Here is a 144,179-nt window from a genome sequence, read left to right as displayed (position 1 = left end):
CCACCTGACTCCCAGCCCAATTAGAATCTATTGTTACTTTCAAAATATTTCAAATTTCACCTTTTCCCTCTATATTTAGTCTTTCTTAACCTTCCTCTTCTGCTAATGCTTCCCCACATTTTATCTACATCTATTTATATCCATTTTTGTCCTCTGATAAGATTAAAATCCCCTAAAGGGAAGGACCTTTTTTGGCTTTGTCATTGTGTTCCTCTTACCTATTATAGTGTCTATCACATAGTAGGTACTTGTGGATTGACTGGCTGAAATGAAAATAGAAAATCAAAGCTGAAGGGAAGAATATATCATGACTTCCCTTTGATGAGGAAAGAAAAAAAGAAATTGGAAATATTGTTTTCATTATATCTCTAAAAGCAAAAAGAAACATAATTTCATGGAATTCTTTTACCATCTTAAGAAGTAGTGTGAAATTCATATAGAAACATAACTTTGTGTGTCTCATATTGACTTAGAAAACACCAATTAATATTATTTATATTGTATTGTATTTTTATTTATAAAAGTGTCCAAATTATATTTTAATCTGGTTCAAACAACACAGGAGTTTTGTGTGTAGGATGTAGTTTGTGAATATTGACTTTGACATTTGTGAAATATTCATGACAAATATTTGAAAATTTACCATGATAAAATAATTGCAGTTTATCTGCCAACGTCTGTTTCAGAGGATGGGGACATAGGCAAATTATGTGAATAACTCAATAAAACCTTCCAAAGCAAGAAAATTAATATAGACTCTAGTATTTAGTGACTTCAATAAAAAGGTGGGAATTAGTGAATCTTACAAAAATGTTTTCAAAACCCATGGTAGGTGGTAGGTATTGGACAAAGCCCCAAATAACATTATAATAAATCATATTGAGTACATGTTAACAAAAAGGAAATTAACAATTGCCAATATATGAATCATTTCTGAATCAGTTGTCTGTATATACTCAGAACACTGAACTATTAAAGATAAAAATCAATATCAAATTAGAGGAAAGGATAAACATGAGAATATATGGTACACAACTGAAACACTTTCAACTTGACCTATTGAAAAAAGCTGTTGTTTAGAAATGGATGAAATAATGGACATTGAAATAAACTATGACCACTTCCCATACAAGTTTAATAAATATAAATTATTTTTTATAGTAAGGAGATTAAAAAAAAAAGTAAGAAAGGAGCTGATCTTACCAAGAAGGAAGATAGGTTTACCAGTAGCAAAATCAGTATTTAATATAAATGTATGGATATAATTTCATAGTGGGGGATGATAGAAGGTATAACTAATAGTGCTTCATAAAATAGAACATATAAAAGCTAAAGTAAATTTTAAGAAATATTCATGAGAAACCTACATTTTCCCTGGGCATCATCATTCCAATGGTATGTAAAGATGAAACTAGAATACATTCAAGGAATAGTCAAAAACGTGGCCCTCTTCAACAATGAGATGAATCAAATCAGTTCCAATAGAGCAGTAATGAACTGAACCACCTACACCCTGCCAAGGAACTCTGGGAGATGATTATGAATCACTACATAGAATTCTCAATCCCTCTATTTTTCTCTGCCTGCATTTTTGACTTCCTTCACAGGCTAATTGTATGCTATTTCAAAATCTGATTCTTTTTGTACAGCAAAATAATTGTTTGGACATGTATACATATATTGTATTCAATTTATACTTTAATATATTTAACATGTATTGGTCAACCTGCCTTCTCAGGGAAGGGGTGGAGGGGAAGGAGGGGAAAAGTTGGAACAAAAGGTTTTGCAATTATTAATGCTGAAAAATTACCTATGCATATATCTTGTAAATAAAAAGCTATAATAAGAAAATAAAAAATAAAAAAGAATAGTCAAAAATATATAAAAAAAGAATTATCCAACAAATTCTTTTCTTCATCAGTAATGAGGAAACCACTTCCTTTGAACTCTAATACCACAATCTCCAACATGCTACATATGTAAGTAAAAATGATATAAAAGCAAACAAAGGGAAATGAGAAAATTCCAAGTATTTATACTCAGAAAGTTCATCATAGAGGCAACTCATTTTTGAAAGTATTGACAGATATCTGGTAAATAAAAACCATAAAAAAAAGATTGTTGTGAAAGATCAAATCAAATGACAGGAAAGCACTTTATAATTTACCAAATGCCATACAAAAATCAAAATGACTAAAAATGGATTTTGATATCAGTTCACAAACATTGAATATATAGTAAAAGTATATGAAATAATAATTAATATTTTTGTAACACATTATGTGCCAAGCTGGTTGGTTGGTTGTTGGTTGTTGGTCTTCATTCTCAAAGAGGACCAAAATGACATCACTATGTTAGGGTCATGTCACATTATATCCCACGGTGGCTGATCAGAACAATATGAGTTTGGAATTCTCTGCCACAGCTCAGACACAAATAGTCCGTATGAACATCTGGGGTAACTTCTCTAATTTTGTGCATTTCGTATTTCTTTTGGGCTACTTCAATTCTACTTTGCTCCTAGAGCACAGCATCTTCTCTTATGAGGGCATGTCATGCTGGAGGACCTTGTGCTTCCATGTCATTCTATCAATTCTAGAGTTCTTAAGAAAGACCTTCAGAGTGTCCTTGTATTGCTTTTGGTGACCACTTGGTGAGTACTTGCCCTGTGTGAATTCTCCATGAAATAATTTTTTTGGCAAGCACACATTTGGCATTTGACCAATGTGGCCAATCCAACAGAGTTGTGCTCTCTGTAGTCAAGTTGGAATGCTTGGCAATTTATTTTGATAAAGGACTTTAGTGTCTGTTATCTCATCCTGTCAAGTGTTCTTCAGAATCTTCCTAAGACAATTCAATTGGAAGTAATTCAGTTTCCCGCTATGGTGCTGCTACACTGTCCAGGTTTCACAGGCAAACAGTAATAAGGCAGCACAATGGCTGTGTAGACCTTTAGTTTGGTCTACTACCTCTCTAATACCTCTCCTCTCTTTCATTTTTCTTCAGAGCTTTCCAAACACTGAGCTAGTTCTGGCAATGCATGTGACAATCATATTATCAATGTTGTCATCCCTGGAAAATATACTGCCAAGGTAAGAGAGCTTATGTTCAGAATTCAAAATTTCACCATTTACTGTAACTGATGGTTCCACATATGGATGGTGTGGCTGATTGAGGACCTCTGTTTTCTGTTGTTAGGCCAAAATTAGCACAAGCAGCAGAGAATTGATCCATACTTTGTGGCATCTCAGCTTCAGAGGCTGCATTGAGTATACAATAGTCTGCAAACAAAAAAAACATGCTTTGACACTCCCTCCACTTTTTGGCTATGCTAAGAGTTTTACAATTATAATCTCACTTAATTCTCACTACCACCTTGGGAAGTAGGTGCTATTATTATCTTCATTTTACCAAATAATGAAACTGAGGTTAAGTGATTTGCCTACAGTCACATAGCTAATATGTGTCTTAGGCTAGATTTGAACTCATGTACCTGACTCCAGGTCTGGCACTTTATCCATTGTGTCATCTAAGGGGGAGGCTATCAAATGTTTAGAAAAAAATCTGGATTTCAAAATAGTAACCAAGAAAATTCCAGTGATTATTAACTCATATACCTACTTCCTAGATTTTAAAAAATTAGTATGGGAATAATCTTCCCAGGCATTGAAAAGAGTCATGGGCATACTAACAAACTTTTGCAAATGATATTCTACAGATGAGCTAAAACAAAGTACTACTTTTTTGACTATTAAAAAAAAACAACAACAACATTTGATTCAGTGTGGGAAATGCAATTTTAAAAGCTCTCTGTGCTTATGACAAATTGTATATGTCCTCCTCAGGCATATGACAAAATCATTTAAAATTCCATTAAAATGCAACAGCAAAACTAATTTTGTGGATGACTATTAATATCAAGCAAATTTTATAACTGAGATATCAAGACATTAATGAATGATTAAACTTAAAAAATTATTCAGCACTTATTATGTGTCAAATACTGTATTAGACACTGAGAAAAAAAAATACACAAATGAGATAGTCCTTGCCCTCAAGGAGCTTACATTCTAATGGACTAGACATACCATAAGAGAGTAACAATCAGGAGTCAGATTTACAATCTGGAAACTTGTAAAATTGATGAGTAAAACAATAGATTATCCCATTCTAGGGGCATATACTTGTTAATTTTATTGCAGTTCACAAAACAGGAGGTGAAAAGTTGGAGGTTCAGAGAGAGGGTATATATTGACAAAAGGATGAAACCAGGGTAAAAATGAGGTTTTGTGATCCTCAGAAGTATAGAACCAAGGTGTTGAGCTCATCTAAGTGTATTCTGTGTTTGTGTTTAGAAGGTGAAAAACCAGCCACAGAGGCAACAGCTGATCAGAAAAAGACCAGGGTGAAGATGAGGATTCATGGCATCAGGGCATATTAAGATGAGTGACTTAGATCCTTCCAAGCAAGTTTCTCAGGTACCTCATTATTACAATGCTCTCTGATACCTTCTCTTTGACTACAGCTCCCTATGCAGGTTAAGCTATAATAAAACCAAAGATTGTACTAGCCAGTTTGTGAATTGTTAGGATTCTTACAAGGTATGAGGACTATACAAAGATGCTCCTTTAGAGGAGATCATAAGATGCTGTGCTACAGTGGGCACAAATGCTTATTATACTCAGACTATGATGAAAATGGAAAGACAGGGTCCCTCCTGGCAAGGGACTTCTAGAGAACCTCTTTGATGTTTTCAATGTGGAAAAGTAGGACATCTAAGAGCCCAATGTAGATATGGAGATAGAATGAGAAGACAGGGTGAGAGAAGACCTAAAACCCCATGTCCAAAATGCCACAAGGGCTTCTACTGGGCCTCAGAATGTAGACTGACCCAGGGAAATGAGAGGTGGGGCCTAGCTCCAAAATATCAATTAAAAGATAGGTGGGGCATGATGGCAGCTGAGGCTACACTCAAAGAGTCTTTAGAAGGTCAGGATTCTGATGTGATCAACCAGCAGAAAAGCAATCACATGACAGCCAGGGATTAAAGCCCAGATCCTATATTGTGTCCTTCAAAATCCTGAATCTTTTCCTGGGGCCTGGTTAGCTTTAGTAGAGGCCTATCTCTCTTCTTGACTCCCAAGAGCTCTTGTCTGAATGTCTCCAAATCCAAAGGTTAGTCCTTCAGCCTCCAGGCTCTTGTCCTTCCCAATGTCTCCAGCAAGCACAAAGGTAGACATGGGAATGAATCAGACATCTCCTAGAGAATGGGCTTGTGGGTATTCCCTGTGCTTGTGGGAGCTCCTTAAAAGTATGCTCTCTTAAAGGTGTGAATCTAATGGAATTCTAGTAAATACATTACTGAACTAGAGAATTGTTAACTACCATGCTAAATTAGATAACTATATCCATTCCAGTGACTTAGCATCTTGTAAGAATCCTAACAGTGAAAAAACATTTATTAAATGTTTACACCATACCAAGTACTGTGCTAATCACCAAACACCCCTGATACTCTGGGAATATTCCAACTGTAATGCTTCCAATTCAAATCTTCCTATTTTGGTTCATCACCTACACAACCCTGCCACATTTACGGGAGCTCCCTCCAGCAATTAGGGTATTACTTTCAAGACTACTGGGCTGGGTCCACCAAGCTCTCAAGAAGACCCAGACTCCAGTCTTTGACCTCACATGCGCATGGAAAAGAAATGCAGGAGAAAGGGCTATAGAGTATTATCAGAGAAGTAAATATGAAAAAAAGAAATGGGCTGTTTTTGAAATAAGAGCAATGGAATTGCCATTGAAGAGTCCTGTAGAGGGCCAGAACTGAGCAGATGCACTTGGATAAACGAGCACATGAGGCTAATTGCCAATTGGACAATTCTCTATTGCCACATATTTGGAGGATGAACCTACTTAACTATTCTGTGTGGCTCGATTGGTAGGTATGGACAAAGAAGAGGAAGTGACATGAGTGGGTGGAGTAGGAGGAGGAGATTGATTCATTCTTTTGGCTGTTGAGAGAGGAAGGAGGTGTGGAGATTGCTAGATCTAATCCCCTGACCAGGACTGCAAAAGACCAAGAATAAAGACTTTTAAGTATCCTGACTCTGGCTGATTCTAAGAGTGCCAGGGTCCCAACAGAGTCCCTATACACAGTTGGTATTAACACAATATCAAAAGATTAAAATAGGACTCCTAGTCCCACTGGATGGAACCCAAGTTAATGAATAGGACTTAACATTATATGAGAACACATGGATAGAGTTCATTCAAAAGAAATACCTGTGTATCAAGAAAGAATTGATAGATGACCAGAGTAGTGATATAACTTGTCTAAGATTGCACAATTAATAAGGGGCTGAACTGATATAGAGTAGGTACTTTTGTATATTCATGTGTAGATACTCATGTATTTTATCTATTTCTTTGTTACAATAGCCACTCATTAGAAATAGCATATACATTGCAAAGTTAACTCCTGATCCTATGGTAAAAAAATGAACATTAAGGGAAACTGGTACTAGCAATAATGTTAACCACTAGAAAATATCTCTGCTAGTCAGGATCACTGATTCTTAAAGAAGGTAAGTCTCTTTTTTTGGTGAGTGTAGACTATTTTCTTTTCTCATTTTTTGAGGCAATGGGCAAAGGCTAAATGGCAATTTTACTTTATCTCAGAGATCAGGAACTCTGGTTCTAGAAAGTCCTTTCTTCCTGTGATATCATGGTATCCATAAGTGTGCATGACTGATTAGAATTTTTTAGGTACATGGTACTGAATCAACTAATGCCCATCCCATTGCTAAGTAATCAGTTGGATGGCTGCACAGTCAATCTGATTTGGTCATAAAACAGGGAAAATAAAAGGAGCGTGTATAATTTTTATCATCTTAAATGACCAAATCAGATTGGTTGTGAGCAATCTAATAGAGCATTCTGTAATTGCCAATTATGATGACTGGGGACAATGTAATCCAACTACAGTTACCTGTAGAAAGACCCAGATTTAGAGAATTTTATTTCATAGATATGTACAAAATGAACAATGGCATATAGAAAACAATCCTCAGTCAACTTGAACCATCAATAGGTACTTTATGACAGGGCAATTTAAACAGGGGCTAATTAGTTATTTTTTAGCCACAGAAAGACATAATCATTGTCACATTTAATCCACATAATTTCTTAGTTTTATTTGTTTTCTTCTGTTTGATAATTTTTTTTGTTTCTCTACTTATAGATGACTGAAAATCAATGTTTCCCTGTATATAATTTTTCTCATCATTCTCACTCTAGCTCTGTTTTCAAGAAACATAAATAACCATTAAGTATGTCTCTTCCACAGGCAAGTAATAAACACATATGCACTCAAACAAACACATATATGTGCATGGATACACACAAACCTAGGTTCTTTGTTGGTCCTATAACCTCTTAATCTATAACCTAAGGCTTATAGTAATCAGCTAGAAGAGATTACATATTTGCCCTTTCCCTTCTTCTGTCCCTGAAGAGCATCCAAAGGATCTAAAAGAAATGATTTCTTGCTGGCCAATTCCAAGTTAATTTCTTTACTCTTCATTTCTCTTTGTGTTGTAATTTTTTTTTCAAATGTCTCTTCTGCAGATTTCTTTGTTTCTCCAGCAGGTGCATATGGTAATAACCACCGCTGTTGCTGATCCCATCGTTTTTCATCTTATTCCTTTGATTTATTACTGTTTTGAGTTTGAATTTGGAACCCATTGCTTATGCTATTGCATTCTAATGAGTCTTGCTAACCCAAAGGTGTGTGGTGGCCTTTTCCCCGCCCCCCTTATCCCATGTTATTTCTATGATACTGCTACATTTGTTAATTCTGTATGCAACTCTATGTTGTTCTTTAAAGACAATTTTTTACTGCTTTTTTTTAATAGTCTGCTCAAATGAAAGAAATAAAAGGAAATAAAATTTTTAAGAAATTGAAAGTGCACTCTGACAATTTCCCTTCTTCTCATTGTATTTTCTTGTAAATGTAATTGTCATTTAATATTTATGACATGTTACTAGTACATTTGGTTCTGGTCAGACACATATACATTGAAGTCCCTGTTGTTTAGGAGTTATGACTGTAAGGCTCATTTATTCTTTGTTTTTTTCAATCAAACTTGAATTAATTGTTTAGGGAATATTCTGGCCCACTTTTAAATTATCTGGAAATGTCATTCCAATAAAGTCCCTTTCCCTGGTTTTTGGCATTTGGTTAAAACTTGAATACTAGAGATTTGATATTAGATCTATTTCCTTTCTCTACCCACTTTCTTACACATCAATTCCTTCAAAATTTTAATGCTTCTAATATTTTGCTATGGTCTAGAGAAGTCAAAGGGATCTAGATTTTAATTCTGATTTCATCACTAAGAAATAAGGAAGAGTAATTACCTTTCTTGGTTTCATTTTTTGACTGCCAAATGAGATAGTGGAATAGGATGATCTATCAGGCTCTTTGCAGTTCCATAATTCTTTGATTCTTGTAACAAACAAATACAAAGAAAGACGACAGGAAGTCTTTTTGTTCTGTCCTTTCCCCTTTTGGCTGAAACTTAAAGCAATTACATTCTTTGTCTCAAGTTTACCTCTGTTTCCCCATTCAAGTTGCTTTTAGATCAATGTCACTCCTCTTTTATCCCCCACTCCACCCCTCAGAATTGTCCATCTACATGCACATAAACACACATACAAAAACATACCCAATTAGATGATAGGGGACAGTTCAATCACAAGGCAGTTTTCAAATAATAAAACATAAACAAATATGTAATGAACTGAATCTCTTCTTTGGTGTGATTAAACTTAGCTGTCAGTAATTTCCTAAATCAACCACAATACTGGAAAACAAAGTGTAAGAGTAGAACATAAATATCAAAAAATTACTTAATGAATACTGGGGAGAAGCTGAGACATCAGCTGATTCAGGAGAATGCATTGCTGATTGCAAATCATTAGATCGCTACTCAGCTGAGCATATTATTATATAAGCAATAATTCACAACAGGGAGTACATGTGGTAGCATAACTACTACTGTCCCTGTAACTAGAATGTGCTGAGGTTTGAAAGAAGCAACCATTGTCTGATGACTACCTACTGTGGAAGTGAATACAGACATGTATGTATACATAGATAGATGCAAGTATATATATATATATATATATATATATATATATATATATATATATATATATATGTATATGTGTCTCCTTATATTAAAGGACTATTACATGGCTCATTTAAGGCAAAGTTTTAAGGCATCCATGAATATTGTTTAGGAATTCATTTCTATTTAAATTGCTAGTTTCTCTAGATCTCAATATCTTTCAACAAGCCATTTGAGTAAAAACTAACACTTAAGAATCTTAAATTTAATACCCATTTAAGATGTTTGACATTTTTCTTCAATAAGAAAACTATTGGCATAGAGTTCAGACTAAAAGAAGGAGAAAAGTTTTTATTTCTTTTATTTTCATTGTTAAAATTCTGATTCTGTCTGGTTTGAAGTTTGACATTTATATCTTCTGTCAAACTGTAAGTTCCTTCTGACAGAGACTTTCTTTCCCAGCCTGATTTTTTTTTTTTAATGTTAGAGGTATGATAAGCAAATATTAGTGGAGTTGGGATTTAAGACCAAGTCCTCTAATTCCAGGCCCAGCACACATTAATAATGGACCAGATTCAAGACTGTTATTGTTTAGTCATTTTTCAGTTGTGTCCAACTCTTTCTGTCCCTGTGTGGAGTATTCTATTTTTTCCCACATAATTGCACATAAATTCATATTGTAGACAAACACTTTTTTTTTTTAAGTATAAGTCAATAAGTATTGGAAAGAGAAGACCTTGAATTAAATCCTGCCTTTGATAAGTCATGAAACATCTCTGTCTAATTTCAATATCTATAAAAAAGGTATTTATACCCAATAGCCTTTGGGTTCCTTTCTAGCTCAAGATCTAATATCCTAGAATCTATTTTGTTAGAAGGTATTTTTTCACCAGTAGGAATTTCTTACATTGATAATATAATAAGATAAGACCAATTGAAAAAATCATATTAATTTTACTTTATTTTCAAATAAAATTATTATATAACATTTTTTCATATTAAATAAAAAATCTTTATTTTTTTCATCCAATATTTTAAAAATCTACCCTTCCATGTACAATTTGTGTCATTTGTAAATATAATAAGCATGCTTTCCATTTCTGCATCAAAGTCACCAAACAAAATGTAGAACTGGAGAGGGGTGAATAAAGAACCATAATACATTTTTCTACTTCTTTCCAGTTATAAGTGTTCCATTAATTAACACTCTTGCACAGATAATTACCAACTCACTTAACTGTAGTGCTCTGTCACCCTCTGTTAATTGGGACTTATTAAACTTTTTCCTCTTTTTGTATTTTTCTTTATTTAATATTTAATTTTCTCCCAGTTACATGTAAAACAATTTTTAACATTTGTTTTAAAAACGTTGAGATCCAGATTCTCTCCTTTCCTCCCTCCCTAACTCCTCCCCAACCCCTCCCCGACCCCAATCCCCATTAAGAAGGCATATGTGAAGTTACTGAAAACATTTCCATACAAGTCATGTTGTAAAAGAAAACATAATCCCCCCCAAAAAAAAACACTCTCAAGGAAAATAAAATGAAAATAAAAAGTATGCTTCAATTTGTATTTAGACATAATCAGTTTTTTTCTGGGTCTGGATAGCATTTTTCATCATAAGTTCTTCAGAGTAGTTTTGAATCATTGTATTCCTGAGAGTAGCAAAGTCATTCACAGCTGATCGTCCCACAACATTACTATTCCTTTGTGTACAGTACATTTCACCTTGCATATTCTCATGAAGGATTTTCCAAGCTTTTCTGAAAGCATCATATTTCTTAAATAATAATTGCATTCCATCATAATCACATACCACAATCTATTCAGCTATTTCCTAGTTGATGAGCATCCCTTCAATTTTCAATTCTTTTCCATCAGAAAAGAGCTGCTATAAATATTTTCATATAGAGATTTTTTTAACTTTTTAAAAATTCTCTTTTGAATATATGCCTAGAAGAGATATTGTTAGGTCAAAAGTGATGCATGATTTTATAGCTCTTTAGGCATAATTCCAAATTGCTCTATAGAATAGTTGAATTAGTTTACAATTCCACCAACAATGCATTAATGTTTCATTTTTTTCTCACATTTCCTCCAAGATTTGTCATTTTCCCTTTTTGACGTATTAATCAATTTAGAAGATATCAAGTTGTACTTCAGAGTTGTTTTAATTTGCCTTTCTCTAATCAATAGTGACTTAGAGCATTTTTGAATGACTATAGTTTGATTAGTTCATTTGAAAACTGTTCATATTGTTTGATCATTTATCAAATGGGGAATAGGTCTTTTTTTTTTTTTTTTTTTTTTTTTTTTTTTTTTTTTTTTTTTTTTTTACTTAGTTTCCTATATGAAACCATCATCTGAGAAATTTGCTTCAAAATTTTCACAATTACTATTGTTAGTTGTATTTCCTTTATTCTATTCTTTCTCTTTTTACCTGTCCCTACTAAAAAATGTTTTCCTATTGATCACCCATTCCCACAATATGTCCTCCCTTCTATCACCTCCTGCCTTTTTGTATCACTTAATCTCCCACTTACTTTTAGGATAAGATAGATTTCTATATTCATATTAAGAATGTGTTATTTCTTCTTTAAGGCAATTCTGATGAGAGTAAGTTTAACTCAATTCCCTCTTCTCCTCCATTGTAAAAGCTTTTTCTTGCCCTTTTTTTTTAATGACAGAAAATTGATGCTATTTCACTTCTCCCTTTCCCATTTTTCAACTACATTCCTCTCCCATTCCTTGATTTAATTTTTAAAGGTATTATCCATTCATAACTAATTCACAACTGTGGTCTCTATTTATATATACACCTAAAAGCCCTAATGATGAGAAAATACTTATGAATTACAAGTATCCTGCCATGTAGGAATGTAAACATAAACCTTATCAAGTCCCTCATGATGTCCATTTTCTGATTACCCCTTATGCTTCTCCTGAATCCTGTCTTTGAAAATCAAATTTTCTATTAATTTCTGGTCTTTCCTTCATAAATGCTGAGTTCTCTCTCTCATTGAATATACATCTTTTTCTCAAAAAGATTATACTTATTTTTCTGGGAAGGTGTTTCTTGGTTATAATTCTAGGTCTATTATTCTCCAGAATATCACATTTCAAAGCCTTTTGGTTCTTGAATGTAGAAGCTGCTAATTCTTGTGTTATCTGACCATGGCTCCACTATATTTCACATTTTTTTTTTCTTGATGTTTTCTCCTTTACATGGGAATTTCGGGCTTTGGCTATAATATTCCTGGGAGTTTTCACCTTGGGATGTCTTTCAGGAGTTATCAGTGGATTCTAACTATTTCTATTTTATTCTCTGGTTCTAGACTATCTGGATGGTTTTCCTTGAAAATATCTTGCAAGATGATGTCTAGGCTCTTTTTTAATCTTAATTTTCGGGTACATCTATAATGTTAAAATTATCTCTCCTTCAAGCAGGACCAAGATGGTGAAGTAAAGGAAGAAACTCACCCAATCTCTTCCTGGAACTACTTCAAATTATTTTAAATAACGACTCCAAAATTTTTTAGAGAATCAGCATACCTAAAATGACAGAACAAAACATTTTTCCAGCCAAAGACAACTTAGAAGGTAAAAATAAAATCCTCTGTGACATGAGGGTGGAAGTCCAGCACTCATTCTCAGCACAGACTACAGCAGTACAGTCCAGGATCCAGTTCTGCCTGGCTTCATCCTTGGCCAGCCCCTAGGCTAGGATCCTAGCCCTAGTCCCAACCTCACACCAGTAAATCAGAAATGGGTCCAGAAATCACTAAATCAGTAGCAGACCTCTGAGCCCAGGGATACTAAAGAGGACTTGGAAGATCAGAAGTAAAGGTCTGTGACAAGGTGGGAGTCCACTGCACAATCCTGGTGCAGGGCATGTCAGCACAAACCTGCATGCAGCAAAGTCCCAACACCAATAATAAAGCAACTCTGTTTCCTTAATACACCAGATCTTAGAGATACAGTAGGGCAGGAACACTCCCAACAGTTCCAAGGAAGAAAAGTCCCTAGAAAGATCTCTAAAAATAACTGCACAAAACTATTGAAGCTTGGGACCCCATGAAACAGAGTCCTTCTTTAATGAAGAGTTAAAAGACAAGTAATAGACTAGAAAATAAGCAGACAACAAAAGAAGTTTCTGACCATAGGAAGTTACTATGGTGACAATGAAGATCAAAACACATGCTCAGAAGAAGATAACAAAGTCAAAGCTCCTACATCCAAAGCATTCAGGAGAAATAAGAATTGGTTTCAGGTTATGGAAGAATTCAAAAAGAATTTTGAAAATCAAATAAGAGAGACAGAAGAAAAATTAGGAAAAGTGATCCAGGAGAGATAATTTAAAAATTATCTATCTGAAAGTCATATCTGCTTGGACTTCATCTTTCAAGAAATTATCATAGAAAATTATCTTGATATCCTAGAGCCAGAGGGTAAAATGGAAATTGAAAAATCCACCAATCACCCACTGAAAGAGATTCCTAATTGAGAATTCCTAGGAATATTATAGCCCAATTCTAGTATTTCCAGGTCAAGGAGAAAATATTTTAAGTATCCAGAAAGAAACAATTCAAGTATAGTGGAACTACAGTCAGGATAACACTAGATTTAGCAGCTTCTACATTGAAGGACTGAATGACTTGGCATATGATATTACAGAGAATAAGAGAAGTAGGATTACAACCAAGAATCAACTACTCAGAAAAACTGAGCATAATAATTTAAGAGAGAAGGTAGAAATTCAATAAAATAGAGAATTTTCAAGCATTTGTGATAAAAAGATGATAACTGAATAGAAAATTTGATTTTGAAATACAGGACATAAAAGAAGCATAAAGAAGTATGCAAGAAAATGATATAATAAGGGACTTAATAAGGTTTTTCTATTTATATTCCTCCATGGGAGGATAATACTTATAATTAGTTAGAACTTTCTTATTATTATAGCTAATAGAAGAAATATATATAGACAGAGGTCACAGATGTGAGTTGAATATGAATTGATAATATCTTTTAAAATGAAATTAAAGAGTTGGAGAAGAATATATGCTGGGAGAAAGGGAAAAGGAGAAGTAGAATGGGAAAAAAAAATGGAAATTGGAGAGATGCCCTTCAATTAGAGAGAGGGTGAATAAATTGGGGTATATGATTATGATGGAATAGTGTTCTTTGAGAAATGATGAGCAGAATGCTCTCAAAAACATGGAAAGTCCTTCATAAATTTAAGTAAAGTGAAATGTATTGTAAACAAAGTAATAGCAATATTCTGAGATGATCATCTATGAATGACTTTGTTATTCTCACCCGTAAAACAATCTGTTACTACTCTGAAGGTTCTCGCTCTCTCTTTCTCTCTGTGTCAACTTTATCTTCTTTTTTATTTTTGCTTTGGGATTTTTTTTTCTTTCACAACATGAAATATAGAAACCCATGACGTCACATACAATTTCTTAATGGGGGCTGGTGGTGAGGATAAAAGAATGAGGAAAAACAAATTTTAAAAATGTTTAAAGTTTAACTGGGGAAATATAGAACAAATAAACAACATTTTTAAATAAAATAAAATTATCTCTCCTGGTTTTACTTTCCAGGGAGGTTGTTTTTACTAATGAGATATTTTACATTTTCTTCTGTGTTTTATTTTTTAAATTTTGCTTGACTGAGTTGTGAGATCTCATTGAGTCACTCATTTCCACTTGTCCAATTCTAATTTTTAGTGAATTTTTTTCATTAGATTTTTTTAAAAATATTTTTTTCCATTTAACCAATTATACTTTTAAAGGAGTTGTTTGGGTCAGTGGGTTTTTTTTTTTTTTTTCACTTTGCCAAATCTATTTTTAAGATGCTGTTTTTTTTTTTTCAGTCAATTTTTGTGTCTTCCTTTTCTAAGATATTGATTTTAAAAATAATTATCCTGCATAGCATTCATTCTTCCCCAAATTTTCTTATAACTCAACTTTTAAAATCCTTGGGAGTCTTGCCATTTGCCTTCTTTGCTTGTGTTGGAGATATCACAGATGGCCTGCTGAATCACTGGCTTGCTGAGCTACAGAGGGATCTCTGTTCTTGATCTGTGTTTTGGCTAAGAGCCTCTTTTTAGGTTCTTGAACCATGTCTGTGTAGATCACATTCTTCTTTTACCTGAGACATTTCTTGAAGTATTTCAAAGATATCTTAAGCTGGAAAGTTGTTCCACTATGAATTTTTGTGGGTTCTGTCACTTCAGAAGCCATTTAAAGGTTTGATTTAGGGTTGTTTCTGAGGGAAACTGGAAAAGCTTATTCACCTTCCTGGCTTTTCTCTGACATCTTGATTCCTTCCCTCATAGTTATTATTATTATTCCATTTTACAGATGAGGAATTTGAGACTAATACAAATCAGCTGAATCAAATAATATGGAATTCAATTCAAATAAATGTAAAGTTTTACAAATAGGTTCAACAAATTAAATTTAAAGAAAAAGAAGACAGAAAGCAAAAGAAAGAAAAAAAGAAAGAGAAAGAAAGAACAGAAGGAAGGAAGGGAAGGAGGGAGGGAGGGAGGAAGAAAAAAGAAAAAGAAAAATCTGGAAAATAAAGAATGGAGAAAAAGCAAAAAGAATATGGCAGAGATAAGAAGGAAAAAAAGGAAGGAAGAAAGAAAGGAAGGAAGGAAGGAAGGGAGGGAGGAAGGAAGGAAGGAAGGAAGGAAGGAAGGAAGGAAGGAAGGAAGGAAGGAAGGAAGGAAGGAAGGAAGGAAGGAAGGAAGGAAGGAAGGAAGGAAGGAAGGAAGGAAGGAAGAAAAAAAAAGACTGAAAGAAGGAAAACTTGACCAATAGTACAAACACAATTTCAATAATCTGGATATTTAAAGACATTCATAGATGACAGAATTTTTCTATTTTCATCTTTGTATTTGGAATGATAATATATGCATTAGATTTTCTTCTTAGCCCTGGCTGAGCTGTCATTTAAAAGAACAAATTGGATAGCCACATTTTGAGGAATAAACCTGTTTTTATGAGATACTTAATGGTCCTTTCTTTATTTCAGATTTCAAGGATCTGTGACTTCACCAGTATAGGTACTCCTTTCACTGACACAGATCATAACTTCTCTATGCCTTGTTAGAAAGTGTTCATGAGTTATTAAGGTTGATAAATTCTTCACTATATAGCTAATCTGCTGATGAGCCTCTTCAAACTTAGTTTGAATGATCTGCAGATGACAAACGTAAAGTCCATCACTGGATATTTTCAGTTTATCATATAATATTAGAGCTGCTATTATCATATTATATACCACAATAACATGAACATGGATAAAGCCAGAAATATAAAAGATCACATCATTTAAAAAAACAGGAAAATGGATAGTGATATATTTCTCAACTATGATCATGTTCTTAACTAAAGAAGAAGGGTTATCAATAAAAGCAAAATAGACACATTTGATCATATAACATCTTTTGTACATACAAAATCAATGCACATAGTCTAAAAAATAAGATCTTATGGAGGAAAATTGTAATGTCCAGGCTACCTCTTTGGAGGACCTCAGGGACAGCCTGAGTCCTTGGTCATAGTGGAGGAGTGAAGGAGGCAGGAGAGTTATCATGAGGCTGGTCAAAGATATAGTGTGGCTGAGAGCTGTAACTGAGAGAGCCTTTTGTGTCTGAGACTCTCTTAAATACCTCAATACAATTACATCACTACAACATACTGAGCAGAAGCAACCATTACATCACCATAGAGAAACATTATTTCACACTGAGTAGGTGCTTAAATATAAGCAATAGGCTGACCTTTTCAGAGTTTTGGCCCACTACACAAAATATTTCTGTCAAATATCACAAAAGCCTGATATCTAAGATACATTGTGTTTTAAGACAATGTGTAAGAATGAGTCATTCCTTTCCCAATGATTAAAACTATAAAGAGAATGACAAATTAAATATTACCATATGAAATCATATTCCAAGTCAAAATTTACCAAAGAATAAAAATTAAACCAAAACTCTGAACCTTGTTCTAACATCAACTTATTAAAGAAGACTAGAAATAGTCTACATTTGAGGTCCTAAACAAAGGCATAGTATGTATTCTTAGAGCTGTGAATTGCTTAGCTATTCTGGACACACCCAAAATCATGCAAGAAAAGTGAATAAAGTGTTCATTCTTTTATTCTAGTAATACATCTTGGAGAAAAATATCTCAAGAATGTCAAAGAAAAAAAATATCCCCTAGTTTAACAACAAAATATTAACAATAGCAATTTGTGTGTTTGTGTGTGTTGGTAAAGAATTGTAAAAAAAAAAAAGACAATGCCTATTAATTTGGGAATGACTGAGTCATCAGTAACATGTTGTAATAATGTAATATGATTTCCAGTATTAAATAAAGATGGATATTGCAAATCCAAAGAAACATTTGAAGATCCATCTGAACTGATGCAAAGTGAAGTAAGTGAAATCAGAAGAATGATACTATAATAATGCAAATGAAAACAGCACTAACATATAATAGAATTCAGAGAATTTTAATATAAAATTCTAGTCTCAGAGAAGAGATAATGAATAATACTTCTCTGCATAAAAGAGATGGGAGTTTGTAGAAGAAGAAAGTTAAAACATTATCAAATGTGCCCACTGTTGTTTTTGTTTGTTTTTTATAATTATATGGGAGGCTAAATTCTAGAGGTTGGGGGCATACCTAAAAAAAGATTGTTATTTTTAAAAAAGGCATCAATAACTTTTAGTATAAATATTTAACTACATAAATATTTTTTAAAATGCAAATGAGATGCTGTTTTTTAGCTGCTGTTTTTCAAACAGAAAATTCCTTTCATGATCTTTTTGGTCTATCAGGTTCATTTCCAGAAACATAAAATTCCTTCAGATATTTTTCGGGTGGTGTAAATTTTAAAATTTCACTATAGGCTTTGAAGATTAAATTGAATATACTTCTTGTTTCACTTGAGAGTTATATGAAACATTTGTAAATAAATCTATAAAGTCAGCTTGTTGTGTAAAAAAAAGTGTTAGGTTTTAAATCTGGAAGACCTAGATTCAAATCCCACCTCTATGACTTAATAGATTTGCAATCAAAGATTGTGGCTATGTTTAGGATGCTGAATCAGGGCCCATAACAGATATACATAACTGATCCATTTACATAATAGTGATATTTCTGGGAGTGGACCATCAAAAAAAGAGGGCACTAATGCCAGTCCTGGAGTCAGGAAGTCTCATCTTCCTGAGTTCAAATCTGGCCTCAGATATTTGCTACCTGTGTGTCTCTGGAAAAGTCACTTAATCTTGTTTGCCTTTGTTTCCTAATCTATAAAATGAGCTGGAGAAGGAAATGGCAAACCACTCCAGTATCTTTGCTAAGAAAACCCCAGCTGAGTTCATGAAGCACTGGACATAATTTAAAATGACCAAAAAGCAACAAAAAAGGAATCTCAAAGTGGGACTTAAAACCATAGTCAAAGAATAATTATACATTATACATTAATAATTATACATTATTTTGAAGAAGCAGAAAGAGAAGCTTTACATAAATGGCAAGTCTTATTATGTGTGGAAATGAACTTTCCTTATACTTTGAAACTGATACTTTTTTCTGGGCTAATAAATAAGTACAAAGGAAAATATGCTTTCTGAGAGGGAAGGAACAACAATTTCTTAAGTGTCTACTCTGTGCCAGGCACTGTGCTAAGCACTTTATCTCATTTGATTTTTACAACAAAATGGTAGGTGCTATTATGAGATAGGTGCTATTATTTCTCCCCTTTTAAAGTTGAGGAAACTGAGGTAGACAGAAATTAAATGACTTGCTCATGATCATATAGCTAAGTAAATGTCCAGGACTAGATTTGAAATCAGATCTTTCTGCCTCCCTAAACTAAATCCATCATGTCTCCTAGCTGCCCTGAGGTACTTTTTTGCTTTCATCTTTGTGAATATAGAACAGAATATTCTAAGTTCTCAGTGTTATTCTTCCACAACTCATGACCAATAGCTTAAAACATGGTATAAGTAATATAGTTGTAACTAGGAAGATGAGGAGTTACATAATGAAAATTGTTATTAACTTGTTTTTTTTCCCAGAACAGATGAGAAATCACACAATAAAATTTTGTATAATCTTAATTTTCTCAAGTTACATTCATGCAATGGGATATTAGGGAAACATTGAAGTTCTGGTTTTCCCCCCTACTTCTTGTATTTTACTCCTTGTATCTCAATCATTTTACTTTTGCTTCCCTCTATTTTGCTAATAAGAGAAAATAATATCCTCTCCAAATTTATTTCTCCCCCAGAATGCTACTGCTGAGTAACTTGAGGAGGTAGAAGTTATTTCAATTCTGGGAAAATATTAGAATAAAATGAACATTCAAAGCTCCTTTGGTTAAATTTCATCTTTTGTTCAAATCATTTTATCAGAAAATCTGTCTCCAAATGTTTTATATTGCAGAATTTGATGACACTTGTCACCTCTTCCTCTACTTTTCCCCCATATAGATTATTGTGGCATGATGATAGATGATAAAATTCACTGGGAAAGTCCACAGGGGAGGGAACTGCCAATAATTTAAGACTTTTGATGATACAGTATTAACTTTATATTCAAAGCTTTCACAACCTATTTTTATCCACCTGATGTTTTTATAGCTTAGAAATCACAATGTTTGTTTATGATGGTAATTTATTATATGGCAATAATATTGCAAAAGATTTTGAAATTACTGAGCTAAAATGTTAAAGATATGCTTAAAGGAGCAGGAGGAGCTAGGGAAGAGAGAAGAAGAAAACATAATTTCTGTTAGAGAATAATTATTTTTTAAATGACAGGATACTTTTAGGAATAGGATTGATTCTAAAACTTTTACCATAAGAAGCAATCTACATTCAGAGTTTATGAGGAGCTTAAATGAGTCATTTGGGACTAAGGGAGGTGCCAGAGTTTGCTTTGTAACAATAAGGAACTTTTCTGATTGACTTGGGTGACCAAATTCCTTCTTTTGTTGTTACTTCATGCATAGGCAATGTCTCCATGTTTGGGAAAGGGATCATGGTAAAAAGAACTGCCATTTGCTTCTGTCAGCTCTAGTCTATGACAGAACCTAGAAAGTATCGGTTTCTCCAAAAATATTGCACAAGTAAATAGCCCACAATCATAAGTTTTTTATGGTTTTTAATTATTAAGGTTCTATAAAAGTTGTGGATATAGCAATGGTTACACTACATATTAAAAATAAATCCTGTGTCTTAATTAAATAATGTATTATTTCCATCTTCGCTTCAGTAATTAGATGTGGTCAAGTATCTGTTTGTCAATGAATGTTATTCTGGTTTTACCCAAACATGAACCATTCTGTTGAGATTGTCTCCTAAGTAACTCTACCTCATTTGCTCCCACCAAGAAATACTAGGAATATCAATCAAAATAAAGTTAATATCTAAATCTCTGCACATGTAATTAAAAGAGTACCCAGTTCCATTAAAGCATTCAATATAAAAATATATATTAGGTACAGGTCATCCTTTATTTTCATCCCATAGATAGAATTCATGTTGTGCAAAATTAATCAATAAGAATGCATACTCTGTATTAGGCATTGTGTGAACACTAGGGATACAAAGAAAACCAAAAGACAGTATCTGACTTTGAGGAATTTACAATCTAAAGAGGAGGAGAAGAGATGAATGGATCATTTTACATAGTCCACCTGGATTGTGCTTAAGCTCTAAAGTACCATGGAATTGCCCCAACCCATAAGGGTACTGGAATGTTTGAACTGAAATGGCTGAAAGTAAAATGAACTGAAATAAAGGATGGTGACTCACTAATTAATTTGAATTACCTTTATATGTTCTGCCTTTTCTTTTCTGAATTTAAACACTTTGCATCTAAAAACTTTTTTTTTCAGCTGAGAGAAGCTCAAACCAAGTAATTTCTTGAACCAGTTACTCAATGTCATTAAAGTATAATTACATTGAACCTCTCTCTGTTCAATGATTGTCAACTGCCAAAATGATAATCTAGTCCAAAACTCCCACTCTAGTAAAGTTTAAACTGTTGAAGGGCAGAAGCTATTATTGTTATTAGTTGTTTGTTTTGTTTTGTTTTAGTTTTTCCTTTATATTACTAGAACATAGTGCAAGGACTTACAATATATATATAACAGACTGAGCAAGTACTTGTTGGATTGGAATATCTAAAAGTGACTAAAGTTTTCATTGCTAAATCACAAGGATTGGAAAAAGAATTCAAAGAGCCACATTGAATTTCCACATATTTATCATCACAAATATTGTTACAAAATTCATAGCCTTTTAGTTCCTGTTTAGCTCTTGACAAAGAGCAATTAACTCTCTTTCTAGATCTCTGGACTAGAGTTTATTATACTTTTTCACAATGTTGTACATCTCTACCTCTTCACTAATATGGTTAACATAAAATTGAGAATTAAAGTTAGGATAGGAGCAGGAATATACATAGCTAAGAAGTATAACGTTGCATTTGAATTCAGGTCTTCCTGTCTGCAATACTTTAGAACTTTAGCCTCTATACGATCTAACTGCTCCATAGGGAGACAAATTGAAAAGATATCCTTTAACCCTCCCTTTAGCAGTCTTATACTGTTTTGATTCAATTCTCCAAGAAGCCATTTGGGATTTTTTTGGCAAAGATACTGGAGTGGTTTGCCATTTCCTTCTCCAGCTCATTTTGTAGATAAGGAAATTGAGGCAAATAAAACGAAGGATAAGGTTAGATCACTTTCCCAGCCTCACACAGTTAATAAATGTGTGAGGGTAGTTTGAACTCAGGTCCTTCTGATTCTAGGGCTGGCACTCTAGCCACTGTAACACCTACTTGCCCCTAGTCTTATACTAATACTATTTATTGTGGTGATGGATGATTAGGACAAATAATGTTGAACAATTGTGGCTATCATTTTTGAGGTGTTTCAATGTTCTGGGGTTTGATTAAAGCAGCATAATATCAATACAACTGAGATAAATATTTGGAGGATGGACCATCTACAGACAAACCTTCCTTGACTTGGACTCTGTACAGGGTCCCTTTTGCAATAATAAACTGCTTTGGGAGGAATTGGAGAGGGAAGAATAAGCATTTATACAGTGCTGTGTTCTAAGCACTTTATGAAAATAATCTTTGATTCTCATAACAACATTGCCCAGGGTCATAAATCTGTGTTTGAGGCTGAATTTGAGTTCAGAACTTCTTAATTTTGAGTCCAGAATCTTACCCATTGTGGCACCTAGCTTCCTCCCATTAAGGTGTTCTTGACAATCATACTTTGCTGTCCCATATACCTCATTTGATATTAATGATCTGAGTAACTGGACCATATTATCTATTTGTAGATACTTCAAATAATTTTATACAATAAAGGTTAGATACCTTGCTGGAATGCATCTTTCATGTATCCACTTTGCTCTACAAGATCAAATATTTTTAAGTAGTTTCTAACAAGTAAACAAAACACACAAGTTTCTGACAAGATTTCTAACAAGTAGAAATCTTATGTAATCTACATGATAGTTACATAATGGTAGAAATATGATTTGCTATGGAACATTACTTACAAGAGCCTATCTCTTCTTTTATAAAATATTTTTTGAAAGTCTTTGGTTTTACAAAGCTATGCAAGGGTCAATGTTGTCAAAGTATTTGTGCATATGTTTTGAAAATAAAAAGCTTAAAAAAATTAAAAAGAAGGAAAAATGTCTTTGGTTTTGTTTCATTTCTTTAGTTCCTAACACTATACCTGGCAGGCACTTAAATGCTTGTTTGTTAGATGTATGTGATTTCTCATGGAAATTTTATATAGATATAGAAAAAAATAAATTTATGCAGATAAATGTGGGCAATGAGTAGATTTTTCAGTTGTTTTTTTGTGCCTTTCATAATTTTTCTTCTTTCAGCTGCTTTGAATACCATTCTTTCAAACTTCTCACAATTGTACCATCTCCAGCACAGTCCTCTTCTGTGTACTGGCCCCGTTACTTTTCCCATCATTGCTTTCTGGGACTGTTATGTGATATTCCAAACATGTTAGATTCTTAATGGAGAAAAGATTTGTCATAAAAATTAGGGCAGATTTTTTCCATTTTTACATGTTTGTTATTCTTGATTATATTTCATCCTTTAAAATCCTACAGAAAATTCTACTTATAAAGCCATCAAACCCCTTCAAGACTAATTTCAACTCCCATTTTCACTAATAGATTGGGTCCTCTGAACTTGTTCCATACATCTTGCCCTCAGATTTCTATGGAATACAAGTAGTCGAGGTGATTTTCTAATGTCATCATTGGAATATTATCTTTTGAGGATGATCTATTCATCCAGCTCCAAGTAACTTTTCAAAAGTCAAATTTATGAAACTGATACAAGCACAGTTTGTGGAACCCTTCACCATGGTGGCAATGTCCTTAGTTTTACAACTCACTAAATATCAAAGTACCTTTTAGTTTAATTTGTAAGGTCCTATCGAGATTTTCATACGTATAAATATGCATATCTATCTATCTATCTCCTCTTCCACTTTCCTCTCTAACAGGGTGGTATATAGAAGAATGATATAAATGCCCTAAATACTTTGTCAGATTGTTGGGAATTATTCAGTTTAGTCTCTTCCTATTGCTAGACAAGAATTTAATATTTAGAGCAACAGCACCTAAGTTAATATTTTTAGATAGACTAAAAAAGTTCCTTTTAATAACCCCCTGCTTCATCTTCTATCCCTCCAACACTCACTGCAGAAGCCAGAAGAAATGTACAAATGTGGACAATTTTGTATTTTTCCTCATTTCATAGGTTGATGAAGACAAAGAATTGATCACCAAGCATCCAGCCAACTGGTGATGAATCTCTCCATACTTAGCTAGGCTGGTCCTTCCAAAGTAAGTGGAGTCTATTGCTGGCATGGTATTTGAAACCTTTCCAGCATAGCAGAATGAGCCACAGTCATTCTAAGAATAAATAGCTGTTGAGTGATTTGCCAAAAACTTGTGGATCAACTCCTGTCTGTTATCATGTAGACACTGAATCAGCATATAGGCAATGTTAAGCAATTCTTTACATTATCAAGGCCCATAAGAATTCTAGCAGAGAAAGGTTCCATTTGCTTTCCTGAGCAGTAAAGAATCAAATCCATGAAGATTAAAAAAAAAAGAAAGAATGTAAAGTTTCCCTCCAAAAAAGTCACAATTCTCTTTGTAGAAATTGCTGCTGAAATATTTTCCCTCTGTTTTTTTCCCTCAGCACATATTTGAGAGTTTATTTTTATGTCTCTGAAATATATTTTGAGCCTCCATTTAAATCTTTTTTGTTTCTAATCAATTCTATACCCTCTTTCCTATTATTACCTTTGCCTGCCTCCAAACAAAAAACAAAAACAAAATTTAATAATTCTGCAATTAGTATGTATGCTAAATTTATATAAATTCAGTTTCATGGAATTCTTGAAACACATTTTAAGAAACATTATTCCTGCTCCCATTTAAGCACAATATTTTTTCCAATGTAAAATAAGTCAGCAAACTGAGTTACAATTATAGTTCCTGGCACAAGGATGTAATTAAATTGTGTGGGCCTAAGTTGGTAATGATTTCACAACTGAATCGTACCACATACCATGCTGTTCCAAGCAAATGATCAGAGAAGGCCAACCTGCCCTTTGAAGTAGGAGACTTCTTGTAAAAGATGTTGTATTCTCTACCAAAACTCTATTTGTAGTTATTATGTTCTTTTGGTCCTGATGCTTTCTCCTGACACTAGGATTCCCTTTACTAAATTTACTAGGAAGCTGCTTCTTCAATAGAGCACAGCAGATTATTTTAATTCTAACCACATATTGATTCATCTAATTTCATAGTTGAATAGCCATAATTTATCAAATTTATGGAGTTCTAGATGTTCAGTTTATGTGGTCTATTTGTTTTATAGTTGGAATCTTCTTCTCTCTCTAAATAGGGTATCCCTCTAAAAATCTTGGTTAATATGCTCCAGCACTTTCCCAGAACACCCTATGTATTATGTCTTTGGATGGTTTTGATTTAATCAAGAGGAAGATGAAAGTGGGTGTTCATTCCTTTTAATTCCTTAGCTAGTTCACCATCTATCTTAGTCAATGTGTGATTCTCTGGGACACAGCATTAATGATAGCTGTCAAAATAATAATCTGAAGGTTAAAGGTTGAGAAAAATATGTAAAAGGCTTCAGGGTGAACCAGATGATAAAGTAACTCATTTAGCCCATTAAATTCTAGAATAGTATGGACCTGATGGGTTCAAGGGTTAGTAGAAGCACGAAGAGTAAATGGGGACATCTTCAAGTACTTTATTCTTGTTAAAAATGAAAAAAAGATGATAATAGCATTGCTAAACAAGCACACTAAAGGCAATTTTCTTAATTACACTGCTGACCTAGCAATACACACAGAGTCATCTTGTTATTGGAATGGAAGCTTTTACTTTCGAGCAATATTAACCCTTCTTGGTATTATATGTCTTAATTAAGATAATTCCTGGAAGTGTGACAGCTGTCAGCCGTTTCATAGTTCTATTTGTGTTTATGAATCTGTTATGAGAAAGATGGGTTGAGGTCTTGACATAAGGTCCTGAGTGACAGTCTCCATCTGACAAACTTTCTCATTGAATCCAAAAGAAAAACAGCCTGTTGTTCATTCAGATCTGGGAGAACATGTACAAAATTACTTAATGCTATGTGGTTCTAAAATTACTCTACATATATTACTAGAATGCAGGAAAACAAAATTGGACTAGAAACAATGTGATGCCTTTTCCCATTTTGTAAAATTGTCCTTAGATAATAAGTATTCTTTCAAATGGTCCATGAAAAATATATTAGTTAGGATAAAGACAAATATCTATTGGGCATTGTAATCTTGTAAACACCAAATGACAGTTGATGGCAGCAGATAAGTATCATGGGAAATAATTAAAGTGATTGCTAATTTCAAAAAGCATGAACATTACATAATCACTATTAAAGTACATGAGTGAATTTCACACCTCAAGCAATTTTTGCTATCTATGTCTAGCAAAAATCTCTATTGAGTTCAACAATTTTCCATAGAACAGTATTATGTTCAGAAGTTCTGATTGCAGTCCTAGATTTGTTTTGTTGTTATTTGTTTGTTGTTGTTATTTTGTTTTGTTCTTTGTATACCCAGCACAAAAGCACTGCTTTGCCCACAGTAGGTATTTAGTTAATGTTTGTTCAGTTGAATTGGATCACCCTGTGGCTATTTCCCAACTTGTTCTGGGTAAAAATGGTGAGTGACCTCCCCTGGGAAAATTCACATTCTATTCAGGAGGCAACTACATCTGATACAAAACAAGGAGAAACTTGACATTATTTGATAGATTGGAACTACACAACTAGGAGAAAATTCAGTCGCTTCCCAATTTTCTAGGTTAGATCTTTATTAAGTCACCATTCAATTTTTTCAGTCTTCTCTTTTTTTGGTTCAATGAAAATGTCTGACCAGAAAGTGAGGAGATAAAATTTTTTCTCAGATTAATATAAGTAAACCCATTTCATATATTCATACACATGTACATATACACACATGTGCATACATATAGGTATAAATTGCACATGTGCACATATATACATACAGAGTCAGCCATATCATGTACACAGACATGCATAAGGAAGTGTGCATACATAAACCCACATGCATGACACACTATAGACTACATGCATACATGAACATATATATGCATGTGTATACATATTTACACATATAAATGTACACAGATCTATTTGATAACTAATCAATGAAGAATGGAACAAAGTATGTCCCTAAATTATTCTGTTTTGTAAGTGATCTTAGAAATCATTTAGTCCAATCCTTCATTTTACAAATGAGGAAACTGCATCACAGAGATGCTAAGTAAGGTTATATATTCAAATAGGAAGGAGGACAATTGGAATTCAAAATCCAGTTCTTATCCTTCAAATACCACATTCTTTACAGAGCAGCACACTGCCTGCTTGTATGTACATTAAAAAAAAATTAATATGAACAGTCATGAAAAATTGTTCAGAGGAAGGAAATATAGTACCATCTTTTAGAGAGATCACTGGACTTTAAATCCATGTGTTAAGTTTAGGCTCTGGCTAAATATAACATGCCAGATAAATGACCTTATCTCCTCTATCCTCAGTTTCCTCAAATATAAAATGAGAATAATCATATCTGTACTATCTACATCATGGTATTGTTGTGGGCTCTTTGTAAACTTTTAATATTTAGTAAAATTTTAGTATTATTAAATGCAAGTTATAACCTTAAAATACATTCACTATTTTGATTTTTTTAAAGTTTGTTTTTAGATTAAAAACCTCCAAGAGAGATAGATTGTTTGATGATGTTTTGCCTTTAGAGTTTCTTCCTCTAAGGTGAATCAGAAAAAAAAGTCTAATTATTCTATTTCTTTTTATTTGAGACATTACACTTTAGAAAAGAATTTACCCCTTTTGTAATGGCTAGAATTATTCTTTTCATGCTAGATTTCTCTGTTAAGAGTTCAACTATGGCTACTGCCTCTTTGTGACCTAAGGACATAAGTCTCTTGTCTATGACATCAGAGCTGGTGGATAATTGCCTTGGCTTTTAATTACATAAATGTACCCAGAAGTCAGAAATAGCCGTAGATTTGGAGCAAATGGAAAACTAGTGACATTCACTATGAAGCAAACTTTTTCTTTTAGTGCAAATGCTCTTAATATTTTTAAGAACAAAGAATAAATTATTTTTTGATAAAGGAAAAGAATCTTTGGGCTTTCAGAGAATATTGTCTGCCCATAAATTCTCAAAGAATTTGGACATGGTGTAACATTTAAATTGGAGAGGTAGAAATAATATTGATGATTACAATGCACCAGGATAGATTGTAAAAGAATAAAAAGTATTCAATCATGCAGATATTTGTAAATATTATCTTGGCACTATTTAGCTGTACTTTCATTATTTCTCTTATATTGTGTAACAGGTAACATCACAAAGTGGAGAGAGGCAAAACTTGGCAGCAGGAAGATCTAGCTTAGAAAGGCTTGTTGGGTATATGACCCTGGGAAGACGAATAAACTTTTTGAGCTTTGGTTTTCTTATCTGCAAAATGGTGATTATAATACTATTTAAAAGCTTAGTTGGGAACTACTGAGCTAATATCTATAGGGAGGTGTTCTAGCTCTATGTAAACTCTATTCATTTAGAAGAGGGATAGTGCTGTGTATTAAGTGTAAGAAGACTCCCCAACCCCAGTATTTTTGCATTTGTAAGACACAATAACAAAAGCATTTGGATTTGACTGCATTTATCCATACTACAGTAAGGAATCAAGCAGAAAAATAATGCCAGGTGCAATCCCAGGAGCATCACAACCAAAATTAGTCCAGGGGTTTAGCAACTCTTTTGGACAATAGACATTTCTGAAATGTTAATGATATCTGAATGCCAAGAATAATTGTCTCTTCGAGATTCCGTTTTAGGGATTTGTTTTTTCTTTTCTTTTTGGAAGATAGTAGGGACAGAAGAGAGAAGGAAAGAAGTTTTACTTATGATCTAATATATAAATTTTTATGTTTTTATGTGATTTTTATGTGATCTATTGATAATATTTTACGTGATTTATTTTTATGTGATTTATTGATAATATTTAAATCCTACTTTTCTTCCCTTTAAAAAAAGGAAGGTGTGTAGCATGTTACATGAGTACAATTCCAGCTCATCTATTCATGTATTATCTGTGTGACAGGGGAAACTGCCTCAACTTTCAGGGTTTCCCTTTGTTACTTGCAAAGTAAGAGTATTAGAACTTGGATCAAATAATCTCTATGCTAGCTCTAAATCTACAATCTTGTGCTTACACTGGGTTTATTATTGAGAAGATCCAAAATCTTTCTTTAATAAAGAACTGAAAGGAGAAAAATGTCAAGTACAGTAAATGATATTGATGTAATTGGAAAATTCACCTACTCTTAACTAATAATCTTCTATTCTTTAGTTCTGGTAACCTTCCCCTGTATTGACAGAGTTTATGATTGATGATACTGAACTTATTTTGGGGGCAGCTAAGTGATAGCTGAGAGTGCTGGGCCTGGAATCAGGAAGACTCATTTCCCTGAATTCAAATCTGACCTTAGACATTCTATTAGTTGTGTGACTTTAGGTAAGTAATTTAACATTTTTCATCTCAGTTTTCTCTCTATTGAATGATTCAGTGAAAGAAATGGCCAATCACTCCAGTATCTTTACCCACAAAGAGTCAGATACAACTGAATAACAGTAATATTTTACTTTTAATTTTTAAGAGGGAATTTTATGTAGTATCGTCAGCTAACCAATAGTTGATAATCCAAGTTTAATCAACCAGTTTTGAGACCAAGGATAAGTCATTACATTTCTCTGTGTCTCAGTTTCTTCATTCTTAAAATGAAGGGATTAATCCAGTTCCAAAATAACTTAATTTTCCACATAATTTATCAAAGGCAGATAGGCAATGCAGTGGGTACAGAATTGGACCTGGAGAAAAGAAGATGAATTTTTTATTATATGGGTGCTTTAAGTTGTGTACCTAGGCAAGTCATCTAATTTTTGTTTGTCTCATCAGTTTCTTTAACTGCAAAATGGATACAATGATTAAACATCTCTCAGGTTCTACTTCACACATATCAGATTATTTATATATCAGAAAAGGAAGATGACAAATATTGGAGGACATATGGGGGAAAAGGGACACTAATGGACTGTTAGTGGAGTTGTGAATGGATTCAGTCATTTCTGTAAAAATAATTTCCAAAGATCTAAAACTATTCATACCCATAAAAACATATATATCTATAAATTGAAAATTGAGGCAATGGGCATAGATTGAGGAATGTCTGAACAAAGTTGTGGTATATGATTGTAACTGAATATTATTGTGCTATAAAGAAACGAACATGATAGTTTCAAAAAACCTGAAAAAAACTTTCCCAAGCTAATGCAAAGAGCCAGGAGAACAATACATACAGTAACAGCAATATTTTATGATGATCAACTGTGATTGATTTAGCTATTCTCAGCAATACAATGAGCCAAGACAATTCTGAAGGACTTATGATGAAAAATGCTATCCAGTTCTGAAGAAACTGATAGAGGGTGAATGAAGATCAAAGCATGATTTTTTTTAATTGTATTTTTCTTGGGTTTTTTTTCTGGTATGTTTTTTCTTTCACAACATGACTAACATGGAGATATGTTGTGCATGAGTAGACATGTAAAAACTTTATCAGATTGCTAGTCTTCTCAAGGAAGGAGGGAGAGATTTGGAACTCAATATTTTAAAAAAAGGAATGTTACAAAATATTTTTACATATAATTGATATTATTATTATTTTTTTTTAATTGTGGTATCATGGAGAGACTATTGAATTTAAATGAGACCAAGAGATCTGGTATCAAACTCTCTGTGTACCACTTTCTACCCTTGTCACCCTAGACTAGTCTCTTGCTACTCTGTCCCTCAGTTTCTCCATCTACAAAAACTGGGGGAGTATTTGTGCCATATTCTTCACTGAGTTGTTATGAGGAAAGTGCTTCGCAAACTTTAATGTGTGGTAGAAATGGGAGTTATTACAACCTAGTAAAGAGATAAGATGCATGCATAGATAAGTATGAAAAATTATGAATGATGAGTACATTAGAGAAATAGCGAAAAAAGTGCTGCACAAAGGATCTGGAGGAGGTTGTTAATGACTGGGAGATCAAGAAAGGCTTCATGAAGATGTAGCATTTGAGTTAGTCTTTAAAGGATGTGTAGGAATTCAGGAGACAATGAGCAGAGAGAGAATATTCCCTGAGTTTACTGTCTCATGTAAAGATATGATACGTATGCAAATGAAACAACATAAATAACTATAATACCAAAAATACACAGGAGAGGTATCTGTGAAAGCTACATGGAGGAACTAGGCTTTTAAGATAGGGTAGAGTTTTAATAGATATAAAAGGGGCATGAACAATTTAGACATAGGGAACAGAGGCTGGAACATATTGTGTGTATCCTAGAAACAGAGTATTCTAGTTAATCATGAATATTGATTATTTATAAGGGACCATTATGAGATAAGAGATACATTTTTCTTGATTTCCATATTTCAAGTGTTAGTTTTGAAATTCTGACGTTAAATTCATTGTTAATTAGATCAGCTTAGCAAGGGTCAGGGAAATAGTCTAGATAGATTGAAAGTGTGTGTGTGTGTGTGTGTGTGTGTGTGTGTGTGTGTGTGTACATACAAACATATATATATATATATATATATATATTATATATATATATATATATATATATATTTGATATTTTGACATCTATTTTACTCTGCTTATGAAGTAACTATCTAAATTACCCACTTAGTACAGTATATGTTGAAGAAGATTTTGGTTAAATAATAGAGCTCCTGAATAAATTGTGTTAGACTTAAAAAAAATCCAAATCCTGCAAAAAAACCCAAAACTGGACCCAAGACTTCAATCATATAGAGGAATTCCAGTTAAAGAAATTCTTACAAATGAAACTTGGCACCTCCTATGCATTTTAGTCTTAAACAGTTTTCCAGAGGGTGGGGGGAGGTACTAAGAAATAAATTGACTTGACCAGGGTCACAAAACTAGTACATGCTATACTTGTATATAAGGCTTCCTGGCTTGGAGAAAAACTTTTCACCCACTGAATCCAATTAAAAATCTATTCTTTTTAAAGAGGCACAAAAGTAATCTAAAAGTTTGGGGACAATTTATAAATTCAATTCAACATATTTTTAAAAAGCTTTTATTATGTGCTAGTCTATATGTTACAAATTTGCAAAGAAAATAAGTCCTTTTTTTTTCAAGAATTTCATATTCTGCTGGAGGGACACAAAATATATACAAAATTTAATAACTTTCAGGGGAGGTATTCATAACCTAATTGATAGTAAATTGGCTTTAAAGCTGTGATAGGCTAGATTCAAATCTTGTCCTGAAATTTGATGTCTGCTTTGGGTAAATCACTTAACTTTTTTTGAACTACAGGTTGTTTGAAAGTCATATTTTACTTTAACAAACTGAGGCTTACTTACCAGATTAAGTAAAAGATATATAGGTGAATGAAAAACCATTTTGTATGAGGGACATTAAACAAGTTAGTTTTATGTGTGCTTACTCTTATGAAAAAAAAAACTGGAATTTTTTTTCAGACAATATATTTTTTAAATGGATGATAATAGCATAGATAATAGTATAGAAGATAATAGCATCATTGCTTGTAGGTACATCTGCTTAGGCTGATCAAATCTGTCTTGATGATTTTCAATCTTCCTACAATTCAATAATTATCTTGGAGAAAATAGTAACTGACTACTTTTGGCTTCTATGCCTTTTTCTTTCCTCTGTGTATGACAAACAAACATTTAACTTCCATCTTACTTTAACTTCATAAGAACGCATAAAATAATTTTTTAATGTGTGTTTACTGAACACTTATTTGTGACCAGCATGGAGAGAATTCAAGGAAATTAGATATTACATAAGTATTCTAGGGAGGGAAATACTATTTTAACTATACCATCTACCTCATCCTTTACACTTCAATTCTATTTATGAGCTGCAGAGGTCAGAAAAAAATCCAAATAGGAAACATTTGGTTTTCTATTCCAGACTGTCCATTTCACTCATAGAATAACAGAATGAAAAGGACCTCTGTTATTTGATCACAAGGTGATTATCTAATCCAATTTTCCTTCTCAGTCTCTGTTTCTTACTCTTCCTCTCTTTTACAATCCTTATATCTCTACCGTTACCACACTCCACCCCCATCATCCTACAACCAAAAAAAGTTTATTCAAGGCTTTTTGTATCTATCTATCTGTAGTTAAAATGCATAATCCCTTCAGCTGCTGAATTAGATTGGAATTTTGCCTCTCCCCTAATTAATGGAGTGATCTTGGGAAAGTACCTTATCTTTCTGTCTTAATGTCTTCATCTTTAAAATGGAAATAAATAATACTTGAATTATCATCTCACAGGACTGTTGTTTTAATGACCAAATGAGAAAATGGTAGTTTTTGTAATGTGTAAGTCCAGGTAAATTATATACGTCCACATAGGTTTGCCTAAATGAAGCTCACAGATAGACATGAAGAGAAATCTTTCATTTCTTTTATCTACTCTTCTCCAAAGAAAACATATAAGGAAAATATATCAGGAGAAGAAGTAGGGAGATAAAGTCATAGGCTGGCCACTTTTCTTTCCTTAGAGAAAGGGTATGAAGCTAGGGTCCCATCCCCATATCATTAGTCCAGAAGAAATAATTTTTATGTTCAAACTGAGCTCCTGATTGCTATCCTTTAATGGAATAGGAGTGTTCAAAGTTATGTATCCATAAGTTGTCTCCCTTCCCATCAAATGCTTATTCTATAATGAACATAGTTAACAAAAAACAAATACATTTATTTATGCAAGGTAGCAAAGACAAATCAGAGAAGATAAACAAAAAATACATGGAATGGATGAGTCCTACCACCCACGTTGAAAAAACAGGGGTAAAGTAATAGTAATTCAACTAAGAGGGAAGAGAAAGACACACAGAGGCAAATCGAGAAGCAGAGACAGAGTCCTAGATATTACCCACTGGGAATCTATAATGTAAATCAAATCAGGGATAAGGATCTGATTGAAGTAAGGGCTCCTTACCTTCCCAGGATCTTTTTTTTTTTTTTTTCTTTTCCTTCAAGAGACCTGAAGAAAATCTGGCATTTCATGTTTCTTCTTACAAATCTAAAAGCCCAAAGACTAGAATCTGTCTTCTAAATGCTCAACAATTCTATACTCATGTAGCCCAGAGAATTGAATAATCAATCTCCACCAGCTAGCAGATTTTTACACAAATTAACTTTGAGTAGCAGTTACATTTTGGAAATTGTAAAGCACTTTATCAGTATCAACAATGGTGATTAGAAAGCCTTGGATTTGAAGTTAGAGGACATCAGGCAAAATTCTGGCTCTTAACTGTGGGAAGGTGGGTAAGACATCTTTTCTGGACCTCCCTTTTCCAATCTGTAAAATTCAGGTGTGGTTCAAAATAATTTCTTGTCCTTTTTTTTTTTTTTTTTTTTAGTAGGAAAAACTTTATTTTTATAGATAAATGTTTGCATGACATGAGAATCAGAAAGAAATTTGGTTATAAGAAATCAGTTGAACTGTATGAGGATGTATTCTGATGGAAGTGGAAATCTTCAACATAAAGAAGAGCCAACTCACTTCCAGTTGATCAATGATGGACAGAGGTAGCTACACCCAGAGAAGAAACAATGGGAAGTGAATGTAAATTGTTAGCACTAATATCTGTCTGCCCAGGTTACATGTACCTTCGGAATCTAATGCTTATTGTGCAACAAGAAAATGGTATTTACACACATGTATTGTATCTAGGTTATATTGTAACACATGTAAAATGTATGGGACTGCCAGTCATCAGGGGGAGGGAGTAGAGGGGGGGGGGATAATTTGGAAAAATGAATACAAGGGATAATATTATAAAAATATATATATAAAATAAATTAAAAAAAAAAGAAATCAGTTGAGAATTTAGTCAATCAATTAATAATATGCTATAATATGTTTACATTAGTATGATAACAATAATTACATCATTAGCTTCTTCAAGGCTCTTTGTTTTCCCTACTTACTAATAGGTACTATACTACAATCTTTTTTTTTTTAATTAATTTTATAAATATAACATTTTTTTTTGACAGTACATATGCATAGGTAATTTTTTTACAACATTATCCCTTGTACTCCCTTCTGTTCCCAATTTTCCCCCTCCTTCCCTCCATCCCCTCCCCTAGATGGCAGGCATTCCCATACATATTAAATATCATATAGTAGATCCTAGGTACAATATGTGCAGAACCAAATTTTGTTGTTGTTGTTGTTGTTGCAAAGGAAGGATTGTATTCCCAAGGTAAAAATAATCTGGGGAGAAAAACAAAAAATGCTAACATTTTACACTCATTTCCCAGTGTTCCTTTTCTGGGTGTAGCTGATTCTGTCCATCATTGATCAATTGGAATTGGATTAGCTCTTCTCTATGTTGAAGATATCCATTTCCATCAGCATACATCCTTATACAGTATCATTATTGAAGTGTATAATGATCTCCTAGTTCTGCTTGTTTCACTCAGCCTCAGTTGATGTAAGTCTCTCCAAATCTCTCTGTATTCATCCTGTTGGTCATTTCTTACAGAACAATAATATTCCATAATATTCATATACCATAATTTACCCAACCATTCTCCAATTGATGGATATCCATTCATTTTCCAGTTTCTAGCCACTATGAAAAGGGCTGCCACAAACATTTTGGCACATACAGGTCCCTTTTCCTTCTTTAGTATTTCCTTGGGATATAAGCCCAGTAGTAGCACTGCTGCATCAAAGGGTATGCACAGTTTGATAACTTTTTGGGCATAATTCCAGATTGTTCTCCAGAATGGTTGGATTCTTTCACAACTCCACCAACAATGCATCAGTGTCCCAGTTTTTCCACATCCCCTCCAACATTCATCATTATTTGTTCCTGTTATCTTAGCCAATCTGACAGGTGTGTAGTGGTATCTCAGAGTTGTCTTAATTCAAATTTCTCTGATCAATAATGATTTGGAAGACTCTTTCATATGAGTGGAAACAGTTTCAATTTCATCATCTGAAAATTGTTTGTCATATCCTTTGACCATTTATCGATTGGAGAATGGCTTGATTTCTTATAAATTAAAGTCAATTCTCTGTATATTTTGGAGATGAGGCTTTTATCAGAACCTTTAACTGTAAAAATGTTTTCCCAATTTGTTACTTCCCTTCTAATCTTGTTTGCATTAGTTTTGTTTGTGCAAAAGCTTTTTAATTTGATGTAATTTCTTGTCCTTTTTAACTTTAGTGACCTTTTATCTATGGTATATAAGCTAAAATCCCTGGAGAGCAGAAATAAGTTTGAGAATAGCAGAACATACAAATCAGAACAAAAGCATCAGTCTTGTCTCTGTGCTTTCTTTGTTGCTAAATGGTAGAATATAACATGACTTAGATAACATAAAATCAACTCATTTTCAAATTGACTTTACAATTTGGCAAATAGAAAGAACATTTATTCTTCATCTCTTGCTTCTTCTTCTTAAAAGGGGAAGGGGATGAGAACTGCTACTACATACTACCTACTACATAAGACCTTAACTGATTTCCCCTTATTTTTTAACTTCCCCCTTCCATATTCACTCCATCATGCTGTATATATACTATCACTTATGAGTTTATTGTATTTTCACCCTCAACCCCCATAAAGTATAATTTTATCCAAGTGAGGGTTTGCCTCATTCAGATCTTAGCACAGCAGGTAACACATAGTAGGTTCTTAATTAACTTGTTTGGTTGATTGATCCATTCATCATTAAAAACAAAAAAAATCTGATTTACTCCTCTCATTCTGGTTTTCTCCTTGCCTCACCTTCACAAAATTTAATGTTAGTCACAGCAGAGAATTGAAAGATCTCCCTTGCTTGTCCTGGTGTGCAGATATTACTTGCTGACCGGGCAGAGAACATCACAATGGCTAATGGAAACTTTCTCTTCAGCATTAATGGTACAGTTCTCTAATTTGTTTAGCTAAACTGCATTAGTCATACTGAAAGTTTTATTATCATAGTCAAATACAGGAAGCTGAAATGGACATGCTGTATTTTTAAAAATTAAAGCATTTTTAAAAATAAGCTTGGCATATTGATTAGCTAATTTTCTAAACAAGATCTTCATTTCTTTTAATCCTAGACATTACTACAAATTCTATTTATGATCATGTTTTATACAGACAAGAGTAGAATGTAAAAGAAAATCTGCATGGAATTATTTATCTGCATGAAATTATTTGTTGTTAAAGCCCATCTTTGTCAGGAAGCTTTTAATTGGGTGGGAAAAACAGAGCAGGTGAATTTTGTCAAGAGATGGCAGGAATGGATTGAGAGTTATTAGGGTGGTTGAAAATAATATTTTTGTGTAGTCATAGGTTTCTTTTGTTTTATTTAGTTTTATTCTTTAAATGTTTTACCAATAATTTAAAGCAAACAAATAGATACAATTGTTCAGCCATTATATGAAGTTCAATGTGTTTCATGTATTTTTCTCGTACCCCAACCTTCACTAAAATTCTGCCCTTAAGCATTTCTTTGGTCCTCTTTTGTTTGTTTGTTTGCTGTTTAGTGTAGTCTTTGTCAAGGTCTCTTGTCCCAGCTATTGACTCAGGGGATAACAATTTTGTGAAGCCATTTATTTTTAGTGGCAATCTCATATTGTAGATATTGTGCTCCAATATAAACTATATACCTTTAAGTCCTTAAGTCACTGACCCTCTCGGTTCCTCACTTCTGTAACTGACAAATGAAATGGTTCCAGCAGATGGACTCTATTGTTTCTTTCAGCTTCAGTAGTAAAGATGATCTGAGTTCAAGCCATCCCTCTGGCACATAATTGTGTAATCCTAAGTCATTTAGCTGCTTAGGCTAACAGGTTGCCTAACTGGAGACTGTACTTGTTTTTTACTAGTAAATGAAGTCCCTTACCCTAGCACCCCTTCACTGCTTTTGCCTTTCTTTGTATTTTTAGAACTAAACATAGTACTTGACAGATAGCAAGCACAGTGTTTGGCCCATTAATAAATGACTTGTTAACTGACTGACCTGTTAAATACACTGCTAGAGTCAAATCAAATGGACCATTGAAGCTATAGAGTGAAAAAAATAGCATTATAAATGTCACATAGAATTTAAATTTATTTTTTATGATATTTTTATTAAACATTGCAATTACATTTTAACATACATAGTTTGATCCACACTAGGAGGTTTTCTGACAAACAGGCAAGTTTAAGCCTTCTGCACTATACCAATGAACTAATAGGTTTTGCAAAGTAAATAAATACATACATGTAAATAAATAAATAAATGAACTAATGAATGAACAAAATAAGAAAAGAGTGGATAGATGGATAGATAAATAGATATTAAGTAGAATGCAAGCTCTTAGAAGATATTTATATATGCTTGTCTTTCTTTCCTTACTGCTTAATACAGTATCTTGTACACAGCAATTGAATCCCTTCCATTTGAATTGTCTTAGGAAGATTCTAAAGATCACTTGGCAAGATAAGATACCAGACAATGAGGTTCTTTCTCATACTAAATTGCCAAGCATTCCAATGCTATTGTAGAGAGTGCAATTTTGTTGGGCTGGCCACATTGTTCAAATGCCAAATCTATATTTGCCAAAATGATTATTTTATGGAGAATTCACATAGCTCAAGCACCCACAAAGTAGTCAGAGAAAGCAATACAAGGATACTCTGAAGGTCTCTCTTAAGAACTTTAGAATTGATGAGGTTGACACTGACACAGGTGGAGTGCTCTCATCAGAGAAGATGCTGTGATCTATGAGCAAAGCAGAATTGAATTGGCTCAGAAGAAACGTGAGATGAGCAAAGTTAGAGTATCCACCTCAAATGTTTATAGGTATTATTAAGTGTCTGACTGTGATTCTGAGCTATTGTTGGTCTGATTTGGTTCTCTTCAATAATGAAAGACAACAACCAACCAACACAGTAAGCACTTAAATGATTTTTGCTTTGGGTTGGAATAGAGAATTAGATTTTACAGTTTTATAGACTGTAGAGAGGCAATGATTCTTTTCAAATCTATGCCTGTGTATTAAAATGAATATTCAAATGCCTTATATACTGAATTCTCAGTTTTCTTCTGCATAAGAAAAATTGAGTCAAAACCTTCAATTAATTAAGTAATCATTATGATTCACAAGGGAAATTCTTTATTTTCTTCTTTCAGTCAAGATGGTTGGGAATTTTTGTTCACAGCAATTGTATTAATACCAAGAAAAGCATGAAACCAAAAATGTTTGTGACTGTTAGAGACTGTCTACTTCAGAAACCAAGTAAAGAGAGATGCTTTCTTAAAAATGAAGTTTTCCAAATGCTTCTTTTTTTGATGACATGATACTGACTATATCAAATCCAGGCACATTGATGGTATTGGTAATCATTTAAAAAACAAAACAAAACAAAACAAAACAAAAAAAAATGATTTCATTTAATTATCCACAGAAAGAAATTATTAAAAGAAATTGATGAAAAATGCCTGTTTTCTCAAATATAATATGTAGTTGGTTGAACAACTTGCAGAGCTATGATAGACATACTCTAGACAAACCATACAAATGGACAATGAACTGGATGTAGAGCTTTATAGAGGAAAATAGCCTGGATTGCTTTTGGAAATTACAAAATTCATTTAAAAAAAACCACATTTTTTTTTCTAAAATTAAAGGTCCATATCATACCAATGTTCTTTTCATAAAGTTGTATTGCTGCTAATCTCCATCTCCAAAGAATTAAATTTGAGAATTCTGTAAAGGGCAATGAAATTGAGCATGTGAGATGTATGTAGGTCACTACATTATAAAGGAAGAATTATGCAAAAGAAGAGGCATACGGAAATAATAAGATAACCACATTACTGGAAATACTTAAGGTGGGCCAATTACATATCTTTGGTAAGAGTACAAGCTGGATAATTAATATTTTTCTATTTGTATATTTAAAAATGGAAGGTCTTTAGTTTGGTGAATAGATATATGGAAGGACTTGGATGAGAAATAACAGCATGGAAAAACATAAGTATGTTTCAGTCTGTATTCTTTGAGATAATATTTGTGTCGATGAAATATCATAACAGGTACATATTCAATAAAGAATCAGAAATTTTATGCAACTTTTCTATAAGAAATATAATTTAACTTGTAGAGAATGAAGACAAAAGCAGGAAAACACAAAATTATTGAGGTGAAAACTAGTAAATCATAAGTAATTGAAAAGTATTAAAAAGAGGATATTGGGAACTCTCTGGGGAAAATACTTTTTAGTCAGACTTTTCCTCAGTTTTTGTTATTTCAGTTTAAAATAAGTTTCATTTAATTCATTCAACTTTTTTAAACAATATTTATTGAACACCTTCAAGAAATTGTCTTCCCCCACATAAGGGTTACCTATATCCTATCTTTCTTTTTAATACTTCTTGAGTGCTTTTGCCATACATAGCAATTAGTAGGCACTTAGCAGAATACACAGATCAATAAGACATAAGACATAAGTCTTATGTCTTGACTACACATAATTTACAATTTGATTCCAGAATTGTATATAAATAAATATAATACAATTTTATATGCAATTCGTAGCCAGGCATGGCAGTATATTCATATAGTCCCTGGTGAAGGAGACTAGTGAAGCACCTGAAATGGGGAATTCTATGCTGCAATGGGGCTAATGTCTATTGTATGTCTGAAATGTCTGGCACAAATTTAATGACTATCCAATATCAGGGGCTCACCAGTCTTCCTGTGGATGGGTAAAACAGCTCAGGTTGAAAATGAATTGTATCCATGATAACTGGCAGTGAAGTCAGGCCTATGGTTGAGGGATGGTTTAAAATAAGGTAGCTAAATGAAAAAGTGAATAAAACACTGGAATGAGAAGTAGGAAGGTGTGAGTTTAAGTCTGGCATCTGATGCTTACTACCTATATGACCCTGGAGAAGTAACTTACCATTTCTCTTTCTCAGTTTTCTTACTTGTAAAATGGGTCTAAGATACCATCTAGATGGCTGTGAAGATAAAATGAGATGTTTGTAAAGCATTTTGTAACTCAATGCACTACATAAATATAATTATTTGAAGTGAATTTTGAAGAAAAGATATAATATAAACAATTATAATTTGAGAAGGAGTGTAGGGGTAATGGCACCAGTAAAGATAGAATGAGGTTTAAGATGTGTTTTAGAAAACTGCTTTGATTGTAACTTCAATTCATGAAAGGGAATTGAGTAAATAAGGCAAAGACAGTATGATACTGTAATATTGAGAAAGTCTTGAATACTAGGTTATAGAATTTGAGCTTTGTCTCACTGACAGTGCAGAATTATTGACCATTGTTGAGTAACAGAATGATTTAATCAAAACTGTATGTGGTAAGGATTTACCTGGAAGCAGTTTTTAGGGTAGAATGAATGGGATAGAAATTGAATTCAGGGTAACTAGTTGGAAGGCTATTAAAATATTTAATTGGCCCCCAAAACCATTAATGTGCTTATGCTTTGATTTAGTAATGACACTATTAAATCAATATACACAAAGAAATAAGTGGGAGAGGAAAATAATGTATAAGATTATAGCAGCTCTATGAAACTGTGAATACCCTTTGATTAGTAGTGTCTCTATTGGGCCTGTATCCCAAAAAGATCATAAGAAAGGAAAAATGACTCACATGTGCTAAAATGTTTGTAGCATCACTTTTTGTAGTGGCAAAGAACTGGAAACTGAGTGGATGCCCATCATTTGGAGAATGACTGAATAAGTTATAGCACATGGATGCTATGGAATATCATTGTTCTATAAGAAACAATTATCAGGATGATTTCAGAAGTCCCTAGAGAGACTTACATGAACTGATGCTGATTGAAGTGAGTAGAATAGGAGAACATTGTACACAGCAATAGCAAGATTATACAAAGATCAAATCTGGTGGATGTGGCTCTTTTCAACAATGAGGTGATTCAGGCTTGTTCCAATGATCTTGTCATGAAGAGAGCCATATGCACACAGAGAGTATTTTCACTTTTTGCTGTAGTTTGGTTTCATTTGTTTTCTTTCTCACTTTTTTCATATTTGATATGATTTTTCTTGTGCAGCATGATAATTGTAGAAATATGCATAAAAGAATAAATGTTTAACATATATTGGGTTACTAGTCATGAAGAGAAGGGAGGAAAAAATTTTGAACACAAGGATTTTCAAGAGTGAATGTTGAAAACTATCTGTGCATATGTTTTAAAAACAAAAAAAGCTTTATAAAAAAGAATATAGCAGCTCTTTTAATAATAAGAAAAATTACAAACTAGGAGAGTTTATCATCCATTGGGAAATGGCTATACAATGATGTTTTGTGAAAGTAATATACCATAAGAAATGATAAAATGGATAGTTTTAGAGAAACTTTGGAAAATGTCTCTGAACAGATGCAAAATAAAGTGAATAAGAAATATTTTATAAAAAAATTGTTATTAAAATAAAAACCACTGTGAATGGCTTAACAACTTTGATCAATGCAATATCAATCTCTATTGTAAATATTGACTTTCCATAAAATAAACCATATTATTGGACATGCATGCATACAAATCAATTGTGTATGGGTGACATGAGAGGGAGAGATGAAAGAGAATTATGTAGAATTTATCTAATACTTAACTAAAATGATTCAAATAGGAAATCAACCATGTCATATTTTGTCCCCAAATCCCTTGGGAATAAATGACTCTGCCTAGTGTCCTTTGCTTCATTGCTTAGATAACTTTATGTAGCATTTTCAAATGACCCAAGAAATATAAATTATTCTCCTTTCTGAAATGTGCTCCTCCCAATCAAGAGAAATAGATTCCCTAGGCAAAAATGGGTTGAGGAAGCCTTCATGGAGCAGTTGGACAACATGGTTCTTTATATCTTTTAACTCTAAATTCTATGTTTCAGTGCTTATAGTTTTCTTTTATATAAATTAAAATGGAATTTTGAAGACAATCTAAGCATCTTTATTCATCTATTAATATTGTCCTATTTTTCTCTCTCTTTTCACTATATCTTTTTTTGTATAACTATGATGAAACTAATGGATATAAAGTATTTTATATCCTCATATAAAATTCTATTTTATTATAAAGTCTAGATATCACTATTAATTAGAGGAACATATTTTCATGTTTATTTGGTTGATTTGATTGTTGCTCTAACAGACTCCCCCCACTGGCATCTGCAGGAAAGTGAAATCAGATCTGAAAAAAAGGAACAAGCTTAATAATTTTAAGTCACAGTGCATTGCACATGCCCAGAAAAGCCTAGATCATTTCCAAATTCAAGGACTAATAAAAATTGGAAGCACTCCAGTAATTTTAAATTGCCTTGCACGTTGAAGAGTGATTTAAAACCAGTGAAGTGATTCAATTTTTTTATATATGCACTTCAATTTGGAAGTGAGTCAGACAGACAGCATCATAGCATAGAAGTTCAAGACTTATTGAACTAATGGAAAAAAAAAAAACTTAGGACTGAGTATGCTAATAGAATGCTAGAGAACCCTTGAAAGTCATCATCACTAGTCATAAATAGTACCATTAGGAAAGAAAAACAGTTGATAAAAGCTCCAGTGTGAACAATGAAGAGACATCATGGAATTATGGACCTAGAAGTAGAATTAAGAGTTGAGTCTAGTTTACTAGTCATGTAATTGTATGCAAATTACATCTCTGAGTCAGTTTTCCAAGTGGAAAATGAAGATCTTAATGTGCTACCTATCTCTCAAGACTCTTGGGAAAAAAGGACTTAATAAGTTAATAAGTATGAGATATGATTTTTAGTAATAACAATAATAATTACCATTTTTTTTTACCTCATGTCAGCCATTATAAATACCAAATACAACTCAACATAGAAAATCCATAAGTACAGATGGAAAATTAAATAGGAGTTCCATGATGAATTTATGGGCTCATACTTATTTTGTTTTTCAAAAGGACTTTGGTCTCTGTTCCAAACTCACAGCATCTCTTATATATATTTTACTTGTAAGAAAATTATTCCTATATTGCTTTATGCCACATAGTATAATATTGTCTTTTTCTTGTTGTTGTTTTTGAGTTATATTTTACTCTTCGTGACCCCATTAGGGATTTTCTTGGGAAAGTTAATGAAGTAGTTTGCCATGTCCTTCTCCAGTTCATTTTATTGATGAGGCAAATAGAATTAAGTGATTTGCCCAGAGTCACATAACTAGCACTGTCTGATGCAAAATATGAATTCAGGACTTCCTACATCCAAGCTTGGCACTCAACTGTCACAATCTACTGTCATCTAGTTGTCTTTTGCTATTATTTAACCATATTACTGAATACATTATTTCTCAATTGGAGAATAAAGTTCTTGAGAGCAGAAACTGTATCCTAAGAATATTTGCAAAACTCAAGTACATTGAACAGTGCTTTGTAAACGTAGGAGCCCAGTATCTATTTGCTTATGGCTAGTACTGAAGCTCTATTTCTTATACAGAGGTCAGTTTAATCTCCTCCCTTATAGTAAAGTTTGAGCCATTTAAAAAAGGTTTTGTATTCCTAGCACCTCATGTGGTTATCTTGCACATGTGAGATGTTTGAAATGGAGTTATTTAATAGAAGTAAGTGGTTTTATTGTGTTCATTCAAGAGTCTATTTTATGAATTTATAAAGCAACACTTCTGAATGATCAAATAAAATTTCCAATAAATCATTTAAGAAATTAAATGTAGGTTGACAGCAACTAATCTATCTGAATTGAATATGAGTTTAAAGCAATAGATGGATATATGCTGTGCTTTAGCGCATGGGCCCAGGTTTCAATATCTGTGCATTTACATATGGGCTTATTCACCATAAATTTTAAAGGAATATACAACAGGAAATTTTTGGAGTCAAATAGTTCAAAGGCTTATTTACATGTAAGGAAAATTCATCACATTTTTTCCAGCAAAAGTTTTGGCACATGTGGTTGTCTGCATAATTATGCTACTATCACAGAATGGGATACACTCAGGATGCTATATTTTTTCCATTACCTCATTTACCAAAGCTTTCAAATTTGTTGATAATGAAGTTATGAGTAAACAACAACAACAAAGAAATGCTTAATAGCTTCATCACTAGTTTTATTTGACACAGAGCATGAAGAAAGTATGCATGAGGAAATGACTATGGATAGACAAATATGACTTGAGAGAAATCCTAATTTAACATTCCTACTTTGAATATTTCCACAAAACTCAGTGCTCCTGGGACTAAACATTTCTCTTCCGATAATGAAAATAACACTACCTAATGTATTGCAAAACATTTTATATATAATGTCTCATTTTATCCTAATAAGAACCTTGAGGGGACAGAAGATGTTATGAACCCCACTTTACAGATGAGAAAGTCAGTCACAAATATTTATTAAGCTCTTACTGTGAATTATGCCTTATGCTAAGTACTGAGGATACAAAAAGAAGTAAAAGACAGTCTCAGTCCTCAAAAAAAATCTCACAATATAATGGAGGTAAATACATATATATGAACAGGGTATATACAGGATAAAAAAGCAATAATTAATAGAAAAAAGGTTCTAGAATTAAGATAGGTTGGGAAATGTTTTCTATAGAAAGTGGAATTTTAATTGGGACTTGAAAAAAGCCAAGGAATACATAAAGCGAAGATGAAGAGGGAGAATGGGTACCAGAGAAAAGTGCCCAGAGCCTAATGATGGAGTATCTTATTTGTGGGACAGCAAGGAGGCTAGTGTCACAGGATGTAATAAAAGTAAGGTGTAAGAAGACTGAAAAGGTAAGAGGTGAAATGGGTTATGAAAGATTTTGAATCCAAAATGGGAAATTCTATATTTTATCCTGGAGATGATAGGGAGAGTGGATCATGGGGCACTTAAGAAGAAATGAAAGGGTTTGGAAGAAATCTAGAGAGTGGGTTATTAAGTTGATAAAGCAGGTATGGAAGAATGGCCCACCAGCAGTGAGAGTCCCATTGAGATTGTGTAACATCAATTTGTAATACACCCAGTCAGAATAATTGCATGCTTTTCTCCACATGAAGGTGACAAATGGTAGAATGATGAGGTTTAGCAAGGAGCAAGTGGTAATTTGTAGATGGTATGGACTGAAAAGAAGATATCAAAGAGCTGAACTGCTGATGAGGAAGCTAAGTTTGAGAAAGATTAAGCAATTTGCTCAAGATCATACAGTTATTAAGTGTCTATAATAGAATTTGAATTCAGATCTTCCTGACTTCTGTTTCAACAGCACCCACTGTAAAAAATAAATAAATAAAAATTAAAAAAAAATAAAAGAATTATATCAGTTGATATGAGGTAGGGTATTTTTGTTTTTATCAGATTTTGCAGAGTTACATAACTGCAAGTGAACAAATGAAGAAACCTTTTGATATTTGTGCTTCTAACTTTGTCTAAGAAGAATAGTTTTTACTATCATTAAAAAGCTTTCCAGATAAAGCTTCCATAAGGGCTATCAGTAAATTGTGGTCACATATTCTCCTAATATAATGTGGCCCCTGATCCTTTCTTTACCAGTTCCCCTTTCTTAATGAAAATAGGTAATTTAAAGATTTATTACTAATAAAGTCATTCATAAGTTCTTGGGATTTTTTTGTATTTTATTTCTCCTAAAACTTAATAATGCTATTAAAACATTCCAAGAAAAAACTTTTCCTTGACTATCCCCTTGATCAATATGCATTGGCCTTTAAATCAATTAACTTGGAAAATGTGAGAGGTAAGATATTTTCCTTGTTACTATTTTTCTTTTCTTTTTTTCCTGATTATCATTATTAGTAGCAGTAGTCATTGTTATATGAACATTTCCATAGTTCTTTAAAGTTTGAAAAATTCTTTATATACAATATCTTTTTTTTTTTATTTTAATCTGGAAATTTTAATCTGGAAAGATCTAAAAAAGGTCTGCACCCTCCATAAGTCTACATCTTATGCTAAGATGCTGTTAGAGAATTTGAGTTATGAAATCATTTTTTTGGTTGTTATTGTTGTTGTTGTTGTTGCTGTTGCAAAGGAAGGTTTGTATTCCCAAGGTAAAAATAATCTGGGAAGAGAAACAAAACAAACAAAAACAAAAACAAAAACAAAAACAAAAACAAAAACAAAAATAATACTCACAGTTTACACTCATTTCCCAGTGTTCCTTTTCTGGGTGTAGCTGATTCTGTCCATCATTGATCAATTGGAATTGGATTAGCTCTTCTCTATGTTGAAGATATCCGTTTCCATCAGCATACATCCTTATACAGTATCATTATTGAAGTGTATAATGATCTCCTAGTTCTGCTTGTTTCACTCAGCCTCAGTTGATGTAAGTCTCTCCAAATCTCTCTGTATTCATCCTGTTGGTCATTTCTTACAGAACAATAATATTCCATAATATTCATATACCATAATTTACCCAACCATTCTCCAATTGATGGATATCCATTCATTTTCCAGTTTCTAGCCACTATGAAAAGGGCTGCCACAAACATTTTGGCACATACAGGTCCCTTTCTCTTCTTTAGTATTTCCTTGGGATATAAGCCCAGTAAGTAGCACTGCTGGATCAAAGGGTATGCACATTTTGATAACATTTTGGGCATAATTCCAGATTGTTCTCCAGAATGGTTGAATTCTTTCACAACTCCTCCAACAATGCATGTGTCCCAATTTTTCCACATCCCCTCCAACATTCATCATTATTTGTTTCTGTCATCTTAGCCAATCTGACAGGTGTGTAATGATATCTCAGAGTTGTCTTAATTTGCATTTCTCTGATCAATAGTGATTTGGAACACTCTTTCATATGAGTGGAAATAGTTTTAATTTCATCATCTGAAAATTGTTTGTCATATCCTTTGACCATTTATCAATTGGAGAATGGCTTGATTTCTTATAAATTAAAGTCAATTCTCTGTATATTTTGGAGATGAGGCCTTTATCAAAACCTTTATCTGTAAAAATGTTTTCCCAATTTGTTACTTCCCTTCTAATCTTGTTTGCATTAGTTTTGTTTGTGCAGACACTTTTTAATTTGGTGTAATCAAAATGTTCTATTTTGTGATTAATAATGGTCTCTAGTTCTCCCTTGGACACAAACTCCTTCCTCCTCCACAAGTCTGAGAGGTAAACCATCCTATGTTCCTCCAATTTATTTATGATTTCGTTCTTTATGCCTAAATCTTGGACCCATTTTGATCTAATCTTAGTATGTGGTGTTAAATGTGGGTCCATGCCTAGTTTCTGCCATACTAATTTCCAATTTTCCCAGCAGTTTTTGTCAAATAATGAATTCTTATCCCAAAAGCTGGGATGTTTGGGTTTATCAAACACTAGATTGCTATTTTTATTCACTATCTTGCCCTGTGAACCTAACCTATGCCACTGATCAACTAGTCTATTTCTTAGCCAATACCAAATGGTTTTGGTAACTGTTGCTTTATAATATAGTTCTAGATCAGGTACAGCTAGACCACCTTCATTTAATTTTTTTTTTCATTACTTCCCTTGAAATTCTCCACCTTTTATTGTTCCATATGAATTCTGTTGTTATTTTTTCTAGGTCACTAAAATAGTTTCTTGGGAGTCTGATTGGTATGGCACTAAATAAATAGATTAGTTTAGGGAGTATTGTCATCTTAATTATATTCACTCAGCCTATCCAAGAGCACTGAATGTCTTTCCAATTATTTAAATCTGACTTTATTTTTGTGGCAAGTGTTTCGTAATTTTGCTCATATAATTCCTGACTCTCCTTTGGTAGATATATTCCCAAATATTTTATACTATCGACCGTTATTTTGAATGGAATTTCTCTTTGTATCTCTTGCTGTTGGATTGTGTTGATAATGTATAAAAATGCTGAGGATTTATGTGGATTTATTTTGTATCCTGCAACTTTGCTAAAATTCTAAATTATTTCTAATAGCTTTTTAGCAGAGTCTTTGGGGTTCTCTAAGTATATCATCATGTTATCTGCAAAGAGTGATGATTTGATTTCCTCATTTCCTACTCTAATTCCTTGAATCTCTTTCTCGGCTCTTATTGCCTAGGCCAGAGTTCCTAGTACTATATTGAATAGTAATGGTGATAGTGGGCAACCTTGTTTCACTCCTGATCTTACAGGGAAAGGTTCTAGTTTATCGCCATTACATATGATGTTTACTGAAGGTTTTAAATATATGCTCCTTATTATTTTAAGGAATAGTCCATTTATTCCTATACTCTCAAGCGTTTTTAGTAGGAATGGATGTTGGATTCTATCAAATGCTTTTTCTGCATCTATTGAGATGATCATATGGTTTTTATTAATTTGATTATTAGTATGCTCAATTATATTAATAGTTTTCCTAATATTAAACCAGCCCTGCATTCTTGGTATAAATCCCACTTGGTTATAGTGTATTATCCTGGGGATGATTTTCTAAAATCTTTTTGCTAATATCTTATTTAAGATTTTAGCATCAATATTCATTATGGAAATTGGTCTATAGTTTTCTTTCTCAGTTTTCGATCTACCTGGTTGAGGTATCAGTACCATGTCTGTGTCATAAAAAGAATTTGGTAGGACTCCTTCAATCCCTATTTTTACAAATAGTTTATATAGCATTGGAGTTAGTTGTTCTTTAAATGTTTGGTAGAATTCACATGTAAATCCATCTGGTCCTGGGGATTTTTTCTTAGGGAGTTGGTTAATAGCTTGTTCTATTTCTTTTTCTGAGATGGAACTATTTAGACTACTTACTTCTTCCTCTGTTAATCTGGGCAAGCTATATTTTTGAAGGTATTCTTCCATTTCATTTAAGTTATCGAATTTATCGGCATAAAGTTGAGCAAAGTAGCTCCTAACTATTGTTCTAATTTCCTCTTCATTAGTGGTGAGTTCTCCCTTTTCATTTTCAATACTAACAATTTGCTTTTTCTCTTTCCTTTTTTTAATCAGGTTTACTAAGGGTTTGTCTATTTTGTTGTTTTTTTCATAGAACCAACTCTTAGTTTTATTAATTAATTCAACAGTTTTTTGTTTTTTTTTACTTTCAATTTTATTAATCTCACCTTTTATTTTTTGAATTTCAAGTTTTGTGTTTGTCTGGGGGTTTTTAATTTGTTTCTTTTCTAGTAATTTTAGTTGTAAGCCCAATTCGTTGTCCCTCTCTTTCTCTATTTTATGCAAGTAGGCCTGTAGAGATATAAAACTTCCCCTTATTACTGCTTTGGCTGTTTCCCACACATTTTGGTATGATGTCTCATTATTGTCATTTTCTTGGGTGAAGTTATTAATTATGTCTATGATTTGCTGTTTTACCCAATCATTCTTTAGTATAAGATTATTTAGTTTCCAATTATTTTTTGGTCTATTTTCCCCTGGCTTTTTATTAAATGTTATTTTGATTGCATTGTGGTCTGAAAAGGATGCATTTTACTATTTCTGCCTTACTGCATTTGATTTTGAGATTTTTATGCCCTAGTATATGATCAATTTTTGTATAGGCTCCATGAACTGCTGAGAAGAAAGTATACTCCTTTCTGTCTCCATTTAGCTTTCGCCAAAGATCTATCATATCAAACTTATCTAGTATTCTATTTACCTCTTTGACTTCTTTCTTATTTATTTTGTGGTTGATTTATCTAATTCTGAGAGTGCAAGGTTGAGATCTCCCACTATTATAGTTTTGCTGTCTATTTCTTCTTGCAGCTCTCTTAATTTCTCTTTTAAGAAATTAGATGCTGCACCACTCGGTGCATATATGTTTAATATTGATACTGCTTCATTATTTATGCTACCCTTTAGCAAGATATAGTGCCCTTTCTTATCTCTTTTCATTAGATCAATTTTTGTTTTTGCTTGATCTGAAATGAGGATGGCTACCCTTGCTTTTTTGGCTTTGCCTGAAGCATAGTAGATTCTGCTCCACCCTTTTACTTTTAGTTTGAATGTATCACCCTATTTCAGGTGTGTTTCCTGTAAACAACATATAGTAGGATTCTGTACAATGTCTTCTTTAAGCCTTAGAACCCTATGAAATTGAATTAAAAAAAATAAAAGATAATTGCATGTTAATTGCAGATCTATTATGTATAGCTTGCCATTTCTTTTAAATATATTGTAAATTTAACTTTTAAATTTCTTTTTCCCTTCACTCCATCCTAGAGATTGTTATTATTAGACACAAATATGTGTGTATATACATAAAAATATATATGTAAAATCATTCTATAGATATTCCTTTTACTTCTTTTTGCTGAATTTTTTTTGATGTAGATATTATTATGATGATTATAATGATGATGATGATGATGATGATCTCAAAGGGGAGGAAAATGAAGCTCAGAAATTTTGTGATGTCACACTGATGATAAAATCTGGAGCAGCCATTTAAAGAAAAGGAGGGTTTAGTTTTACATGAGAATTTTGGCAACTAAAACATTTTAGGGAGAAGTAGGTGATTTTAATAGCATAAAATTTCATGGCAACTGACAAGGAAACTATTTCTACCAATTCAGTCTAGACAGGTGATTTTATAGATATAAGAAATCTGTAGTAAGGAAACCTTTTCGATCAATGTATACTTGCAAATTATAGTCTAAATGACTTGAGAATGACCTCAGTACACTGAGAAGTCATTACTGACTGAGGGTCAAAGGATCAGTATATGTAAGTGTCAAGATTTGAACTATACACACACACACACACACACACACACACACACACACACACACCCCTTTCTCTAATAAAATGCATCAAACTTAAATCTGTGCACTTTTGTATTTTAAATTCACTCAATGTGAAAATAAGATTTTTTTTTCAATATTTCACCAAAGGGATTTTCTGAGCAAATTTCATTTGATTTATAATAAAGCCTAGGTAGAAACCACTTGAGACGTAGTGGTTTTTTTCTGATTTTTGCTTTGAATTTTTTTTTTAAACTAAACAAACAAATAAAAAAAGAGTGCATAAAACTCTGGAAAACAAAGCCGTTGAATATTCCATAACTCTTTTCAGCAACCAAAAGGGAAACATCTCAAAGGTTGCTCCACCTTTATACTGACATTTAAGTCAATTATCATGGAAAAGTTTGAAGACTAGGATATTTTTTTATTGCTTAGAATATCTTCTATTTTATTTTTACCTGATTAGTAGTCACAAAAGTAGCTGTTGTCATAATCAACATTTTCATAGTGATTTAAAGTATAAATAAAGATTTCCTATGTAGCTTGGAATAAATGATTAAAAATAGGCCTTATGTTATGTTTCCTGTAGAAGAACTAAGTTCATTTTGCCAAATATGAAAAAGGAAGACCCAGAAAATTATGCCACAGTATAGAAGTGTTCTTATAAGAATAAGTTGACTCTGAACCTATTGTCCAATAATTCCTCACCCCAAATCTTAGAATAGAATGTCAGATCATTTATTCATACAATAAAACAGAGTGAAATTAACCCTAAATGTTAAACTCCTTACTTAATCATTTTATCCCCTTAGAAGATTTTCTGAAGGTTGAAATTTTTTCTCTTCAGTTTCAATAGTAGTGAGAAAATTTCACTTTGTCTCTCCTTCACCTCTCCCAGCTCCTCTTTAAGAAATGAGCAGAGGAATAGATAATAGGGGAGATGGATAGAAGGGGGGAAAAAAAGGTATTTTAGTGAGTGAGGGAGGGAAATAGGAAGTGATTTGTATGAAGGAGAAGACTTTTGCCCACCCTACTTTTTACTTGTATCAGGAGAGGAAGATAGAAAAATTACTTTTTTGTTCAGTTAAAGTAAATATAACTCTTGTGCCATCTTCTCCTGAAAAAAATGGGTTTGCATAAAATTTTAGGAGTTGTCATATTTGGCCCCCAAAATAGTAACTGGAGAGAATTGTTAGTTGGCCAATTTTAATCACATTTGTAGGCTCATTTGTACTTTTAAAAATTTAATAATGAAATATAAAATAATTTAATATAATTTAATTTAATACAATTATTAATACAATAATACAAGGGGAAGAATTCATATAACTTTGCTCATTAAATGGCAAATAGATTATAGCATTTTTTTTTAAGTTCCATGGAGTCTCAAAATAAGAGATTTTTCCCTTGTTCCGCTACAAATTAAGTGAAAGAATGTCATGGCAAAGAGCGTCTGGGATTATTCCTTAGCATTGCTCTCAGGTCTGCTATGAAGCTATCCTCTCTGGTGAAACCCCCTCTACCTCAGAGCCCTTCAATCACTGGCCATATACTTTTGCTTCTCTCCACAAAGATATTTCCTTTAGTGACCTATCCTATCAACTGACATTCTGCCAACTCTAATTTCTCTTTCTAAGGCTTCAGGCTTTCTAATCTTGCTGAAACTCATCAAGAAATAAAGATAATAGACATTTAGAGGCATGATCTCCTGTTCTAGTTGCTGACCCTTGCCAGACCTATTATTCCTTTTTACTACTATAGTTTCCTAAAAGTCTCTAAATACCTTATAATTCTTTCTGAAACAAGAATTTCAAGTCTCTCCACAAAAGAAGATCTCTCTTTTCTTCTCCATTTGGAGTATCTATGACAAAGGGTCTTCATATAGATAGCTAAGGTTATTATTATCTTATTCCTATGGTAATCTACTTTCTATTTGGATTCCTGATTTCCTCGTAAGTCCAAGGGCCTGACTATTTTCTGATTCAGATCCCTGTTACTGGGTGGGGTTATGAAAATTTATGTAAATTTATTTTAAAAAATAATAGTTTAACTCCTTCTGAGCCTCAGTTTCCTCATACATAAAATAAGAGTATTTAGTTATAAATGGGCCTCTAAGTACCCTTCTATTTTTAGATCTATTATCCTAGGATATTATCCTATATAATCCTATAGGTTGATGGATGGATAAAGAATATATTTAGCACTCATCTTGAGCCTTGACAGTTTCTAGTCATAATAAGCAAATAGCTAATATAACAGAAACTGAGAGATACTACTGAGCTAGACACACACACACACACACACACACACACACACACACACACACACCCCACACTGATCAGGGCTGGACCTGTGATTTCATTGGTTATAAGGAACTTCTAAGAACAATCTTTCGACTCATTACCAATTTAGACTGGCACCTTCTTAGTCTTAGGATTTCAAATAGTGATTGTTATTTAAGCACTATGAAGTCCTCAAACAGAAATTTTCACATGGTCCCCTATTTTTATGTATGTGTGTGTATTAAAACATATGTATATGTATGTATAATTTAACATACATAATCTAATATCACAAAGATGTCTATAGATTACTCAGTAAATAAGGACAAGACTTGGTGTCAAGAAAGCCTGAACTCATCTCCTTTCACAGATACTTATGAGCCAGCTCTTTACTTAATTTCTCTATATCACAATAACTCACTTTCCTCATCTATAAAATCAGAATAACAAATGTACCTTCTTCACAGGATTATTGTAAGAATCAAAATGAGCAAATATATATAAAGTACTTTTAAAACCTAAAAGTGCTCTCTAAATAATACCTAGCCTATTATAGCTACATATTTTTATGCTGAATTGCCACACAGTACCTAGAGAATCAGAGGATGACTTAGCGTGGTAGTCATGGACTACTTGTGGCCAACTTAAGCAAAATATGTACTAGATGGATAGAAAAGGATAAGTTATGATCTGCATAAATAAGATCATAGATTACTGGAGTCTGGAGAATAAATAATAATGATACCATTTATTTAATGCTCTTTAAGATTTGCAAAATCCTTTATACATGTTATCTCTTTTAATCCTTACTAGAACTCAGGAGATAGGTGACATCATTTCCCCCATTTTATGGGAGAAAATTGAAATACAGACACGTCAAATGACTTGCACTGGTAATACACAAATAATAAGAATCTGAGTCTAAATTTGAACTCAGATGCTTCCTGTTAAGAATATTAGTGTAACAGATACATTCTGATTAGGATTGTATATAGGAAAATTATAACCTTATATAACCTTAATCACCCTAAAAAAAAAGAATATTAGTGTATACTTGAATTTAAAACAGTTTACATCCATGTGTTCTTTTCTTTGTTGCCCAGCACTTTAAATTTTTAGGAAAAGTAGACAAAATTAAACACTACAAAAAAAAAATGAACTGTTTCCAGTGATTGGAAAGCATATTGTGAAGAGGAATGGGAAACTTGACTCATTTTCTTTACCAAGAAGTGACATCATGATTGTTCCAAGATGCATCAGAGACAAGATATCATAAGCATTTTCCCTTTACTCACTGAAAATCTTCTTATGAAATGTGGCATTTCCGTAATTATAATTTTAGGCTCCTATGATGAGAAAAACATGTCTTCATCACCATTTCTAGATTATTTATTTTTTGGAAGAGTTACTTTGTACCCAAGAGATCACAACCTCATATAATAGTGTTACTGTTAATAGCAATAGTAACAGTGATAATAATAACAATTTCTATAGTATTTTAAGATTTGCTTATCTCATTTTATCCTCACAACAACTCTAGGTCATAGCTGTCATATAATCTGAGATTGGATTTGAACTCAAGACTTGCTATTTACACTATTCCGAGTACTATCTAACTGCCTAATACACACACACACACACACACACACACATAAACACACACACACACATAAACACACACACACACACACATTTCCTAACATCATTACTTTTTATGCAGTCATGGACTGACCACGCAACCATATTTAAAAATGTCTTTCCCATTAATAACACTTATAATTTCTTGTCACTCTCAAATGTCTCTAAGGCTTTGAAGAAATCTTTCTTTATTTATATCACATTGCATATCATATTGCAAAAGAATTAGCTCTTAGACACTACCATAATTATTGACGTCCATAATGGGCACTTTAATTGAAAGCATTTGGGATTTTCCAAAGGTAGTCAAATGGTATATTTAAAAAAATGACCTGTTAACAGAGTTTGAATGCTAAACATTATTCACAAGAGAAATTCCACTCTACCAGTCTTCCACCCAAAAGATTAAATCATTTAAAAAAGACCAAATAAGTTTATTTTAATTATCACTTCAAGTAAAGCTTAGATTGACTATGACTTAAGAAAAAATAACCCACTAATTCATTCCTTATATCAGGTCTATTTAAGAAAATATTGCACATGTTAATTGAATTATACTAGAAAAGTGTATAGTCAAAGAGGTTGTTAAAATTTTATTTATAACTATATATTTAGAGCTGGAAGAGATGTTAGGGATTATTTTGCTCAACCCATTTTACCAATGAGAAAAATGAGGCCTAGAAGATTAAATGAATGGCCCAATGTCATACAGGTAGTGAAAAGCAGAAGGCAATCCCTATAAAAAGATAAGAACAGTAGAAAGTTCGGATCCAAACCCCTCATTTCCCAAACATCACTGTACATAATTCACTTTGACACTAGATGGTGTTAGACAAGTATTCATTTGCCTCATGATTTTTTATGTTTTATAAGGATTTATTAGAAGGAAAAACAAATCCTGGGGATATCCTAAGGATAATTTATACATGCAGATGAGGATCTATGTGGATATATATCCTTATTTTCATATCATATATCCATATGTATGTATACCTGCATATAGGAGGTATATATACATATATGGGTTTATATTTACACATTTGCATATATGGGATATAGACAGACACACAGGTCTATGTAGATAAGCATTCCATTGTTTGTCTTTTTATATATAGCATTCTGCTAAGTAAATTGATGTGAAGTATTATATCTGTGAAGAACTATACAATCTTTAATTACAAAAAGACAAACTTAATATGGTCAGTATACTCATCACGAGCAGAGGAATGGCATAATGGCTGCCTTCAAGTCAGGAAATCCTAGATTCAAGTTCCACCTGGGACACACATGAAGCATGTGATTCTTGGTGAATTACTTGACCTCTCATTTTCCCAAGATGACCCTCTCATAGTTGGTTACAGCTGAATTGTCAGTCTGTATAGGTGGACAAGGTTTTCACATTTAGAATTTATTACAATGACAAAATAACAGGTCTATTTTACAAAAAAATTAGCTCTACAGAAAAGAGGGGGAGATTTGATAATAAAGAATGTGGTAAGAAAACTCCAGTTTTTTGGCTAATTCTGACTGGTTAGATGGATGGGTACACACCCATACAGACACACATATATAAATATGTTATATATTTCTATGGGTGTGTGTACACCCATTATCAAAAGCCTTGATATCTAGAGTTTTAGTGTTACTAAGCTGTTTGGCTTTTGTTTTTGAATATTGTTACAAAGGACCTAAAATAAATATGGCAGTACATTCTGGCAGTTGCTGCAATGTAGAATTGAAATTTGAAGCAAGGATAAAATCTAAGGTAATGAAATCCTTTGAGTCTATGTATGGAGGCAAGAAGCTACTTTATTATAATGAAAAGAATATAGTTCTCAAGTGATTGTACAAGCATATATGGTGAGTGTAACTTCCTGCTGTTTTTCTTTTCTTGTGAAGCCACATTTGGTTATTCCAGGCAGAAGTGACATATATGGAGATAGGGTAGCATCTATTCTTAGAAGCTGATATGTAATAGGTAGGGCATTTATTATATGTTATATACTTTATCAGATAGCTAAAGACTTGTTCTTGTGACTTAGTTCACTCATCCATGGAACATTCTCAATAATATTTATCAGATGAGTCCACATCTCCCTGACTGGGAGACGGCCTAACCTAACACTCAATTTACCACAAAAGACTGTAGTTAATTATTTCTGTAATTAATTTTACTTATCCCTTATATTCCTCTTCACATTAATGTTTCCATCCCTTTATATAGCCACATGCACTACCTCTTGACTTCAACATATAACACTGAAAGAGCACTTTATGATCTCAAGCCCTTGTCCATAAATTATCTACTTATAAAGAAAATAAATAAAAAGAAAGACTGAAAGGACTGGGCTTATACCACCCAAATAATTTCAATCATATTTCCACATATTTAAACAAGTTAAATGATCTGCTGCTTAGAAACCACAGAATCATAAAATCACAGCACTGTTCACAGCCAGAAGGGAGTTTGTGGCTTAGAATTCCTCTGGATTTTCTTGGATTTATGAATGTAAACCAGTCTTGTGATATTATGTTAACATCATTTTCTACATTTAATAAATATTATTATCATATACTTGAGATTAGAACCTGTATTCCTTTCATGGCTGTGTATATATGTGTATTTAGTTTTGAACAGCAGCAGATAGGATCTTTCCAAAGGAGAAAAGGAAGCTTTAAACTCAACTTTGTTTATTGTGTTGTTATTGTGTGTTTATCTCACATTAGCCATTGTTATCCTTGTGGTTCCTGAAATCTTCTTCCAAACATCATAGATTTATGTACAGGCTCTGGTTACTGTAAGTAATGAACATAGGATTTATACTCACATTAGCATTTGTAACAGGATTTATGGATCATTCATTCTGTGTTAATTTTGTAAAACTCTTTGATTTTCATCTTTTCTATAGCCCTGATATCTAATCTGTTTGATTAGAAGGTTGAGAGGAAATATCAACTTTTTAAAATAAAAAAGCAGGTAAGACCATCTCAGAAGGAATTTTCATAGAGAGAATATGCAGACATTATCTAATTATAATCCTTTAATTTCAAATTGGGTTACAGAATGTATATCCAGTTCCAGAAATAAGCATGATTCAAGATATTTATGCAGAAATGTATGTGGAGCTCTTCAGGGCCTGGGTGCTTAGGTTTCTAATGGCAGGCCTGTTCAAACAAATGGGAGTTAGGGAATCTGTAGCATCAAAAAATGCTTCCTAAAAGACAGAAGGGTATTTCCCAAATCATGTGATTGTGTTTACCTCACTACTGTCATTAGAAACTGAAGAAGATGGTAGGAAAGTCCAGAAAGGTGCCCTGATATATTTATAGAATCATGGAAATTTTGAGATGAAAGAGACCTCAGAGATCTTCTAGTCACTCTTCCTAAATAGAAATTCTTAAATTTTCTCCACATTAATCCAGAAAGTTGGCTGAACCAAAGGTTAATAATTAAATGGACAAGTTATCCATCAGAATCAAAAGACTGTGGACTTTTTCATAAAATCTTTCAAATTCAACTTTGGACAAGACCCTACCTTTACACTTTCTTACTCCAAGTCAGAAATTACAGCTGAAGTTTCATGATCTGGACTGAAATAAGGAAGTAATGGAGGAGGAGAACATTTAGTGTATTTAGAACTCCTTGGATGAAAATTCTCGACATGTAACCAAAAAAAGTCTGTTTAGGAGGTACAAGGAAAAGTGAAAAGTATTGATTTATGGAAGAAGAGACATTTCTATAGTATTCCCTAAATAGTAATTTTGCTATTTAATTTGCTAAGGTTTCTTTCAGAAAGTGATAACCATTTGAAATACAGAAAGAAAAAAAAAAAACAATGTTGCTGATATGGTAGATATTCTTTTTATTGAGTAGATAAATCAATACCTGCATAAAGTCTGAGTAACTTGTTGGCACTAATAAGAATGACCCTATTTTCATTAAAATTTATCAAGATTCAAACTGATGTTTTAGAAAGGACAGTTTAAAATTGTGGTTCAACAAAGAATCAATACAAACAAGCCCACGATAAAGAGACTTGCTTTATATTCAAAGCTTTATTTTTAAAATATACATATTAGACATTTCCTGGAAAAGTTCAAAGCCAAAAAAAAGATTGCAATTGAGAAACAGCTTCCTCCTTTGCAACCATATGTGAGGGGGCTCCTTCTATACACACAGTCTGTGAGCACTTTGGAAAATCCTGAAAGCAAACTATAGTCTTAAATCAGGCATAGAGCCAATTGTGGATTTAAGTATGGGATAGCTGGGTCATTTTCCTATGAGTTCCTTTACAGTTCAGACTCTTTTCCTGGTATTAATGCTTTTATTGCCATTGGGTGAAAGGGAGGGGAAGCTTAGACTCCCCTGCCCAAGGGCCTCCTAAGCTGTACATCTGTCATGGATCATGTCATTGAACAGAAATGTTTGTTTTTGCTCCTATTCATTTCCACTGGCAGCCAGTTATTATTAGAATGAAAAATTAAGCTATTATGCTGTAGAAACCTTGCTGGTTCTATCAAATTTATGGACTTAATACAGCAAAATTATCCTTTATAGCTGATAAAAACAGCTGTATGTAGAATACAGGCCCCTTCTTGATTGGAGCCAAATACAAAATGGTGGTCTTATTGGGGATCACTGCCTCACCAAATCAGAGATGCCATTGGTCAGCAACTAAATTTGAAAAAAAATATGAACATGTTCTACTTATTTAAATGAATTTTACATTAAATAAAGATTTTGTCTTCTTTTTTCTTCTTATGCGATCAAAACAAAAACTAAATGCTCTAGTACCAAAAATAGTCACTAGCATTTAATAGCATTGTTATTTATAGGTTTGCTTTTTCTGTTATTTAGTGAATGTTTCAATTAACATTTCTGTTATAAAAATAACCCTGTAGTGATTCCAGTTTTTCAGAAAACCAATGAATTGCAAATCCAGCTACTTCCTATTTATAAGCCAATCTTCTAATATCTTCAAAAGCTATTCAACCCTCGGAAGTTTTAAATAATGGAATATGCAAGGTGCAGTATGCACTAATGTGGTGCTTTTTTTATTTTCAGAGCTCTATAACATTAACTCATTCTTTCCATCAAAAAACAAATCAGTAATACCATCCAACTGCTAAAATAGAAAATGCTGAATTTTGATAAAAGAGAAACTTCCAAATCAAGAATGAACCAGGTCTAGTGATCACATAGCATTCATATAATACAATTCACCTTGTATTATTCCTAGCAGACTTTCCTGGCCTCATGCCTCAATTTAGCAACTATCTCTACACGTACAATATTTGATTTCAGATAGACCTAAAAAAGCCTATTGATTCACCCAATAGTCAAGACATTCAAGGATATGGTTTTCCTACTGTTTTCACAGCCTCTTTCCCCTCTTACAATCAGTAATAATTCTTTTTTTCCCCTAGCTTTTAAACAAATCATACTATTATGCAAAACTGAATGCTTGAATTATTTCTCTTTTTGGTCACATTTTACATTCTTTATTATTAGCTCTTTAGGGGCAGGAGTTCCTCATATTATTTTCTTTCAATCTTCCTCACTGCCCAGCTCTTAAGATCCACTACAATGAGATCTGTCTTTATTAAAAAATTTTAAAAATGGAACTTAAATGTATTCTCAGTTTTATCAATAAAGCTGTCTGAGAAGTTTCTTGTCCAGACTATATAGGACTACTTTGAATAAATTTTAAAATAATAAATCCCCATCTTAATCATAAGAAAATGCATAATTTGTTTACTATTTGTCACATTGTAAAAGAACTTTTAAGCTCCAAGAGTTATTCTGGGAATATTATTCTGGGAAATTATCTTTAATATGATATAATGGACATATAGAGACAAATAGGTGCCATATTGAACAAAGTACTGGACTAGGAGTCAAGAACACCTTAGTTCAAGTTTTACTAGTTAGGTCTTATACAAGTCATTTATTTTCCCTCTGTCTCAATTTTTTCTCAGTAAAAATGGGGATGATACTAGTACTTAAGGGTTATTGTGAGGACAAAAAATGTGATAATATTTGTAAAGTACTTTGAAAACCTTAAATACAATATAAATAGCAGTTCATTTTTGCTAATTATGTTATTATTACCATCAAACAAGGCATTCAAAGGATAAAATATTAATATAAATATCCCTATGGCCTCTATAATAAAATATAAATTTATCTGTCTGTCATTTTAAACCTTTTGTAGTTTTAATCCTATTTGTCTTTTCAGACTTATTTCAATTTATTCTCCTTCTGGAGTACATGCTCAAGTCAAACCGGCTTTGCTAACTGCTTCTTGAACTAAGAATTATATTACCCACCATTAGATTTTTTCATACCTGTAGTTTGCAATCTCTTCCTCACTGCCCAGCATAGCATATTACACACATTTAATATATCTTTATTTAATGAATGATTAATTTTCCCTAAGAAAGTAAATTTTCTGAAACTATCTATATAAGAAAGTAAAATAGTTGTATTTTGTTAAAATCTAGAGAAATTCGAATGTCAGAATTCTATTTTATGCTTCTAAACTGGATTGTATCTTTTAAATGTTATAGGTGGCAAGAATAACAACAACAAAACCAAAACTTTTGGCATGAGATGAGGCATGAAAAGATTTAACTTAAGACTTTTCCCAGAAGCTTAGATGAACAGGAATGAAAACAAGATATTATGGTGAAAGTAACTTTAGAATCCAGTTGTTGCATTTAAAATATGTTTCATGCAAAGTAACTATACTCAGAGAATTTATACTCAGAGATATGGCAATAATCAGGGATGATTATTTACAAAAGCATTTACTAAAGAACTAGTTAGAATGAGATGTCATGATACTATTTTTAAAATATCCTTATTTAGCAGACATTCAATGAACTTTGAAAAGATATTTGGCTCAAATCTTTGGGAAGGAATAAATAATGTAAAAAAGACAAGGTTTTTGCTTTCATGGAGTAAACAATCACAAATAGACTGTTGTCATAAACCTAAAACTAGTGAATTTATTAAGAAAAAAATTGCAGTGAAGCATTTAGGAAAGTGGGGATGGGAAGTTCAAAATTTATCTATATACACATAGCCTACTGAATAGTTTTATCCATAAATTAGAAATGTATATACATATTTACATATGTATATAAGTGCATATACATTTGTGTATGTATAAGAAACCCAATTTAAGTATAAAAATAACAGTTTTTGTTTATATAGTGCCAAGTAATTTGGTTAGCTAAAATTTCCACTTTTCAACCAATTTATTTTTGTTTCTTCTGGTCATTGCCAGTATTGCAGCTTATACGATCATTATGTGTAAAAGTGACTATGGAAAATACCGCATTTCAACTGAAATGATTAGGATGAGACTAACTTCATGACACAAGGGTGAGCTTATACTAAAATTTTAAAAACATATACTTCAAAGTGCATAGTATTGTTTCAATAGCAGATATACTGCAAAAACCGCAAATCTTCAAGAGATGTTAAGGCAGACTTGTTCAAGTTTCATAAATCTTGCAGCATATCAGGCCAGTGTAAACATGCCCAAAGTAAATATTCTACAGGCATTACAAGTGAAAGATCACTTTTGACCTAATTGTGGAACATTATATCTCTCTGCAAATGTATTGTTTCCCCTGTTAAAAAAAATCAGTCTATTATACACTAATATCTATCAATTCTAGATGAAGTTTTGTGAACAAAACTCAGGAATCCAACCATTCTGGAACTATGATATTTAATTATTTAAATGACAAGCAAAATAATCCAAATAGAGAAATATGAAAGATTGGAAAGAAATGCCAATCTTGGGAATTGAACGAAGACCATAAATTTTCTAGATTCAATACCTCTGGCTAAACATATTTTAGCTTCTTATGCTGATTAGATATTTCTGAATGTTCTTCCTCTCCACATTAGTCTATTAATCTCACTGTATTTATCTCTCTTGACACTAAACTATTAGAAATTTAGTGAAATACAACAAGAGTACCAGATACTTGGGTATTCTGCTATCATTCTGTGAGATCTGCTTTTAAGAAGAACTTATTTTCTGTAACTGTTTACAATCAAGGCAGTATCATAGCTGCCTCTGGGACCACTTTGGATTCTGATGACTTATATATAGGGGACATATACTTCCTCAGTGTCTATAAGCACAATGACACATGACAAATTAAATTCAGGTTCTTGAACAAAACCTTACATGTAAAAGGCATCCAATAAACTATAACCATAATTATAATTTTATATAGTATTTAAAGGCTTACAAAGCATCTAATTAGCATTTGGGGCAGATAAATAGCATAGCATAATAAAATGCCTAAAATCACAAAGACCTAAATTTGAATGCAGCTTTAGATACTCAACTACATGTGTGATCCTGGGTAAGTCATTTAACTTCTATTTGCTTCAGTTTCCTCATCCGTGAAATAGGGACAATAATAGTACCTATTGTTCGGAATTGTTATGAGAATAAAGTGAAATAATAACTATTAAGATGGAATTTGATTTGAGCTTTTCCTGCTTCCAAGGTCAGTATTTTGTTCTTTAACTGATCTTTTGATTTGAATTGAAAAGCAAATTCATATATTTAACTCTCTCATTGCATTCTTATTTCCCCTCCTGGCCCCCCAGATCTTGTCTTTGCTTTACAAATAATCAAGGAGGTAGTCTCCATAATTTTGTACACAGAGCATTGGCTTAGATTTATTGTATCCTGTGGCAGCCCTTTTTGTAGTGGCTAGAAACTGGAAAATTAATGGAGGCCCATCAATTGGAGAATGGTTGGGTAAATTATGGTATATGAATGCTATGTAATATTATTGTTTTGTAAGAAATGACTAGAGGGATGAATACAAGAGGCTTAGAGAGACTTACATGAACTGATGCTGAGGGAAATGAGCAGAACCAGGAGATCATTATACTTCAACAACAATACTGTATGAAAATGTATTCTGATGGAAGTGGATATCTTCAACATAGAGAAGATCTAATTCAGTTCCAGGTGATCAATGATGGACAGAATCAGCTACACCCAGAGAAGGAACACTGGGAAATGAGTGTAAACTGTTTGCACTATTGTATTTCTTTGCAGGTTACTTGTACTTTCTGAATCCAATTCTTCCTGTGCAACAAGAAATTCGGTTCTGTACACATATATTGTGTGTAGGATATACTATAACACATTTAACATGTATGGGATTCCCTGTCATCATGGTTAAAGTATAATTATGATTTACTCACATTTTTAGCTGAATTTCAATTGCAAAATAGTTTGACTAATTCATTGTTTCACCAGAAGCATGTTAGTATACTTGTCTTTCCAAAATCATTCAATACAGACAAATCTGATTTTTTTTCATCTTTGCCAATTTGTTGGCATGAAGTGAAACCTCTGAGCTATTTCAATTAGCATTTTTCTCTTTAATAGAAATTCAAAGCAACCTTCAGTATGTTTATTAATAGTTTTCAGTTCTAAGAAATAATGGGAAATGTTAGAAATAAAATTTCAATATATGATAAATTGATTAAAAAAGATAAATAAGAAAGAAGTCAGTACTAAACAGAATATTAAACAAACTAGACTTAATAGATGTATGGAAAGAACTCACTTTGACAAGAAAAGAATATACTTTTTCTCCCCATTGTTCATAGAACTTATTAAAAAAATTAATCATCTGCTAGGCCATGAAGAAGTCATGAGTAAATATTGAAAAAAGATTCTATTCATTATATTTATAGACCATAATTCAACAAAACTAGTAATAAATAATGACATAATGAATAAAAAGGTGTAGATACTTTTGGAAATGTTAAAATGACCTATTAAATAATGACTAGGTGAAAGAAGAAATAATAAAAACAAGAACAAGTTATATCAAAGATAATGACATTAGATACTACATATCAAAATCTATGGAGCACAGAAAAAACAGTACTTATAGGCAAATTCATAACATTGGATATTTATGTCAATAAAGAAGAAAGAGAGAGGAAAAATTAGCTAACTAAATCTAAGAATTGCAGAATAATACTGGCTCTCAAATGTTGTCTAGTCCAATGTGATTAAGAATTTTCCCCACAAAATACCATACAAGTTGTCTAATCTTTCTTTGAATACCTCATGGGGGGGCAAGAGTACACACTGGTATTTAAGGCATCTCAGTCTACTTTTGAATATCTATGTTAGGAAATTCATAGAATTTCAGAATTAAGTCAAGGAAGAGAACAAGCAATTAAGTAACTAATAGTGTCAGCCACCCTGTTAAGAATTTTACAAGTATAACCTCATTTAATTTTTACATCAACCCAGAGGGAAAGGGACTATTATTATTCCTATTTTGCAGTTTGAAGAACTGAGAGATCCAAAGAGATTAAATGATTTTCCTAGTACACATACCTGATTAGTGTCTCAAACTGGATTAAAATTCAGATCTTTCTGATTGCAAGTTCAGCATTCTATATACTGCATCAGCTAGTTGCCTGTAAAAGGCAAGTGCTTGGATTGGAAATTGCTTCTTTTTTTTTTTAAAGTCTCCTTTGCAATGTCATATATTTTATTCTGTAGTTTTATTATAGCTTTTTATTTACAAAATATATGCATGAGTAATTTTTCAGCATTGACCCTTAAGAAAACCTTCTGTTACAAATTTTCTCTTCCTTTCCCCAAGCCCTTCTTCTAGATGGCAGATAGTCCAATACATGTTAAATATGTTAAAATACATGTTAAATTCAATGTATATACATACATACATATATATATATATATATATATATATATATATATATATATATATATATATATATATATATTTATACAGTTATCTTGCTGCACAAGAAAAATTGGATCAAGAAGGAAAAAAAATCTGAGAAGGAAAACAAAAGTGTAAGCAAACTAACAGAAAGAGTGAAAGAAAGAGTGAAAATGCTATGTTGTGCTCCACACTCATTTCCCATAGTCCTCTCTCTGGGTATAGATGACTCTCTTCATTACTGAACAATTGGAATTAGTTTAAATCATCTCATTGTTGAAGAGAGCTATATCCATCAGAACTGATCATTGTATAATCTTGTTGCCGTGTATAATGATCTCTTGGTTCTGCTCACTTTACTTAGCATCTGTTCATGTAAGTCTCTCCAGGCCTCTCTGAAATCATCCTACTGGTCATTTCTTACAGAACAATAATATTTCATAACATTCATACACCATAATTTATTCAGCAATTCTCTCACTGATGGGCATCCATTCAGTTTACAATTTCTTGCCACTACAAAAAGGGATGCTACAAATATTTTTGCACATGTGGGTCCCTTTCCCACCTTTAAGATCTCTTTGGGATATAAGCCCAGTAGAAACACTGCTGGGTCAAAGTATATGCACAGTTTGATAACTTTTTGTTCTCCAGAATGGTTGGATTGTCCCAGTTTTCCCACATGTCCTCCAATATTCATCATTATCTTTTCCTATCATCTTAGCCAATCTGAGAGGTATGTAGTAGTATCTCAGAGTTGTCTTAATTTGCATTTCTCTGATCAATAGTGATTTGGAGTACTTTTTCATGTGACTAGAAATAGTTTCAATGTCTTCATCTGAAAATTGTCTGTTCATATCCTCTGACCATTTATCAATTGGAGAATGGCTTGGTTTCTTAAAATTAGAGACAAATCTCTATATATTTGAGAAAATGCTGCCTTTATCAGATCCTTTGAATGTAACAATGTTTTCCCAGTTTATTGCTTCCTTTTTAATTTTGTTTGCATTAGTTTTATTTGTACAAAAACTTTTAACTTAATATAATTAAAATATGTATTTTGTTCAATAATGGTCTCCAGTTCTTTGGTCACAAATTCCTTTCTCCTCCACAAATCTGAGAGGTAAACTATCTTATGTTCTTCTAATTTGTTTATAAGATCATTCTTTATGTCTAGATCATGAAGCCATTTTGACCTTATCTTGGAATACAGTGTTGGTATAGTAGTTTCCAATTTTCCCAGCAGTTTTTATCAAACAGTGAATTCTTATCCCAAAAGCGATCTTTGGGTTTGTCAAACACTAGATTGCTATAATTATTGATTATTTTGTCCTGTAAACCTAACCTATTCCACTGATCAACTACTCTTTTCCTTAGACTGTACCAAATGATTTTGATTATCACTGCTTTATAATATAGTTTTAGATCTAGTACAGCTAGGCCATCTTTATTTGATTTTTTTCATCAGTTTTCTTGAAATTCTCGACCTTTTGTTCTTCCAGATGAATTTTGTTGTAATTTTTCTAGGTCAGTAGTTTCTTGGGAGTTTAATTGGTATAACATTAAACAAATAGATTAATTTAGGTAGTATAGTCATCTTTATTATATTCACTTGATCTATCCAAGAGCACTTGATCTTTTCCCAATTATTTAGATCTGACTTCATTTGTGTGGAAAGTGTTTTGTAGTTTTGCTCATTAGTTCCTGACTTTCCCTTGATAGATAGATTCCCAAATATTTTGTGCTATCGACAGTTATTTTAAATGGAATTTCTCTTTGTATCTCTTGCTGTTGGATTTAGTGATGTATAAAAATGCTCAGGATTTATGTGGATTTATTTTGTATCCTGCAACTTTGCTAAAGTTCTGGACTATTGCCAATAGCTTTTTAGTTGATTCTCTGGGATTCTCTATGTATACCATCTTATCATCTGCAAAGAGTAATAATTTGGTTTCTTTATTACCTACTCTAATTCCTTTAATCTTTTTTTATCTCATTGCCAAAGCTAGCATAGAAATTGCTTCTATTATAGAACTTAAATTTTCTCCTTTGCTACTTTGACCCATTGGTACTTATTCTATTCTCTTTACTTAAACAGAATAAATTTTGTATCTTTTCCATAAGATTTTAAAAAAAATATGTTAAGTTTGCTATCATATCACTTTCAGGTCATCTTTTCTTCAGGCCAAATATCTGTAGTTCTTTTATGATACAGACTAAAGATTTTTAATTGTCTTTTTTTTTTTTTCCTTTCTCTTGATATCATGAGTTCAAGAATATTCTAGAGTTGAACACATTATTCCAGATATAGAAGGACTATCACCTCATCCTTACTATTAAGTCTAAGATTTTCTTGGCTTTCATAGTGCACTATTGATTCCTTTAAGGTTATGTCCTACGGAAATACCTAAGATTTTGTGTAGTGAAGTGCTGTGCTATCTTATGGTTATGAAGTCTATTATTTTAAATTTTTTAAAGTCTAAGATATTAAAAATTTTAATAGTTTAAGTCTAAAATGTTACATTTCCTTCTTGTGTTTCCTCTTATTTGTTACATATCTGTTTAAGATGCTTTGGAATCTTCATTTAGTTATTTATAGTGTTATCTAAGTTATCTCTGCCTTTATTTAAATTATTGATAAGAGTGTTAAACAAAAATAGAGGCATTTTCCTGGAGAACAAGCTCTAAGCTAATATTCAAATACATATGACTAGTCTTTTTAGTCAAGTTATTCTGAATTCAATTCATTATACTATTTTTTATTCTGAATTCAGTTCATTATACTGTTACCTAATAATGAAGTCACCTAATTGTCTTTTTTTTCCAATTAATAGTAGTATCACCTGATGTCTCTCTATATTTTTCACAAGAGTCTCATGGAGGACCTTGTCAAATCTTTCAGTGAAATCTATATTAGGTACTTACAATTTAATTTCCTCTTTATCCAGTAACTCTTTGAAAAAGGAAATGTGAGTAGGCATTCTGACAAAGAAATGTTCTTGATAAAGTCACATTGGCTTTTGGTGATCTCTACTTTTTTTTTTCTAGGTGTTATTTAAATATACCATTATGATGCATTTTAGATTTTTAGTAAATAATTAAAGTCAGTTTGAAGTCTCAATTCTCTTTCCTCTTTTGAAATTTAATCCTCTAGTCCTTCTCTTATGATGTGACTCCATGGCAATTATATGCAGACTTTCAAATGATCACTTGCAGTGTATAATCAATTGCAACACAATTAAAATATTTTAGGTCGTAAAATAAATTTATTATTATACTTGGTTTTCATCATCTTTACTTTCTAAAGTATCCCTTTTCCTTCTCTCTTTCCTAAAGAGGCATCACTTAAAATAATTGGAGTTTATAAAGGGTATAGCAAAACTAGCCATCAAATTAAATATATTTGGCATTATGTATAGTTTCCCACATTATGATCTTCCACTTCTATAAAGAAATTTGGGGAGATGCTGTCTCATATTTTTTTCTTTGGGGCTAAGTTTGGTCAGTATAATTGAAGTGGTAATTTATAATTTGTGACTATTATTTATATTTACATTGTTGTAATTAGAATATATATTGTTTTTTGGGTTGAGATGAGTTCCTATTGAATCAGTTTATATAGGTCTTTCTATGTTTCTTTGTATTAATTATATTCATCATTTCTATCACATTCAGGAATCAAGATTTCTATAGCCATTCTCAGAATGATAGTCATCTATTTTGTTTAGTGTTCTTTGCTACAATAAAAGAACTGATAGAAACATTTTGTTGAATATGAAGCCTTTCTACCATTGACCTTTTGGGAGTGTATGCCTAACAGTGAAATATCTAGGTTAAAGGGTATGGAAATTTTAGTTGCTTTCTTTGCTTAAATCAAATTGTTTTGTATAATTATTGAACTAATTCATAGCTGCACCATTAATGCTTTAGTGTGCTTGTCTTTTTACAACTTTCTATACTGATCTTTTCCATCCTTTGTTATAATTGCCAATTTGTTGACTGAAACGTCAGTATTGTTTTGATTTGTATTTCTCATGATATTAGTGATTTGTAAATTGTCAGTTTTCGAGCTCGCTGACTTGCATTTCTTCTTTCGTAATTGTTTACATCCACTGAGTATATATTAGTAGTGGAATGACTTTGGGTCACATATTTCTAATAATTACCTATATGTCTATATAGTAGATACCTATAAAATATTTTTCCTTGTTAACAATTTCTGTTTTCAGTTCTAGTAGTATACATTTTGTTCGTGTTTTCTTCTAAATTCAAGTATTTGAAATTTCTTTTCAACTTTTCTAATTGCTTCTACTATTGCAAAATAATTCTCTACCCATAGCTATGAAAGATACCAAATTCATCTTGTAGCACAGTAGATAAAGCATTAGCCCAGGAGTGAGGAAGAACTGATTTTAAACCTGGCTTCAGACATATACACATATGGACACATACTGTGTGATCCTAGACAATTCATTGTTTGGCTCAGTTTCTTCATCTGTAAAATGAACTGGAGAAGGAAATGGCAAAACACTCCAGTGATCTTTGCCAGAAAAATCCCAAATGGGGGTCACAGACAGTTAGCTGTGACTAAAATGAGTCAACAACAAAATGATTTCAGATTTATCAAAACTGGGTAATTCAGATTAGTTATTTTTGATTCATCATTATCTACTCTCTTCTATCTGCTTTTCTGTTTTTAACTAATCACCAATTTTGTGACTAATGCTGGTTTACAAAGTGAATAAAATGCTAGTCCAAGAGACAGGGAAATTTGAGCTCAAATTCACTAGCTATGTCTTTCCGGGAAAGTCACTTAATCTTTTCCTGCCTCAGTTGACTCATCTGCAAAATGAAAATAATAATAGCACCTATCTCCCCAGATTCTTATGAGAATAAAGTGAATTATGATTTGTAAGAAATTTTATAAATCTTAAAGTGCTATGAAGATGATAGTGACCACTCTTCTTTCATTCCTAACTTATTTAATTATTTCCCCTGATATTTTTTCTTCCAAATGGATTTTGCAATCACTTTGTCTAGCTCCAAAAAAAAATCTTTTGGTAAATTAGAATAACATGAAACCTGTAATTAATTTCTACAATATTTTCATTTTTATCATATTGTAAGTACCCAACTATGAAAACTGAATAGATTTTTAGTTTTTTGACTTATTCTTTATTTCATTAATGTATTTTAATAGTTACCTATATAGACATTCACTTTGTATTTTGGTAGATTGACTCATTTTGTAGTTTTTGAAAGAGATTTTCTCCTCTTGGATTTTGTTGTTGCTATATGGAAATGCTTTTTGTGAGTTTGTTTTATAGCCTGATTTTACTGAAGGTATTTCTTGTCTAAATTAATTTCTCTCTGTCTCTAAATTTTCTTCTTCAACATTTTTGTCATAAGTAAACAGGATAGAGTTGTTTCCTTTTTGTCTGTTTTATGTTTGCATTTGTGTGTGTGTATTATCACTATTACATCATTTCTAGAATTTTGCCAAGTAATAGCATTTAAAGGGACATCTTTGCTTTACCTTTGTTTTTACTGAGAAAGCTTCTAACATCACCCAATTGAATAAATTGCAAGCCTTTCATGTTAGATAAATGTGAATTTTTTGTTTTGAATATGACTTTTTGTCTTAAAAGTTTTTCCAAGGTTGAAATATCCTTGCATCAATGATATAAACCCAACTTCATCTTAATGAATTTTTGAAAAAGAAAATATCATAGTATTTTTCAGAATATTAACATTTTGAATCATTATTCATTAATGATATTGGTTTATGGTTATCTTTCCTAATCCTTCCCTAATTTTTTTTATGTTAGATTTCTTTTTGTTTTACAAACTTATTTGGAAGAATGTGTGATTTTTCAAATTTTGAGAATAATTCATGTACTATGAATATTAATTTTTCTTTAAAAGTTTCAGAGAATTCTCTTATGAATCCATCTGGAAAAGATTTCCTACTGTGCCTGTCTTATGAATTCCTTCATACTAGGTCAATTTCAATTTATGAAATTAGGTTATTTAATATCTTCATGTGGTGTTTTGTTATTTCTTGTATCTTATAATATTGAAGATAATACTTTTTATTTCTTATCTCAGCTAATTGTATCATTTATCACTCTTGATACTTTTTTACAGGACGAGGTTAAGGTTCGAATTTCTTCTCCAATTCATGTTCTTTATCATATTCTCTTAACATGTACTAAAGATTTACCTGTGTATATATCTTTATCTCTTTAGAAAAAAAAGTCCTTTTTCCTCTTTCTCAGAATTGTCCTTTTGTGTGCCTGCCCAATTTCATTGCTGATAGTTCCCTATTCTTCCTTGCATGATTTCTTAACATAGAAGTTTAGTTCATTCTTTCTCTAAACCCTTTGAAAACTTGTTTCCCAAAATCAAGACTATGTGTAAGAAACTGCTTAGTTTTTTTATATCTAAAATACAGAAAAGTTTTATAAATATATATAATATATATATAACTATAATATATATAAAATTCCTGAAGTTTACAATAGATGAATACAATTTAACATTTTAATAAAATTAAATGACAAATAAATCTGAGTTCCTTAATAAGTATTAAAATGTATTAAATATTCAGACTAACAGAAAATAATTAAATCATCAGAAAGGAAAATGAAGACAAGAACAAATAAAATCAAAGATATTATTAAATATTATATTACATATTTACAAAATATAAGCATATAAATTTAAAAAAACACTAACAGAAGATATAATGGAATAATAGCTCAGTTTTCAAAGGAGAAATCATAGTGGCTATTAAAAAGCTCTTTTGAGAGAAACAAAAAGTATAATTGTATTCAGAGGTGAATTGTACAAAATCTTTGAATAAATATAGATCTATTTTGTAGATAAAAAATACAGGAATAAATATGCTTCTCAAATCTTATGAGGCAAATATGGCATTTATACTTAATCTAAAGAAAGAAAAAGAAACAGCTGAGAAAATGCAAACCAACAACTTTGATAAATATTATTGTAAAACATAATAAATAATAGAAACATAAAATTGAACCCAGTAGCATGTTACCAACAATTATCTAGAATGAACAAATAAGATTTATACATTGAATACAGAGGTGATTTAATATAAGGAAAACAGCACTATAAACCTTATCATTAGGAGAAAATATAGACACAATAATATCATTAGATGCAGAGAAATCAGTATATAAAATAAAGTTGTATATATTAAAATGATCAAAATAGAGGAGTAAATGATATTCTTATAAATATAATAAAATTTATGCTTGAAACCATGAACTACTATATACAGTGAAGAAGTGATAGAATGCAATTAAAATGTGTCTGATACTTTAGCAATAAGATGAGTGAAAAAAAAAAAGCTTTGGCAATGAAGAAGTTAAAATATTTCTATTTGTGGATGACATGATTGTAAACCTAGAAAGGCCAAGCTAGTCAACCAAAAAATTAATGGAAATAATAAATGACTTAGTAAAGTAGCGTGATAGAAGATAAATCCACAAAGTCATCTGTCTTTCTATATGCTACCAATAATTACCTAGAGAAATGAAAAGAAAAATTAATATTTTAACACAGATAACAAAAATAGATAAAATATTTGAATGTTAATTTATTGAGATGCATAAGAGAGAAAGATGGGGACAATTTCAAATCATGAGAGAATTGAATTGTAAAAGATGACATTTCTAGCAGTTTAAGGCTTACAAAGTTGGCTGTGCACATTGTCTCAGAATCTCAATGATTTATTTTGAGGTAAATTTTTAAAATATTAGTCATATCTAGACCAATATTTCACAGTATTTATGTCAAGATAAGGTCAAAATGTATACATGACCTAGATATAAAGAGAGATTTTACAATAAAATTAGAACATGGAGATTTTTACTTATCAGATTTAAGGATGGATGAACAATTTAAGAATAGACATTGAGACAGATAGCCAAGTTAAGTGTAAAATAGATAGTTTTGATCACATTAAATTAAAAAGGTTTTATACAAATTAAAATGCAGCTAAAATCAGAAGCAATGCAGAAAATTGGGGAAAAAACTTTTATGGATAGTTTATCAGATAAAGGTCTTATATCTAAATGCCAAATCTATAAGAATGTAAATCATTGACTATTTGATAAATATTCAAAGGATATAAACAGGTAGTTTTCCAATGAAGAAATCAAAACAATGTATAGTAATTTTTAAAATGCTCTAAATCCTTATTGATTAGAGAAATGCAAATTAATAAAACATTGAGATGTCACATTATACCTACCCAATTGGATAAAATGATGAAAGGGGAAAATGACAAATGTTGGAAGTATGTAGAAAAATTAGGACACTATTTCATTTTTGGTGCAATTGTGAACTGATTCAACCATTTTGGAAAACAATCTGAAATTATGCCCAGACTTACTAACCTACCTAGGTTCTTTGATCTAGCAATATTACTTGGTATATTTCCAAAGATAAGTATGGGAAAAGGAAAAAAAAAACTATATGTTTTACAATGTTTATAGCAGCTGTTTTGGTGATGGCAAAAAATTATCAATTACAGGAATGCCCATCAATTTGGGGAAATCTGACCACATTGTGGAATATGATTGTGATGGAATACTACTATGCTATAAGGAATAATGAATCAATAATTTTAGAAATACAAGGAAAGACTCACATGAAATAATAAAAAATGAAATAAGCAAAACCAAGGAACATTTTATACAGTAAGAGTGATATTATTTTAAGAATGACTTTGAATTAGATAAGTTATTTTGATTATTATAAATAAGCAAATTAGCTATAAATGACATATGAAGAAAGACACTATATGCATTCAGAGAAAGAACTGAGACATTTAAGTATGTATAATTTTATGTACACACACAAACACCTGTTTGTGTCTAATGGTAGCCATCTCGAGAGAGAGAAGGAAAAAAAAGAAATATATATGATAATTTTGTTATATATTTGGAAGGAATAGCAAGTTGTGCATGTAGAATTGCAGTTTCATGTGCAATCATCTTTTTGATTATGCCATATTATGGAAATGTTTCTTTTATTCCATAAATTTAAGATAGATTAAATAATGATTTCAAAATTGAAATAAAATATTACCACTATTTTCCAGATGGAAAAACTGAGGTGCTCAGAGGGGAAATAACTTGCAACTTGTCACAGAAAGAGTAAACATGTAGCAGGAGGATTCAAAGCAGGTATTTCCAACTTCTTTAAAATCAGTTAAACAAATGAGGTATTTCCTGATTATGGTTGGAATATTTCAAACTAACCAAAATAACATATAGATTCAATTTCTAATTTAATTCAATTGAATTTCTAAAAAAATATTTCATATAATTACATAATGGTAAGATAATCCATATTAAATAGACAGAAACAAATATAAAAAGAATCATTAAAATTAAAAAAGATAATAGCAGTACAAAATGTAATTTTAAAAAAATTTCCATAAAATAATTTCAATTATCTTTTCTTTTCCTCCTCACTTTTCAACTTCTTAAAAATAGTTTTTTTTTCCTCCATTAGAATGTAAGTCAATTCCAGTTAACAAAAATTTTATAAGCACTTACTATGTACTATACACTGTTGTAAGTATTTGGGTAACAAATATAATCAGAAAAAAAGACAATTTCTGCTACCAAAGAGCTCATATTCCCTGGAGAAAATATAAAACATAAAAAAGAAACAGAAAAAGTAATAGAGGAAGAGAAGGCTTCTTGAGATGCATTAAAAAAAAAAGGTCCACAGATCGAGTCAAGGCCAGAGAGAAATGAAGACTTGTTTATCTTGAATGCTTTCCAGTAAATATGAGGAAGGGGCAGGAGGAGCAGATGATGATACAAGAAGTCAAGATGAGCTCCTTCAGGGCAGGCCTTTATTTTTGCTCCTATGTATTACATTCTCAGAATTTAACACTGGCTGGTACTTAGGAAGTGCTTAATTAAAGCTTGTGGATTGCTTAGTTTTAGAAAAAACAATGGGAAAATAGTTCAATGAAAAAGAACAGAGGCTCTTTCTTTTGTTATTATTCTACAAACCAGTGGTTATGTAGGAGAGAAGAAGGTCACCTTTACTATAGTTGATGTAGTCACACAGAAAAGAATAGATAGTATAGGGAATGAAGTGCTAATTTAGTAACATAACTTTAATACTCAGTCTGTATTTGCAGGGGTGGGCCTTCATCATAGAATATGAACAACTTTCACTGCTTTAATTAAAGTGAGCAACCACTTTGGTTTAGCAAAAATGAGAATATCCTTTCTAGCAAGTTAAATAAATGATCCCTGGACAAACTCGGTAGTTAGATGAATTCACCAAAGAAGTTCTTTGGAGACAAGGGGAAGGGAATGGGATTTTTCTCTTATCCAATTCCAATTAGCCATATGGGTTTGAACTGGGTGTTATCAGACAAACAAGTAACACTACATCTCTCAGAAAACAAAAGATACATGAGATTAACAGAGAAAAAGGGAGTCAATCATTCATTGGGAGAAAGCAACCTCTTGATGGTAAGTGCCAATACCCTTCAGAACCTACGGTGGCATTTTCTTTGCTGCGAATTCTGAAGGGTATTGGCACTTACCATCAAGAGTTGTGCCCTGCAGAGAAACTGACTGGGAACTTAATAGAAATACTATGTCTTTAAATTTATGTAAAAATTATATGAAAAGAGAACAAACATTGTTTTAAAATATTATTCCTATCTAGACCAATATCTCACAGTATTTATCAAGATAAAGTCAAAATGGATACATGATGGCAGAAAGTAGGCATAGGCCCATACCTAACACCATATACCAAGATAAGGTCGAAATGGATTCATGATCTAGACATAAAGAATTATTTTATAAACAAATTAGAAGAACATACCCATCAGATTTATGGAGGAGGAAGGAATTTGTGACCAAAGAAGAACTAGAGATCATTATAGATCACAAAATAGATAATTCTGATTATATTAAGTTTAGAAAGTGTCTGTATAAACAAAGCTAATGCAGACAAGATTAGAAGGGAAGCAACACACTGGGAAAACAATTTTACATCCAAAGGATCTGATAAAGGCCTCATTTCTAAAATACATAGAGAATTGACTCAAATTTATAAGAAATCAATCCATTTTCCAATTAATAAATGGTCAAAAGATATGAACATACAATTTTCAGATGAAGAAATTAAAACTCTATGTGGTCACATGAAAAAGTGCTCCAAATCACTATTTACCAAAGCAATGCAAATTAAGACAATTCTGAGACACCACTATACACCTCTCAGTTTGGCTAAGATGACAGGAAAAGATAATGACAAATGTTGGGGGGGATGTGGGAAAACTGGAATATTGATACATTGTTGGTCGAACTGTGAATGGATCTAGCCATTTTGGAGAGCAGTTTGGAACTATGCTCAAAAGGTTATCTAACTGTGTATACCCTTTGATACAGCAATTTACTACTGGATTTATATCCCAAAGAGATCTTAATAGAGGGAAAGGGACCCACATGTGCAAAAATGTTTGTAGCAGCTCTTTTTGTAGTGGCAAGAAACTGGAAACTGAGTGGATGATCATCAATTGGAGAATGGATTAATAAATTATGGTATATGAATGCTATGTTATACTATTATTCTGTTAAGAAACAATAAGCAGGGTGACTTTGGAGAGACTGGGAGATGATGCTAAGTGAAATAGCAGAACCAGGAGGTCATTATACATGACAACAAGAAGACTATACCATGATCAGTTCTGATGGATATGTCTCTCTTCAACAATGACAGGATTCAAACCAGTTCCACTTGTTCTGTGATGAAGTGAGCCATCTACACTCAGAGAAAAAACTGGGAACAGAGTGTGGAACACAACATTACATTCTCACTCTCTCTATTGCTATTTGCTTACATTTTGTTTTGTCAGTTGCTCTTTTCCTTCCTTCTTGATCTAATTTTTCTTGTGCAGCAAGATAACTGTATAAATATATATATATATATATATATATATATATATATATATATATATATATATATATATATATATATATATATATATATATATATATATATATATATATATATGTACACACACACATATATTGGATTTAACATGAATTTCAACATATTTAACATATATTGGACTATCTAGCGGCTGGGGGAGGGGGTGGGGAGAAGGTGGAGAAAATTTGGAACAAAAGGTTTTGCAAGAGTCATTGTCAGAAAAATTACCCATGCATATGCTTTGTAAATAAATAAATAAAAATGGATACATGTCCTAGATATAAAGAAAAATTTTACAATAAAATTAGAACATGAATATTTTTACTTATCAGTCTTAATGATGGATAAACAATTTATGAATAGACATGAGAGATTTAGCAAGTTAAGTGTAAAATAGACAATTTTGATTACATTAAATTTAAAAGAAGTGAACAAAGCATGTGTTCATTTACACTCAGTATTCTTAGTTCTTTTTCTAGATGTAGTTGATATCTTAGGTCCAAAGGTTGTTGGGATTGCTTTGGATTACTGAACCACTCAAAAAAAATCAAGTCTTTCTTAGTTGATCATCGCCCATTCTTGCTGTTATAGTGTATAATGCATTCCTGGTTCTGCTTGTTTCACTCAATATCAGTTCGTGTAAATCTTTCTAGGGTTTTCTAAAATCAACTTGTTCATCATTTTTAAAAGAATAACATTACATTATCTTCATATACAATGCCTTGTTCAGCTATTCCCCAACCGATGGACATCTACTCATTTTCCAGTTGTTTATTACCACAAAAAGAGCTGCTATAAACAAACATTTTTGTACATATGGTTCCTTTTTCCTCCTTTATGATTTCCTTGGGATACAGACCCAGTAATGGCATTGCTGGTCCAAATGGCATGTACAGTTTTATAACCTTTTAGGCATACTTCCAATTCACAACTCCAGAACAATGCATTAGTGTCCCAGTCTTCCCATATTCCTCCAATATTTATCATTATATTTCCTGTCATTTTTCCCCAATCTGAGAGGTATGAGGTGGTACCTCATAGTTGTTTTAATTTGCATTTCTCTAATTAATAGTGATTTAGAGCATTTTTTTCAAATAACTATAAATGGCTTCAATTTCATTTTCTGAAAATTGTCTGGTGATGTTCTCTGACCATTTATCAATTGGGTTTTGATTTGTACTTTAAAAAAATATGACACAGTTCTTTATATATGTTGGAAATGAGACATTTATCAAAAATACTGACAATAAATATTTTCTAGCTTTGTACTTCCCTTTTGATATATGTATATATATTTTTTTCATGACAAGGCCTTGAAATTAGTACTGAGTGAAAAACTTTATTATTAGTACTTGACTGAAAAAAAACAAAAAACACAAATACATTACCACAGAAGGTATCCTCAAAAATCTCCAGAAAAGGTCTGTTTTTGCTCATGGGTGGAGATGGTTAGTTCAGGCACAGACTGCAGACAGGCAGCTAGAGCACAGCTAGAGCACAGCTAGAGCACAGCAAGGAAGGCAGCTTAAACTGAGCAGATTTGAGGGAGATGGGGTGTAATCTCAGCCAGTAGAAAATCTGCTGGGAGAATTTTACCACAGTGTGGCTATTTTGCCCTTGCAGCAAGCCAGCTGATTAGGCGAGAAGCTATAAACACAGCGGGGTAAAGACTATAACCCCAAAATGCTAGGGTCTCTTAGGACTTAGCCACACTCACCAAGCCCCAGGAGTGACTCAGTACACTCTCAGAGTCTCATAGTACAGATGCAGCACAGTCATTGCTGTTCCACTGCTGCATTGTAGTCTATAGAGGAGGCATGGTAACATCACACAGCCCAAAAAAGCAGGCCACATTTGCTTTTTTTTTTTTTTTTTTTTTTGATTCTTCTTTGATAAAATGAGCAAAAAATTAAAGCATGCTCTAACAATTGATAGCTTCTATATGGATAGAGAGCAGACTTCACATCCTAAGGAGACTAAAAACAGATTGTCTACAGATGAATCCCCAAAGAAGGATATGATCTGGTTCCCAACATACAAGACTCTCACAGAAGAAATTAAAAAGATTCTTACAAGAGAACTAGAAGAAAAATGGGGAAAGGAAAGGGAAGCTTGGCAAGAGGGTCTGAATAAGTCATCCTACTCATATAAAGATAGAGTGAATAAAGAAATCAAATCCCTGAAAAACAGTAATGAATTCAATTAGTGAATTGAAAAAGGTAAACAATTCCAAGGAAAACAGAATTAGTGAATTGGAAAAAGAAAATAGCTCTCTAAAAAATAAAATTGGAGAAATGGAAAAAATTCCACAGAACAAAACAACTCACTTATAAACTCAATTGAACAATTACAAAAAGAAAATTTAAAAGTAAATGAAGAAAATAATTCATTAAAAATCAAAATTGAACAAATGGAAATGAATGACTTGAGGAGACACAAAGAATCAGTCAAGCAAACTAAAAAAATGAAACAATGGAGAAAAAAAATGTCAAATACTTACATGGGGAAACAACAGACCTGAAAAATAGATCTAGGAGAGATAATCTAAAAATTATTGAACTTCCTGAAAATTATAATGAAAAAAAGAACCAAAACACTATTTTCCAGGAAATTGTCAGAGAACTGATCAGATGTTATAGAAACAGAGGGTAAAATAGACATTGAAAGAATTCATCGATCACCAATTGAAAGCAACCCCAAAATCAAAACTCCAAGAAATATTGTGGCTAAATTCCAGAACTATCAGACCAAGGAAAAAATACTACAAGCAGCTAGAAAAAAAATTTCAAATATAGAGGAGCCACAATAAGGCTTACTCAGGATTTAGTAGCATCCACATTAAAGGATCAAAGAGCTTGGAATCTGATATGCTGAAAGGCTAAGGAACTTGGTATGCAGCCAAGAATAACTTGCCCGGACAAAATGAGCATTTTTTCCAGGGAAGAAGGAGGACATTCAATGAAATAGGTGAAGTTCATCTATTTCTGATGAAAAAACTGGAACTAAACAAAAAGTTTGGTCTCCAAATATAGGACTCAAAAGAAACATAAAAAGAAATCTTGGTAACTGCATTTCTGTTATAAATATGCATAAAGAACACATGTATAATTTGTTTTTTCAGTTATAATGTAAAAAAAGAAGCTAGAGGTAGAAAGGAAATTGTACCAGAAAAAGGTAAAGTGGGGGTACTACATCTCACAAAGAGAGGCAAAATAAACCTTTTATATCTGAGGGAGAGAAGGGAGAGGGATGAATATAGTGTGTATCTTATTTTCATCAGAATTGGCTTAAAGAGAAAAATATTAGACATATTCAATTTACAGAGAAACTTCTACTTCTTTGAAAAGTAGGAGGGGAAAAGTGAAAAGGGAAGGAATAAGATAAGCAGACAGGAATACAGAAATTGTGAGGAAAAGGGGTAAGAAAAGAGGAGGAATTCTAAGGTGGGGTGAGGGATCTTGAAAAGGGAGGGCTGTGAGAGGCAAGTGGTACTCACAAGTTTAATACTGGGGAGGGGATAAGGGGGAAGGAAAGGAGAAAAGCATAAGCAGGGGTTAACAAGATGGCAAGTAATACAGAATTAGTAATTTTAATCATAAATGGGGTAAACTCCCCCATAAAGAGGAAGTGGATAGCAGACTGGATTAAAAGCCAGAATCCTACAATATGGTGTTTACAGGAAACATACTTGAATGAGTGCAATACATTCAGAGTAAAGGTAAAAAAGACTGGAGCAGAATCTACTATGCTTCATGTGAAGTAAAAAAATCAATGGTAGCCATCCTGATCTCAGATCAAGCAAAAGCAAAAATTGATCTAATTAAAAGAGATAAGAAAGGGCACTATATCTTGCTAAATGGTAGCATAAATAATGAAGCAATATCAATATTAAACATATATACACCAAATGGTGCAGCATCTAATTTCTTAAAAGAGAAATTAAGAGAGCTGCAAGAAGAAATAGACAGCAAAACTATAATAGTGGGAGATCTCAACCTTGCACTCTCAGAATTAGATAAATCAAACCACAAAATAAATAAGAAAGAAGTCAGAGGTAAATAGAATACTAGAAAAGTTAGGTATGATAGAGGTTTGGAGAAAATTAAATGGAGACAGAAAGGAGTACACTTTCTTCTCAGCAGTTCATGGAACCTATACAAAAATTGATCATATATTAGAACACAAAAACCTCAAATTCAAATGCAGAAAAGCAGAAATAGTAAATGCATTATTTTCAGATCACGATCCAATGAAAGTTACATTCAATAAAAAGCCAAGGGAAAATAGATCAAAAAAATAATTGGAAACTAAATAATCTCCTCCTAAAGAATGATTGGGTGAAACAGCGAATCATAGACATAATTAATAATTTCACCCAAGTAAATGACAATAATGAGACGTCATACAAAAATGTGTGGTAATAAGGGGAAATTTTATATCTCTAAAGGCCTATTTGCATAAAATAGAGAAAGATAGGGCCAACGAATTGGGTTTACAACTAAAATTGCTAGAAAAGGAACAAATTAAAAACCCCCAGACAAACACAAAACTTGAAATTCAAAAAATAAAAGGTGAGATTAATAAAATTGAAAGTAAAAAAACTATTGAATTAATTAATAAAACTAAGAGTTGGTTTTATGAAAAAACCAACAAAATAGACAAACCCTTAGTAAACCTGATTAAAAAAAGGAAAGAGAAAAAGCAAATTGATAGTCTTGAAAATGAAAAGGGTGAACTCACCACTAATGAAGAGGAAATTAGAACAATAGTTAGGAGCTACTTTGCTCAACTTTATGCCGATAAATTCGATAACTTAAATGAAATGGAAGAATACCTTCAAAAATATAGCTTGCCCAGATTAACAGAGGAAGAAGTAAGTAGTCTAAATAGTCCCATCTCAGAAAAAGAAATAGACCAAGCTATTAACCAACTTCCTAAGAAAAAGTCCCCAGGACCAGATGGATTTACAGGTGAATTCTACCAAACATTTAAAGAACAACTAACTCCAATGCTATGTAAACTATTTGAAAAAATAGGGATTGAAGGAGTCCTACCAAATTCCTTCTATGACACAGACATGGTACTGATACCTAAACCAGGTAGATCGAAAACTGAGAAAGAAAACTATAGACCAATTTCCTTAATGAATATTGACGCTAAAATCTTAAATAAGATATTAGCAAATAGACTTCAGAAAATCATCCCCAGGATAATACACTATGACCAAGTGGGATTTATACCAGGAATGCAGGGCTGGTTTAATATTAGGAAAACTATTAGTATAATTGACCATATTAATAATCAAATTAATAAAAACCATATGATCATCTCAATAGATGCAGAAAAGGCATTTGATAAAATCCAACATCCATTCCTACTAAAAACGCTTGAGAGTATAGGAATAAATGGACTATTCCTTAAAATAATAAGGAGCATATATTTAAAACCTTCAGTAAACATCATATGTAATGGTGATAAACTAGAACCTTTCCCTGTAAGATCAGGAGTGAAACAAGGTTGCCCACTATCACCATTACTATTCAATATAGTACTAGAAACTCTAGCCTCGGCAATAAGAGCCGAGAAAGAGATCCAAGGAATTAGAGTAGGAAATGAAGAAATCAAATTGTCACTTTTCGCAGATGACATGATGGTATACTTAGAGAACCCCAAAGACTCTGCTAAAAAGCTATTAGAAATAATTCAGAATTTTAGCAAAGTCGCAGGATACAAAATAAATCCACATAAATCCTCAGGATTTTTATACATTACCAACACAATCCAACAGCAAGAGATACAAAGAGAAATTCCATTCAAAATAACAGTCGATAGTATCAAATATTTGGGAATATATCTACCAAAGGAGAGTCAGGAATTATATGAGCAAAATTACAAAACACTTGCCACAAAAATAAAGTCAGATTTAAATAATTGGAAAGACATTCAGTGTTCTTGGATAGGCCGAGCGAATATAATAAAGATGACAATACTCCCCAAACTAATCTATTTATTTAGTGCTATACCAATCAGACTCCCAAGAAACTATTTTAATGACCTAGAAAAAATAACAACAAAATTCATATGGAAGAATAAAAGGTCAAGAATTGCAAGGGAACTAATGAAAAAAAAGTCAGAGGAAGGTGGTCTAAGTGTACCTGATTTAAAGCTATATTATAAAGCAACAGTCACCAAAACCATTTGGTATTGGCTAAGAAATAGACTAGTTGATCAGTGGCATAGGTTAGGTTCACAGGACAAGATAGTGAATAAAAATAGCAATCTAATCTTTGACAAACCCAAAGATCCCAAATTTTGGGATAAGAATTCATTATTTGACAAAAACTGCTGGGAAAACTGGAAATTAGTATGGCAGAAACTAGGCATGGACCCACATTTAACACCACATACTAAGATTAGATCAAAATGGGTCCAAGATTTAGGCATAAAGAACGAAATCATAAATAAATTGGAGGAACATGGGATGGTTTACCTCTCAGACTTGTGGAGGAGGAAGGAGTTTGTGTCCAAGGGAGAACTAGAGACCATTATTGATCACAAAATAGAACATTTTGATTACACCAAATTAAAAAGTTTCTGCACAAACAAAACTAATGCAAACAAGATTAGAAGGGAAGTAACAAATTGGGAAAAAATTTTTACAGTTAAAGGGTCTGATAAAGGCCTCATCTCCAAAATATACAGAGCATTGACTTTAATTTATAAGAAATCAAGCCATTCTCCAATTGATAAATGGTCAAAGGATATGAACAGACAATTTTCAGATGATGAAATTAAAACTATTTCCACTCATATGAAAGAGTGTTCCAAATCACTATTGATCAGAGAAATGCAAATTAAGACAACTCTGAGGTATCATTACACACCTGTCAGATTGGCTAAGATGACAGGAACAAATAACGATGAATGTTGGAGGGGCTGTGGGAAAACTGGGACACTGATGCATTGTTGGTGGAGTTGTGAAAGAATCCAACCATTCTGGAGAGCAATCTGGAATTATGCCCAAAAAGTTATCAAAATGTGCATACCCTTTGACCCAGCCATACTACTACTGGGCTTATACCCCAAGGAACTACTAGAGAAGGGAAAGGGTCCTGTATGTGCCAAAATGTTTGTGGCAGCCCTTTTCATAGTGGCTAGAAGCTGGAAGATGAATGGATGTCCATCAATTGGAGAATGGTTGGGTAAACTATGGTATATGAATGTTATGGAATATTATTGTTCTATAAGAAATGACCAACAGGAGAAATACAGAGAGGCTTGGAGAGACTTACATCAACTGATGCTGAGTGAAACGAGCAGAACCAGAAGATCATTATACACTTCAACAATGATACTGTACGAGGATGTATGCTGATGGAAGTGGATTTCTTCAACATAGAGAAGAGCTAATCCAATTCCAATTGATTAATGATGGACAGAACCAGCTACATCCAGAAAAGGAACACTGGGAAATGAATGTAAACTGTTATTTCTACCTTCTGAATCCAATTCTTCCTGTGCAACAAAAAATTCGGTTCTACACACATATATTGTATCTAAATTATACTGTAATATATTTAACATATATAAGACTGCTTGCCATCTGGGGGAGGGGGTTGGGGGAGGAAGGGAAAAAATCTGAATAGAAGTAAGTGCAAGGGATAATGTTGTAAAAAATTACCCATGCATATGTACTGTCAAACAATGTTATAATTATAAAATAAAAAAAAATAAAAAATAAAAAAAATAAAAAAAAATAAAAAAAAAAAATGAAAAGGGAGAACTCTCCACTAATGAAGAAGAAATTAGGGCAATAATTAGAAGTTACTTTGCCCAACTTTATGCCAATAAATTAGATAACTTAAATGAAATGGAAGAATACCTTCAAAATATAATTTGCCCAGATTAACAGAAGAAGAAGTAAATTGGTTTTAGAATGTTTTGAAAATTTTAGAAAAAGAAATAAAGCAAGTTATTAACCAACTCCAGGAGATCATTATACACTTCAACAATGATATTGTATGAGGACATATTCTGATAAAAGTGGATATCTTCAATAAAGAGAAGATCTAATTCAGTTCCAATTGATTAATGATGGAAAGAATTGGCTACACCCAGAAAAGGAACACTGAGAAATGAATACAGACTACTTGCATTTTTGTTTTTCTTCCCAGGTTATTTTTACCTCCTGAATCTAATTTTTCTTGTGCAACAAGAAAACTGTATGGTTTTGCACACATATATTATATCTAGGATATACTATAAAAAGCAATACTTTTTAAAAAAGGAAAAAAAAAGAGAAAAACATATTCTCTAAGTATATCATCATGGTATTGGCAAAGAGTGATAGTTTTATTTCCTCATTGTTTATTCTAATTCCTTTAATTTCTTTTTTATTATTATAACTTTTTATTGACAGAACATATGCATGGGTAATCTTTTTTTTTTTTTTTTTTTACAACATTATCCCTTGCAGTCACTTCTATTCCAACTTTTCCCTTCCTTCCCTCTACCCCCTTCCCTAGATGGCTGGCAGTCTTATACATGTTAAATATTTTATAGTATATAGAACATAAATTTCCCAAACCATTCTCCAATTGATGGACATCCATTCATTTTCCAGTTTCTAGCCACTTAGGGCTACCACAAACATTTTGGCACATACTTTCCCTTCTTTAGTGTCTCTTTGGGATGTAAGCCCAGTAGTAACACTGCTGGATCAAAGGGTATGCACAGTTTGATAACTTTTTGGGCATAATTCCAGATTGCTCTCCAGAATGGTTGGATTCATTCACAACTCCATCAACAATGCATCAGTGTCCAAGTTTTCCTGCATCTCCTCCAGTATTCATCATCATTTTTTCCTGTCATCTTAGCCAATCTGAGAGGTGTGTAGTCTTAATTTGCATTTCTCTGATCAATAGTGATTTGGAACACTCTTTCATATGAGTATGAATAGTTTCAATTTTATCATCTGAAAATTTTATGTTCACATCCTTTGATCATTTATCAATTGGAGAATGGCTTGATTTCTTATAAATTAAAGTCAATTCTCTATATATTTTGGAAATGAGGTCTTTATCAGAACCTTTAAATGTAAAAATATTTTCCCTGTTTGTTGCTTCCCTTCTGATATTGTTTGTATTAGTTTTGTTTGTATAAAGGCTTTTTAATTTGATATAATCAAAATTTTCTATTTTGTGATCAGTAATGTTCTCTAGTTCTTCTTTGGTCACAAATTCCTTCCTCCTCCACAAGTCTGAGAGGTAAACTACCCTATGTTCCTCTAATTATTTATAATCTCATTCTTTATGCCAAAATCACGGACCCATTTTGAGATTATCTTGGTGTACAATGTTAAGTGTCGGTCAATGCCTAATTTCTGTCATACTAATTTCCAATTATTCCAGCAGTTTTTGTCAAATAGTGAATTCTTATCCCAAAAGTTGGGGTCTTTGGTTTGCCAAACATTAGATTGCTATAGTTATTGATTATTTTGTCCTGTGAACCTAACCTATTCCACTGATCATCTAGTCTATTTCTTAGCCAATACCAAATGGTTTTGGTGGCTGCTGCTTTATAATATAGTTTTAGATCAGGTACAGTTAGACTACCTTCCTTTGATTTTTTTTTCATTAATTCCCTTGAAATTCTTTACCTTTTGTTCTTCCATATGAATTTTGTTGTTATTTTTTTCTAGATCATTAAAATATTTTCTTGGGAGTCTTATTGGTATACCACTAAATAAATAGATTTGTTTAATTGTCATCTTTATTATATTCACTTGGCCTATCCAAGAGTACTTAATATTTTCCCAATTATTTAAACCTGACTTTATTTGTGTGGAAAATGTTTTGTAATTTTGCTCATATAAATCTTGACTTTCCTTTGGTATGTAGACTCCCAAATATTTTATGGTTTTGACAGTTATTTTGAATGGAATTTATCTTTGTATCTCTAGCTGTTGGATTTTCTTGGTGCTGCATAAAAATGCTGAGGCTTTATGTAGATTTATTTTATATCCTTTGCTAAAGTTGTGAATTATTTCTAATAGCTTTTTAGTAGAATCTCTGGGGTTCTCTAAGTATACCATCATATCATCTGCAAAGAGTGATAATTTGGTTTCCTCATTACCTATTTAAATTCCTTTAATCTCTTTCTCAACTCTTAATGCCAGTTCTAAAGTATCTAATACAATATTGAATAATAATGGTGATAGTGGGCAACCTTGTTGCATTCCTGATTTTACTGGTAATCCCCATTACATATGATACTTACTGATGGTTTTAAATACATGCTCCTGACTGTTTTTAAGGAAAAGTCCACTTATTCCTATACTCTCATGATTTTAATAGGAGTGGTTATTGGATTTTATCAAATGCTTTTTCTGCATCTATTGAGATGATCATATGTTTTTTGCTAATTTGGTTATTGATATAGTCCATTATGCTATTAGTTTTCCTAATATTGAACCAGCACTGCATTCCTACTTGTTATAAATCCTACTTGTTCATGATGATTATCCTGGGGATGATTTTCTGTAATCTTTTTGCTATATTTTATTTAAGATTTTAGCATCAATATTCATTACGGAGATCTGGTCTATAATTTTCTTTCTCTGTTTTCAGCCGACCTGGTTTAGGTATCATTACCATGTCTGTGTCATAAAAGGAATTGTGTAGGTCTCACTCAATCTCTATTTTTTCAAATTGTTTATATATCCTTGGATGTAGCGAGCTGTTATCTCCAGAAGCTGCTGGATCGCTCTCTGGGAAGAGATCTGCTGTGTCAACTCAAATCTCTCGGTTAGCTCTTGTCCAGAGAAGTGACTTCCCTTCCTGCAGAGAGCCCCGTCAAGCCTGATGTAGTGCAGAGACTTCTCCTCTTTCTGGAGTGCTGTCCTCTTTTATCCTCCCAGAGAATGGAGTGGGATAATGCAAGGGCTTCTGGGAAGAAGTATTCCAACCAATGAGCTTGATCCTCTTAGAATTCCTAAGGTGTAAACTCCCTTTAAAAGCCCAAACCAATGGTCTGAGCCAGAGAACTGTCAAGTCAACCTGAGTTCTCATCTTGTCACTATCCAGACAACCTGAGTTCTCACCTAGTAATCCTAACACTTCGAGTTAATTTTTCTTTAAATGTTTGGTAGAATTCACATGTAAATACATCTGGTCCTGGGGATTTTTTCTTAGGGAGTTGATTAATAGCTTGTTCTATTTCTTTTTCTGAGATGGGACTATTTAGACTACTTACTTCTTCCTCTGTTAATCTGGGCAAGCTATTCTTCCTTTCATTTAAGTTATCAAAATTATTGGCATAAAGTTGGGCAAAGTAACTTCTAATTAGTGCCCTAATATCCTCTTCATTAGTGGTGAGTTTTCCCTTTTCATTTTTAAGACTAACAGTTTGATTTTCCTCTTTCCTTTTTTAAATCAGATTTACTAGGGATTTATCTATTTTGTTGGGTTTTTTTTTGATAGAACCAACTCTTAGTTTTATTAATTAATTCAATAGCTTTTTTACTTTCAATTTTATTAATCTGTCCTTTTATTTTTAGAATTTCAAGTTTAATGTTTGACTGGGAGTTTTTAATTTGTTCCTTTTCTAGTATTTTTAGTTGCAAGCCCAATTCATTGACCTTCTTTTTCTCTATTTTATGCAAGTAATTCTCTAGAGATATAAAATTTCCCCTTATTACCACTTTGACTGCATCCCACACATTTTGGTATGCTTTTAATTTCTTTTTCTTTTCTTTTTGCTAAAGCCAACATTTCTCATACAATGTTGAATAATAGTGGTGATAATGGGCTTCCTTGATTCAACTCTGATCTTATTGGGAATGTATCCAGATTCTTTTCATTACAAATAATGTTTGTTGTGGGTTTTAGATAGATGCTACTAATTATTTAAAAATAAATAAAAGTTTTTAGAAAGCTCCTTTTATCACTTTTGCTCACTAATATTTTTAATAGGAAGGAGTGTTATGTTTTCTCAAAGGCCTTTTCTGTAGCTATTGAGAATATAATATGATTTCTGTTGGGTTTTTTATTTACATGGTTGATTATGGTAATAGTTTTCATATTATTGAACCTTGCCTAATTTGTCCTGCATAGCTAGTATAAACCAATTGAAAATTTTAAGGAATTGATTTTCTTTTCCAAAGTGTTGATGCTCTCTTGCATACCTCTCATTTCTTTTCCTTATTTTTTTTTCTATTCTCTTTTCTTTTAAAAATATTTATAAACACTTCCAAGAAGGCTCTTTTGACTTGAGAACAATTCATATCACTCTTTTGAGATTTTCTTTGTGCATATTTTGTCCTCATCTGAATTGGTGTTTTGATCTTCCTTGTTACCAGAGTAAGTTTCTATGGTTGAGGTTCTTTTCTGTTTCTTGTTCTTTTTCTTTCCTTTTCTTTTAGTGTTTCATCTTTTTTTCATTTTTACTTTTATTGTTAAGCTCTGTTCCTGGGATAAAGGAGATGCTATCCTGCAGAATTGAGTCTTGGCTCTGAGAACAGAGGCCTCTTGCGTTTGCAGGGGATAGCTTTGCCTTTTCTTTTCGGGCAATACTCTGGTTTCTCAGAATTTGCCTTCTGAGCTGAGACTGGGGAATGCCCCACTAGTTTGTTCCACTACTGAGCCAGGACCATGGGTCTCAGTTGCTGATCTGCTGTGATTATGGCTCTCTTGCTTACTTTCCCAGAGTCTGTCTGAGTTGAGCAGAACACCTCTTTTAGCCAGTGAGACTGACCTTTCTCTAAGTTTTTCCCATTTAGCTTGAGCTGGAGAGGAGTTTCATTCTGTCAGACTCTGTTCAGAGTTTTGGTGTCATTTGGTTTTCAAGGGAAACTGGAAGAACTTGAGCAACTTCCTGGCTTTACTTCATCTTCTTGGATCTACCCCTGGAAACAAGGCACTTCTTAATAACCATTTGTTTAATTATGTTTACTAAAAGAGGTAAATTAACAAGTAAAAAAAAATCTCCCTAAAGTTCTCTATTTCAGATTTTTTTTTTGGATGTAAAATAAATAGACCTAAGCAATGTGGGAAATAATTGCTGAGGAGATTCATATACCTCCATCCAACCTGCATCAAACACACACACACACACACACACACACACACACACACACACACACACACCCAAAACCAACAACAAAGATAAAACAACTACCTCTTTATGTTTAGTTTTACACTGTAAGGTAAAATATATTCCCACCTGTCCTCTCTCACTAGCCTCAGCTTCTTCTCTGTTTAAGTTAGGTTCAATCAGTCTTCCTTCTTCCCATGATTCAGAACTCATCAGTCCAGATGTAATGCACAGCCTCAAAACATAAAACAGCTGGAGAGATGGTGTGAGCACAGTTCATCTTTCTGTGTTTATATTTGAAAGTTGCAGCAGTGTTTATGGAATGGAGCGTTTGTTTAAATGAGTGTCCATCCAACTATTAGGGATTACTCGCCTCACTTTCTCTGGGTTCTCAACTGCTGAAGGGCAGTAGAATGCCCTCTCCTTATTCATACTGTCCCTGATAATCAGCTAGATGAGTCCAGGCAAAGCACTTAACCTTTTGAATGCTGTATTTTTTTTCAGTTATTAAGGGGTTGGAGGATCCAGAGAATGGCATTTATCACTAGATCCTGGCTACTTCAAATTTTGAAATGTGTGGTTGGAAAGTGCTATGTAAATTCAAGGTTATGTCATTGAAAAGTTAATTTTCTATAAAAGAAGAGTTGCTTCATATAAATGTTTCTCCAAATTGTTATGGTTGGTATTTTCTGGTTATTTTCTACCATAAATGAAACTGAATGACAAGAGAAAGTGATATGCACAGGATCCAAGATATATAAGAATCAAACCCTAAAATAATCTTAGAATGTTCCCAGAAAATTGTCCAGGAACAGCTGTGATCAAGTTTTTTCTCTGACCTTTTTCGTTCTGATTTATTAAACACCACTAAAAGCTATTCATAAGATACATTCCTTGTTTCTGATTAATCACAATTACTTTCTCAGAGAAATAACTTAAATTCAGACTTTATCAAGTGAAGACATAATGATTGAGGATGATTCACCATCTCCAGTCTGGCCCATCTGATGTCATCATCCACATTCTATCCTACACAAAATCCAGGGAAAAATTGACTTCTCAGTGACTGACTTTTGCCTGTAAACTGTCTGCTTGAACAGTGAAAAAGATAGTTCTAGAGGATATGATCTTCAGTTCTTTTGTTTATTCAGCATATTTAATAATAGACATAAATTATTTCTTAGAAAAGGCCATTTAGACATTGTATTTCTTTATACGAAAGTGCATATTTACAAATAATATACTTGAATGTAAAATGTGTATAGGTATAAACAAGAGCATTCACAAAAATATTTTGAAAGTTATATTAACTCAAAAAATTCAGAAACTGGGCATAAAATAATAATACCTTTTTATTTTTCTAGAATACATGCAAAGATAGTTTAAAATTTTTGTCCTTTCAAAATCTTGTGTTCCACATTTTTCTCTTTCCCTCCCTAGTTTTCTCTCCCTCAGACAGCAAGTACTCTAACATAGATATGTTAAACGTGCATTTTTTCTAAATATATTTCCACACTCAGTGGGAAAACTCGGAGAGATGACTATGAACCATTGCATGGAATTTCCAGTCCCTCTAGTTTTGTCCACCTGCATTTTGGATTTCCTTCACAGGCTAATTATATTCTATTTCAAAGTCTGATTCTTTTTGTTCAGCAAAACAACTCTTTGGACATGTATACATATATTGTATTTAATTTATACTTTAACATATTGAACACATATTGGTCAACCTGCCATCTTGAGGGGGGAAAGGAGGGGAAAAATTAGAACAAAAGATTTGTCAATTGTCAATTTGCAAAGAGCTAGAACTGAGCAGATGTATTTAACCTAGATGCAAGGTAACCTAGCACTTAGGGCTAATCACCAATTGGACAATTCTCTATTAACATGTTTGGAAGATGACCCGCTCTATCTGTGGAGATGACCCCACCTATCTGTGGATGTGGTAAGAGAAGGGAAGAGAGATCAGTGGGTGGAGTAGTAGGAGGAGGTTCATTCTTTTGGTGGTGGAGAAAGAGAAAGGAAGTATGGAGATTGCTAGATCTAATCCCCTGACTGCAACTCCAAAAGACCAAGAATAAAGACTTTTGCTTATCCTGACTCTGGCTGACTCTAAGATATACAGCAATGTTGTGAAATTACCCATGCATATATCTGGTAAATAAAAACTATTTATAAAAATAAATAAATATATTTCCCCATTTATCATGCTGAACAAGAAAAATCAGATCAAAGAGGGAAAGTAAGAAGAAAAAAAAAAAAAAAGCAAGCAAACAACAAGAAAAAGATGAAAATCACCATAGTTCTCTTTCTTGATGGAGATGGCTCTCTCCATCACAAGACTATTGGAATTGGCCTGAATCACCTCATTGTTTTTTTTTTTGTTTTTTTTTTTATAATTTTTTTATAATATTATCCCTTGTATTCATTTTTCCAAATTATCTCCCCCCTCCCTCCACTCCCTCCTCCTGATGACAGGCAATCCCATACATTTTACATGTGTTACAATATAACCTAGATACAATATATGTGTGTAAATACCATTTTCTTGTTGCACATTAAGTATTAGATTCCGAAGGTATAAGTAACCTGGGTAGATAGACCGTAGTGCTAACAAATTACATTCACTTCCCAGTGTTCCTTCTCTGGGTGTAGCTGTTTCTGTCCATCATTGATCAACTGGAAGTGAGTTGGATCTTCTTTATGTTGAAGATATCCACTTCCATCCGAATACATCTTCATACAATAATGAAGTGTACAGCAATCTTCTGGTTCTATTCATTTCACTCAGCATCAGTTGATGTAAGTCTCTCCAAGCCTCTCTGTATTCCTCCTGCTGGTCATTTCTTGCAAAGCAATAATATTCCATAACCTTCATATACCATAATTTACCCAACCATTCTCCAATTGAGGGACATCCATTCATCTTCCAGTTTCTAGCTACAACAAAAAGAGCTGCCACAAACATTTTGGCACATACAGGTCCCTTTCCGCTCTTTAGTATTTCTTTGGGATATAAGCCCAATAGCAGCAATGCTGGGTCAAAGGGTATGCACAGTTTGATAACTTTTTGGGCATAGTTCCAAATTGCTCTCCAGAATGGTTGGATTCTTTCACAACTCCACCAACAATGTATTAGTGTCCCAGTTTTCCCACAGCCCCTCCAACATTCATCATTATTTGTTCCTGTCATCTTAGCCAATCTGACATGGATCACCTCATTGTTGAAAAGAGCCAGGTCCATCAGAGTTGATCATCACATAATCTTGTTATTGCCATGTACAATGGTTTCTTGGTACTGCTCACTTCACTTAGCATTAGTTCTTAAAAGCCTCCCTAGGTATTTCTGAAGTCAACCTGCTTATCATTTCTTATGGAATAATAATATTCTATTACATTCAAATATTATAACTTCTTCATCCATTACCAAACTGATGGGCATTCATTCAGTTTCCAGTATCTTGCCATTATAAAAAGGGCTGCTATAAACATTTTTGCACATGTGGTAACTTTTCCCTTTTTATGATCTCTTTGGAATACAGGTACAGCAAAAACACTGCTGGATCAAAGGATGTGCACAAGTCTGATAGCCCTTTAGGCCAGTTCCACACACTTTCCAGAATGACTAGATCAGTTCACAACTCCACCAATGATGTATTAGTGTCCCAGTTTTCTCAGATCCCTCCAATATTTATCCTTATCTTTTCCTGTCATTTTAGCTAATCTGAGAGGTATGTAATGGTACAGCAACTTGTCTTAATTTGGATTTTTCTGATCAATAGTGATTCAGAGTATTCCTTCATATGACTGGAAATGTCTTTAATTTTATTGTCTTAAAATTTTTTGTTCATATCCTTTGACCATCCATCAATTAGAGAATCAGCTTGATTTTTTAATTTAAATTTGTTCTTTTTCCAATGAGCCTTTTGTCTCCTTGGACCATGTTGAAGACACAATCAAGTTTTGCATAATTAGTAAATACTGCTTTGTGGAGGAACATAACAAACTGGACTATTATAGTTGCACAAAATATTTTTTAAAATCTCTTTTTAGTTATGAATAATTTCCTATACAAAAACCAATACATAGGTGAATGGTAATATGTAGATTACATGGAGCTTATATTGTGAAGTGAAGTTTTGATAGATAATTGGCAGTATGTTATCTAAATGGCAATTTATTTATATACTGAACTCTCTTCTTTCATCTGCTATATGTTTCAGCTTTATAGACATATGGATTGTAACCTAGATCTGAGTTTCTCATGTCTGAACAGAATTATTAATTAGAAAGAAACTCACAGCATTGTGTTTTATTTCTGCTAAAAGCTCATTTTCATATCATGCATTTTCAAATGTTTCTTTTTGAAAACAGTGTTTTCTTGAAATAGCATTTAGAAGTTATAGCTTCAGCTTTTTTGTACAGAAAGATTCTTATGAATGAAGTTAGTCATTTTCACAACACCAGCAAAAAAATCAACAAGCTACCCAAGACCTTTAAAACTCTCTATGCTCCCAATGAAAGAAGACGGGGAAATCAAATAATATTGAAAGCGATTTTGACCAAGATATTTTTTTAATGTGAATAAAATGTTTGAAACACACAGTCCAAGATACTTTTTTGGGAAGCTGGAAGGCAGTCTATGATGGTGCAGACTATGCCATTAGGGGGTAAAAGTGCTTTTCTGGAAAATTGAGAATCTATTAGAAAGAAGAGATATCTATAATTGCACAAATTCTAAAGTGACATTTCAGCATCCTACAGGAATCACTTCAACCAAAGCCATTCTTCACCATAGACAGAAAGCATATAGCCTACTAAGTTAAGTGCTTTGAGTAGTTTAAAGTTGTTACCTGCATAGCCTTCTGCTTTCTCATGAATTCCAAACTTCATACATGCCATCTGAATGGAGCTTATAAAAAGGGCCTCTGGAGGAATCTCATGGTGTGAAATAGTACTAAGAGGGGAGTAGTACATCTACTAATCATTATCCAGGATCACCCTGAGGACCGACAAATTTTTTTTTAGTTTAAATTTTCCATTATGAACAAAATCTACTGTATTATAAGCTCTGAGAAAAATATATTTTACTAGATAGTAGATGCACAGATTTTGGGGCACCAAACAGCTTAGTTTTCTTAATTCTTATTAAAATCTTGCTATACAATTTCAAAGTATGCTCAAAGGGCTATTAAACTGAACATACCCTTTAATCTAGTAATATCTTTATTGAGACTGTGCTCCAAAGAGACCATAAAAAAGAGCAAATGACCCACATGTGCAAAAATCTTTGTAGCAGCCCTTTTTGTAATGGCAAGGAACTGAAAACTGAGTGGATGCCCATCAATTGCAGAATAGCTTAATAATTTATGGTATATGAATATGATGGAATATTATTCCATAAGAAATTATCCACAGACTGACTTTAGAAAGACCTGGAGAGACTTACATGAACTGATGTTAAATGAAATGAGTAGAATCAAGAAAACTAAAATTGTACATAGTAATAAAAAGATTATTTGATGACCAACTCTGATGGACTTAGCTCGTTTTAACAATGAGGTGATTTGGACCTATTTAATAGTTCTGTGATATATAGAGAGGCATCTGTACACATTACTGCTCTATTGGAACTGATTTGGTTCATCTCATTGTTGAAGATGGCCACGTCCATCAGAATTGATATTCATATAGTATTGTTGTTGAAGTATATAATGATCACTTGGTCCTACTCATTTCACTCATCATCAGTTCATGTAAGTCTCTCCAGGCCTTTCTGAAATCATCCTGTTGGTCATTTCTTACAGAACAATAATATTCCATAATATTCATATACCACAATTTATTCAGCCATTCTCCAATTGATGGGCATCCATGTAGTTTCCATTTTCTGGCCACTATAAAGAGGACTGCCACAAACATTCTTGCTTGAACATACAGGTCTCTTTCCCTTCTTTAAGATCTCTTTGGGATATAAGCCCAGTTGTAACACTGCTGGGTCAAAGGGTATGCACAGTCTGATAATTTTTTGAGGATGGTTCCAAATTGCTCTTCAGAATGGCTGGATGTATTCACAATTCCACCAACAATGTGTCAGTGTCCCTGTTTTCCCACATCATCTCCCACATCTCTAACATTGCGCATTATCTTTCCCTGTCATTCTAGCCAATCTGACAGGTGTGTAGTGGTTTCTCAGAGTGGTCTTAATTTGCATTTCTCTGATTAATAATGATTTGGAACATCTTTTCGTATGGCTAAAAATAGTTTCAATTTCTTCATCTGAGAATTGTCTGTTCATATCCTTTGACCATTTATCAATTGGAGAATGGCTTGATTTCTTATAAATTAGAGTCAATTCTCTGTATATTTTGGAAATGAGGTCTTTATTGGAACCTTTGAATGTAAAAAATATTTTCCCAATTTATTGTTTCCCTTCTAATTTTATCTGCATTAGTTTTGTGTGTACAAAAACTTTTCAATTTGATATAATCAAAGTTTTCTATTTTGTGATCAGTAATGATCTCTAGTTCTTCTTTGGACATAAATTCATTCCTCTTCCACAGGTCTGAGAGGTAAACTATCCTATGTTCCTCTAATTTGTTTATAATCTCATTCTTTATTCCTAGGTCATGAACCCATTTTGACCTGACCTTAGTGTATGGTGTTATGTGTGGGTCAATGCTTAGTTTCTGCCATATTAGTTTCCAATTTTCCCAGCAATTTTTGTCAAACATTGAGTTCTTATCCCAAAAGCTGGGGTCCTTGAGTTTGTCAAACACTAAGTAATTAAAGTTACTGATTATTTTATCCTTTGAACCTAATCTATTCCACTGATCAACTAGTCTATTTCTTAGCCAATACCAAATGGTTTTGATAACTCTTGCTTTATAATATAATTTTAGATCTGATACAGCTAGGCCACCTTCATTTGATTTTTTTTTCATTAATTCTCTTGAAATTCTTGAACTTTTGTTTTTACACATGAACTTTGTTGTTATTTTTTCTAGGTCATTAAAATAGTTTTTGGGAGTCTGATTGGTATAGCCCTAAATAAATAGATTAGTTTAGGTAGTATTGTCATCTATATTATATTTGCTTGCCCTATCCAAGAGCATTTAATATTTTCCCAATTGGTTAGATCAGACTTAATTTGTGTTTTTGTAGTTTTGCTCATATAGTTTCTGATTTTCCCTTGGCAGATAGATTCTTAAATATTTTATACCATCATTAGTTACTTTAAATGGAATTTTCTTTTTAACTCTGTTTGATTTTTTTAGTGATATATAAGGATGCTGATGATTTATGTGCGTTTATTTTGTATCCTGCAACTTTGCTAAAGGTGTGGATTATTTCTAATAGCTTTTTAGTAGAATCTCTGGGGTTCTCTAAATATACCATCATATCATCAGGAAAGAGTGATAATTTGGTTTCCTCATTACCTATTCTAATTCTTTTAATTTCTTTCTGAATTCTTATTGCCAAAGCAAGCATTTCTAATACAATATTGAATAGTAATGGTGATAGAAGGCAACCTTATTTCACTGCTGATCTTATTGGGAATGGTTGCAATTTATTCCCATTACATATGATGCTTTCTGATGGTTTTAAGTAGATGCTAGTGGTTATTTTAAGAAAAAGTACATTTATTCCTATACTCTCAAGTGTTTTTAGTAGGAATGGATGTTGGATTTTATCAAATGCTTTTTCTGCATCTATTGAGATTATCATATATTTTTTGTTAATTTGGTTATTAATATGGCAAATTATATTGTTAGTTTTCCTAATATTGAACCAGCCCTGCACTCCTAGTATAAATCCTATTTGATCATGGTGTATTATCCTATGGATGATTTTCTGTAGTGTTTTTGTTAATATTTATTTAAGATTTTAGCATCAATATTCATTGGGGAGATTGGTCTATAGTTTTCTTTCTCTGTTTTCAACCTACCTGGTTTGGATATCAGTACTATGTCTGTGTCATAAAAGGAGTTTGGTAGGAAACCTTGATTCCATATTTTCCCAAATAGTTTATATAGCAATGGGGCTAATTGTTCTTCGACTATTTGGTAAAATTTGCATGTAAATCCATCTGGTCCTGGATATTTTTTTCTTAGGGAGTTGATTAATAGCTCATTCTATTTCTTTTTCTGAAATGGGACTATTTAAGGAATTTACTTCCTCCTCTGTTAATCTGGGAAGTCTATATTTTTGGAGGTAGTCCATTTCACTTAGGCTATCAAATTTATTGGCATAAAGTTGGGCAAAGTAACTCCTTCTTATTTCTCTAATTTCCTCTTTATTGGTGGAAATTACACCAATGTAATTGTGATTAAATACACAAGATATAATAACCAAGGCTTGTAATAATTTAGTATCTGATAAAGCTTCAATCTCTATCTTTTGCAATAAGACCTCATTAATTGACAGAAATTGCTAGGAAAACTGAAAAATAGCATAGACCTATATCTCACACCTTATACCAATATATGGTCAAAGTGGGTATAAGATTTGGGAATAAAGGATGATATCATAAGCAAATTAGGAGAGCAGGGAGCAAGGAATAATTTACCTATCAGATTTTGAAGAAGAGAGAAATTTATGACCAAACTAGAGCTAGAGAACATAATGAAAGGCAAAATTAACATGTTTTTTCACACACAAAACTAACAGAAATAATATTAAAGGGAAATACAAAGCTGGGGAAAAATCTTTATAGCCAATGTTTCTGATAAAGCTCTCATTTCTGAAATACATACAAAAAATTGGGCTGGGTGGCCAAGATGGCAGAGAGGACACATACTTCATTCTGAGATTCTCTACTACCCATAAACTATTTACAAAAGTCAGCTTCTGAATTAGTGCTGGACTGTCAGAATCCACAAATATTGGGAGTACAACACATTAGAACAAAAGATAATCTTGAAGATTGCCTGAAAAGGTCTGTTTTGTTTGGGCACAGGAATGGGAGGAGGCCAGGCACAGGCACAGGTAGGCAAGCAGAGGACAGCTCACACTGAGCAGATAGAGCTGGGTGTGGTCTCCTTTGATGGAAAATCTTCAGGGAGGACTCTTCCACAATGTCAGTTACTCTGGCCTGGCAGCAAACCAGCAAATCAGCAGAGAAGTTATAAAACTTCCAACATAAATACAGAATGTAAAGAGTGTACCTCAAAGCTCTAGAGTTTCATGGGACCTGGCCACACCCATTCAACACCAGGTGTGACTCACCCTAATCCCAGCACAACTGCTGCCTTTCCTCTGCCACTTCCTGTTGTCTGTTGAGGAAGTTTGGTAAGATGTCATTGCCCCAAAAGCATACTGCAGGATTTTGTAGTAGTTGCTGTTGTTAAAATGAGTAAAAAAGCAAAGAGAGCTAGAAGAAAAATGGGAAAAGGAAAGGAAAACTTTGCAAGAGGGTCTGGATAAGTCATACAACTCATTAAAATATAGAGTGGAAAAAGAAAACAACTCCTTGAAAAACAGAATTTGTGAACTAGAAAAGATAAACAACTCCAAGGAAAACAGAATTTATGAATTGAAAAAAGAAAATAATTCCTTCAAATAAATTGGCAAAATGGAAAAAAAATTCCAAAGAACAAAAGAGCTCATTTAAAAACTCAATTGGACAAATACAAAATAATAATAATAATAATAAAATTAAAAAAAAAGCTAAAGAAGAAAATAATTCATTAAAAATCAGAACTAAATAAATGTAAATGAATGGCCTAAGGAGACATCAAGAATCAGTCAAGCAAAACCAAAAAAAAAAAATAATAAAAAAAAAAAAATAGAAAGAAAGAAAGAAAAAAAATAGAGAAAAATGTTAAATGCCTACATGGGAAAACAACAGAGTTTGAAAATAAATCTAAGAGAGATAATCTAAGGATTATTGGACTCCCTGAAAATCATGGTGAAAAAAAAAAAAGCCTAGCCACTATTTTTCAGGAAATCATCAAAGAGAATTGCCCAGATGTCATAGAATCAAAAAGTAAAATAGCCATTGAAAGAATTCATTGATCACTTACTGAAAGAGACACCCACATTAAAATCCAAGGAATATTTTGACTAAATTCCAAAACTATCAGACCAAGGAAAAAATACTACCAACAGCCAGAAAAAAATTCAAATATTGAGGAACCATAGTAAGGATTACTCAGGATCTAGCAGCATCCATCTTAAAGCATTGAAGGGCCTAAAATCTGATATTCCAAAAGGCAAAGGAACTTGGAAAACAGTCAAGAATAAATTACCCAGCTAATCTGATCATTTTCTTCCAGGGAAGAAGATGGACATTCAATGAAATAGGTGAATTCCATTTATTTCTGATGAAAAAACCAGAGCTAAACAAAAAATTGGACTTCCATATATAGAACTCAAGAGAAGCATAAAAAGGCAAAAAGAACTCTTGGGAACTGTATTTCTGGTGTGGGTATATATAAAGAGTACATGCATAATTTGATTTTACTGTTAGAATATAAAAAAGGAAATAGAGGTGGAAAGGAGATTGTACCATAAAAAGGGAAAAGTAGAGGTAAAAAGAGGGAAACAACATCTCATGAAGAGGCAAAGGAAACCTATTATATATGAGGGAAAAAAGGGAGGGGGATAAACATTGTGTGAATCTTACTCTCATCAGATTTGGCTCAAAGAGAAAATATTAGACATATTTGGTTTATAGCTAAACTTCTCCCATTTCATTGAAAAGTGGAAGAGGGAAAAGAAAAAAAGGAAGTGGTAGGCTATTTAGAATGGAATATGGAAATAGGAGGATAATTTTTTAAGAAACAGGGAGGGTCTCTAAGGGGAAGGAAGGGATGTGTGAGGCAAGTGCTCATAAGTTTAATACTGGGGAGGGGGAGTAAGGGAGAAAGGAAAGAGAAAAAACATAATCTGGGGATAATAAGATGACAAGAAATACAGAATTAGTAGTTTTAACCATAAATGTGAATGGGGTAAATTCTACCATAAAGGGGAGGCAGATAGCATACTGGATTAAAAGCTAGAATCCTACAATATGTTGTTTGCAGGAAACATATTTTAAGCAGTATGGTACATGCAGAATAAAGGTCACAGGCTGGAGCAGAACTTACTTTGTTTCAAGTTAAGTGAAAAAAGACTAGCATCTATTTAAAACCATCAATAAGCATCATATATAATGGGGATAAACTGGAATAAGATCAGGTATGAAAAATATTGCCCACTATCACCATTGCTATTCAATATTGTATTAGAAATGCTAGTTTCAGCAATAAAAGAAGAAAAAGAGATTAAAGGAATTAGAGTAGGTAATGAGGAAACCAATCCATAAAGAAAGAACAAGTGCAAATAATGCTGACCATATTTTGTAAATGGACAATATGTCCTATTGGTTCCATTAAATATCATCCAGAATCTGTCCATTGAGTACTTTGATATAATACTACTATTATTATTATTACTGTTAATATCTCTTTGGATTTAAAATATTGTCCTTGGTCAAAGATAATTGTGTTATACATATATACTATTTCAGTTAGAGACAACATAGCTCCTGAATTCACCTTCTGCAACATGAATAACACTCTTCATGAACCTAAAAAAGCTTCCAAGAACATGCCCTTATAATTTTACATTGCTTAAAAAAACTGGAAACACTAGTAAATGTAGCAAGAGCTCTTCAGTTTTAGGGGATGCCTTGACCCCATCAACAAACAAACACTAGCTTCAGGCCAGACCAACATTAGAGGATAATGGTCTGTAGATTGACTGTTTACTGCAGAGATGAATGGCTGGTAACTAGGAGGAGGGGTTATTTGCCCACTTACCTAGGGCAGCTAAATTCCTAAAATGGGTTATAGGTAAGAAGCCTCTAGTAATGATGATGTACTTTCCCGTGGTGGTATACATGGTTTTTCCTTTTCTTTCTCCCCCCTTAAAGCTATTAAGACTAGTCAGTGGGTGACACACAGTAATTTGTTGGAAATCACAATTTGCTAAGAAACCCTCACAAAACCCCAAGAGCCCATTATATTAGCAGAAGTGACAAGAAAATAAATGTTTTTGACAAGGGAGTGCTCAGATAAGGGAAGATAGCTCAAACGTTCGCGATTATTCAGTGAATCAAACTTATTTAAACACACTGTCTCTGATACTTAATAAATGTTATAGTGTGGCTTTTTGTGGCTAATAAAACTTGGTTTACATTCTGCCCCTTCCTTGCTATCATTTGCCTCCCTGGGCTCACTTAGAGTGCATTAAGGCATTGCACACAAGATCAGGGAGATTTGCTGCAAAACTTAAATAATTCATTTATGCACCACTGCTTTCAGACAGTGTTTTTACAAATGCTGTAATTAGACAAGCTGTGAAATATTTTACATGGGAAAAAAAAGGCAAGCAACTTCCAAAAGACAAGCCCCAATTTCTATGGCTTGCTACTTGGAAGTCTATCACATCTGTAAAATGGGAATGACACCCATGTATCTAAATGTTATAAATTTAGAGGTGAAAGAGACGGAGAGTCAATTAGTACATCATTCTTAAAGACAGCAAAATCAAGGCCCAAAGAGTTGAAGTGACCTCACCAAGACCATTAGATAATAAATAATATAGTTAGGATTAAAATTCAGGGTATGGAGTATGAAGTTTCATACTCTTTCCAATGTTTCATAGTACTTTTTATTCACCCCATCACTTTTTCTGTACCTTGATATTTTTATGGCATTTAACATTGTTGATCACTCCCTCTTTTGAATAGAGTCATCCCTTGGGATCCATGATAAAACTTACTTCTAGTTCTTCTGTTCTAATTTCTTCCTCTTGCTTTCCATCACTGATTCAATTTACTCATTATTCTTTTAGTTGTAGGTATATTCCATAGCACTGCCTTCAACTCTTTTTTTTTTCTTTTTACACTCCTTCATTGGAAATCTTAAATCTTTGCCCATCAGTTGGAGAATGGCTGCATAAGTTATGATATAGGAATGTTTTGAAATATTATTGTTCTCTAAGAAACAATCTACAGGGTGATTTCAGAAAGGCCTTGAGAGATTTGCATGAACTGGTGCTAAATGAAATGAGTAGAATCAAGAGAACATTGTACACAGCAATAAGAAGATTATGTGATGATCAACTGTGATGGATTTGGCTCTTTTCAACAATGGGGTGATTCTGTCCAATTCCAATGGATTTGGGATGGAGGGAGTCATCTGCATCCAGAAAGAGAACTATGGGGACTGAATGTGGATCAAACATAGTATTTTTACCTTTGTGTTATTGTTTGCTTTTTTTCTTTCTTATTATTTTCTTTTTGATCTGATTTTCTTGTATAAATGCGGAAATATGTTTAGGTAGATTGCACATGTTTAATCTGTATTGGATTACTTACTGTTTATGGGAAGGGATTACACAGAAGGGGGGAAGAAAAATCTGGAATACAAGATTTTTCAAGGGTGAATGTTGAAAACTATTTTTTGCATGCATATTGAAAATACAAACTATCATGAAAATAATGTTATAGTCCAATTCCTATGCCACTCTACTTCTCTAATTTTTTGTATCCCCTTTTTCTTTTTTCTGTTCAAGTCTATTACTTCCTCCATAAAATCTTTCCTAATGCTGAAAGTATTCTTTCTGTCCCCTAAATATTTTCTGAAAAGTGAATGGTATATAAGATGTAAGAATAGGTTGCCAAACCTTACATACCAAGAACTGTAAAAAAGAAATGGCATAAGGGATGTAATAAAGATAAAAGAAGGAAGAAGAAGAAGAACAACAACAACAACAGAAAAAAACAAATCATGTGATGAGAGGATGTGAGCAAAAGATAACTGGGGAATATATCATGGGAAGAAAACTAAAGGAAGGCCTTCTGTTCATTGTATGGACTGCCTGTATAAGATTGGTGGGAGAAAATATAGGAAGCTTACACAAAATTCATGGATATTTCAATCTGCATTGATGGAAGGAGTACCCACCTTGATTAGAGCACAGTTGTATCATAATCCTTCACCTCTATCTCTCCTTTGCATGTATCACATTCTTCTTAGTATTATCACTATTTGTTTCTCTAACATTCCCCTCTATAGAATAGATTGTAATTTGCTTGAATACATTACTTTTCACCTGTATTTCCCTGAGTCCTAGCATTTGATTTAGTAGTTGAGAAGTCATTAACAGTCTTGAGGAGAGTTGTTTCAGATAAATGGTGGCTTGAAAAGTCAGAATACAAAAGTTTCAATCAGTAGGAGGAGGAAAAAAAATGAATGGATTGACTATAGACTACATTTTACTAGACATCAAAGGAGAGAAGTAGGATAATATCTACAGTAAACATTTAGCTCAAGTGAATTTTCTTTTTTAAGTTTTTGTTTTGTTTATAAATGAAATAAACATGATGATGTTTACATGCAACTAGGAGAGAGCAACTAGACAGGGAGAAGTTAAATATTACAAAAAATGGAGATTATTGAAGGGTATAAATCCTAAGGGAGATAGGTAGAATGGGATCAAGTAGACAAGATAAAGGATTAACCTTGGTGAGGAGAAGTACCACCAGGGTATTTATTATATTTCCATAATAGCATAGAAAAAGGTGTCACATAATAATAAACACTCAATTTTGTTGTTGTTTTTTATAACATCAATAGGATTTTTTCTAGGTTGGTTAAACAACACAAAAAAGGATATTAGAATTTCCTAGCAAATTTTCTATAGCAAGTTCAATAGTGCTGATGGTTATCTTATAAATGATACAGATTTCCTAAAAGTGAACATAAGAATAACATCTATCCTCATTCCCAGAGTCAAGTAATTAAAAATTTTGCCTTTTTAAAGAATTTTTGCCTCATGAAATAATTGGCCAAACAATGGCATATCTATTTAAGGAATTTATGACTGGGTAATCTAGATATTAAACTTTGTAACTAGATAATAAATGTTGTGACAATGTTCTCTAAATTCTATTCAGGAACTCCGAAATAAGCTAATTCCATTATTTCTTTTCCCTTCAATTATTTTCCAGGTTGAGGCAAAGAGTATAGAGTAATTCCATAGGTGATAACACCATAACCCACAATAAAATCTCATTTATTTTCATTAAATTTCTCCCATATTTTAAAGCTAGTTAAAAAACTTGAAAAAATCAATTTGGACTTTTTTCTTTCACATTATACCCTAATATCTTGCAATATTTTTCTGAGAGCTTCTAGAAATAAGAACTTATCTTGAAGTATTACCTATGTAGAGAAAAAGTGGCTTATTAGCATCATTTTAAGTTATATTCATTCAAATCCTTACTGTTTGCTGAATAAAAATCCTCCATCTTTTTAAATGAATAGAACATTGGGAATGATTTTCATTTTTGTTTATTTAGACAAATATCCTTCAAACTTTCTCTTGGAAAGTTATTTCTCATGGTGATCACTGTCTTTGCTTATGCTTGCTCTGGTTCCATGCCTCTCCTTTCTTGATTATGTACTGATGGTGGAGGGAGATTCAGGCAAATGACAGTATGTGAGAAGATGCAGAGAAAAGAAAAAATACCTCTAGGGAAATAATAATAAAACTTCCACTTGAGAATTGTCTGTGAATAGAACTCACAGTTTACTTATGTGAATGCAAATTGCATGCAAATCACCATGTAGCTGACTTAACTATTTCCTGCTGGAATGTGACTGTTGAGGAAATCCCACTAGAGATCATTGATTAAGTAATTTCTTTTTTAAAATTCTGAATTCTGATGCAGCTAAGAGCTCTGCCCTCTGTCTAGAATCATTGATTTATATTGGTAAAACTGGAGGCTTTGTGTAATTCTGTGAGAGCATGAACATAAGTACAAAACCTAGCTCTTAGTGCTTAAAACAACAACAACAACAACAACAAAACACTTCCCCCTTTAGGTAAAGCCTGAATAATAGGACTGGGATTCTTGCCTTATACTTATACAGAATATGAGGCAAAGATATCCAAAGATTCAGGCCCTCTCTGGAAACAACAACAACAACAACAACAACAACAACAACAACACTTTACCTTTGGGAGTCCTCCAGCTTATCTCAGTACTATGAGAGAAATAAGCTACAAAGGGAGAGCCAGACTCATAACAATAAATAGATCTCAGACACAGCAAGACTTGCATTTGGCTCTAAAACTCAAACTCATGATGAAGTCTGATAAAATATATTCTTTCATTCCCATGATATGGTATTTGGATCTTCACAGTTGATTGTTGCCTATAGAGAGTATACTATATTATGTTTCTATCATTTAGGATCATACATTTGGAATTAGAAGGGAACTCAGAGCCATATAGTCCAACTCCAAAATTTTATAGGTCAAAAAATTGCAGTTCATAGCAATATGTAATTTAACCAAGGTCACTCAAATAGCCATTAAGAGACACAGAATATGAAAGCAGGTCTTCTGACTCCACAGTAAAGGCAAGCCACTATGTGCTATGTATTGTGCTGAGAATTTTTTTCTTTTTTCTCTCTTCCTCCTTTCTTTCTTCCTTTCCCATCCACCCTTTCTTCCTTCCATGATCAAGAATCTCTTTTTATATTACAAATCTGGCTAGTAATCCTCCAGCTTATAACTGTAAATTTCCTAAGAGTGAAACTCATTTCACCTTGAAAACTTCTAATTAATCGCAAATTGTTTTTGTTTATATTATACTTACATTTGTCTCTTTACATTTTCTATTTGTTGCTTCTACTAATTCTGTCTTCTGTTAAATATTCTCTTTTTTGTGAGACAACAGCATTTAAAGAAAAATGTTTTTAGCCATTCCAGCTCCAACTCTTCTCTTTATCAATATAATATTTCTAATTTATTTAACTAATCATCGTATTTAACCTGTTCAAGATAGTAGTTATTCTACTTTAAAACATCCTTCCAGAAATGTGGCAGCAAGAAAAGATCACAGGTTCTAGAATTATGTCCAAAATGTTACCAAACTGTGCATACCCTTTGATCCAGCTTATTTACTTACTACTGAGCTTATATCCCAAAGATATACTAAAGAAGGGAAAGGGACCTGTATGTGCCAAAATGTTTGTGGCAGCCCTATTTTTAGTGGCTAGAAACTGGAAAATGAATGGATGGCCATCAATTGGAGAATGGTTGGGTAAATTGTGGTATATAAATGTTATTGAATATTACTATTCTGTAAGAAATGACCAGCAGGATGAATACAGAGAGGCTTGGAGAGACTTACATGAACTGATGCTAAGTGAAATGAGCAGAACCAGGAGATAATTATACACTTCAACAATAGTACTGTATGAGGATATATTCTGTTGAAAGTGGATATCTTCAACAAAGAGAAGATCTAATTCAGTTCCAATTGATCAATGATGGACAGAATCAGCTACACTCAGCGAAGGAACACTGGGAAATGAGTGTAAATTGTTTGCATTTTTGTTTTTCTTCCCAGGTTATTTTTACCTTCTGAATCTAATTCTTCCTGTGCAACAAGAAATTTGGTTCTGCACACATATATTGCATCTAGGATATACTATAACATATCAAACATGTATAAGACTGCCTGCCATCTAGGGGAAGGGGTGGAGGGAAGGAAGGGAAAAATCAGGACAGAAGTGAGTGTAAGAGATAATATAAAAAAAATTACCCATGCATATGTACTACAAAAAAGTAATAATTATAAAATAAAAAATATTAAGAAAAAGAAAGAAAAGATCACAGGTATGGTCTAATGAGAACTGAGTACAATTAAACAATTGCATTTGTAATCTTGAACCATGTGCTTACTTAGTGTAACATAAAATTGTTCTTACTTTTTTGAGAGCCATATTACTCTATCAGTCTCTAGTCCAATAATATCCATTAATGAAATGAATTATTTTCTTCCTTCTCCTCCCAATTTTGTACTTGAAATTTTATTTTTTGAACCTAAATGTTTATATTTCTCCTTTTAAATAGTTTTATTAGATTATCTAATATTTATTTAGGAACATCAATCAATGGACTAATAAACAATAATTTGTTAATAACTACCTACTATATGCCAAAATCTAAATACTAGCTAGGTGTTAGTGTTATGAATATAAAGAATAAAACAACTACTGTCCTCAAGGATCTCATTCCAATGGAGAAATGAGTATATCACAGATATATATCACCCATATGTATGCATGTATATCCATATTGCTCAATCCTATAGCCTTAGTTTTTTTTTAATTAATTTTTATAATTATAACTTTTTTTTGACAGTACATATGCATAGGTAATTTTTTTTACAACATTATCCCTTGTACTCCTTTCTGTTCCGAATTTTTCCCCTCCTTCCCTCCACCCCTCCCCTAGATGGCAGGCATTCCCATACATATTAAATATCTTATAGTATATCCTAGGTACAACATATATGTGCAGAACTGAATTTTGTTGTTGTTGTTGCAAAAGAAGAATTGTATTCAGAAGGTAAAAATAATCTGGGAAGAAAAACAAAAAAAAATGCTCACAGTTTACACTCATTTCCCAGTGTTCCTTTTCTGGGTGTAGCTGATTCTGTCCATCATTGATCCATTGGAATTGGATTAGCTCTTCTCTATGTTGAAGATATCCAATTCCATCAGAATACATCCTCATAATGTACTCTGATGGAAGTGGAAATCTTCAACATAAAGAAGATCCAACTCACTTCCAGTTGATCAATGATGGACAGAGGTAGCTACACCCAGAGAAGAAACACTGGGAAGTGAATGTAAATTGTTAGCACTAATATCTGTCTGCCCAGGTTGCATGTACCTTCGGATTCTAATGTTTATTGTGCAACAAGAAAATGATATTCACACACATGTATTGTACCTAGACTATATTGTAACACATGTAAAATGTATGGGATTGCCTGTCGTCGGGGGGAGGGAATAAAGGGAGGAGGGAATAATTTGGAAAAATGAATACAAGGGATAATATTATAAAAAATATATATATAATAAAAAAAAGAATACATCCTCATACAGTATCATTGTTGAAGTGTATAATGATCTCCTAGTTCTGCTCATTTCACTCAGCATCAGTTGATGTAAGTCTCTCCAAGCCTCTCTGTATTCCTCCTGTTAGTCATTTCTTACAGAACAATAATATTCCATGACATTCATATACCATAATTTACCCACCCATTCTCTAATTGATGGACATCCATTCATTTTCCAGTTTCTAGCCACTACAAAAAGGTCTGCCACAAACATTTTGGCACATACAGGTCCCTTTCCCTTCTGTAGGATTTCCTTGGGATATAAGCCCAGTAGTAGGACTGCTGGGTTAAAGGGTATGCACATTTTGATAACTTTTGGGGCATAATTCCAGATTAGCCTTAGTTTCTTTATTTGTAATATTAGGGAATAGGACTAGATAATCTGTAAAGTCACAAATAACTTCTATCCAGTGTTAATCTGTAACAGCCTTTTCATTGTCACTGATGAAAAAAAAAAATAATACAAAGAAAGAATATTCCTCTCTTAGTGTCTTACTGGCTTATAAATGGTGGTGATTGGAGGCCAGTATGTTAAGTGGTTCAGCTGTTTTACCTCAGCTTTTTACCCTTTTCCCAACATGCACATATTTAAAACCTGGATTTCCCAAACAGAGTAATCTGTATTTCCGCCATCTGGTTTATACATTTTTTTAAAGAGTGAAACAGGCTGCCAAATGGTAAAGCAAGCAAGATTCTTGTTTGAAGGAAAGTCCCTTGGTATCTTGTGAAACAAAAGTACATTAGCTACTTGTATACCAGTAATAGCCCCAGAGGCTTTAATTTTTCAGGCTCATCTAGGGCCCTTTAATTAGGACAATGCAACCTACAATGCATTCTAGAGTCTGCTATAAAAACAGTCAGTTTAAGTTTGTGCATATCTATATATATATACGTATATATATAGATATAGATATAGATAGATAGATAGATAGATAGATAGATATAGATATATAGAGATATCAATACCCTCCATATATAAATTTAAACATATATATATATATATATGAAATTAGTTTCTAAAAAAAATAAAAGATTTTGTTTTCATCTTGTATTGATATGAAGACTTTCTGCTATCATCTTAGACAAGTGGTATCTCTTCATACATGAGACCATAGAGAGAATTTCTACTTCTACTTCTAATGGCAGCAAGTCTCAACAAAGATAACTAGTGAATGGAATAAATTCATTAGAACACTACTTGTTATAAAGCAAATTTGTGTCAGGCAAATGATACCTTCTATGCTAAAATTAAGAAACACACTCTGATCTTAGAATAATTAATTATCCACATTCATCTTATGTAAAAAGAATGAAAAAAATTAGATCACACAGGAGAAGTAATATTAATATTTTCAGTCTTCTCAATATTCTTTTATGAAATTATCACTACTTTTCTGCACTTCAATGAAATGAGAATTGAAAGTGGAAATTTTTTACAATGTCATTAAGTTTGACTATATTAATATCTATTTCATTTTGTCTCAAAGGTATTGGAAGGGATATGATGGCTACCTACACATATTTGAATGGCTGTCTTTTGAAAGAAAGATTAGACTTGCAGGGTGTAGCACTAGAGGGCAGAAATAGAATAAATGAATCCATGTTACATAGGGAAACAATGTGGTGTAGTAGAGAGTACTGGGCCTGGAGACAAAAAGATACAAGTTTAAATCTGGCCCGAGATGCTGGCTATGTGACGCTGGCTAAGTTACTTCACACTGTTTGCCTCAGTTTCCTCATCTGTAAAATGAACTAGAGAAAGAAATAGCAAACCACTACAATATTTTGCCAAGAAAACTGCAAATGGGGTCAAGAAGAGTCAAACATAACAGAAATGGCTGATGACAACAATGGCAAACACATAGGCAGGTTTCAGCTTAATTTAGGAAAGTTCTTTCTAACAGAGGTATCTCTCAAATGGTATCCACTTTGTGTTATCCCACAAGTTCATGCATTTTACATCACTGTAAATACTGAAACAGATGCTGAATGACCATACTTTAGAACATTTCTCAGAGCCTGCCTTCATGGAATGGAGAGTAGATTAAATGTTTTTCAAGTTCTCTTTTAACTTTGTGATTTGATATTATGGCAACTAACATCCAGAACTATCATCAAAGTATCAATCTATTCAGCTGTAGAAAATTGACTAAAATGTCTAATTTTAACAGCTTTTAAATTTTTCTGGAATCAGTGTAATCAGAGGCTTAAGAAGGAAAAGTTAAATAAAGTTTTCTTCCAAAGGGCTGATTTGGAAAGATGAAAAAAAAAAAAAAAAAAAAAGTTAGTCCTTTCTCAATTTTGGAACAACTAAACTCAAAACTTTGTTTAGCAAGAAGAATTATGCCCAAAAAGTTATCAAAATGTGCATACCCTTTGACCCAGCCGTACTACTACTGGGCTTACATCCCAAGGAAATACTAAAGAAGGGAAAGGGACCTGTATTTGCCAAAATGTTTGCGGCAGCCCTTTTCATAGTGGCTAGAAACTGGAAAATGAATGGACGTCCATCAATTGGAGAATGGTTGGGTAAATTATGGTATATGAATGTTATGGAATATTATTGTTCTGTAAGAAATGACCAACAGGAGGAATACAGAGAGGCTTGGAGAGACTTACATCAACTGATGCTGAATGAAACGAGAAGAACCAGAAGATCATTATACACTTCAACAATGTATGAGGATGTATTCTGATGGAGGTGGATATCTTCAACATAGAGAAGAGCTAATCCAATTCCAATTGATCAATGATGGACAGAATCAGCTACATCCAGAAAAGGAACACTGGGAAAGGAGTGTAAACTCTGAGCATTGTTTTTGTTTGTTTGTTTGTTTTGTTTTGTTTTGTTTTGTTTCTCTTCCCAGATTATTTTTACCTTGTGAATACAATTCTTCCTTTGCAACAACAACAACAAAATTCAGTTCTGAACATATATATTTTATCCAAGAATATACTATAAGATATTTATTATGTATGGGAATGCCTGCCATCTAGGGGAGGGGGTGGAGGGAAGGAGGGGAAAACTCGGAACAGAAGGGAGTACAAGGGATAATGTTGTAAAAAAAAATACCTATGCATATGTACTGTCAAAGAAAATGTTGTAATTATAAAAATTAATAAAAAAATTTAAAAATTGAAAAAAAAACAATTTTATTCCATTTTTTTCATGTTCCATAATTGCTGAGGTCTTCTACAATCAAGGGGCATCTACTTTGTTTCCAATTCTTTGCTTTTATAAAAAAATTCTAGCACAAATATTTCTCTCCATATATTTTTAAAAAGTTAATTATTCTTCCTAGGGTATGTGTCTAGTAGTAAAATGTCTGATAAAATCCATGAGCATTTTAATAATTTTCTTCATAGAATTCCACATAACTTTCTGATATGAATAAACCACCAGTTTCACAAGTCCACCAATACTGAACTGTGTTTATCTTTACATAATCTTTCTAACATTGACTATTTCCACATTTTTCCATCTTTGGCAAAATGTTTAATCTTTGTCAAGCAATAAGTCTTTTGATGTCTGGTAAGGCACATCATTTTCCTGAACTTTGACAATAATTTAGAAGTCCATAATGTATTTCCTTGTGACTATTCTGAATACAACCTGCTGGCTATTAAAGGATTGGAAGGTTTTCCCATTATATGCCCATAGACTATTTGTCCATTTAGTAAAGTTCTATAAGAAATTTGACAGTCCATTTGAGAAACATTGGGAATAAGATCCGTGCATCATGATTACATAGAACATCCAAGTTCTCTTAGTTATGTGGAGATTGTTCCAATTTTAAATATGTGATTTAATTTATGAATTCACTAAGTTAAAATTTTTGTAAAATTCATATTAAAATTATAATAAAAATGGAAATTTTGATGATTCACATGGGACAATAGTATCTAATACAAGATTGCATATAGTTAAAGGTTAATTCTATAATGTAGAATATAAGTTAATAGGAACTCAGAAGAGAATGAACTTAGCTGAAGTTAGAAAATTCTTAAATCAGTTTAATAACGGCTAATGTTGAATAATCATCCATGCATATGTTTAGAAAAATAAAAAGATTTAATAAAAAAAAAGAAATAATAATGGCAAGAAATATACCAGAGGTTCTCAAAGTATCATCCAGGAACCCTCAAGAGTTTCTGGGATGTTGCCTGAGTCTTATGAGTTTTAAAACTATTTGAATAATAAAATAGAAAGATTTGATTTCTAAGAAAGTAAAGATCAAAAGCTATATCATAAAAATCAAAAACTTTTGGTGGGAGTATGGTTCCAATAATTTTTAACATTATAAAGTGGTACTGAAGATAAAAGAATTTTAGAACCACTGTTGTAGATCACTGTCAAGAAAAAGAAAGGGATCTGGAATTTAGAAAAATGATCCAATTTTGTGGAAATAAATGTGATATAAAAGTATAAAAAATTCTTAAATCATAAGACCCTAAAAGAATTTGATTATATATTACATACACATATCACATATTATATATTACAGTTATATATTATATACAACTACATAGTATATAGACTATATGCAAAGTCAAAGATCAAAAAATGATCCTTTTATTAGATTAAAGTCACAAGTATGGAGTATTTAGGAGAGATGACCATGTAAACAAATGTGAAGGAAGACATGGAAGATGACAAGAGACTTCCACTAAAATAATGTTTCTTTGTTTCCAGACTCAAGGCTGAGGTGGAAGATAACCATATAGTCCCCCTTTCTTATTTTTCTCCCCTATTCTGGACAATCTTTATCTTTATTTTTTCTATACTAGAAAGAAGAAGAAGAGAAGACAGAAAGAAACAAGAAAAAAAGGAGATAATAAAATTAGGTTGAGAATAAGAGGGAAAAGTGGAAAAGATAAATTTTATATATATATATATATATATATATATTTATAAATATATATATGTACACACACATATATATAAGTATTTTTCATCATTTATATTTTTTACATATCTCCAAGTTTGTTTGGTTTTTTTTCCATTCACTTTATTTCTTTTCAATGTTGCTATATTCTGGCCAACTGGTCTACCTGAGTTTCTTGATCTCAGCTTTGTGTTTTTAGTCTTTATGTCTTAAATTAAATTATCCCTTATGAATATAGTCCCTCTAACTTCTGTCTTTTGGGTTATAAGCTACCTTCAAGCGTCACCTAAGGTCTTACATACTTTATGAAGTTTATTCCAAATTTTGCAAATTGTTTTTCTTCCTTTCTTATTACAGATTGTATCCCTTAGTAAAATAAAAGATTATTCAGAATGAAAATTATTTTGTTTTTAGCCTTGTCTTCAATGTCTTACAATAAGACAGTCTTTTTTTAATATATAGGTGCTTAATAATTATGCACTGACTGTGCTAACAGGATGAAAATATAGAAAATATGTTATAAAAATGTAAAAAGAAACAAAAGCAGCTAAAATTTTCATGAATAATTGGACATTTATATAGCTGACATCACACATGAAGTAATGAAAGAAAAAGATAGAATGACATATGTAAAGTTATAAAAATATATAGTTTGGAAAAGTACTAGGAGATAATAGGAAATAACATGGTCAATGCCAGTAATGGATTTCAGTTATTTTTATTTTATTTTATTTTATTTTTAGGCTGGGGTTAAGTGACTTGCCCAGGGTCACACAGCTAGGAAGTGTTAAGTGTCTGAGACCAGATTTGAACTCCAGTCCTCCTGAATTCAAGGCTGGTGCTCTATCCACTGTGCCACGTAGCTGCCCCTGGATTTCAGTTATTAGTGACAAATATGTATAATGTGAGAACCAAAAATGATCAGCAAAAGATCAATTCCTGTGGAAGCATTATTTTTTGTTTGTATAGAAAGAGGAATATGTAAATATTTGTAAAAAAAATAAAATAAAGCATAATTTTTAAAATCCATAGATTTTTGTTTGTCTCCTCTGACCTTTAATCTCACAACTAATGTCAGGGATGAGATATTATAATTCATATACTGCCTATCTAATATGTTCTATAAATCTATTTTTAAAATTTATTTATCAGTATCAAATTGTATTCTTAAAATAAAATCCTTTGGAGATATTCAAAATGAGCCCTTTTCTCTTCTAAATAAAAGTATGTTGATGGTCTTGCCTGAAGGAAAAGATTATAGATGAACATAACTTTCTCCAGGTTACTAAGGATGCTATGAACCTGTGATCCCATGATAGTTTTGTCCATAACAGGAATAGTTGTTTAGATTTACTAAATGGAAATAGAAGATTTATGCCCTATTGGGGGAAAGTCATCTGATTTATAGCTACCAAGTTTGTATGTGTTAAATCATACTGAAGTATATAAAATATATTTTTAATTTTTATTGAGTAGGGAATTGGTCATCCAAATTAATGTCTTTACCAGAAGCATAAATTCCAAAAGACATTTACAGCAAGTGTATATACCATTTAATGTTTGAGATAGATTGATCATCACTACATCCCCCATCAGTGTCAAGTAAACTAGGAACGTCATGGTGCACTCACACTGTGACTATAAACTTGAGTTGTTATGATTGTTGGTAACAGTTGTATTTTAAACTATGAACAAGAGTTATTTTTACATAATGATTCATACATTTCCCTAACAATTGATTTTGAAGGCCCTGTTGCTTCCATGCCTGATGGCATGTAAATATCTATCCATGTTACAGCTTGAATATATTCATTTATTATTGGAGTATCTATACTTATCACCTTGTTGTAAACAAATGTGGGCAAGTTATGGAGAAAAAATTTTATTCCCACAATAAAATCATGAGTCTCATATAAGTTTAAAAAAAGATCAATTAATAATCAAGCATTTATTAAGTCCTTACTATATAGTAAACTAGGTGGTGAAGGGAATATTTCTTTCTCCTTTGAGAAGTTTCCAATACAGTTGGGAAGATGAGATTCACATGGGACAATAGTGTACACTACAAGGTTGCATAAAATTAAAGATTAATTCTATAACATGTAGTATAAGATAATAGGAGCTCAGAGGAGTTGGATCAATTAGGGAAGACATTAACAATGTGATACTTGAAATGGGCCTTGAATGATGTATAACATTTGAATAGGAAGAGGAGAAAAGAAAAAAAAAACAAACAAACAGGGAAGTGAGGATAAGCATGAAAAAGGTAACTGTGAAGTGTCCTTACTCTAGTTAAGGATATGGTCCAGAAAGAATAATGAATAAGGTTGCAAAGATAAGCTATGTCTAGATTATAAAAAGCACTTGATTCAGTAAAACAAACAAACAAACAAAAAAACCCAAAACAAAAAAAAAACAAAAAACAAAACCAAAAAACACCATCAATAACAAATTTGCACTTGATTCAGAAAAAAGAGAAAGTACTAAAATTATAAAAGATTATGTGAGATACATGAATATCCTACCAGATTTAAGAGGCACAGCATGATAGGGAGTACTATATAGACAGATAATTAAATAAATATGGAAATTTAGGGGAAAAGTATAATAGGAAAAATAGGAAAAAAGTATAAAATTTATGTTGGACAGTAAGCAAAACAGGCCAAAAACCAGGGATCTAAGTAAGCAAGATTAGGGTTAGAAAATACACAGTTAAAAAGGCCAAAGGAAGGGTACATTATAAATCTCAGAAGCTAGCACATATGAAAATAAATAGGCATCAAAAATAAATGTTCCAGAGAATGAATGTGTCTTTGGATGGGGATAAAGAAAGAATAGTCAAATTTTGCTTCAGAAGTGAATGTAAATCTCCTGATTATAATAATATAGAGACATTCTATAACCGGCAATCAGATACCAAAGTCAACTAAGTGTAGTGACAAAGTGACAAGAGTCAACTTGTATAGGTGCAAGTTAAAGAAAAAAAAAGTCATTTTTAAGCCAACTAATCAGTTTAACAAAAACATTTATTAAGTATCTTTATGCATCAGGCACCATATTTTTAGGGTTATAAAGGCAAAAGAATGGTTCTTGCCCTCAAGCAGGTTATATTATAATGAGTGAAACAACATGCAAAGAATTACATGCATATAAAACATTCAGTGATAAAAGGAAATAATTCCAATAGAAAGACCCTAAAAGTTGGGGTATTTGGGGGAAAATACATTTTACATAAAGTGATATTTAAGCTAAATTCTGAGGGAAGCTAGAAAAGACAGGACTCAGATAAAAACCTATTAGGCATGAAAGACAGCTGTTAAAAAAAAGTCAGGAGATGGAAAGTCATGTATGAAAAAGAGAAAGCAGACCAATGTTGATAGTTCATTAAGTTTATGGAGGAAAGTAAAAAGTAAAAATACTGGAAATGTAGGAAGGGATAAAATAAAGCAAAGGGCTTTAAAAATCAGAGGACTTTTTATGTGATGCTTCAAGAAACATGCAGTTTATTGAGAGTTTTGGAGGAGTATGTGTCATAGTTACACTTGCTTTTTAGGAAGTTTACTTCGATAGTTGAATGGAATGGGTAGGGAATAGAGACAAGGAGATGTATTGGAATCTTTCTTCTCTTATCTAAGAAGAATTCACTAATACAATAAACTAAAATAACCTTAGTTTAATTTGCCTTTGTATTTCTTTTCCTAGACATATTTCTTTGTCATTAAGCACTCATCAATTGTTCAGGTAGCATTTATTAGGCACTATTATGTGCTAGGTACTAAGAAAGGCACTGGAGTATAAAGAAAGGCACAGAACAGTCCATTTTTTCAAGGTATAGTGTAATGAAGGAGAAAACATGTAAACACAAGTATGAACAAATGATATGAGAAATAAACTGTATATTGTCTCGGAAAAAGGGTCTAAGATTAAAAAAGAATTGGGAAGACTTCTGACAAGAAGTAGGATTTTAGTTGAGAGTTGAAAAAAGCCAGAGAATCCGGAAGTTCATAGCTGAAGAGGGAAAGCATTCTAGGTATGGGAGACAGTAAAAAAGTTTGGAGGTGGGAGATGAAAAGTTGTATTTAACAGTTAGCAACAAAGCAAGTATCACAGAATGGCAGGATACATCTAAGAAAGTAGGGTGAAAAGAGAGGCAAGATTTAGATTGTCAAGAGTTAGATTTACAAATTAAACAAGACTTTATATTTGATCTTGTAGTAAAAGGAAGCCACTGGGATTTATTGAATTGGGAAGGAGAATGATCTGGTCAAATCTGTATTTTAGGAATGTCAGTTGGAGAGAAGCATTCTTAGAGTGAGTAGATATTGAGGGAGTTAGACTGACTAGGAAGTTATACAACAGCCTAAATATGAAGTGATGAGATACTGCATGTGAGGTATTCTGTTAAAGAAAAAAAGAGGGAAGTATATATGAGAGATATTTCTAAGATATTTCTTCCAAAAAGATTGGAAATAGAAGAATGGGGTTAATAGTGGTGAACTAAATAGGATGTCTGGATTGGGAGCCAGAGTGACTGGGAAAATGGTGGTGCTCTTTACAACAACAAAATTAAGAAGAGGGGTAGGTCTGAGAGAAAATATGAGTTAAGTTTTGGATATGTTGAGGGGCAGCTAGGTGACGCAGTGGATAGAGCATCAGTCCTGAAGTCAGGAGGACCTGAGTTCAAATCTGTTCTCAGATGCTTAACACTTCACACTTCCTAGTTGTGTGACCCTGGGCAAGTTATTTAACCCCATTGCCTTATCAAAAATAAATAAATAAATAAAAAGGTTTGAATATGCTGTTTTAGGTATGAGATTAAGTAAAGCAAATGACTTTTGAAATAACAGTAAATGATGAGTGAATCTAAGTTTAACTCCCTTATACTATATCAAAATTGCAAGAAATGCATCCCAAAGAGTAAAAGTAGGAAAGTAAACAATAAAGAAGAGATAGGAAAAATTCATAGCAAGAAATAAAGAATAACAGACATTTAAATAATGCTTTAAATTAGCAGAACTTTACATAAGATTTTTTTTTAATTTGAGTCTTAGAACAACATTGTGAAAAAAAGTTCTAATTGCTATCACTATTTTCAATGGGAAAATTGACACTTGGTGGGATTAAATGAATTTCTCATGGCCTTACAGCTAGTAAATGTTAGAAGTGAGATTCAAATACAAAATTTTACTATTCCTAGTTCAATATAGTCTCTGTTTTGTCTATTGAAGAAATCTAGAATTTTCTGATCTACTCTGCCATCTTCCCAGAATTCCTTCTGAAGAAAACAAAAAGGAAAATAAACAGAAATAAATTTGAAGAAAATAAGTATCTTTCAGTGTTTTTAAAAGATCTAAATATTTCAGATAGGAGGGGAAATAACTAAAAGAATTACAATTAGACACTCAGTAGAGATAATGTTGTTTATAGATGTAACAAATTATTACTGTGTTGCAAAGAATGACAAATAAAAATAATTCAGAGGAAAAGTGAAAGATTTCTATGAAGCGCTAAGAGCAAAGAAATCAGAATCAGGATACTAATATATGTGGCTAAAACAATGCAAATGTGAATAATGCTAAAAAGAAGAAGAATTCAGATCAAATAAATTGACCAGTATTAATTCCAAAAAGTTGTTATAATACTCTTCCTTTTTATTGAAAAAAGTAAATCTTAAATGCAAAATGTCATGTTTGCTTTATACTTCAAATACTTTATTAAATAGTTTTGCTTACCTATGTTTTTTTTAAAAAGGATATTTTATTGGTAAAGCTATTTGTGATTGTTGTGTCAACAAGAATTATTAAGTATTTAAACAATAAATGCAAAGGCCGTATTAGGATTAAGAAACAAGAAAAAGAATTGAAGCAAAGCTATATTACTTATGAATTTATAATGAAGAATGTTTTTTGAGCATAAGATAAAAGGAATTGGGCCTAAGTTTTCCTTTTGTATGATAAAAAACAATAGGCTTTTGTGTCACAACTAGAACTTCGGGAGAAAAACCAAGAGATAGACCATGGAGGGATTTTGACAATGACTGATGGAAGACTTTGGCATTATATTCACTTGTTGTTATTAATAGACCTCTTATCTACTGATACTATTCCTGAATACATTTTCCTTTCTTTAGAAAAATCCATTCCAGTTTTATTTTCTATGTTTTTTGCACTAAATCTTAGTTTTTATTAGTAACCTTTCATCCTAATCTCTGATGCCTGCTGTCTTACTGGGATTTACCTCAACCTTTTCCTTCAATTTACTATGCTTAATCTGCCCACACTTTCTGTTATGCCCTCTGAAACTCCTGTTCCATAATTAACAATTTTCAACTCGTTTTATATCTCTTCTCATGTTCCTCCAATCTTTAGGAATTCTTAAAGAGCTTTAACCTTTGATGATACTACATTAGTGGCCATTCTTGGAAACAATGGAGTTGCACCTTTTCTCATTTCTCCCAATTCACTTGTCCTGAGTTGAAATATTACTTAGCCCTCATTACTACATTGAAACTCTCATGCTACCTCAATTTACAAGTCATCTTTACCAAAGAATGCAGATCCTGGTTGTTATTGCCAATTTCTAAATAAACCATCTATTAAAAAAAGTTTAATTTTATCTCTTCATTACATATCTTTATTCTTTCCATTCCTTTCACTTACCTCATTTTGATTAATGGTATTTCCAGAATTATGTCAAATAATAATTGAGTAGAAGATCAATGGGACAGTGGAGCAGTAACACTGCTTTACTGATATACTTACTGTGAAAACTTGTAATATTTTTATTGCCTATGATGCTTATTGTTTGTTTTAAATAGATATTTTATTACATTAAAATAGTTCTACCATGTATATGCTTTTTAGAACTTATCATTAAAAAGTATCATTTTCAAGATACACATGAGATTTTGTTCATTTTTGACTTTAATATGATTACTTAAATCAATTGTTTTCATTCTTGAATCTCTAGTATAAATCCAACTTGGCCACAGTGCATGATTTCTTATATGAATCCCTATAGGCTGTTTGACAAGATCTTTTTCTAATTGAATTGATATTTACTAATCACATTGAGCTGTGGTGGCCTATACTTTACCCTTCATTGGTTTTAGGATGAAGGCTGTATTTGACATACAAATGAAATTTGGTAACATGCTTTCTCATTCTTTCACAATTATTTGTATATTATTTATAATAATTGTTCTTTAAAAGTTTGATAGAATTCTAGTTTTTTTTTCTATTAACAATTCTATTACAGTTATTTCTAATTCTTTCTCTGAGATTAGATTACTTGATCTTATTCTGGTTTGGATATTTAGAATTTCTGAAAGTATTTTTTCTACTTCTTTTGTGTGTTCAGCTTTGTACATAGCTTCTATGTACTTGAGATTTACAATGTTATTTTTCCCAGTTTTGTTGCATGTTCACCTTGTTTGTTTGATTTTTTGTTGACTTGATCTTTCTGCTCTCTTCTTTTGTATCAGGATGACAAAAACAACATCACTTTTATTAGTCTTTTCAAAGAACCAACTTTTTAATATTATTTATGATTGTTGTAGTTTTGGGGGGTTTTCAGTTAATCTTTCTTTCAAATTCTTTTTCTTCTGTCCTTTATTTATATTTATTTGTTAACTTTCAATTTTTAAAAAACATAGTTCATTAATTAATTTTCTTCCTCTCTACATTATCATAGTACATGTTAGCAATACAGTTTTGTTTTGTTTTTAAACTGAGGACTGCTTTAACATAATACCAGAAATTTTGGAATAAATTGTCTCATTTTTATTTTCTTTCCCATAATTATTGATAATTGCAATGATTTGTTCTTTGACCTACTCATTGTTTATGATTTCATTGTTTTCTCCATTTGGATCTCTTTCCTTTATTTGCAATTCAGAGTTTATTGCTATTTTTTTTTTTTTAGTGTATTATGGTGTATAAATGGTTTACTATATCTATCTTTTTATATTTATTTGCAATTTCTTTGTGAATAAAAGACAGGCAATTAAAAAAATTCTCTGGTGAGGTTTATCATCATGGATTCAAGTTTTTTCTATTCTGATGATTATTTTTTTTTATCATGCAGGCCATAATTCTATTTCATTTTTTCTCTCTCTAAACCATTCAGGATCAACCTGGTATATTTCCTTGCTCCTCAAGCTTCCACAGGATTCTTTGCCTTATCATTTCAATTCATTTCCCTTTGTATTGCAAAAATTATTATAGATTATATACTAATTTAGATTATCATGGATATATTTTCCTATCTTTTACTAATATCCTCCCTGTTGGCTTATCAGTTTGTACTCAATATCTTTAATTGATTTTTCTTCCTCCTGAGATATTTGGTAATTTTAGCTTTTCTCTCTATATTCCACAATAATTTACTTCCTGTTCCTTTCACCTTTAATGATAGATCCCCACATTACTAAGATTCTCAGCTACTTGCCATCCTGCATTATTCATATTTCACTAGCCTCAATTTCTAATTGAAATCATCCATGGGGAGATATAATTTCCCCCAGCTAGATTATAGCTTCAAATATGTGGACCAAATATACCTATGATACCATCTATCCCTGATCCCTTTTACCCTTATCCTTAGTTCTTTGGCTGATTGCTGTCACAGCACAGAGTGATGATACACTGCAATCACATTCAGTGCAAATGTTTGTTGTTAAATTTTCCATGGTATAGAGAGAAGGAAGTCAAGGAAAGTTTTATTTTTTTAAAAGCCAGTGGTGTAGGTCTACTTGTATAATTATATCAGAAGGTGATGACTGGTGGGGGAAGGAACTCTGAGTAATGACATCAGGGATCAGGGAATCCCTCTTCTTAGTTTATCCAGTTGTTTCCTTGTTCTTGGTATCTTAGAAGATACCAAGGAGATAATTAATATTTTTTTCATTTTGTCTCATTATTCTTACTTTTTCAAGTTTTGAAATGTCATGAGGATGGAAGAAAGATACTGTTCCTATATTTTGTTGATCCTGTAATACAGAAGTAATTTCTTACTTTTTAAACATCTATTTCATCTTGCCCTTAAAAATGAGAGCATTGATTTCACTGTTTCATCTTTAAAAAATAAACTTATTCACCTTTCTTGTTTATTAGTTTGAAGTGCTTACAATTTAAATGATGTGATTTTTTTTTCATTAATGATTCAAGCATCTTTCTTTTCTTAAAGGCCATTCTTTTTTCATTGATGAGTAATTAAGCTCAATTGTGCATTATACCTTAGGAGGTTTCATCCTTATATTCTTTAGTTTTTAGAATACAATATTTGAAGTCATCTAAATTTTTGTAAATATAGAGTAATCTTGGATTTTATTTTTCTTCATATTTGAAAACATTTTCCCTAACCTTTTTTTCTTTAAGAAACGGGCTTGAAATGTTAAAACTACATAATTTGGAATTTCAAGTTGGAGATTTCCTGTTTCTCTCAATTGGTAATTAATGTTCAGGTTAGCTTTCTGGAAGACTTCAGGATCAGCCCAAGTCCTTGTTCTTAGTGGAGGAGTGAAGGAGTCAGGACCAGGAGGCTGGTCAAACATTCATTTCCAGTCTTTCTCAGTCCTAAGATACCTTAGCACAATTACATCATTATAGTACATTGAATATGTGTGAACTAGAGAACAATCATCTCATCAATTGCATTGAGTTAACACCTCTTTTCAAGTATACTTCTCCAAAGTTCTGAAATAGAAGCTTACCATGTGATAGAAGAGTTTGATTCTTCAGGTCAAGAAAAAAGAAAATATACTCCTTTTAACCTGGAAATTATCAAAGATCTGAAAAAAGGTTGCACTCTTTATGGATCTATATCATCTTATGGTAAGGTGTTCTGGATCCCTATTGATGGGAAATCTATAGCAAGGAGAGGTTTAGAACCTGGACAAAACATGAGCAAATTGCTGTTGCTGCTATCAAAGCATCAGGAACACTTCCAGGAAGACAATATAGAGGGGAAGCTTTCATGAAATTAGTGAAAGGTCCAAATGAACCCTTTGCTGATTTTGTGGGATGTCTAGAGAAAACTGTTATATGAACTATTGGTGAAAATGCAGCAACAGGAATTATGATAAGACAACTTGCTAAAGAAAATGCTAATGTGGTTTGTAGAAGAATTATATTAGGACTACACGAGAATGCTCCTTTAGAGGGGGTCATAAGACACTGTGTCACAGTGGACACAAATATCTTTTATAGCCAGGCTATGATGTAGACTTCCCAAGATGTGAACATGGGAAGACAGGGTCTCTTTTGGCAAGGGACTTCCAGAGAGACTCATCAGTGCTTTCAATGTGGTAAAGTAGGGCATCTGAAAGCTCAATATTGGCATAGAGACAGAGTGAGAAAACAGGGTGGGAGAAGAAGACCCAAAATCCCAAGTCCAAAATGCAACAGAGGCTTCCATTGGGCATCAGAATGTAGATTGACTCAGGGAAAAGGGAAGAGGGGCCCACCTCCAGGGCCCCAGGCAAAAAACACTTGGGGCATGAAGGCATTGAGGTTACACCCAGAGAGTCTTGGAAATTCAGTACTCCTACATGATCAATCAGCTGAGAAGCAATCTGATTGGAGAAAGGGATTATAACTGGGGAGAAAAGAGTTGTATGCAGCTGGGACTACTGAGATATCTCCTGGAGAGGTGAAATCTGTTCCTCTCTGGCTTATAGATATCTTGTCTCCAAGCACAGTACAGACAAGCTTGACCATTTCACCTCCTGAGAGTGCTTACAAAACAGTGTCCATCCATACAGTGTTATGGGAAACTGGGGGATGTGTGGATAATATCCCAGTTACTAACTAATACAGGTAGACAATGTGTGACTTATCACCTAGGAGAAGTAGTAGCATCAGTTTAGTGATACAGACTCCTAATAGGCAATCTGGTGATATTTATCCAGATTTTGACTCTCAGCAACAGAATCCAAGAATATTCTAGACTTTAGCTGCTACAGCTGATAATCCTATGCTCACTATCTATGTAAATAGCATACCCCTCTGAGGATTGGTAGACATGAGTGCAGATTGTACAGTCATTAGAGATGCCAATTGGCCCAAACATTGGCCAAAGATTAAGGCAGACACATTTATGTCTGGCATAGAAGGATCAATAGCAGCTGAATTTAGTGCTACCCCTTTGAGATGGACATTTGAAGGACATTTTACTCCTTTTGTAGTTGAAAAAATCCCCATCGATCTGTGGGGAAGAGATATCTTACAACAGTTAGGATTACAAAAGAGTACTTTGGCTTTTTAGGCAGGGCTGCTGTTGAAGGCCTACCTGCTCTCACCTCTTCCCATTCAATGGAAAACTGATACACTAGTGTGGGTAGAACAGTGACTCTTAGCTAGTGATGAGCAACTTGACCAAGGACACTTACAACCTTCTTCTAAGTCCTTGGAATTCCCCTGTATTTATTGTAAAAAAGAAATCTGGAAAATGGAGGTTGTTGACTGATTTAAGAAAAGTAAATGAACAGATGGAAACTATGGGAAATTCTATGTAAATGCCTCTGGGCTAGCTCTGCAGAAAAACCAAGTTTTGCACTTACTTGGGTTAATCCCTGGCCTGGGGTTTACTTCAGATATTCTTGGGTTGTACCTGGAGAACCTTTGTTCTGCCCCAAGTCTTCTTGGTTTTTCACTAGTCGCTGTTTGCCCTGAGGCACAAATTTGTTCAGTTTGTGCAGGCAATCAGAAGAGCTTGAAATTTACTGACCTACTCCATCATCTTCCTAGAATCCTCCTCAGATCTATGATTTTTAATTGTTCTTTCTGCATTCTTTCTTCAGTCACTTTATAAATCACTACATCTAAACAAGGTCAGACAATAGAATTGCTATTTTTTTTCAAAGTTTCCTTTTATTTTTATTTTTCTGTTTTTGAATTTTAAATCTAACATTTATTTCCTTAAGTCCTCTATTTTAGGGAGATTTTTCTCTCTTGTATTCTGTGTTATCTATGCCTGTCCTTTTTTTTTTTTTTCCTTTGAGGGATTTTGATTTCCAATCTCATTTTCATTCAAACTCCATGTTTTATGATGTTTATATTTACTTTTAGTCACTTAATTATTTCTTTACTCTCCTTTTTATCCCAGCAGGAGAATGGGTGATTGATTAATTTATCTTTAAGCATTTTTTATTTTTATTTTATTAGATTCAAATTTTGGAAGTTATTTCAGAAAGAAATAAGTTTTGCACTTTTTTCTGTCTCAGTTAATGATTGGGAATATAGCTTCTGTTCTGTTTGAGATTGTTAGGGTATGGGAAGTATGCTGAAAACAAATACTTTGCCATTTTGCTGATTATGAGATGTTAATTTCCCTTCTCTAATGTTCTAATGAATTCAGCCTAAATTTCAGTCTAAAACAATGACAGAGTTATGTCACAAAGTCCATTTTGACTTGAGGGCTATGTAGTATATATAGATAATAGAGAATTAAAATTTTATTCATCAATTCTCATAAAATGTTCTCAAAATATTATTTTGTTTACTTTCACAATGCCTGGCATATATTGCTAATGCCAGCTAGTTTTTCAGACTGGAAAAGTAAAAACCAAAATCACATAGTCATTTAATTGATGATACTAACTTGGTTTTGTATTCTCTTGCTCTATTAAGTTTGGAATAGTTTTCTTCAATAACTGAATGACTGGCAAGTGAATGAGTGATTAAACTTATTCCACTTGGAACCCTTAAGTGAACTCTAAGCAAGGAGTAAAAAAGGCAAAAGAATAACTTTAATGTAACGAAAAACATCCCAACCATTTGTATATAAAATGTATTACTTCAGGAATTAGTGAGTTACCTTTCATTGGAGGTCTACAAGTTAATGTTGAACAACCACTTGCTGATTATGTTATGGAATGAATTACTTCTCAACTATGTGTTAAGATTGATGGCTACTACACTTGCAGCACAAAAATTCTATGTTTCTACAAAATGCTCAAATCTTTTATAGAAAAGGAAGTAAGAGGCATTTAACTCTCTTAGCGTATGTTTGGCAATATTTGGTTACTATTATTTTTCCAGCTGCATCTTTACTCTTAATAGAACCATCATGTTTATAAAGAGTAAACCAGTATTAGCGCAGAATTTATACTATGGATTAATGCCTGCCATTTGAGTTTCACTGCTCACTGCCATTTCCATTTAACAAGAATGGGACTGAGGAAGGGCAGCTTGAATACTAATTTTCTTTTTGGTTAAAGAGTTGGGTCTGATAGACTTTGAAACTTTTGCTAACTGCAACTGCAGTGTCTATGAATTTAAAGAATATGCATACTATTTTCATATCCTATTGAAATAGGATAAACAAAATCCAGAGTGTCCTATAGTTTAAAGAGTCAGATTTGAGCTTGGAAATTCTATCTTCTAATGTCTACTAAATTCTTCTTTTGATACTTGGTAGATTTATGTTTCCATTAGTGTGGGAATTCTTTTAATTAATGCAGACCACAAACTGCCTATGACAATGGTTCTTGACTTGGTGCCCATAGATTCTTAAGGTGTCTGTGGATTAGATTTCAGTGCATTTGAAAACTTGGATGGAGAAAGAAAATCTACCTTCTTATTTTCAAGAACTTTTAACTGAAATTTGGCATTTTCTTTAAATATGACTAAAAAAAATTATTCTAAGAAAGGGTCCAGAGAAAACTGACAAAGGGTCCATGATAGGAATGCTAAGAATGCCTTTTCTGTTTTGTAAAGGATCTTTAAGAATACACTTGGCTAAAAAATGTATCACTGCCAAGCCAAACAGGTGATGAACCACTTCGAACGTAACTAGGCTAGTCCTTTTGTGATGAACATAACCTAAAAATATGTAGAATTGTAGAATTGGGAAATGAATAGGAATTTTAGAGGTTACATAATATATCCATATTTCCTAATTTTGTAAAACATAAAATGTATCTTTTCAATGTGTGCTTTTATGTAATTCTTTACTAAAGCACAATTTGCCTATTTGTTAATTTCTATTGAGTTTAATTAAATCAGTAGATTCCAAATATTTACTAAATGCTTCTAAAAGAAATTCACACTCATATGGATAGAGTGCCAGACTTGGAACCAGAAAGTCTTGAGTTCAAATATAGCCTTATACACTTACTTTCTGTGTCACTATGGGCAATTCATCTAATTTTCTCAGCCTTAGTTTCCTTATCTATAAAATGAAGACAATAATAGTACCTATCTGCACGTTATTATGAGTTCTAAATGAAATAATCTTAAAATTGCAGGTAAATGCTAAATTCAACAGGATGAATTTAAAGTTTGTATTCAATAATTTCCACTCTTAAGATTTTTCAATCTTTTATTTGCTTTGTAATATTAAACCTTTTCTGCTTGTTGCTTGCTTCTATGACAGCCTCTCATCCAGTTGCCTGCCATTAGGTGCTAATCTATTGACTATGGACACTTAACAAGAACAGGACAAATGCAGAATCTATTTGATTCCTATAGATCATTGTTCCCTAGAGTAAATATCCTGTTCTTTCAATAAACTCTGAACTTATAATGTCAAAGTAGATTCCAAAGCACCTGCTACTTCGTGGCTTACAACCACTGAAAGCTTGTGAACAGGCCATTCCCATCAGTGTTTTAAGATGATTAGAGTGCTGCATTTTCTAGATAGAAACAGGTAGTCAACTAGGGTGTTTATTCACTGAAGGTCAGACTTTTGTATTATGAAACTTCTAGCAGATGTGATAAGCAGTAAATTGCAGATCTATCACTTTTTTTTTTCTTCCAGAAGGAGCTTGTGTATAAAAGCAGGGGAATACTGCCTTACTTTGATTTATGGCCTACTTTTTGACCAACTCTTATCAGGTTCCCACAAGCCCCTTTCAGATGCAGCTCATGTCTGAATGACAATAGACAAACCAGTGACATTATGCACCAAAATCTCTCTCTGCATTCTAGACACCTAAGATTACATCTGGGGTATTGATTTATTACTGCCTTTTTTCCCCCCACAGGGACCAGTTTGCTCAGCCTGAACAAGATAGACTATTATTAAACTGAGCAAACAACTCCATGTGAACTTGGTGAAAAAATAATCATTCGCTCCCACCTTTCTAACACTCTAGGCTCTGAAGGAAATACTGGTGCTAAAATATTCAGCCTATTCATTTGTCCCCATGTGACTCCTCATTAGGGTTTGCTTAGATGATGGCCCCAGTAAGTATGCAAAATAAGATAAAATGGGCCTTTGGTGGGAGTTGGTCCTCCCCAAGTGTCTCAGGATGTTGTAACACAATGTGCTTCTTTTTATGAACCACACTGAAATGATTACAAATCTCTGCTTTGCCTTGTATTTCTGAAACACCTACTGTATCTGCAGCAATGAGATTTTATGACAGCGTTAACAGTTTCTGCAAAATTTATATGTTGTACCAGTAGATCATTTTGGGGAGTGATATAAATTTTACGGCACATCAGAGTTTTATATCTCCTACAAATGCCTGACGTAGGATTCACATTAAGCAGCCCCAAATCTACCCACGGCTCTCTATTCTTCTGGGTATTTATGTTTGCTGGGCAAAGAGGCCCTTCCTTCAACACTTTGCACTTTACAAATGATCATTCCTGCTCCCTCCTCTTACCTTTCAGTTTAAAGTCCTTTGGTCTGACTATCTGTCTACTAGAGACTTACCCCACCCTCATAATTTACATAGTTCCCAATAAAGAGGGATTTTTGAAGGGGGTGATGGTAGAGGAAGGGAGGGCTATAATGGGGAGCATAATCAAACCAAGCCAGATATAGAGAATTCTAAATAAATGTCATTGTCAAAGATGTATAGGGTGGGGTGGGGAAATGAGATTGCCCTGGAAGAATTAGGAATGTACTATTATTTATAGTATTAAAAAAGAAAGATAAAGGGCTATTTGACATCCAAGTCTGTTATGGACTAAATTACCAACACTCAAAAAATGGGCAGCATACTATATTCTTTTAGGGGGTCTGGAAGGTTGAAAATAATTTACAGCAACTGCTACTGCCATCACTACCTCCATTTACATAGTGTTTTTCAGGTTTGCAAAACACTTTACAAGTATTAATTAATTTTATACTCAAAACAAAGCTGGGAGATAGGAGCTGTTATCATTCCCATATTATCCATTCAGAAATTTAGACAGTCAAAGGTTAAATGAATTGTCCAGGGTAAGTTATCCAACTGGTAACTGTCTGAGTCTAGATTTGAACACAGATTTCTTAACTCCAGATCCAGAACTCTACTACCCACAATTTGGCCTAGATGTTATTCTATTAAAATTCTTCTTCCTTTTAAAACTAAATATCCATGTAAACTCAGATTTTCTTCATATACTTTCAACCATAAAAAAATAACAGAACAGATTGAATGTAGAAGCAGATATGAGAATACAGCTGTCTTCTTTTAAGGCAGACATTAAAAAAGAGTTGCAAAATTATATAAAGTAATCCTCTTTTCAAGTTGAAATAGTTAAAATAATTTTTTCATAAAAAGTTATATATGATAACATGTAATATGTTTAATATTGTTAAATGAATTAATATTTTCTAAAAATTAGCCATTTTAATTTTTAATATGCAGTTACATTTTCAGATGAGATCATTCTAATATTACTTTAATTTTTATTGTATCACATCTTACTATCATATCTTCTTTGTTACAAGAGACCCCACATGAAGTGAAAATAAAGTATAAATGTATGCAATGCAAAAACAAAATAAATGAATAAAACAAAAGTGATCAAAATGTTAATGTGATAAACATTGACAGATTATAACTTATATAGACAAAATCTTTAGGGTGCTCAATAATTTTTAATAGTATAAAGGAGTGCTGACATAAAACAGTTTGATTATTACTGAGCTAAATTTTAGATATGAATAACAATAAAGTATATGACATACCATCTGGTCAACTTTCCTCAATTTAATGATAAGGAAGCTGATATTCAGTAAAGAGCAAATGACTTATCTATAAGCATATTTTAATAGAAGAACCAGTGTTTCAACAGAAATTGAGTCTTATCCTAAATCTGTTTGTCATTTTCTCCTCTACAAGATTTAATACCTATGAGTTATTAAAAACCTCATCAGATGATTATTCCCAGCTTCCCAGGTTTTCCCCCTCTGGCCAAAGTTCCCTTATTATTATTATTATTATTATTATTATTATTATTATTATTATTATCTCTATTTCTAGCTCTATGGAAAGTAGACTATATAGGAAAAATAGCAGGAGGAAGATTCAAGGTAAGAAGAAAGATAATAAAGGTATACTACTGTTCCAAAGTTTCTGTTTTCTGAGGCAATTGGGGTTAAGTGACTTGTCCAGGGTCACACAGCTAGGATGGTTAAGTGTCTGAGAACAGATCTGAACTCAGGTCCTCCTGACTTCAGGGCTGGTTTTCTATCCAGTACACTAACTAGCAGCCCTAAGAGATCAAATTCTAAAAGGAAAAACAACATATAAACAATAATTTTTAAAAAGGCCAGAAATCTTCTGATTCTGAGTAATGTTGTTCTCATTCCCCAATTTACAAGGCCTTCAGAAGGGAAAGTGGGAAGTGAACATCTTATGAAGAAAAAGTTGTATGAGAAAGATTTGGGTTTTTGGTCCACAGTTTAAAATAGAGTTATGGTTCCTAAACTAGCTTGGCTTATACCAAATGGTTCAAATTTCACATAATTACTAAGTGTATGACACTGACAAGTCTCATAAACTCCCTGGGACTTGATTTTTCTCATCTGTAAAGGATGAGTGATAATATTTTCTATGAAGAACCCATAGAGATTTCTATGGGTTCAAACGAAATGCTATGTGGAAAGTGCTTTGCAAATCTTAAAGCTCTCTGTGAATGGAATATACCAATAGTAATAAAAGTGTTGACTGAAATCATTGTCATTTTGGTCTTCATAACAGTCAGAGAAGAAAAAAATGGTTTCCTGAAATCATTCAAGGAAATAAAAATACTTTATAAAGAAATGAATGAGAGAGGGAGACAACTATGTTGAACTGTCAATAAACATTTATTAAGTTACTATTATGTGCCAGGAATTGCACTAACCATTGGAGATAAAAAGAAAAGCAAAAGCAGTACCTGATCTCAAGGAACTCACATAATATGCCCATATGCCTATCAAGATTGTAACTGTAAATATATGTAAAATTCAGAAGGAGTAACAGATTAAAAATTTATAAGTAAAACACACAAAACATGGAAAGTAGCCTAAACATATTTCTTAAAAAAGTCGTGTAGATATAACTAGGGCTCTGTGTTATAAGATATATTACTGGAAAATTTCTCTACAATGGTATTTTTAATTTAAAAGGAACATAATAAGTAATGGGTAGATATAATTGACAATTATGAAAATGTATCCATACATGTCCATCAATTGGAGAATGGTTGGGTAAATTGTGGTATATGAAGGTTATGGAATATTATTGCTTTGCAAGAAATGACCAGCAGGAGGAATACAGAGAGGCCTGGAGAGACTTAAATCAACTGATGCTGAGTGAAATGAGCAGAACCAGAAGATCACTGTACACTTCAATGTTGTATGAAGATGTATTCTGATGGAAGTGGATATCTTCAACATAAAGAAGATCCAACTCACTTCCAGTTGATCAATGATGGACAGAAATAACTACACCCAGAGAAGGAACACTGGGAAGTGAATGTAAATTGTTAGCACTACTGTCTATCTACCCAGGTTACTTATACCTTCAGAAGCTAATAATTAATGTGCAACAAGAAAATGGTATTTACACACATATATTGTATCTAGGCTATATTGTAACACATGTAAAATGTATGGGATTACCTGTCATCGGGGGGAGGGAGTGGAGGGAGGGAGGGGATAATTTGGAAAAATGAATAAAAATTTAAAAAAAAAAAAGAAAGAAAATGTATCCATACAAAGAAATCCAGAGATCAGAGTGGGGAAGCATGATGGAAGCCACTTGAATAAAGATCAGTAGAGGCAGAAATTCTATGATACAATATCAGAATATGCTATAGATCACCTGGAAAGAAAAAAAAAAGAAATAAATGAGAAGTTTGGCAAATAGATTAAAAGCCTGAACACTATTGATGGAGAACTTCAAACAGGAAGATTTTCTTTCTGTCTCTCGTTTCTCTCTATCTGAATGTCTGTCTCTCTTCTTCTCTTTGCTTCTATGTTTCTGTCTCTGCCTCTGTCTGTCTTTTTGTCTCTCCCTTTCCTCCCCTTACTAATGAGCAGAATAGTTAATCTTTTTGAAAGGACTTTCCTTAATGGTAATTTCATCCTTGAAAAAATGAATGTGCCTACATCTAATAAACTCCCTTGGATGTGGGAAAACACACTCCAAATGATTCAGAGAAGCCATATGGTAGAGCATTTAATGAGTTTGCCTTCCAGGATGAGTTTGCATCCAGGAATACTTGGATTTAAGTCTTGCTTATTTAAACATCCTGACTGTGTGACCATGTCCAAGTCATAACCTCTCAGTGCTCTAGGCAGTATTCTAAGAGTATAAATTACAGATAAATTTTCCACCTGCACTCATAGAAAAAAAAAGTTCCTCACCAGGTGCTCCCTACACTAATGAAATCCCATAGTAAATCTAGGTAGTACCAATGAACTAAAACTCTATAAGGGGAATCATCCCTGAAAAACAAAACAAAACAAAAACAAAAACAAAAACAAACAAAGAGGTAGAGTGACTTACAATATGGACCACAGTCCTTAGAGGCAGGAAAATCTGGGTTCAAGTACATCTTCAGGTAATTATTAGCTGTGTGATCCTGGGCATATTATTTAATAACTCTCAGCTTGTATTTCTTTACCTACAAAATAACTAGACTCTCTCTCAGAATATTGTCATGAATATTAAAGGAGATACTGCATTGAAAGTACTTTGCAAACATTAAACTGTTAGATAAGTGCCTGTTATATCAATAGCTTTAAAATTTTAATTCATTATACAAATGTAAGTATTATGATCATTCAGAGATTGCCATATTTTATTTTCTAATTTTTGGACCCCCTCTGGACTCATACAACCAACCTCACCTCATATTGGCATATGTATCCATCCCTATATTGATTAATACATTGATAGCTCATTAAGAACAACCAAGCAATATATATGAATTAGATTTTTTCTATGGGATATTTACTGAGAAGACATAAGAAGGACAAAAAGTTATAAACCACATTCCCCATCTTTGATACATTCTATTTCTGGAGGAAGTGGACTCAAATTTAAATTGGTAAATACAAATCACAACTCAAGCCACAGTCTCTCCTACACATACAGAAGGTCTCTTGGGAGAATGGGAAACACAAAATATATTGAAACATATTTGTAAGGGACACATTTGATCAAGGAGTACTTCATGTTTCTGGAAGTTCTTTTCTCTATGGAGTCCCCACTAAGTTTACTCCTGGATTTAGCATACGTACTGAACAAACTGTTTTAGTGTTTTCAGGAAACTGATTTGATTGTTGGATCAATTCATTGGTAGTCTGGGTCTAGTGGGTCTCCAGTCCAGGTTAACTCATCCCTTGATTCAACAGCTGTGGAATCCATTTGATTGAATTAGCTATGCAATTATTAAAGTTGAATCCATGTTGATGCTTGGTCCTTAGCCTTTTGAAGTTCTCAAAGTTGAAACTGGACTGTTTAGTCTCCAGGAATTCATTCACCAAGAGCAAGGGAAAACAAACATAAGAGAAATCAGAAATAGAAATGCCAGGCATTCACAGAACTATTTGGGCAGCTGGTTGGGTAGTTAAAGCTATGGCAACTTTTGCTGTTGCTATCTCTTACTCCCATTTGCAAGTTTATAGCAATTTTTAATTTGCTGATCACCAAGAAAAGAAATCTATAAAAAGTGTGTATGGGGGGGATGGAGAGAGTTCATTGATCCTTTTATATGCTAACTCATTTCTGTTTCTGTCATTAGTCTTTTGGCTCTGAAACCAATAAGAAAACTCCTCATTGCCAAATAGTAAGAACATTTCAGGGACTCAAAGCCAGAAAATATTTTCTTAAAGTTCTACATATTGGATTAAAGCTCAGAGAATATTGTGTATTCCCTTATGAGTGTTCTTCTCCTTACAACTATAAGGTACCAAACAATTTAATTCCTAAAATGCTAACTCCACTTTAGGTAATGTAATCAATGAGCATTACTTCTTTCCTGTATCCACATGATATTTTTAGGGGACATTTGAGACAAATGGATTTCTCCAGAGTAAGTGTCTTGCTTTTCACATCTTTGTATTCCTCATAACCAAAAAGATGCCTTGCATATGGAATATTATAGAATGAAAAACTAAGACATGGAAGGGACTTTAGGAGCCACCCACTCTAGTCTCTAAGAAAGGGTTGAACCCAGCTCTACATAATTTGAAATCCAATGATCCATCCATTAAGTCATGCTGTTTTCATATTAATACTGGATGAATAGGCAGATGGATGGATAGTTGAATGGATGAGTAACAGAATCTTATTTACTATGAAGCCAATCCCTCTTCTTCCCCTTCTCCCCAAACACATCTTCCCTTCTGTTACACCAGGATAAAGGGACGGTTCACTTGCAAGTGGTTTTACAGGTTCCTTCTAGTTGTAGAGATATATAGTGCATATTCGTTATGCATTTTCAAATGGCAGGTTATGTTTTGAAATCCAAGTTGTCCTTAAGGAGATCACATAGAAGATGAACATAGCAAAATCTGCCATGAATTATTGTCGCTATAAAAACCAGGACTCCTAAATTCATTAACTCTCATGCAATTTAGCCTTTCTATGTCTTTGATGAAATCAGAGCTGAGGCAAGCTCAGGGAGTTAGTCTGCTCTGAATTGGTATGGGTTCATTAGCTTTCCAGGGAAAATTCTTCCAGGAGGTCAGCTCTTTACTTGGGGTCAGTTGTGTACTTTGGGCAGCTTCATTAATCTTTTAAAGACATTACAATATTAAAGTATCAGTTCTGTGCAATAACCTGAAAGGGTTAAAAGCAGTATTCCAAAGGCATAACATATAGGTTTTTGAGAATCTTAATCTCTGGGAAGTTAGAAGGCAATAATTAAATTATTTGATTAAAACTAATTAATATTTATTTAGATTTTTGTATTGAAGAAGAGCTTGGGACTTTTGAAAGTGTGGCACTGTTTCCTAAACTAAAATCCAGCTATCTCTTCCTCATTCTCAACTCTAGGCTGAACTCATTGCCCATTTGTAGTATTTGATCCAGATATAACTATTATTCCCTCATTTTACAGGAAGCCTTTCCCAATTCTTAATTCTAGTGTTTTCCCTATACTAATGATTTCCTATTTGTTTTCTTTTATTTAGCTTACTTTGTATATGTTTGTCTGAATATTTCCCTCTTTTGGATTGCAAGGTTCTTGAGGGCAGAAACTGTCTTTTGCCTATTTTTACATGCCCCACACTTAGCACATTCTCTGGTACACAGTAGGCACTTAATAGAGGTTTATTGACTGACTTAATAATTGTAGTGAATCAATCATTCAACTTGATTTCATATTCTCTTCAATAGATGTTTTTTAGCCCCTTCATTTTTTCTTCGTGTATTGTTGACATGTCTTTCAACTAGTTGTGGATCTCATCGAGGTAGTGCTATAATAATCTGGGACACTGAAATATGCATGATATCATAAGAAAATTAGAGAACTTGGAGAACCTCATGCATTTAATTTTTTTTTTCTTCTTACATTCTAGCCTTGCAAAGGGCATCCTCCAAGACAGTGGCAAAACCTCTAGCAAGCATAAATTCATTGTATTAAGTTTTCTCTGTTGATTCTATATCATGTATCTGACCTTGACATATGCATTTGTACAAGATTTCATTAGCACTGGCCCTCTTCCTCATCACCATCCTCTGTCCCACTGATTAGAGGCTGGAACAAGGTACTCCTAATCCTCAATTTCGAGAGAAAATTCATCTCAAAATGTCTCTCTCATCCGGCTGCACAAATGTGTGCCCCTGCAATGAATATTTTCCAAGCTGCTGCTCCCCATTAACTCCTTTTCAGCTATCATTTGTATGTTTTCTTCTTTTATCAGATTATAAACTCCTGGAGGCCTGGGACTATCTTTCTCTTCTTTTTGTATCCCCAGTGCTTACTTAGCACAGTGCTTGGCAGATAGTAGGCACTTAGTAAATATTTATAAATCAAATGATTGGTCAAGGACTCCTTATTGGAAATCTAACCTTCTAAGCTGTACTGGCTTTCAGAAAATTGTAATGTGGGAATATAAATTGATAGTCTTGGTAATGTTTTGGTGATAATTTTATAGTCTATGACATTTTCTTAATCTTTCTTTCTCTTTCTTTCTTTCTTTCTTTCTCCCTTTCTTTCTTTCTCCCTTTCTTTCTTTCTCCCTTTCTTTCTTTCTTTCTTTTGTAATCAACAGTGAACTTGGATTCTCCTCATTCTAAACCCATTAGATGGCAGAGGTATATACTTATTGGGATCAGTATATAGGCTTGACTTGATGAGTACATTATTAGAATATCTCTTTTGTAAATGGACAGATAATCAATTTGAGAAAAAAATCTACCCAAGGCTCCAAAATCTACATTTTAATAGAAATTGCTATCCTCAAAGTACTATACAGCTGTTATTAACTCCTTAATGTTCAGGTCAACTCAGTAATGGCGTACATTAGCACTCTAATGTTATGGGTGGAAGAGCTGTACTGCAAAGATATTGAGCCATGTCTAATGCTGTCTTTCAATGATATGAGAAAGGATCCCAGTTCTTCAAATAGCCAGTTTACTATTATTCTTTGACTCCACTCATTTATTCATTAAATATTTATCAAAACATGTCCTATGTGTATAGAGAAAATCTAGGCAACACAGTGGATGGACTGTTTTATCTGGGGTCAAGAAGACTCATCATCCTGTGTCCAAATTTTGCCTCAGACACTTAATAGTTGGGTTTTCTTGGCAAATAGGGTTGGATGTGACTGAGAATATGTGTATAGCACAATAAGGGACTAAAAGAGAAATGTAAGACATTTCTGCCCTTAATATCTTGTAGGAATTAAACATATACACATGAAAATTTAAGCAGCAAGTCAAATAGTAATAGAAAAGATATGATTAGGCAAAACCAAATGAAGTATTTTTTCTAAGTTTTTAAATTTTTTTTTTCTGGAGAAAATGGAAATTGAGTTACTTTTTTTTCAGGCTAGATGAAAGTAGTAAGGATTCAGTCTCATCCTCTAAGTAATTAGATACTATCAGTTATCCTTTCATTTGTTAATGTAGGGTGTACACTACCTCTATGCCTTGAATTGCCTCTTTTTGCATATATTTGTTGAATATTAGACATTCATTAAAGTTCAGCTCAAAAGCAATTTCCTCCAAAAAGTCATCTGTGATCACAGAAGGTGGTTTTGAGCTTTCTCATTTGAGACTTCATATACTGCTTTCCTTGACCTTTCATGACCTTTTATGTGTTTTTAAAAATAATAATTTTGCATGCATTACATTCTATCAAAATACTATATACTTCATGAGACAAAGAATATGCTAATAATTTATTAGAAATATAATTCATATTTTGAGTGCCACCAAAAAGATTGGTGAGGAGAGTTGGTTTCTTGACTTGGAAGCAAACTATACAGAGTACTGCAGAACCTTAATTTTGGAAAAGGGACTTATGGAAAGGAAGAGTGAGCCAAGTAGTTATATTTCTTCAGGGTTCAGTTCAGCTACCTCCTCCAGAAAACCTTCTCAAAGACTTTAATTGAAAGTATGGTCTCCCTTTCTGATTTTAATTATTCTATATTTATTTGTGTACATGTATCTTATATAATGTTTTTGAAGGAAATAACTTTTGGAGGGAGTCTTCTTATCCCCAATTCATAGCATAATATAGATTTCCTATTGTCTGAACTCAGAATTTCCTTTCTTGTCTGCTCCTTTGCACCAGGAGTATCCTTTGCTTAGAATGCACTCCTTTCTCATCTCTACCTCACCTGTTGCCCATCTCAAGAAATATTTCCTTATCCCTAAATTGTCATTGCTTCTCAAATTGTTTTGTATTGATTTAGTTTTTTTTTAATTATTTGATTCTCTGATAGAATATAAACTCCTTGAGAGTAAGGAATATTTTGTTTTTGATCTATATGTTACTAGTGCCTAGGGGCTTCAATACAAATCACAGGACCCTAGCAAATGTTTATTGAATGGAAAGTTTTCAGAAGATAAAATTCAAGAAAGGACTCAACAATAAAAAACTTAGGTGCAAAAATAGTGACCTAGAGGTCTTAATGGAGATTTTATTTTATAAGTACATGACTATGATTTAACTTTGGAAATACATACATTATTTGAAAGGAACAGTATAGATAAAAGCAGGGGCTAAAGGATAGGAGTGAAGAAAAAAATATAGTAAATTAAGGTGAACAATTCATGGGAAGAAATTCAGGAACCAGAGCAGGGAAACACAATATTTGGGTGAAGATCAATGGCAACTAAAAGAAAAGTGATTATCTCTTCCAAGATTACCACAGGCCACCTGAACAGAAAAAGGAAATCAATAAAGAGTTCAGAGAATGAATATATCGCAAGACTGGAACAGTGCCAGGCTATAGGATTGATGGCTGACTTTACCTATCTAGGGATCTGTTGATGGCTGTTCTCTCTCTGTCTTTGTTTCTGTTTCTGTCTCTGTCTCTATCTCTGTTTCTGTCTCTCTCTGAATTAAAATATAATTACTGAGACAATGCCTGTAAACTCTGAAAGATTACTGGAAAGAATATAGGAGAGAAGGCTCAACATTGGAGGACAATTATCAATGTAATTTTCAAACAAATAAAGAGAGTCTGGAATCTCTATGTGTTTTAAAGTATTTTTTATTTATTTTGTTAAATATTTTAAATTACATTTTAATCTGGTTCAGATTATATTTGGGATTGGCTTTATATAAGACACTTTTGGTCTAAATAATAGTACAATTACATGCATGCAAACCAAATTGAATGTCAAAAGTCAAAGCATTAATGATTTCATGTTCTTTATCAACTTGGAAGGAAGTCTTATAGTAGAGGGCCTCCAGGTTGTATGATTAGACATACTTTTTAATATTTTTTATTTTATTATGTAAAGGCATAGATTTCATGTTTATCTCATTTGGAGATAACAGAAAATTAAATTAAGAGACAGTGAACAGTTTGGGTGATAGAGTAAAGATCCCAAATCCCAAATACAAATACAAAATTGAGAAATAAAGACAAGACAGTGGATCGAAAAAATAAAAAAAAAAAAGATCTATCAGATTTAGTGATTCCAAATTCAATAGTGTTAAAGCATCCGAATACAATCCTTCCTTTGCAACAACAATTCGGTTCTGCACATATATATGGTACCTAAGATATACTATAAGATATTTAATATGTATGGGAATGCCTGCCATCTAGAGGAGGGGGTGGAGGGAAGGAGGGGAAAAATTGGGAACAGAAGGGAGTACAAGGGATAATGTTGTTTAAAAAAAATTTACCTATGAATATGTACTGTCAAAGAAAACGTTATAATTATAAAAATTAATAATAATTTAAAAAAAAGAATCAGCTACACACAGAGAAGAAACACTGGGGGAAAAATAGTGTTAAAGCATATAAGATGACATCCAAAAAGTGAATGATCTTCTTAGGTCATGTTGAGAAAAACATCCAGTATCCAGGACTTGGGAGATGAAAATCCTTTTGTAGCTTGGCTTAGTAGAATGTTCACTTATGGTCATCTTATTTGAGGAAGGACACTGATGATCCAGAGAGGATATCTCCTAAGATGATAATGAAACTTTATGTCATGCCATATGAGGATCATTTGAAGGAATTCAGAGTGTTTGGCTGGAAACTGAAAGGAGACATAAAAGCTCCCTTCAAATATATGAAGAGCTCTCATTCATAAGAGGCATCCAACTTTTCACTTTAAGTCACAACTATACTCTCCCCTTCTCCAGGAAACTCTCCTTAACCCCTCTTAATTCTAGTATCTATCTTTTCTGTTAATTATTTCCTATTTATCCTGTACCTAGTTTACTTGTATGTATTTCTTGGCATGCTACCTCCCCCATTAGATTGTAAGTTCTTTTTAAAAATTTATTTCCCAAGTACTTAATATAATAACTAATACATAGTAGGTGTCTAATAAATGTTTATTGATCGAAAGATTGATTTTTGACTCCAGAGAAAAGCAATACCAGCAAAATGGTTGGAAGTTGCAGAAAAATAAACTTTAGTCAGGATGTAAGATAAAATTTTTCTAATAATTAAAGCTATCTCAATGTGGAATAGACTACCTCAAGAGGTAGTAGTAGGTAGGTTTCATTCTACCAGAATTCTTCAAGGAAAGACTTACCAACCCTTTGCTGAGTATGTATTAGAGAAGATTCTTATTCAGACCCAGGTTGGATTATCTGAGATCCTATGTGATCCCTGTAGAATAGCAGCAATTGTTGAAGGACTTGGAATATGAGGTAGACTTTTATCCTTTAGGTAATATGGAACAACTGAGAATTTCTCATTAAGAATTATATAACCAGATCCTTGTACTGGGCAGATTGTTCCAGCAGCTAGATATAGAAAGGATCATTTGGAACTGAAAAGAAAAAGAGATGGAGAAATTTGGTATGAGGCCTACCGTGTTTCCCCGATAATAAGACCTATCCTGAAAATAAGACACCCACATACTCTTTAATATTCCGCTAAAATAAGCCCTCCCCCGAAAATAAGCCCTATCGAACTTACTATGAAAACGGTCATCATGGTGATCCCCTGCGCTATATGCTGCGTAGCGGTACCTTCAGTAAGCAGCGCCGCCCTCCCCTCCCGGGTGAAACGCACGTCGCGCTCCGAGCTGCATCCAATCAGAGCTGCAGCAGTGAGCGCGTCATCCTCTTCTTCCCTGGTGATTTGCTTGCTGGCGCTACTGAGAGCAGCACCGCGGAGTAGAGCTGAGACAGGACCATCTAAAAACTCGGTAAGTTCAGTAAGCGATGGAGAATAAAATAAGCACTCAGGGGGCATGATGGAGGCTAAAAGGGGCATGATGGAGGCTAAAATGGGCATGATGGAGGATAAAAGGGGCATGATGGAGGCTAAAATGGGCATGATGGAGGATAAAAGGGGCATGATGGAGGATAAAATAAGCCCTCCCCTGAAAATAAGCCCTCTGGTGTTTTTTAGTCCCAAAAAAATAATAAGACAGTGTCTTATTATCGGGGAAACACGGTAATATAATGTGTTAACTGTAGAAGGCTTTAATAAATGGTCAATCAAATTTTGATTTGTTAAAGCCAGCTCCTGATCCTTCAGGGCAAAACCTTGAATCTAGTCCTCAGTTATGTACAGCTAGTCTAGCATTCCAGCAAAATCTCAAGGAAGCCACCCATATATGCAAGTGTAATCCCTAAAGTGGAAGTCCAATTATCCAAATAGAAATGAGCCCAGGAATCTTTAGAGATGTTGGTTTAACTAATAAAGTTTAGCAATTTAAAAAAAATGAAGATGGAATACTGAAAGAAATTTTCCAATTTTTCAAGTATAGGGAATGGATTTTGAGGAGTGCCTTGAATAATGGGTTCAAATAGTTCAAATAAATGATACTCCAATAACTTTGTGCTGTACTTAATTTAACATAAAAGAGCTGTATGCCAGAGCATTTTATTTGGCAGTTGGTAGCCCCTTTTAGAATTTAACTTGTCAGTGATCCCCCAAGATTTCTGTAACTATTTCATCTCTGGCTACTGTATAGCCTTTAATATTTTCATCACTTTCCAGATAAAGAAATCCCTCTGACTAAAGGACTTGCTTCTTTCATAAAAACCACAAAGCTGAAACAGCAACCCCAAATGAAATTTTCCCTAAGCAGACCTTCTCT

The sequence above is a fragment of the Sminthopsis crassicaudata genome, chromosome 2 (assembly GCF_048593235.1).
Source record: "Sminthopsis crassicaudata isolate SCR6 chromosome 2, ASM4859323v1, whole genome shotgun sequence".
NCBI lineage: Eukaryota > Metazoa > Chordata > Mammalia > Dasyuromorphia > Dasyuridae > Sminthopsis > Sminthopsis crassicaudata.
Note: the sequence above shows the minus strand (reverse complement) of the source record.